Source organism: Urocampus carinirostris, chromosome 7, assembly GCF_059441175.1.
Source record: "Urocampus carinirostris isolate Australia breed hairy pipefish chromosome 7, RoL_Ucar_1.0, whole genome shotgun sequence".
Classification (NCBI taxonomy): Eukaryota; Metazoa; Chordata; class Actinopteri; order Syngnathiformes; family Syngnathidae; genus Urocampus; species Urocampus carinirostris.
The window spans coordinates 33082764-33226942 of record NC_142355.1 but is presented as its reverse complement, the minus strand read 5'-3'; the positions used below and the strand labels follow the sequence as shown (position 1 = coordinate 33226942).

The window sequence follows — 144179 nt, the reverse complement described above, 5'->3', positions numbered from 1 at the left end:
TCTACAGCTTTTGGCTCTTGCTGTTGCCAAGACATTTTTTTGGGGACCATGCAGAACTGTCGAGTCAGCCAAAAAATGTTTCACTCAGGGATACGATTGAGAGCGGAGCGGGGGCTTCTCTAGCCAATGTTTGAAGATTGGGGAAATGCCAACGCTGCAGAATTATCTATCACCTTGAGTTTTGCCATCATCTTTAAGAAGGATTAGATCTGTTAAACGAAGGGATTAGCAATTACTCTGCTATTGTGTACTAAAATAATTAGCCGTAAATGGTTTGCCCTTTGAAGCGTATTTCCTTTTACCTTTTTGCCCAAAGCCTAGAGGCCTAAAAATGTTTACAGTAATCCCTTGTTTTTCACGGGGGTTAAATTTCAAAAAGAACCTGTCAAATCCATGTAGTAGTAACCTTTTTTCAGGTTGGAATCAAAGAACAATACATTTTTAGAGGCCCAAGCATTCGTTCAACAAATAGTACTATAAAGTACTTTTTACTGTAAGTGTAAACATTTCATTCGTTTTTACGGATAGCTGCTTTATTTTTAGCCAATCAGAATTCAGGACACAAGGCTTGATGAAAATCCGTGAAATTTGAAATGCTATTTCTGCATTTATTTTGATTACATTTGAAAGGTGACTTATTGTATTGTTTTAATGACTGGATAGGTGGAGTCTTATGGTTATGTGACACTATACACATTTTTACGGCCTTGAAATTCTTTTAATGTCGTGTTGCTTTAACCACAAAGTCAATGTTAATAGTAAGTAGTGTTTATGTTATGTTTGAGCATAAATGTTGCTGCAACACATCATTTCAGGTATTCTTTATCCTGCACGAAATTCCCAGTATTGGTGCTGTACTGATGAGCTCAACTGTGAGCTTTATTCCTTGGCAGTACTTTACAATCTAATTGCTGCATGTGTGTGTATTTGATTTTTTTACTTTTCCAACAGTGGCATGTTGTAAGTGGTTTTACTTGCTTACTAAATATTTCTTCTGCCTTACTGAATATTGTCTTGCTACAGTGTTCCAACAACCTAAATATTCGTAATCTGCATCGTTCATTTTGGGATTTGTTGCTCCACCACTTATATTAGTGCTTCTTATAGGAATTCATACTTCTGATTCATGTCTTTTGTAACACTGTAGTCATCAAATGAGGATATAAAAAGTAGCTTTCACAAAGAAATAATTGAAAAGTCATTATTAAATCATTTAACTTTAAATTTATTGATTAAAAAAAAAAAACTTCCATTGAGGTTGGTTTAAGATCAGGAAATTGTGTCATTTTAATCCTGTGCAGTCCTTTGAGACATTTTTGTGATTAAGGGCTATATAAATAAATTTGACCTGATTTGACTTTATAAAGTCAGGGTTTTATGCAGGAGGTCATTTTCATGTTGAAAAACGATAGGGCTGTCTAAGATGCGAATCAAGAGCAGTGGTGAGCACATGGGTGGCACCGTTCTGAGGTCATGAGATCGAACCTTCCTGTGTGGAGTTTGCATGTTCTCCCCGAGCTTGCATGGGTTTCCTCCGAGGACTCCGGTTTCCTCCCACAATCCCAAAACATACATTTCAGGTTAATTGGGCAATCCAAATTGTCTGTAGGTGTGACTGAGCGAGTGACTTGTCTTTCTCTGTGGGCCCTGCGACTGGCTGGCAACCGGTTCAGGGTATCCTCTGCCCACTGCCCGAAGACAGCTGAGATGGGCTCCAGCACCCCCGCGACCCTACTGAGGATAAGCGGTGCAGATAATGGATGGATGAGTGATTCGAATCAGCTTGATGTACGACCCCAAGCATCACATATTCATCGTATTTATTTATTTTAAACGTAAACATATTTTTTTCCTTATAAAAACTGTTCTCTAACCATAGATGAGGACACAAGACACTTAATCATGACACTTTTTAAAAAATGTAATAAAGTAACGAATGGCACAGCCCTGTATTTATTTGTTTCCTCTTACTTTAGCTAAAATAGTTTTGTATTGACTTGGATCCAAAAAAAAAGGTTCACTGAGGTCACTTCACACAAATATTTTGAAGCGCTTGTGTAACAAACTGCTAAGTAATACATTTTCTCACATCGCTCACAGCTATTTGCTGTACTCAGTTACTACATGCAGATTTTGTTCTGCACGTACAGTCTGCTTCTTGAGTCATGAGCATGCAACGACACACACACACACAATTGCGCTAGCTTGTGTGCGCTACAGAGTGCATTGAGTGCACGAAGCTACCGACATGAATCTGTCTCCCTGGGCCGCGGGAGTTGGGTTACTCATGAGTCTATAAACATGTGCTGGCGGCGCTCCAAGACGCTGAACTGTAATTATAAACGTTCCAAACAATATATAAAAGAAACTCAGCAGCAAGGCTGTGCCCCGCGTCGCAATTAGCGTCCCTGTACGGAATTAGCACCTAGTCGGAAAAGGCCTCTAATTGGCAGTGTCGTCCACTGCAGGCCTCAAGTTGAATCGGGTCTCTCTTGCAACCCATTACATCTTGAAAGCTGCACACAAATGTGTCAAATACACTCCTAGAACTTGCACTACATTAGCATGAGTGAAAAGCTGGTGCTAGCTCAACAGTAACATTGCCCTGAGTCTCATAGTGCAAACAGTTTCCCTATGTAAAAAAAGATTTTTCCCCACGTCTGGCTATTTTCTACTGCTTCACATTGGTTGTGTTTATAAGTCTGTGATGTCACATTTTATAAAAAATAATTTCAAATAATATGATTTGCTGCTGAAACTGAATGTGGGTGATTTTTATTCTCATATCTGATTAAATAGGTTACATTTTTATTAACATGATAACAGTACTTCTCTGCTATAAATCAAGCCAGCTAATTCGGAAGCTTGTAGGAAGTTAGTGCACAGCAACATACTCACATAGTTTTTGCTAAAAAAAGTTTTTATCTGACTCTGTTTTTTCGTGTTTGTTTGAAAATGTTTTTATTCTTCACTTGTTAAACAATGTGAATTAAAAAAGTGTTAATGCAAAAATGTATTTTCAAATAAAATATTATTTAAATCAAATAAAAGGGGTGAACTGCACTGTTCGACTAAACCTAAAAGAGGCACTGAAATGAACACTAGGGGCCAAAACGGAACATTTTTGCCATAGTAAAATCATAATATTTGATAATATTGTTGGCGCACATGGCTTAGCACTAACCAATCCACTTCAGGGACCAACAGATTTAAATTTACACAAAAATTATGTGTTTACTTATCAAAACTGTAGATAATTTAGCTCTGTAGTGTTAGCATGTAAACATCAGCCAAAGTCTGGCCAACAGCTAACAAAAACGTGACAGTACTCGCACACAAACTTTTGGAAAAACGCTTGGCAGAGCTCCCATTTTCTTCTTGTGTGTAAAAGAAAAAAATCTGCAGCCTCGTCGACCATGAACTCTGCCCTGTGTGAAAGCCAGGTTCGCAAGGCTCACCTCACTTAAAACATGACGTCATCACCACATAGCTCTTTGGAGGCCTGTTTTCGGTTTTATTTATTTTTTTCTGAGGCCAAAACCAAAAATGTCTTTTTGCCAGTTTTTGGTACAAAAAATTTGGTGCAGGAAATTCAGTGCTTCCCTGACTATTTTTTCTAACTCTGTTGACTTTTCTTTCAGGAGATGGCACCATGACATCCGAAGGGCTAAAAAAACGCGATTACACGAACTGGCGCACCTTCTTTCGTAAGTACAGCACTGCAAGATGATCTGCTATGCGGCCACCTGCTGCAAAATGCCTCCATTCCGCCTGCTGCCTTGTTATTAGACACAAAAACGTCATCCATAACTGGCAGAATAGCGCTTAGCGTGAACCCTTAATTGGCCACTGGGCGCTGCCTTCCCTGGACTCTGTTTAGAAACTCTCTTGCCTTGCAGCGCCGCCATTTTGTGTGGCGCTTGCCAAACTATTCGGGCAGCTGGTGGGAGAAGGGAGCCAGAAAAAAAGACCTTGTAACTACTTTTAATCTCTGTTGTGAAGGGGACTCAAGCAAGCGCTTGTCTGTGTACCTGTCTCCACCCCAACCACAATCCGAGCTCCGTCTCCCGCCGTGCACTCGCTAAACTCGGATTCCGCCCCTCAGCCTCTAGCGTGCTTGGCTTAAGTGCCAGGCATTTGATTACATGTGCAGATGTTACTCGGATCCTCCCAACTTCTCTTCACTGCAGTGTCTCATGTTAAGAAAAAAAGGCTTTTTTCTTTCTTTCATAGCAAATTTGATGCATCTAGGAGGGGGGAATTTTGATACAAGGAAGGACGAAATTTTCGTTAAAAAAGGCACATCAAAAAAAAAAAAAATTGGCCAGAAATATGAAAGTGCGCCTTGTATACAGGAAAATACTGTGGATAAAATTGGAAATGCAGAGCTACAATTAAATGATACTAAATATGGTAACTGTTTTGCCTTTGAGAAACATAGAGAGGTCTTCCAGTGCCGTCTTTTGGTTAACATGATAAATGATTGTTGCTAAAAGGAAACAAAAGAGAAGTGCAGAACTTGGACGGCAGGTTAGACGCTAACTTTTGAACGCTCATTGCTAATCCTCTTCTGTTGTTTCATTAGACAAGAATTGTCAGTAAGCATGAAACATATTCTGATTATGTTTAAGATTTTTGTTAATGCTAACATTTTGCACAAAAATAACTACTCTGGTTTGAATTGGTAAACAAGACTGATTACTGAAACTGTTCTGCCTTTGAGAAATATATAGAGTAGTCTTTGAGGCCCCTTTAGTGGTCAACATGTTGATGGTTGCTCAAATTAACTTGAGTGGTGAAAATAATGCCATGTTAATTTATGTTCAATTAAATAAATTATTTTAATTTAAATGTATTTATTTATTTTTATGCAACCCTAGCTCCCACTTAAGTTTTAAGTCCTTGTGCCTTTAGCACAGAGCGCCTTATACATGACAAAATAGATTTTCGGGGGAAGCGCCATATAATCCGGTGTGTCTTATATTGTGGAAAATGCAGCAGGCTCCAGAAAATTTACTATCAGAATCTTTACTATGATTCTGTTGGGCGGCAGTAGCTCAGGAGGTAGAGCGCTCGTTCTGGGATCAAGGGATCCCAGTTCGAATCCCGGCTCGTCCGTGTTACATGTCGAAGTGTCCTTGGGTAAGACACTGAACCCCTAATACCCCCTATAAGCAGGTTAGCAGCCTTACATGGCTGCAAGGCCGCTATTGGGAAATGTGGAGCACATTGTAAAGCGCTTTGGGAAGTAATTGACTTGAAAAGCGCTATATAAATGCAGATCATTTCATTTCATCTCTAATTCTAAATACCTGTCGTATTTAAAACAAAGAAACTCCTCTGTCCCATAATGCTCAAATGTATACTGGTCTGAAATAAATAAATGAAGCAATAAAATGACAAAATATACAAAAATGACAAATATATCAATTCATAAGTCAAACCTCATTTGGAAGTTTCTGATATGCAAAGCATAAAGGTCACTTCGTTTTAGTAATTGTAAAGTTTATGATGTTTAGTCAATACATAGTGTATAAATAAATATTTTGTGGCGATTTTTGTTAACATAATTATTTTCTCCAATGGCAGCACGGCGGCGCAGTGGTTAGCGCTTGTGCGGCACAGTTCATGTCATGGGAACCTGTCGTGGGTTCAAATCCAGCTCCAGACTTCCTGTGCGGAGTTTGTATGTTCTCCCCGTGCTTGCGTGGGTTTTCTTCCGGGCACTCCAGTTTCCTCCCACGTTCCAAAAACATGCATTTCAGGTGAATTGGCCGGTCCAAATTGTCCCTAGGTGTGAATGAGTTGTCTGTCCCTGTGTGCCCTGCGATTGGCTGGCAACCAGTTCAGGGTGTCCCCTGCCTACTGCCCGGAGATGGCTGGGATGGGCTCCAGCACCCCCGCGACCCTACTGAGGATAAGCGGTACGGCTAATGAGATGAGATGAGATTTTCTCCAATTCATTGACAAGTTTTCCTCTGTTGTGCTTGTCTTTGCCACCAGGGGGCAGTACAATACAAATATTTTTTTTAAAAGTCTTTAGTTAGCTACAGATATTCCTGTCATTTTCGGAAGGGATAAGTCAGGGGACACAAACTTGGTGCCCGCAGGCCCCGAGGGACAGCTGAGTAGCCTAAGGACTGGTTCTGAAAATAACACCAATGCGTGGTTATTGTAATTTACTAGTATTTTTTTTAACTTGTTGACTGAGTCTATTCAACCTTACATCCAATAGATCACCTTGTAAAAACACAGTAACAACATGATGCGTTATTTTTTTAGAAATGTACATCAAACTGGTAGCCCTTTGCGCTAACTAGCAAGAACAAAAAACACTGCTTCAAAATAGAAGTAATTCCGAGTGCCTGTGTGTATCGTTGAATTGCTTGCTGAATTGAAATCTGAGACAAGAATGCCACCCTTCAGTCTGTGGCTTTTTTTAGCATCAAGCTAAAGCACAAAATAAAGCAAAACTCTTCTAGTGTGATTTAAGTGAGTTGGGCCAATTTCAAGCTCTGTGCTTTTATATGCAGAAGAAAAATCCACTTTTGGCTCCATATCGGGGCTCCATGTGCACATATGGGGCGGTGTGGCGTCCATATTGTGTCAACAGGATGAATTATAAACGCTTTCAGTGTTAGCACAGTGTATTTGGGGCATGTCTGTGATGTGGGAACCCTCACCCTATAGCGAGCAGATGGCATGCAACATGTAACTCTCCTCGCGGCAAAGACGAGCGTAGGCACAAGTGTTCCTTTCTACAAACACCATCCTTGTACAACGCACAGCGTGGGGGATTATTAAAATGGCTTAATAGGGGTACATTACTTAATGCAGTAGAACCCCAGGATATGACCTTTATCTGTTCTGAGCGGGGGACTGTAAGGTGAAACTATCGTATGGTAATTAGCTCATGTGTTGCAAGCCCCCACTCTCGCACATAAAAACCGTAAAGTGAAAAAAGCATATGGAAAGTACGACTTATGTGTAATCCACTTGTATATGATTATACAACATTATAAATGAGTATAAAAGTAAAGGAAAAATGAAATTCTAGTTTGTGTGCCCTAATTGTACTGTATATCCCCGGGATATGATATCATTTTGTTCTTAGGTGGAGAAGTGAAAATTGCTGTATAGTAGAGGACAGAAACCTATGGCAATGTGTAGCTAATCAATAACAACCCCCTGGTACTTGAGGTAAAGACATTTACATGACAAAAGGTATATTGTAAGTACTACTTATGTGTCATATACATTTTAATGATTAAATGACATTATAAATAAATATACATGTAAAAGAAAAATGAAATGTAATTTACCTTTGGTGTGACGTGACGTGAGCTGGTACAGTAGAGTTAGTGGGTGGATGCAGAGGGGAAGGAGCGTGCAGATTAAAATTTTAGTTTTTACAGGTCAACATTTTGAACTGCCGGTATCCCAGGGAACACTTTTTTTTTTAAATTGTATGTGTTAAGTACTACTTATATGTAATATATGTTTTTATGATTGTTGAACAAAAGGGTGTGTTGTGTCACCCTGACCCGAGTGACATGGCCGCTTTCTTGAGTCCCGTTTCATATGGAGGGACGAAAGCATGACCAACTTAGGTGCCGGGGTGCCTAACTTGTTTGGGTGTTTGGGCAAAATATAACTTGTTTGGGTGTTTGGGCAAAATATACATGGCGGGGGAAAATTCAAATGTATTTACTTATGGTGTGACTGGACTTGAGCTGGTACAGCAGGTGGCAGCAGATATGGTGTAGGAGGCCCATTCAAATAGAACAGATTTTAAACTTTCCACTTACAAAGATAGTAGAATACTCGTTACATTAATCATGGTCCTCATCAGCAATAAGTTATGGTCATACACATTAATGAGGGTAACGATTTGTGTCTTCTTCATATTTTTTAATAATCACATGTTTTTCTTCTCCCTTCAGCATCACTGCAAGTATTTGGATCCGTAGCTAATAAATAGAGTTGTAAAAATACAGTATTGTATTGCGTTAAGTTGCAAATGCATTACAAAGCACATGAGAGTCTACACTGAACGGAAAGAAAGGCGATGTGGAAAGTAGTTTAGCTAATAGCACAAGGGCGTCCTTACACATCAAAACATGAAAACATAGAACGGTAAGGACGTCGTAACCTGGGGGTTTACTGTATTCTACTTTATTTGGGCCACCAGCCCGGAGTCCATGACTGCTGATTCCAGGCTTGTAATTGCAGCCCCTTTGTCGCTGTTAGCTAGAACCCTGCTGCCGTACACGGAACGGTAATCAGGCCTTCAAGGTTACATAGGACGGGCGAGGCGAACCTGGCTGCTCTGGCCTCATGTCTGTCAGCTCAAGTTCATATACAGGGGTCTCCACGGGGCTATTTGACGCGGCCTCTAAATATAGCAGGCGACAGATGCCGCGCGATGGGGCACTGCCCGGGCTTATTGAATGATGCTCTGCAAGCAAAGCTAAGCAAAACATGCAGACATTTCTAGTTCTTCTCACTGATCGTTTTTAGTGATACCACATATGACAATTAAAACAAATTCGTTGCTAAATTCTGGTTTATGTACAGTGGGACCTTGCTACTTCGTGGTTCCACATTCACGGGTTCAGGGCTCCGCGGGTCTAAAAAATAATAATAAAATTAAATAATTCCTTTTTTTTTTTTTTTTTTTCCCTCAAGCATTTTTGAAGGGGCGTCGCTACTTCGTGGTTCCACGTTCACGGGTTCAGAGCTTTGCTGGTCTAAAAAATAATAATAATAAAATAAAATAATTAAAAAAAAAATCTATTTTTTTTTTTAAGCATTTTTGAAGGGGCGTCGCTACTTGGCGGATTTTCACTTTTCACGGGTGGTTTTGGTCCCCATTAACCGCAATAACCGAGGGATAACTATATAGACCAGATATAGTCTTTCCAACCTATACTTTTTTGGAGGGGAAAATGTAGATGGAGATGACTTTTTTGTGTCAATTGTCAAGACAGCCTTTGATGCAAAGTTGATAATATAAAATTGGTAACTAATTATATTGTAGTATTATAATTTTCTGTATTTTCCCGACTAAAAGGCCCACCTGAAAACCCAAAATAGCCAGAAATGTGATTTTATTGTCATGAACCGGAACAGGATCAGGACCCAAATGCGTGACGTTTTCACACAAGCTTTTATTTTACTGGAAATGGGGCAGTCATGCACGTTAACCCAAACGCCAGTGATACGGCGATCGTTGGGCAGAAGACGTAAGGCAGCAGTCTGGCGTGGAATGACAGGAAGCTAGAAGCCGACGAGATCGATACCAATCGTTCAAGCAGATATCGGACAGATGGAACGATACCGGACAGGACTAGATGGAGATCGATATTAAACAGGACAAAATAGACGGGAACAAATACTCCGAATTCTAACTCTAAATGATAGTTGAAGTAGGAATACATTTTTAAACTACATTTGAAAAAAATAATAATTAATTTAAAATGCAGTACAATATTTTGTGGGTGGCACGGAAAAGTTTATTTACAACAAAATGTGTCACCTGTTTTTATTTTTATTTTTTTCATGTATATTTAATTATACATACAACTTACTCGTCAGATAATTGTGAAAATAGCGATGCACTGCCCCCTATTGTATATGTGAGAACATTACAGTTACTTTGTAGATACATTAAAGACCACACAAAAACTACTACTTCACACTATTCGCAAATAATTATCCACTTGTCGCTGATTGGATTCAATTTGTCAATTTCTAGTGACTCAATAAACAAGGACACTCATTCTATTTTTTTCATCATCACTGATTCCAAGACCACAAGAAAATTAATTCAGAACATCTCATCTCATCAGCTGCACCGCTTATCCTCAGTAGGGTCGCGGGGGTGCTGGAGCCCATCCCAGCAATCATCGGGCAGTGGGCAGGGGACATCCTTAAATAGTTGCCAGCCAATCGCAGGGCACACGGGGACAGACAACTCACTCGCTCATTCACACCTAGGGACAATTTGGACCAGCCAATTCACCTGAAATGCATGTTTTTGGAATGTGGGAGGAAACCGGAGTGCCCGGAGGAAACCCACGCAAGCACGGGGAGAACATACAAACTCCGCACACGAAGTCTGGAGCTGGATTTGAACCCATGCAGGAGGTTCCCATGACATAAACTGTGCCGCACATGCGCTAACCACTGCGCCGCCGTGCTGCCCCTAATTCAGAACATTTTACTGGCTATTATGGAGAGATCTCATTGGATCAAAAATCCGTGGCAGAAAACATTCTCCATGGCAGCAAGAAGTCCAAACTTTCAGGTCTATTGATGAAATTGCCCTTACTGCCCTGATTTGAAGATATTATTTTTGATCTTAATTAACCCTGTGCGTGCATGAGTTTAGAGTATAACTGCAAACATGCCATTTACAAACCCAGCCTTGCAAACTGTGCTGTAAACTCACACTCTCTTGTTTGCATCCCACACAAGTGCGTGTTAAAGGTCTTTGTGTACATACAGTATGTGAGGGATAAGAAGCAGCTGCTGGGTGAGGGCTGGCTTGAGTGGTCCTACAAGTAATCTAGACCCCCGGGATACGGCAATCCAACTGTACGTCATTTTCACTACATGCTGTGGAACAAGATGTTTTTTCAGGCAATCTTAACAGTATTTATACATCAACAGCGAATTATACTGTGTGCCCCAAAACATATACTGGTAAACCTTTGCGGTGTTTGTGCCTATGGAGAGTTTTGTCTCCAAGATGCCTGTCTGCTATTGCTCAATTTGTTTAGCAATTGTTTTGCATCGTGGCATCATGAAAATGTCGTTATGCAATTGGCTGAACTACCTCCCACAATGCCTTCTTTATTAAGTGCAGAATCTCTTGTGCTTTGTAAAGACTTTGCTAGTCGGCGAAACAATACTGTAATTTTTTTATATGCTATGCATCCCAAGCTGACAGACTTTTATTAAAAATAAAAAGGTGAATAACACAAGGAAATATTTTAAAGGTATGACAATACAATCAAGTGGAAGCTTTAAATTCAGTTTAACTTTCAAACTGCCATCTTTCCTCCTGCATCCACCCCTTACGCCAGCTGTACAAATTCCATTTTACTTTCCACTTAATTAGATCTTTTATGTATATGCATGTGTCTATATATATATATATATATATATATATATATATATATATATATATATATATATATATATATATACATGCTATACATCTACATGAACTGTGGGTTATGACCGAACGAACAGGATCCCGGATACAAGTGGCCGAAAATGAGTCTCCTCCGCAGGGTGGCGGGGCTCTCCCTAAGAGATAAGGTAAAAAGATCAGTCATCCGGGAGGGACTCTATGTAGAGACACTGCTCCTCCGCATTAAGAGGAGCCAATTGAGGTGGCCCGGGCATCTGATTAGGATGCCTCCCAGACGCCTCCCTCGAGAGGTGTTTCGGGCATGTCCCACTGGCAGGAGGCCCCAGGGGCAACCCAGGACACGCTGGAGAGACGTTGTGCAACAAAATGTGGTCTTGAGTTGCCCTTTGGCGGATCAAAGTGGTAGTACAAGCTTGTCCACCCAACAGCTCATCAACACTACGTCACAACGAAATAATTGCGCGTCATTACGAATCTGTGATCAAATTCGTTGTCAACACTTTTAATAATCTATTTAAATCTATTTTATTGATTTGTTGCTGCAGCCCTATACATAGCTTACACATAAGTAGCGCTATATACAATTTTGGAATTTTTATGCTTTCATCTGGGGTATCGGGGGTTTGGAATGTGTTATCTATGTATTGCCATAGGTTTACATGCCTTTCCCCCTGCGAAATGGCAATTCACTTTTTGTTCCCCACCTCAGAACGTATTAATGTCGTATCCCGGGGGTACACTATACAATTAGGGCACACAAAATAGAATTATTCTGACTTTGCAGCACATTTGCCCCAAGTTGGACCTTATCTCCCTGGTCTAGGTGACTGGGAGGTCAACCTGTCTGACTTTGTGCGCTATCTCCCTGCGGCTGGTCGCCCCTCACCCCAACCGTGACATGTGTAACAGGACCTGTCCGTGCAGCTTCCTTCTACCTCGTAGCCTTCACAAACAGCTCCCCCACCCCCATTCACTCCCCCCCAACCCCCCGGCCTGGAATAAATAGATGGCTCGCTTCTGCTGTGCTACTCCTGTGGAGAAGCTATGCTTTTAAAACGCTCCATCTCGTCTCTCTGGATTCTTACTGTCGGCACCATCGCAACACAAAGATTCAAACGTGCTGTATATAGATCCGTGACAGTGAAATGCATACACACTAAACACCCTCGAGCATCTTATTGCTTACTTAAGACAGCACTCAGGCCGAGACTCAAAGCGCCCAGATACTCCAAATGTTTGTAACCTTTCTGTATCATTTTTTTATTTTGAGTTATTTACACGCCCAAATTGTGGGGCAAAATGAAAAACTAATGGCTGAAAACTGAAACACCAAAAGTAAGTGCCCAAAAAAGTATTATAGATTTTTTTTGGGGACTGATTCGGATCAAAAGCAAAATTTAAATCATTATCATTAGTTCCACCCTGCTCTCATTTTCTTATCTCTATTCACTCTTTTTCACTCATTTGAAGCTAACATGCCCATAAAAATGTATACCCTAAAATTCAGACTATAAGGTGCACGTAATTATAAGCCGCACCCGGTAAATTTTTAAAGGAAAAAACATTTTGCAAATACATAAGCCGCACCTGACTATAAGGTGCATGTGCCCACATTGAAACATGAGAAATTTACAAATAAAGATGGTACACAGAAAGTTTTCATAATATAAGGTACCTTAACCGCCGAACTTTTGATAAACAAATGTGTCTGTACGATGTCACCAGCCCCATAACTATGTCCTGGCACACATCATTGGAATGTACAAACTCTTAGGGTGCAAAAAATACTTATGAGAATCACATCAGTCTGAAACAATATACCCGAAAACTATAAAGCCGAGGTAACCAACCATTAAGTCTTCTGGCTGTCTTCCATTTTTTGGAATGTCCGCGAAAAAAGCTTTCTTACGTCAACTAACAAAGGAGAACGCAAGATTCTGCAGTGTGGTAGCTCCAAGCTATCCAGTTTCATAATAAGCAGCCACAAAATACTATGGCTTGTGTCGCCGTAATCGCTTGCTATTTCGTGCTTTGTAAAATGCAGGTTGAAAAATATGATCCATTATCCCTGGTGGGATTTTGCTGCGAGCGGGGGCCTGCAGGCTCAGCCGCTTTTTTTGCCATTCCGTCCACCAATTAGAGAGCTGCTCTCTTGCAGCCAGGATCCAGTATCCCCAATCGTGTATCTCTCTGAGCAGCAGAGTGCACCTCTCTCAAGCGTGGCAGGCTCTTTCTTGCCCATCTGTCGATTAAAAAATGAACTACACTAGTGCAGCGGCAATCCATTATCTCCAATCTATACAAGCAGGGACTGACAGAAGAAACTTTTGTCAGGAGTTGTGCTGTTTTGGCCTGCCCAAAAAGAAATGGTCAGTTGTGGCCACAATTCTATTCTTCCCAGTCAATCATTGCTCCTTAAATAAGGGTATACAGTATTTGCATGTTAGATTTTAAAACGGTTTTTACTTCTGTTACTTTGTTGTCTGACTAGATTTTTTAATCACCTTTTGTTGTTTATGAGAATTAAAAAAATAGAACACTTTATATTAGCGTCTAGTAATAAGCCCGTCGGTCATTTACCATTATATGTAAAATAAGTATATCAGGTATATTTAATTTTGTGTGTTGCATTTTCAGTTTTCGGCGAAGGGTTACGCATTTGCGGGTTTTGGTTTCTGTCCCATCTTTTCATTCCGGTGAATCCGTAGTCTGGATGCTTACAGTACTTATTATACCGACCAGCAAAACCCAGAGATCACATTCCAAATTTGGAGCACTTCACTTTCTCCTATCTCTGCATTAAGACCGTGTATTGATCCATAGCACTCAGACTGAAGTGTAATTGAATTAAAGTGGCTTTTTGAACCGTGCCGACAGAAGCCGCTTGAAGTGTTCACGGAGTTGTGCTCCTACATCGTGTGTGGCCACTCAGGTTGTCTTTTTTGCACAACCAGGAGCGAAAGCAATTTGTCAGCTGCCCGACCGTGGCGTCTATCGGTTCCAAGGGCTCCTCTTTCACGCGTCTGAGCCCTCTTGCTGACTTTGCACACTTCCAAGAACAGCTCCTAGCAAAAGGGGTGTTTTTAGCCCGTAGAGCCTCATATGCATACATGCTTGCATTAATGCGTGCTGTCCCTTGATGATAGCAACTGGCCGGACTTGAAAGCTGATGCCGACCTAGACTGGACTCTGAGACAGCTACTATATTAAAATGAGTGATGTCCAGTCAGCAGCCTGACAGGATTGCATGCTTCAAGCGTCCCTTTTGAAACGTGAATGGTGACTCTTTTGCATGACGGGGAGTAAAATACGAGGTGTTTGCTTGTAATACCTACCTATTTTTTTTATTGCTACTGTCCAAACCTGGTTAGTGCCAAGGGCAACTACTTTGATATGAATTTATTTAAAATGTTGTGTTATTACTATGTTATTACTAGAAGTTAGGTTAAAATAATTTAGTGGTTGACTAAGCCTATCCCTTTTGCATAAGAGCACAGAGTGATTTACAAATATAAATTAAATGCTTATTTTCAAAACAATTTTTGAGGAATTTATCTTGTACTTAAAGGCACTAATTGTTTCAATTATTTCTCATGCCGGTTAGAAATCAAATTTCTTAGAAAATGGCAATGACCCATCACTGCTGAGCTGCATTAACAAATCTCATTGCTTTAGCATCAGAATGTAATGCTCAATTATTTAGCTGGGGATGCAAGTGTCACAGACACTAAAGACTAATGCTAAACTTGTGGTCACAGCCGCTCAGCATTAATGCTTTTTTACCACTAGGAGTCACAAAATATTACACAATGCCGCTTTAAATAGAACACTCTTAATTCAAATCATAGGAAAAAAACACAAGTACTATTTTATTAACATGATTTTTTAAAGACTCGTAGATTTAGAAATGTGAAATAATTTTACACAACTTAGGACTCCCTTTGAAGAAGCTGACTTGTTTGGCCGCCATCTTAATATTATGGAAGCCTGAATGACTAATTTGTGAAGGTGGCTCGTCCCGGTGGTGCTATTCTCACCTAACAGCCACTGAAATCCTCAGCTGAGCCCTGCATGTCATTGCTAACAAGTCCTGTGATTCAGGCATCTTTCATTTTCCCACCACTTTTTCCTTCTCTAGCCACTCATGGTAACCGCGTGGCTGCATGGCTTGCCACTAGCAAATTTTGCCTGCGGGTAACTTCCATGAGCCTTTAGTGTGTCTTCTACTAATGCACATACTTTTCTGTTCTAAGCTAAGATGACCTCTAGTGGTGAATTGGTACACACATTCACTTGAGATTCAGATTCAGATTCAGATCTACTTTATTGTCATTCTAGTACACGTGTATACAGAACGAAATGTCGATACATCTGACCCGCACAGTTTCCTCGAATGTACAGATATAAGTAAAAGTTGTATTGTATTATGGCTACGTATAGTATTTTACCATACCATAGTGCCGATAGTGCAAGAGGAGTAGCTAACCCGATGTGCAAAATGGGCATTCAGGTTAACAAGTCAGGTAAACAGTAACATTAACACTGTAACAATAACGCTGTAAGTACAATAGTGCCGAGAGCAAATGTGCTCCATGTGCTCTGTGTTGAGTGACATCAAAGTCCGAGTATCTTTATTAAAAAATAATTAACAACTTTTCGTAAGTAGACCTTGCCTTAAATACTTGGTTAAAGTTTTATAAGGGGTAACATTAAATCCTGGAACAAATTCTCTCTCTTTCTTTTTTTTTTTTTTAATTGGAACAACTTGAAACATCAATCGAACCTACATAACCGAACATGGCGCCAATCTTCCGAGCAGGAAGGCTACGGGGTTCCATTTCGGTCCGGCGTTGACAACATGTTACTTGTCACATAAGCATGAGAAAATCCAGATAATGTCTGCTGGGATACATTGTGGTCATCCACGTTCATGAGTTTCTACTTCTGCTTTGTGTCAACTTTACCACCCTGCATGGGCTTCTATTTCGCCCCGGGGATTGTTGTGCAAGTTTTCCAAATGCCATCCGGTTCTGTCAACAATGTCAGCTAGACGATACGTACCGTTATCGTATTCCATGGTGCAGGTTTAAGTTAAGTGTGGGGGGGAATAGTTCTTGCAATATTTATTTTGATTTGTACGGTCTTCATTGCTTCTCTAGTTGCAACCACTCTTGTTGGAAAAATTAGACTTAAAATGTTGCTACTTATTATGACAACATCAAGCAACCTACATGAATGTTGGAAACCTTAAGGATTTTGAGGAATGGGAATGAGTATAAACTACTTGCTAATGGCTTAAGAGTTGCTACAGACGGACATCTTCGTAGTGATTGACCATCTTTTCAGGACTATAAGGCACACTTACAAACTCCAAATTTTTCAGAAATTCGTAATTGCGATATATAATCCAGTCTGCCTTGCAGACCAGACAATACGGTGGATGAAATCGAAAATGCATAATTCCAACTAAATTTGACTGCATAGGGTAGGTAACCATTCGTAAATAAATAAGTCGTGAAACCAGATTACAAAATGTTTATATTCTTTGAATTATGTTTTAATGAATTTTTATGCAACCCTTGCTCTTCGTTTTTATATCATGTGCCTCATAATCCGTTGAGCCTTACATATGAAAATATTTCGCAAATAGTTATTATTTGAAGGTGAGCCCTATAAACAGGTATGCCTTATTGCAGGGGTGGCAAACAAGTTTGACACAAAGAGCCGAAATTTTTAACTGTGAGAGTCAAAGACCCACACCACGCACTGACCTGCCGTGACAGACAGACGCACAAACACACACAATTGAAACCATTATTTCCCAATACACACTCTTCTCCTTAAAATACAACAAGGATTGTTCTTGTGTTGATTTCAAGGAAAGTGTCCACCCTCAATACACACAAATTAAAAATGCCCATGAAACAAGGCAAAGAGCCACAGTATATTGAAAATATGATGAGGCAAAGAGCTGCATTCTTATTGGCCAAGAGCCGCATGCGGCTTTAGGGCCGCGTGTTCGCCACCCCTGCCTTATCTTGAAATTTCGATAGGTCTTAGATATTTTACAATATAACCTGCAAAGGAAGCCTACAATATTTTCATAACAGTTGTTTAAATGCCCTGCACACTAATATAAAAAATATTAAACATTATTAAGTGAAAATGAATCTTACATTTTCGAAAAATCAGAAAAATAATTCTTTAATTAACTGAAAAGGAATTGATATAATTTAAGTAGGTAAAAAATACAGCAAAAAAAAGAAAATGAACACATTAGTATGCAAATATCCATCTTTTTTTAGCAGAGTAATAAGTAAAAAATAATCAAATAAATAATAAGATACAACAACAACAAGAAAAATCAGCAAAATTCAGAGTATTTGGATTATATGTCTCACCTTACTAAAATAAAATGGTGTTAATATATCAAGTATATAAACTCATTTTGAGGATTTTTCTTGTCATTCTCCGGAGGAAACCTGTGATAAATGCTGTAATACAACAAATCTCAACTATTGCATATTTCATAAAGATTCTTGTGTACCTACCTCAGCATATTGTTTTTATTCTGGGTTTTTTGTCATTAAACAATATTCTCTCTCTGTCTGTTTCAGGTAGAGCAACTGATGCTGTCCTCGTTACAGAATGTTTCACCTTCTTCATGATGCAAGGAGGTGAGAAACAGTGCAAAGCCATACCAAGTGAGAAGTGGCAGTACTGCAATGACAGAACACAGGCTAGTTAGTAATGTACCACACTTTTGAGCTACAGTATTCTTTCACCATTTAGAGGTTTTACTTTCACATCTTAGGTGCACTGTGATTTTTTTTGGAGTGATAGGTTTCAGATTCAGATTCAGATCTACTTTATTGTCATTCTAGTACACGTGTATACAGAACGAAATGTCGATACATCTGACCCGCCCAGTTTCCTTGAATGTACAGATATAAGTAAAAGTTGTATTGTATTATGGCTACGTATAGTATTTTACCATAGTGCCGATAGTGCAAGAGGAGTAGCTAACCAGATGTGCAAAATGGGCAGTCAGGTTCACAAGTCAGGTAAACAGTAACACTGATATACATATTTCGCGGAATTACAATGTGACTTTACAAGCGCCTTTATGCCCAAACCAATAGGGGAACTGCCTTTTGTTTCTTGGGCGCTGTTTGGAGCAATTAATTGAATTGAATTGAATATTGAATTGAATCTTTGTCCAGTGTCAATTGAATCGAATAACCCTGGATTTTATAGTAACTATAACGAAATAACTGACAGTTTATAGTGTGAACTGATGCTTTTCAATGAAATGACATATTAAATATCTAAATAAACCAATGTTTAACAATCTAATAATCCCGTACGTATGGCGTTTGCGCGCTATATGATCAGGGGTGCAAGCATTATGTAAACAATGTAGTTTTTGCATTAAACATTTGTCATTGAATAAAAAAAGGATTTAATTCATGCCACTCACCAAAATCAACCAAATATTGCGCTTGTTATAAGTTGAGCTTGTAGCTTTCCCAAAAGCATGGATTTACACTATATACGGATGGATACAACAGTGGCAATCACTACAGGGACTGTTTAATCAAACTTGAACATTTTGATAAAGTTCTCTATTTTCTGTAATGTAATTAAAAACCTATGTCATACATTCTAGATTCCTTAGCAATCAACTGAAATATTCCAAGCCTTTTATTATTTTAGTTGAATAGTCTCCTGGTATACTTTTTTCATTATACTCTGATATTTTGAAATCGGATATTACAGTGTATACCATTAGCAGCAATATTAAAAGAACTAAAGACTTGTCATTTATAGTTCAGTTTTAATGAATCCAGATATATGACATTTTCTATTGAAAATAAGGAATTCAAGTACAATATTATAATTTTTGAACAGTCCTATGAATATGAAATAATATATGGGAAACTAATGCGCACAAGTAAACAAATGAATTGTGTTACACTATAATATACATTTTATACATTATTCCCTTTCTACTTTGCACATGTGCAACAGTGCATTGTAGGTTCAAAAATATTCCCTGATCCATTATCCCCAATTGCGTGATGCTGCAAGCAGGTTATTATTCGTTATTATTCATTTAATATGGTTGGTTATGGAATGGATTCCCTGCAAAAATCAAGGGATTTCTGTATTTGCTCTCACTTATAGCTTCATGAAATGCGTTTATAATATTTCCCTTAAATATATGTGACCTGCGCCCCCTAAAAATTCCATTACCATTTTGACTGTGTGTGTGTGCAATAACATGTATTTGTGTATCAAAACAAGATCAACGGACGGAGCAAAATATTTCCTGACTGTCCTTGGAGGTGAGGTAGTAGGTTGTATAGTTTGAGGGTCACACCCTTCCTGTCAGATAACTATACAACTTACTGTCTTTCCTGAAGTGACTGTAATATCTTCTGATGAGTGGAACCACGCGACCACCGATGATGTCCCCTATACTGAAGCGCCTCCTCGTGGCAGGAAATTGTTACTGCGCCTTTCTCAACTTTTGCACTCAATAACTTCGCACTTGCTCCCTCGGGCCAGGATGTTTTTTTTGTTTCTGACTTCCCGCCATGTTCCTGATGTTCGTACGGGGTGAGGTAGTAGGTTGTGTGGTTTCAGGGTAGTGATTTTACCCAATCTGGAGATAACTATACAACCTACTGCCTTCCCTGAAGGGCAGCAATACGACAACTGGTGAGCTTGGAAGACGCTACACTCCTACGCCCCTTTTACCAGCAGGTAAAGTCCCTTCACTGTAAACCCCTTTAAAATATGTTTTAATAAAATAATTTGAAAAATGTGTTTTTTCCCGTTTCTTTACCGGAGTTTGAGGTCCAAAGGTTGCCGAGTTGTTGAAGACAACAAATGAATTTGGTTGGATTACTGGATGGTTCTATAGCAGGGGTATCCAACATTTTTCAAGCTGAGAGATAATTTTTGTTAGTAATGATCTCAAAGGCACATCTAATTTTATATGCATTTTGGAAATTAAAACAAATCATGTTAAATCCATGCTGTTATTTTGTTATTACATGTTCATTATTGGGAATAGGGTTAAATAGACTCAGTTAACCAGTACAAAAATCAATTCCCTCGAAAATCACAATGACCCAGCACTGGTGAGCTATTTTCAGAACATGTTTGCCCTAACTGACCTTAGAGCCCCTGTTCTTTAATATACTGTATTGCAGTTTATATTGTATAGAGCCATCTAGTGGTTAGAGTTTATAGCTATCATTTGGGATGCATTACTCTAAATACGACTTTTGTGATGTTTTAACAAAAAAATAATATTTAAAATGCAGGGTTCGTTCAGGTGCTTGAAATCCTTGAAAATGCTTGAATTTTAATGTTGAGTTTAAGAATTGAAAAATGCTTGAATTTTGGTTGGAATGCTTGAAATTGGTCTGCTAAAAAAAATGACGTTGTCATGATTAACGGAAGCTGGCATTAGTTTGTATGACTATATCCTATGAAGTGTCATCGCCAACCCAAGAGGACAGGTATATGCTACACCTAAACAGGGCACTATGAAATATGTATTAGTGCAAGTTTTACGTTTCAATTATAGACATTACATGCATTATAGGCCATGCAATAAATGAAGGTAGCGTTTCCTCATTTTTAAATTGTAATGGGAAGAACTTCCTGCAACTAAAAATGTAAGTTATACATTACTGTACTGTAATTTTCCCCCAACACCTATATGGGGAGAGAATTGACTCAAGAACAAGCATATTTGCGATTTACTCAAGATCTAAAAGTCATGTGTCTTGACTGATGTTCAGGCAAGGGCAAAAATCACATATGTAAATTGCAGATATATTTGGGGCTATGCAAAATACATGAGTCACATCTGATTTTTTATTTTAATGGTACTGGAGACATTGGAAAACTGGCTTTAAAAGTCCTTAAAAAGTGCTCGATCTGGCCATAAAAAGGTGTACAAACCCTGGACATCATAGGATTTAAGTTAAATGTCCTTATTTTAAATATGGTGAGTAGAATTGTTATTTTAACAGAAAAGCTAATTCACAGTATAGTAACTATAGCCCTAATATTGAAAAGGGGGGGGACTAAATCCCACGTTATCAGATAATTATGATCATTATTCGTATTATCTAGATTATACTTAGAACACAAAACAAAGATTAATATAGTTGTCAAGACCAGAACGGAGACAGGACCCACTTGCGTCGCGTTTCTCACAAGTTTTTATTGGAAGGAAGAGAAAGTGCTGCGCCCATGATCCGGTGTTCGCTGGATGCGGGAAGCAAGTCACTGGTACTCTGATTGTGCTCCAAACGCGGAAGTGGATCTTCCGTGGCGAGCGATGGCGGTGTCAGCGACGGAAAAAGTGGGTTGGTAGCCGGGACAGGAGAGCAAAAACGTGGTAGGGGTCAGAAGCGAGTTGTAAGCTAGAAAAGGAGAGAAGACTTAGTCGGGGACAAAAAGATGTCGGAAGCCAGAACGGGAGAGCAGGCGTGGTCAGGGTCAAAAACGGGTCGAATCCGGGGACAGACGGGAACAAAAAACAGGACAGGTGGGAGTCGGGGTCGAAAAAGGCTTGCCTAGTGTTCACTGAAGTTCGCAGACGGACTGACAAAAGGGGACAGACAGGACTGGGTTCAAATACTGATGATCGGGAGCCAATCAGAACCTGCGGCAGTTGGCGCCAAAAGAGCGGGCACAGCTGAGTCACGTCAGCAATCATGACAATAGTTACATATTCATATTCTACCAACTAGTAGAGCGTGTGTGCGGCACAGTTCTGAGGTCATGGGTTCAAACCCAGCTACCAACTTTTCTGTGCGGAGTTTGCATGTTCTCCCCGTGCTTGCGTGCGTTTCCCCCGGGCACTCCGGTTTCCTCCCTGATTCCAAAAACATGCCTGTTAGGTTGATTGGCCGAACCAAATTGTCACTAGGTGTGAATGAGCGAGCGAATTGTCTGTCCCTGTGTGCCCTGCGATTGGCTGGCAACCAGTTCAGGGTGTCCCCGGCCCACTGCCCGATGATTGCTGGGATGGGCTCCAGCACCCCCGCGACCTTACTGAGGATAAGTGGTGCAGATAATGGATGGATGGATAGTAGATTATGTTGCTGATATCAAGGGATTGGTTTTCTTATCACAAAAAATCACTGCCAATAATAAACTTGAATTCAGCAATAAAACGACAATATTAAGGATCAATTTGCTTATAATTTTTCTTATTTTACCTGAACAAATTTAAAATATAGTAACTTAATTTTTTTTTATTATTAAAATATATAGGAAGCCCATTAATCACAATTGTTATCTGATAAAAATGATTTTTTTCATGATTTTACCTAGAGCAAAAAAAAGTTTAATGATTGAGTAAAATATTATCTCTCCAATCAGATGTTGTTGCTTATTATGGGATTCTACTTGTATTTTTCTAAAAGTACATTTGAAATAGTCACAAAATCATTGGTAATGATAAATGACATAATAAAAATATGGATTCAAAATTAGTTTGCAGATACATTTGTTTATCTGGTTATTCAGTGTTTCTTATTTTAGCATAAAAAAAATTCAAAATATAGTAAATACGATCTTTAATATCAAAATAAATAGAAAAAAATGAATCACAAATTGGATAATTTTTTTGTATTATTTAGTATTAATTTTAGCTTACTTTGACGCCTAACACCACTCTTCCAGCCCTTCCTGTAAAAGGATCAAATATAGTTAAATATTAATTTCCACTAGTAGATGATGTGCAACATCATCTACTAGTCATTAATATTTTTATTTATAATAATTTGAAATAGCAAACTCATTTTGAATCCATATTTGAAATTATTTATATTATTTAGAATAAAACATGTGCAAATATAAAATATTAGTTGGTTTATAATAATTTGATGACTTATTTTATTTAAATATACATCCCTATATACGTATTTATTTTTATTGAATACATTTAAGGAACGGGTCTAACAAGCTCTTAGCTTCAACCTGTCATCCTTTATTTTTGGGTGGTATCTTAACGTGATCACATGATGTTTAGTACAATTTGGCTAACAAATGTGGAAAAAATACATTCAGATTAAGAATAGGTGGGGCGATATTTATGCGCTCGTAATACGGCCAAAATTCCGAAAAGATTTAAATTTGCAATGGTCACTTTTGACCACTAGTTTGCAGCAGAGATCTGTTTATGTTCCGCACCACACATTGTGTCCACTTCATTCATTTGATTTGTCTTTACAGTATTCACATAGATATCGTTTTGGGAGGTCTTCAGCAGTGTTCCCTCTAAGCTTCACGCGTGCGCAATCGCGCACTGCCTGCACATTCTCAGCGCACAAGAAAATCTATCCAGCGCAATGTTCCCTGAAGCTGCGTGTGTGTGTGAGTGTTTCGAGTTTTTCGAGAACCGGCTTCTTCGGCTCGACTCACTAAAAGGAACCGGCTCTTTCGGGTCCTAAACGGCTTTTCAGGTTGTTTTTGCTTCTTTCATCCCTATATGACCAAATATTGTGTAAAATTATGCACAAAACAACTTAAAAAAGGGGGGATAGAACAAAAAAGAAAAAAATACCAAAATGCAAACGTAGTGAAAAGCTGAAAAAAAGAAACAAAAGGAAGAGAAAAAAGAAGGAAAAATTCAGAAAAAAAGAAAAGAAATAAACAAAGGAAAAAGTAAATAGAGAACAAAAAAAAGTAAGAGCTAGGAAAAAATAAACACAATGAGATTTTTTAAAGGGAATTTTAAAAAATAGAAAAAAAAAAGTTTGTGTTGCATTCAAATAATTTCCAATTGTACTTCCACTAAAAAATGTGATTAAATACAGTTGTGTATCGTACTACTAATTCGTACTACTAATGATTTAGTTGCCACACTTGGGATTGCTGTTGCTCACCGACTTTGTGAGAACGCTCAGACCCGTGGAAAATTAGAGGGAATATTGGTTTTCAGTGACTTGAAAAGCGCTATATAAAAGCATTTATAGTTTTAGCATATCAATGTGGTGAACCATTGCATGCAACGAGATTAGACTTGGCACTCCAGGGTACAAACATGTAAATAGCCTTTCATCTTTTTTTCTCTTCTATCAGAATAAAGAGGTAAAAGAAAAAATTACAACGTAGGGCATAGAAAAGTTATTACAATAAAAATGCGATGAAAAAGAATAGTAGTAATAACAATCCATCCATCCCTTAACTTCCCCGCTTGTCCTCAGTATTGTTGCGTTGGTGCTGGAGCCCATCTCCGCTCACGCTGGGCAGTGTGCCTGGGACACTGAATTGGTTGCCAGTCGCAGGGCACACTGGGACTGACAGACAACTCACTCGCTCATTTACACCTAGAGACAATTTGGACTGGCCAATTAACCTGACATGCTTGTTTTTGAAACATGAATGGAAACTGGGATGGCCAAATATACCCACGGAAGCACGAGAGAACATGCAAACTGTGCCCAAGGAGCCTGCGGTAGCTAGTTCTTAACCTCTGCACCGCAATGAAAAGAAGTGCAATACCATAAATTACATGAGTTGAAAAGGTTTTTGCTTGGACACGATTAGCGTCGTTATTTTATTTCGAGATTATTACATTATTTTTCCTTTACAATAAATGCAATTGAAGACTCATACATTAAATTTGAGGAAAATCCGTCATCCTAAGGGAGGGTTAGCACCATCTAATGGTGGACTAAATACTACTTCCTAATCGAAAGGTATTTATTCGAGTTTCATAAAACTCTTATGTTGTCAGCCAAGTTCTTTTTCAATCTTCCTTTCCTCCTGCCCCCTTGGACTGTCCCCTCGAGAATGTTCTTGCCAGTCTCGAGGATCTTGCGACGTGACCGTACCAATGAAGTTTCCGTGTGCGCGCAGTTGAACACAGTTCAGGTCCAATGTGCACTCCGTTTTGTTCGTCACATGGGCTAAGTAGCTGATGCCTAGAAGTTTCTTATAGCATCGCATCTCAAAGGCCTGGATTTTCTTTTCCAGTTTCCTTTAAGAGTCCATGGCCCAATCCCATTTCTCTCACTCGGCCCTGAGGACCCTCCAGTGAGGTCCCTCGAAGAGGAGTGCCCTCCGCGAGTGAAGTGCAAAGCGGAGATGGCTTGGACAAGACTTGCAAGGTTCCACCCCTGTCCAGGAGATGGCGGTAATATTAATTGGCTGTAGACCTCAGTGACGTATTGGTCTACGTCACATGTAAACAACTCGAGTCTCAACTTGTAGTGTGTCAGTTGGAGAGTTCGTGCAATGTTAAAAATGCCCGCTACTGCTGTGTTATTACCGATTGCCTGAAAGCTCATCATCTTTTCCGTGTCTCCAATAAACGGAGGAGAAATGTGCTATACTGAAGACAGCTTCGGCGCTATGTAGTGCTGATTCATCTTTACAAGGTACGTACACTCATTAAAAAAATGACCCGTTCGGTCAAATACAGTAAAAGTTAACATACAATGCACGTTCACATAATACCTTATGTTTGTGTAGACATAAATGGCAATCTACTTATTAGTATCTTAATGCCATTTTATGACATATAGTAGGGGTCTTTAGTGTGTGACATGATGAAAAGTAAACAAACACAAGAACAGTCCACCTGACCCTTAAGCTGACATAATATCGTCACCAAACTTCCCTGTACGACCCAAAAACCTTGGTTCATAAGGAATTTAATTCAAAAGAGTTGTCATTGGATATAAAAAAGCTCATTTCAACATGTTTTCATGATGCTTACATCATCTATGCCCACATTTATGTCTAAATTGTCTGTTATCTATTGTGTTCCAGAGTGGCTGTCCCATAAGCGTGGACAGTTTGGACAGGAATGTTCCCATCCTGTGCTTATGGTTCGATGTGAAGTCAAAACTCATTCAGGACTTAAGGTTGAGCAAGAAGGTCATGTGGGCCCTGCAGGAGCTGCTAAAGAGGGAACAGGGCCATGGCTGGAGGGCCTATACTGGCTGGCCCACGGTCTGTCCTACCGTGTGGTGTCACGGGTCTTCAGGGTTCCCAGGTCCACGATACACAGAATTGTCCACAGTTAATATGGAATAAATTGCCCAAAAGCCATGTTTTAGGCTTTGGAAGTCAGACCCACATTTGCATTCCGTGCTTTTCTGCATTACTATTCAATAAACATCTTTATTTTGAGTAACACCTTGGTGGTTTATTTCATAATGATGTGAGATACTGTGTGTGAACTATGTGACTGTTGGACAGAAAACAACTACAAATCACTCCAGTTTAAATAATAGTTTACTTTCAGAAAAACAAAATCACATTGGGCCGAAATACATAATAGTAAATAAATAATATGTCACAAATTGTAACAAAAATATACCAATACTTCCATAAAGCTGGAAAACACAAACTGGAACTTCATTGAGTTCTTAATAAAATAAAATATTTTCCTTTTATAAAACAAAGGGAAACATTGCAGGGATGTCACTGTTCTGGAAATTTGTCCACGAGCTTCCCAAAAAGGACGGGAACCGCTCAGTTTTGGCCACAGTTTCCTCGAGCCTTTTCCTCACTCCGGCAGACTCCGCTTTCAAAAAGTCAAGGAGTGTATCGTGCTTCCTTTTTTTTCTGGGTGATTTGGGGTTTGGCGCCGGATTAGAAGATGCCAACGACGTGCCCGTCGGTGTGGATGGCGTGGTAGCTGTGATGGTGGCCAGCTCTTCCACGGGACGTTCTACATTGGCCTTTAGGTTGGGTGGAAAAAACAAGAATTACTTAATGCTTGTGTATTGCACAAAAACAACTGTGTATAGGATGCTCAACAAGTTGATGTGAGAAATTATAGGATGTGTTCTGGATAATTATTTGATAGTGAATAGATACACAAAATTGACATGTTATTCTTATGGCTGTAAGAGCCTTCTATTGGCCAGCATCACATATGCTTTAGAATTGTCTCCACATTTGGACAACATTTTGAAAAGGTAATTAGTTTACTTAATATGTGTTTACAGAGAAGGCAGTGGACTGTGTGATAGTAATTTGTTTCAACTGTATTTCCACGTGAAATTCGGAGACATTACTCATAATGCATGATGAAAACTAATGCATTCTGATCTCACATGAAATAATCATATTGTAAATAAAACACGACACCCGAAATTGTGTGCAGTAAACAAGCGCGTATGTCCAGAACGTTATTCTGACTATGCTCCTTTAGCGACTGGCCATGTACATGTAAAAGCACGACTCGTTTAAGATACAAACAGGGATGGGCTGAACCGTGATTTTCTGCAGTTATCCTACTTTAGAGTTTGTAGCGTGAAGATTATTTTTTGGCAGCTCCCTTGGTAGATTTGTGCACTTCGTAAAGTAGCGATTTTGCAATGTTCATGTTTTAACGCGAAAATACGATTTTCTATTGCATTTACGTCCAACTAAGATATCTCAATACATTTTGTTGCAAATACATGCGTGGTTGTGGAAAACTACTTACATTTGTGCGGTTCCTTTCCGGGCATGTTTGTTGATATTGAGAATTCGCAAAGCCTTCTGGGTAGTCACTTCGCCGCCAAGTGAGGTAGGGAGCCCCCTCGGTCTTGAAGTGGTTACGACATGGTTTGAGGTCACTTCTGCCTCGGACTTGAGAGTATCGGGACACACTCCATTTTCACGTGAACGCGCAAACCGAGTGACTAGGGCACATAGCGAGTGAAAGTGCGAAGAATGGGACTCGGCCCATGTCTCGCAAGCGTAGAGGAAGATGAAATTAACCAGCCATACCTGTCAACCTGTAAGTTTTTGCCGTACAAAGTACGTTTATCATGCATTTTAGAGACGTGTACGATGTACAAGAAAATCTGTATGGAAAAACGCAAATTTGTCAATTATGGCCATGTACCATCCAGTATACACCGACTATCACGAAATCAAGTCAAACGAGTTCGCCGCGGTAGCCTCTATCTCGATATCGTTTTTTTTGTTGCTAACGAAGCGACAGCCTCGGCAGCCAGTTGTTCAATTGTCTGAACTAGTTTCTGGCCCATGTTGTATATCCGCGTGGCCCATAAAGCGGCCTGCCAAATTTGTCAAAAGCCTTCTTGAAATCAGCAAAACGTGATAGAGGTTTCTCTGGTGTTTTTGAAACTTCTCACGTAGGATGCGCAGATTAAAAATCTGTTCTTAGGTGCTCCTTCTCTCCCTAAAACCTGCATGTTCTTCGGCTGTTTTCAGCATTTGATTTCAGTCTGTTCAGTAGGACCTTTAACATAACTTTACTTGCATGGCTGATGAGACTGATGGTTCTGTAGTTGAAGCATATTTGAAGGTTTCCTTTCTTTTGGTAGCATAATTACTGATGATTTTGTCCATGCTGATGGCCACTGTCTTGTTTGCCAGATCTTTCCGCAAAACATTATCAAAGTGTCTATAGTTGGCTGAGTACCATTTTGTATAAGTTTTGATGGGAATTTGTCAATTTTTGGAGACTTTGCGTTCATCAATGAGTTAATTGCTGCCTCTATCTGTTCTCTGAGGAAAGTCATCACTTTCCCCTGGGCCGGAATTCTAAGGGACCTCAGGGTCTCCCTGTGTTGGGTGGTTGTAGAGTTTTGAGCAGTATTCTCTATTCATGATCTCTTTTTCTTCAGTTAGCTTATTCCCTGCCTCTTCCTGAATGCTGCTCACAGGTCTTTTACAATTTGAAAAGCTCTCAGTTCTTGTTTAGCCACTCTTCTAACTATGAGCATTGATCTTCGATCCATTTCTCCTTTGCTTCGCTCAAGATTTTTTTTAATTATCTTGTTGGCCGCGTTGTACTTGGCTGCTCCTCCAGGGCTGTTTGTACTTCTTTTGTTCTCACCTGTCGCGCTGCCGGAGAATTTGGTTTGTAACGCACTGCTTTATCTTCTTCCGGTGTTTTCCTACAATTTATGCGGCTGCTTCCGTCATCGTCTCTGAGAACTTGGTGGTCAGGGTTTCGTCCAAGGCGAGCAAAGGAGTAAACTTCCCGCCAGTCAAGGTCTGAAAGGTCTCGACCACCTGTGGGTCTTTCAGTCGCTCAAGGTCAAACTTAAGCTATGGGTTCTGTGACTTTTTGACCTTCTGGAGGCGAACACAGAAGTTCATCATGACTAGGTCGTGATCGCTTCCCACATTGGCTCCTGGATATGTGCGCGTGCTTGCTGTCTTAATTGCGTGTTTCCCGGGACTAAGTTGTCGTAGCTAGACAGTTCAACAAGCCATTGTCCCTTTTTCATTGCTTTGTAGGTTGGAGCTTGTTCCACATGTTTTCTTCCTGTGTCTATGAGCATTTAGTTCAATTTGGGCGTTCTAGTCCCCTTGCAGGATGATGATATTTTTTTTTGGTGCTTTGTCTATGATGTCTTTAACCTGGGCATAAATGTCCTCAGTTTATTCGTCACTGTGGCCTGGATGACCTTGATGTTTGATTGCGAGGCACTGAGGCATATTGTGATGACCCTGCTTGCGATTGGGAAACATTATCATACCGATGCCTTGATGTTTTTCTGCACCAAGAATCCTACACCATACATGTGCTTTTTAGCTTTTCAACTGTTGTAGAAAACATGGCCCTCATCAGTTGTCATTTCTGCAAAGTTTTTCCATCTGGTCTCACATAGACCCAAGAGTATCTTTCCATCTCGTAGATAAGTTCTTTCAAATTGCCTTGTTGATTCAAGGTGTGAACTTTCCATTTGGAAGTGGTAAAGGTGTTCCTACCATGCAATCTAGAGGTCTTCCTACCAGTCAGACCCTCCGACCTGGTAGTTAGCGGAAGGAGCAGTCCTTTTTGGCCTGGGCATCGCCTGAGCCAGTATCAAGAGTGAGTTGTTGTTGTCAATCATCTCGTGTGTCTTAGTCAAGTACAGCCTGGCGGTGCTCATCCCTCTCCAGACTGTTTTGGGGTTTGCTCCGCCACATGAAACAGATAGCACTAGTTTCCATAGTTACTAGTAGCCGGAGAAGCCTCCTGATCTGACTATGCGTACATCAAACACACAAAAATAACACAAACTAATACCACACAGACTTTCTCCATATTTACAGAACAGTTGAGTACATTAAAGATAAATTAACACAAACCTATCCTATACTTATCAGAACATTTTCTTTTCAGAATACCTCATCAGTCACTTAACATTAGTTTAGAGTTAACATTCGGTCATTGTTAGCTTAGCAGCCGGCCACCTTTGCAAGGAGTAAACACATTAAACGTACACAAAGTAGCCCTACACAAACTGTTTTCCAACCTTCTAAAGACGATGGTCTACACAGAAAATCTTAATATTAGCTAAATGTCAGCATAGCGATCACGTGGCGCTAGCTTAGCTTGACGTTAGCTTAGTGTTATTAAAATTAAACAAAACTAACACGGAAGAAAAGTTATCCATAGAGATGAATAAGTTATGGAGGAATACACAAAAGAATACAGGGTGGTCGTGGCACTAGCTTAGCATAGCCATCACGTAGCGCTAGCTCAGCTCAACTTTAGCTTATATTTACCCACAAACAAAAGTGACGCAAACTAAATTGGCAAACGTGTTATCCATATTTAAAGAGATTAATATATTATGGGGCAGCACGGCGGCGCAGTGGTTAGCGCTTGTGCGGCACAGTTCATGTCATGGGAACCTGTCGTTGGTTCAAATCGAGCTCCAGACTTCCTGTGCGGAGTTTGTATGTTCTCCCCGTGCTTGCGTGGGTTTCCTCCGGGCACTCCGGTTTCCTCCCACATTCCAAAAAACATACATTTCAGGTGAATTGGCCGGTTCAAATTGTCCCTAGGTGTGAATGAGCGAATGAGTTGTCTGTCCCTGTGTGCCCTGCGATTGGCTGGCAACCAGTTCAGGGTGTCCCCTGCCCACTGCCCGGAGATGGCTGGGATGGGCTCCAGCCCCCCGCGACCCTAATGAGGATAAGCGGTACGGCTGATGAGATGAGATGAGATAATATATTATGGGATAAGACATAAAAGGATACAGGGCTTTGAGCTATGTCCCCACAAGTCCATGAAGGTGCTGCTCCCCTGTAAATACCCAGGTAAAATAACTTACTGTTTGCTTGAAATTGGATTTCTCCCCCTAGCTTTTGCTAGTGTGTCCTGCTAGCAGCTCTACTTATCCTTTGTGGTAAATTCCTTCTTTCTCTGCCACTTCCCAGGCCTACTTGTGGTTCCATAGTGAGTCTTCTTTGAATGCAAATGTTTCAGCTCCATTCTCAGTTACAACGACCTGTGGTGGTGAAATATTGTGCACTGTCACTTTACCAATTACTTTGTCAAGTCATCTTAGTATTTGACAGAAATAAATAAGTTGCATTATCTTATTTCACAAATTGTTAGTCGCCACTTTTTGCATCATCTCAGTACATTTCTGTTCAAGTTTGAAATATTAACTGTACAAGAGTTGAGCAAATCTTTACATAATCCTAAACGACTCACTGTGGGATCTCACTGGTCCCATGGACCCCATCGAGGCGGAGTCCAGGGGGTCTTGAGCCAGGAGCTGCCACCAGGAGGCAAGCCAGACACCATTGAAGAGCCAAAGATGTGTCTAGAATTTGATGAAGGGCTGAATTGAGGAACGGGATGGGGAAAACAATGCAGGGGGCTGCTCACCAGGTCAAGCAGCGCAACATTTTTGGGGAGTATTTAAGTGTTAGGAAAGATTGAACTCTTTTTAAACCCATGTGTGGCAAATAGTCACATTTTTCTATATGTAGAAGGATTGTATTGTAACTCCAGTTAGTAATTTAAAGGAACACCGAGTAAGAGTTGGTCACTACATGTCACTCTATTGTGTAGTGCAACCGAAAATGAGTCCTGCAAAGGACAAGGACCTAACCTAAAATGAATGTTTTTGGAATGTGGGAGGAAACCGGAGAAACCCAAGCATGGGGAGATCATGCAAACTCCACACAGGAGGTTCGATCTCATGACCTCAGAAATGTGCCGCACATGCGCTAACCGATGCACCGCCGTGCTGCCCATATCTCTCTCGATATATATATATATATATATATATATATATATATATATATATATATATATATATATATATATATATATATATATATATAATAGAATAGATTAGAATATGCCTTTAATGTCATTGTTACAACATGAGATATGCTGTGACAACGAAATTAAAAATAATGTAAATCGTTTTCATCTGTTCTAACACCCTGAATGTTTAACATGAATGTTTAACGTAAACATGAAGCTAACCCAGGCTAATCGTACGTTCGCGTTATCGTAATCTTTGGTACGAAAGATTACGCTAACATGAAGGTGTAAAAATTAAAAAATCAGGTCGTTAACAAGTCATTTAGCACCACAAGTGGCTAGCGCTTTATTGGAAAGGGGGCTCCGTTTCAACACCCTGAATTTTGGGCTCAGTTCCAACACCCTGAATGTTTACCTCAAATCATAAAGCTAATCCAGGCTAATCGTACGTTTGCGTTATCGTAATCTTCCGTACGAAAGTTTACGATAACACGAACGTGTAAAAAAAAGAAAAAAAGAAAATAATTATGAATAGGATTTCTTGGTCATCAGAAGGCGCATGCTGTATTTCCCCCTAGCAAGATCGGAAACTCGCACACCTCTTTCATATTTAGCTATTTTGTCTTTCTTAAAGGCAATAGTTGTAGGAACAACTTTTCTTTTTTCAGCTGTTCTGCTTGCACGGACGTTCTTCGGAGGCATAGTTAGGGGCTAAAACACTCCGTTCACCGATATTAAAAGAGGCAAGTAGGCACGTGATAACAGTTGGTCACGAGGGGTGGGGGCGATCTACACGATCTACACCCGTATGCCGCTCAGCATCGCACTCTAGAGTACGCACTCACGCATTTCCGGCGTTCAAACTTTTTGACCAAACAGCGAAGCAAGAATTTCTCGAAATTTTTGGTCGAACATCGATTTGTTCGAACTGAGAGGCGTTCGAAAATCGAGGTTCCACTGTATATATATATATATATATATATATATATATATATATATATTGATGCCAGAAGGGTTGGTCTGAGTATATCAGTAACTGCTGATCCACTGGGATTTTCACCCACAACCATATTTATGGTTTGAGAATGGTCTGAAAAAGAAAAAGTTGCAGTTCTGTGGGCAGAAAAGCCTTGTTGATGCAAGAGGTCAGAGGAGAAGGGCCAGACTGGTTTGAGCAGATAGAAAGGCAACAGTGACTCAAATATCTACCCGTTACAACTGAGGTAGGCAGAAGAGCATCTCTGAACACGCAGTACATCAAACTTCGAGATGGGCAAAAACTGTCGTGATTACCTAACCGGAGTCACCTGAGGTAATCAGCTGGTGTGCTGGAACGCGATCTCTTGATTGGTGGAAGTCTACTACATAAGCTGTCAGCGTCCAGAGATGGACGTTCGAGTGTCTTCCTCATTTCCTGAGTGAACCTCCAACATTCAAGGTACCACAAGCCCATGTATATTCCAAGTCTGATTCTCGTTGCCTGACCCTTGTCTGTTAAAAGTTTACGATCTACTCTTCCGCCCCGGCCACCGACTTACCTGCTACGTTTCGCCACGCGTTTTCACCACGGAGTTGCCATATCGTCCCAAGAGGCTTTCCACTGCCAAGGCTCGACGTCCCAAGCCTGCTCCACCGAATCTTGTCACAATAAAGCCTTTAACTGACGCTATTGGATCCGAGTCCTTGTTCTGTTCCATGACAGAACACTCGAACCAAAGCATGGATCCAGCGACAGTTCGTCCCACCTCTGAGAGATGCGGAAATGCCGAACAGGAATCCGCGCTACAGCGCCTACAACACACCGAAGGCGCAATACAACAGATCGTCCACGACGTATCCACACTAGTCCGGCAAGTACGACGTCACCAAGAATTTTTTGAACAGTGCGAAGCTCCCCCGGCAACACGAGCACAAGATCCAGTTCCGCCCCTTTCTGATCAGGTCGGCAGTGTTGAACCACGAGTAGGTTCGCCAGAGAGATTCAGTGGAGAGCCCGCCCAGGTCCGCCCCTTTCTTATAAATTGCCGACTAATTTTTGATCTACAACCGCGAGCCTTTGTGAACGAAAAGGCGAAGGTGGCTTTTGTGATAAATCATCTGACTGGCAGAGCCCGCCTTTGGGGAACGGCAGAATACGAACGGGGGGCGACAGCATGCACCTCTTTTAATTTGTTAAGCCAGGAGATGATTAAAGTTTTTGATTCTGGAGCCTCATCAGTCGATGCTGCTCGTTCAATCTTGAACATTCGCCAGGGGAGACGCTCCATTGCCGACTATGCCATTGACTTTCGCACACTAGCAGCCCAGAGTCACTGGAACGAAGAGGCGCTGGTCGACGCCTACCTCCATAGCTTGTCCGGTTATATCAAAGACGAATTGGTTTCCCACGCTCCTCCGGTAACTCTTGACAATGCTATCGAACTGACCGCCCGGATCGACCGTAGGGTTCAGGCAAGACGCAGAGAGAGAGAAGATCCCAGCCAACCCATCACCCGGCTAAGTCAAGACATTAGTAAGATACCGAACCCCCCAACCAATTCTACCGCACCTCATGAGATGATGGAGGTGGACCGCACCTTTCTCTCCGTCGAAGAACGCCAGCGAAGGCGTACTGAACGGCTATGTTATTACTGCGGCGGCCAGGGACATAGGGTGGTCAATTGCCCGTTAAAAGCCAACGCTCGTCGGATATAGGGGACATCCGATTGAGCTCAGCTTTAGTATCGTCCCCCAAGACTGATAGACCTGTTCTCCGGGCAAATCTCATTATTTCCGGTACATCTCAACCCTTCCATGCCCTCATCGATTCTGGTGCTGAAACAAATATCCTGGATTTGTCACTCGCACACAAGATGGGGATACCTGTTGAAACCCTTCCTAACCCGGTATCAGCTCGGGCTTTGGATGGCCGCCTATTAGGCACCGTATCTCAAATAACGGAACCCATTGAACTACAGTTGTCTGGAAATCACAGAGAGAAGATCCGATTTCACTTACTCCACTCCCCTAACCAACCCCTTGTCCTGGGTCATCCTTGGTTGGTGCAACACAACCCCCATTTCGACTGGCGCACTGGGTCGATACTTGAATGGGGCATGGACTGTCACCAAACCTGTCTGCAAGCCGCTCCTTACCCAAATCATCCTGTTTCCACGAGGGCTCCACCCAATCTGTCCAAGGTCCCAGCCTGTTACCACCACCTACAGGAGGTCTTCAGTAAAGCTAAGGCCTCTTCCTTGCCCCCTCATAGGCCTTATGACTGCGCAATTGATCTCCTGCCGGGGTCTGCTCCTCCTCGGGGCCGCCTCTACTCCTTGTCCGTTCCCGAGAGGAAGGCCATGGAGGAATACATTTCCGATGCCTTGGCGGCTGGTATCATTCGACCCTCCTCTTCTCCTGCTGGGGCGGGGTTCTTTTTTGTGGGAAAAAAGGACGGGTCACTCCGGCCCTGTATAGATTATCGGGGCCTTAATGAAATCACGGTTAAAAATCGCTATCCCTTGCCGCTGCTTGCCTCTGCTTTTGAGCTTCTACAGGGGGCCACGGTCTTCACTAAACTTGATCTGCGCAACGCCTACCACTTAGTCCGAATCCGGGAGGGTGATGAGTGGAAGACGGCATTCAACACACCCAACGGTCACTACGAGTATCTGGTAATGCCGTTCGGATTAACCAATGCTCCAGCTGTTTTCCAATCTTTGGTAAATGACATTTTACGAGATGTGCTTAATCGTTTTGTTTTTGTGTATCTGGACGATATCTTGATTTTCTCAAAGTCCCTCGATGAACACCGAAAACATGTCCAGCTGGTTCTCCGTCGTCTCCTAGAGAACTCTTTATTTGTTAAGGCAGAGAAGTGCGAGTTTCACGCCAAGACAGTCTCGTTCCTGGGCTACATCGTGGCGGAGGGGACCCTTCAGATGGATCCTGCCAAGGTATCAGCAGTCACCTCTTGGCCTGTCCCTGAGTCTCGGAAAAAGCTCCAACAATTCCTTGGTTTTGCCAATTTCTACCGGAGGTTCATCAGGAACTACAGTTCGGTGGCAGCTCCCCTCACGCTTCTTACCAGTCCTAGAGAGCCATTTCGGTGGTCTTCCGAGGCTAATGCAGCTTTCAACCGTCTAAAAACCCATTTCTCTACGGCCCCCATACTCCAGGTACCGGACCCTGCACGCCAACTGGTAGTGGAGGTGGACGCCTCAGATGTGGGAGTGGGTGCTGTCCTGTCCCAGCGGTCGGACAAGGACCAGAAGATGCACCCGTGCGCCTTCTTTTCCCGGCGGTTGTCCCCGGCCGAACGCAACTACGACGTGGGGGATCGTGAGTTGTTGGCCGTCAAGCTAGCCCTGGAGGAATGGCGGCATTGGTTGGAGGGGGTAACGGTGCCGTTCATAGTTTGGACTGACCACAAGAACTTAGAATATATTAGATCGGCCAAGCGGCTCAATCCTCGCCAGTCACGTTGGGCCCTGTTTTTCACCCGCTTTAACTTCACTCTGTCCTACAGACCCGGATCTCGAAATGTGAAACCCGACGCGCTCTCCCGACAATTCCAGAATTCCAATGACACACCTCAGGGTCCCGCAACGGTCCTTCCAGCTTCCTGTATGGTGGCAGCAGTCTCCTGGGATATCGAGTCCCGAGTCAGAGAGGCGATACCCGATCAGGCGGGCCCCAGCTCCTGTCCCGAGGGTCGACTATTCGTCTCCGAACCCTTACGGTCCGAGGTCCTCCAATGGGGGCACAATTCTCACTTTTCTTGCCATCCGGGGTCGGCTCGGACTCACAGTTTCTTGTCCCGACGCTTCTGGTGGCCTACCATGGCCAAGGACGTTAGGGAATATGTCTCCGCCTGTCAAGTGTGCGCCCAGAACAAAACATCCCACCAACGTCCGGCCGGTCTGTTACATCCACTTCCGGTTCCCCGCCGCCCATGGTCCCACATCTCCTTGGACTTTGTGACGGGGTTGCCAGTATCCGAGGGGATGACGACTGTACTAACTATCGTGGACCGATTCAGTAAGATGGTCCATTTCGTGGCACTACCGAAGCTCCCCTCCGCCAAGGAAACTGCAATGATAGTCCAGCAGCATGTGTTCCGCCTCCATGGCATCCCTCTGGACATTGTTTCTGACCGTGGTCCCCAGTTCTCATCCGCGTTTTGGAAGGAGTTTTGTCGTCTGTTGGGTGCCTCTGTCAGCCTCTCATCAGGGTTCCACCCTCAATCCAATGGGCAGTCTGAACGAGTGAACCAAGATTTGGAAACGGCACTTCGCTGCATGGTCTCTAGCGAACCGTTGTCCTGGGCTCGGCAATTGGCATGGGTGGAATATGCTCACAATTCCTTGGTTAGCTCATCCACTGGAATGTCCCCCTTCCAGTGTGTGTATGGGTACCAACCCCCTATGTTCCCTAGTCAAGAAGAGGAAGTAAACTGCCCGTCAGCTACGGCGAATGCACGTCGCTGTCGGCGAACTTGGGCTCGTGCTCGGGCCACACTCCTTCGGGCTAGCAAGACTCATGCCGTTGGAGCTAATCGACGGAGGAGTCCTGCTCCGAAGTACCAGGTGGGCCAGAAGGTGTGGCTAGCATCAGCTGATCTTCCACTGAAGGTTGAGTCGAGGAAACTGGCTCCTCGGTATCTTGGCCCATTTCCTATAGTAAAAATTATCAACTCCTCAGCAGTCCGTCTCCGTCTACCAAGATCTATGAGAGTGCACCCCACGTTTCATGTTTCCCGAATCAAGCCCGTCAGCCAGAGTCCGTTGGCACCCATTCCACCTCCAGCTCCACGCTCCTTGGACGGGGAGCCTATCTATACAGTGCGCCGCCTGCTCCGCTCCCGACGCAGGGGTCGGGGCTTCCAGTACTTGGTCGATTGGGAGGGATATGGTCCGGAGGAGAGATCATGGATTCCCAGCAGGCAGATCCTGGACCGATCTCTTGTGGCAGAATTCCATCAACTGCATCCTGACCAACCAGCACCACGCCGTGGTCGTCGTCCTAGGTCCGACGCTGCTGCTCTTCCACCGGCAGACCCACCCGCTACCACCCCTTCAGATGCGGACGAAGGGGCCTCTATCCACTCGGAAGAATTCTGAGGGTTCATCGGACGACCTCTGGGCCCTCCATTTTTGGATTATTGGTGATGTATTTTGGGTTTTGGGGAATTATTTGTAACTGGCCTGTGATTTTTTTTTTTTTTCCCTTGGATTACCGGTGTTGCCATGTGACGTGTTTGGATTTATTTTTATTTTTCCCTGGGGGACTTCTGGAGCCGTCCCTTGAGGGGGGGGTTCTGTCGTGATTACCTAACCGGAGTCACCTGAGGTAATCAGCTGGTGTGCTGGAACGCGATCTCTTGATTGGTGGAAGTCTACTACATAAGCTGTCAGCGTCCAGAGATGGACGTTCGAGTGTCTTCCTCATTTCCTGAGTGAACCTCCAACATTCAAGGTACCACAAGCCCATGTATATTCCAAGTCTGATTCTCGTTGCCTGACCCTTGTCTGTTAAAAGTTTACGATCTACTCTTCCGCCCCGGCCACCGACTTACCTGCTACGTTTCGCCACGCGTTTTCACCACGGAGTTGCCATATCGTCCCAAGAGGCTTTCCACTGCCAAGGCTCGACGTCCCAAGCCTGCTCCACCGAATCTTGTCACAATAAAGCCTTTAACTGACGCTATTGGATCCGAGTCCTTGTTCTGTTCCATGACAAAAACAGCAGGAGACCACGCCGGGTGCCACTCTTCAGCTACGAGCATGAAAATGAGGCTACATTTTGCACAAGCTCATTAAAATTGGAAAATAGAAGATTGGAAAAATGCTGCCTGGTCTGATGAGTCTTGATTTCTGCTGCAAAATACGGATGGTAGGGTCAGAATATAGCATCAACTACATGAGTGCATGGATCCATCCTGCCTTTTATCAACGGTTCAGGCTGGTGTTGGTGGTGTAATGGTGTGGGGAATATTTTCTTGGCACTCTTTGGGCCCGTTGGTATCAATTGAGCATTGTTGGAATGCCATAGCCTACCTAAGTATTGTTGCAGACCATGTCCATCCCTTTATGACCACAATGTACACAACTTCTGATGGCTAGTTTCAGCAGGATAATGCGCCATGTCATAAAGCTGGAATCCTCCCTTGAACATGACAAAGAGTTCACTGTACTCAAAAGGCCTCCAGAGTCACCAGATTTCAATCCAATAGATCATCTTTGGGATGTGGTAAAATGGAAGATTCGCATCATGGATGTGATTTGCAAATCTGCATCACTGTGTGATGTCATCTTGTCGATATGGACTTAACTCTTTGAGGAAAGTCAGTGGTAAAAGCTACAACTGAAAGGGTTCTATCTGCACTCTTCACTTTTACTTTATTTTAATTCATTGATTTTATTATGTCTGTGGTTTTAATGCATTTTAAAAACACATTTTAAATTTTCAATGTCTTTTCTTTTATGTTTTACCTGTAATTGTGTGTTTTAAACCTGTCTCTTTGCCATTTCTGTAAAGCACTTTGAATTGCCTTGTGTATGAATTGTGCTATACAAATAAACTTGCCCTGCCTTACCGTGTTTCTCTGTATACACTTACATATATATTAATGCAATGATGGATCAGTCGATAGGTGGCGCTGACTAACATCATAAAACATTGTATATAATGAGAATTGAACTCGAGTAAAGATGGTGAGGGAGCCTATCACATTATGCCACTATTTTAACGATGCCAGAAACGTTGATTTGTAAACTGCATTCTGATTAAAAAAAGCAAACCACTGACTTTCATGGGTGATTCTGCTGTTAAAACCGTCTCTCCACTTCAAATGTGCGCATATAACATTGCGGTTAAAAATGTATGTTTGTAAAAGAGCTTGTATAGTACAGTATTTTGTTGAAATATTTTCTGTTTTTTCCATTGTAACGATCTTTGCATACGTTTTGCAATTTAAGTCGGCAATGTTTATAGATTTGATCAATCTTTGCACAAACGTTGCTCAAATATCATAAGATACCGTAAAACCTTGTACGGTAACGTATACTTATAATCACTGTATTTGTGGTATATAAGGCTCACTATAAAATTTCTGATGAAATTAAGGTTTTTAGGTGCGCGGTATAGTATGAAAAGTCAAATAGTTGAATGACAATTGTAAAAAATAAAGGTTTCTATAGCACACATTTCCTCTATCACCAGTTTATTTTGGAACCTAACCCCAGCGATAAACGAGGGATCACTGTATTCCATTCGGAATATTGCCTACATGTATACGTCTAAAGCAGGAGCGATTTCCGGTTCATTCCTCTGAGGAGCTGAGCATCTCTGTACCTTTCCACCAGCAACAACATACAAACATTTCAGTCATTAAAATATGATTTCACTAATTTAAATGAGTAATAAATAATAAAATAAGAGGTAAATGTGGTCTCAAACACAATCTGTTTTATTACTAAGAAGATAAGAGTTCAGTATCATAAAAATCAGTGTTGATTTATAACTTTTTAATAGTAAATAGTTGATAGATAAGACATCAAAATGTGATGATAATGTGGTCAGCTGATGAGCAGAAAATTCAGAATTAATCCAAAATTCTATTCCAGATGGGATTCAAATTGACTGAACCATTTCAAGACAGTGGAGTATTTCTGATGTTGTGTTGTTCAGGTTTTTGTTTTGTTTTACTTTGAAAAAAAATCATATTTTAGCCTATCCTCGCCTTTATTAAGGAAAACAGGGTTTTAAAAATTGATGGTTTTTTGAGTTTTTCCTTTCCCTCATGTAGGTTTTAGATCAGGGGATGTTGCAATAGTAGTCTGTAATTTGCAATACTCTTTGGTCTGTGCAGCCCTTGAGACTCCTTGTGATTAAGGGCGTCACAAATAAACATGACTTGACTTGACTATTCTTTTTGGGGGTACTTGAGCACCTACAAAAACAGGCTGGTTACGCCCGTGGGCGTGAGGTAAAGTTTTTTTTTTTTTTTTTCATCCCACAGAATGCCAGGAATGAGTATTTGTGTTTTTATCCATTTATTTATTCCACCAAATGATGGCATTGATGGGCCTGCATCCTATTTCAATTCCAGCTTCAAATATCTCCATGGATCTACTGATGAGGGTCGTGTGAGGACACTCTCGCTTTTGGGGGGAACGAAAGTGGGCGTGGCATCCTTTGATTTTACGTTTTTAAAGTGCAGCCCATTTTCCAATGCAAGCTTGCCATTGGATGAAAGTGTAGGTGTGCCTCTCCGTGCGCGAGAACGGGGCGGGATGTCACCGGTTGCTTTGCCTGACGTCACTTCCGGCGGGCGTGATCCTTGTCCCTTTGCTTTTTGTACCGACGCGCTGCTTCTCTTTTTTTGACAGCGGGCGAGAGAGCACTGGAAGCGGGGAGCACAGTTGGGACAAAGCCGGGTTCTGATGCTCCTTCCCTCGGGCTAAAGTTCTCCTGATTGACCCGAGACCCTCCACACAAGCCCGGGCGACAATGCTGGTTCCGGTCGAGCCTCATTGAACAAGGTAAAAAACAGCTTTTTATTTTTTTTTTCTTAATATTGTTTTGTCGTGCACACGAATTCTACAAAGCAATGCTTGCGCATGCGCAATTCTTTTGACAGTTCTATCATCTGCAAGCAGTATTTTGATTTCAGTTTTATTGTTGTTGTTGCACGCCTGCGCAGATGGGAATCTGGCAGGTTGCTCAGTGATGTAATGCGGACGATAAATCAACGCAACAATGGCTGCACGGCAACAATTTGTTTGGGGGAATATAGTGTACTGGAGTGCATTCACAAAGGCTCTCTTGTATTATTTAAGACTAACGCAAATTGCCCAAATCTAAACTGGTCACTAATGTAGTGTTATACGAGTTTGCAAACACGTTTTTTTCTCCAAAAGAATGAAATTCGCACCCCACAAAAATGTTTGGTGAACAGTCGTGCATTGTGATATTAAGTTTGGGGCGGCAGTAGCTCAGGAGGTAGAGCGATCGTTTTAGGATTAAGGGATCCCAGTTCGAATCCCGGCTTGTCCGTGTTACATGTCGAAGTGTCCTTGGGTAAGACATTGAACCCCCAATTACCCCCAATAAGCAGGTTAGCGCCTTACATGGCTGCACAGATTATGGCCGCTATTGGGAAATGTGAAGCACACTGTAAAGCGCTTTGGGAAGTCATTGACTTGAAAAGCGCTATACAAATGCAGATCATTTCATTTCATTTAAGTTTAATTCCGCCAAACTGTACCTAATATCGTTAATTCATCACACCATCAAAGGAGGCGCTCTTAGAATCACTGACCTCAAGGCTACAATTTAAAAACAACAATCCAAAAGGTAAGGATAAAATACTGTCGGGTGGTATTTATAGAATTAATTTGCTGGATTTTTTTTCTCTAAGATAACAATTTAGCTTTTATTTTCATTTAAAAATTTAAATCATTAAAGAGTGTATGTTCATTTACTAAATGACGAAATTTGCTAGCATAAAGCTAATCACGTTGTCTAAGATGATAGCATTTATATCCTTTTAAACATATAGTTAATTTTAGAATTTGTCTTTTTAAAAGCGGTAACAAGAAGTGAAATTTACACATTTTCAGTCCTTCAATACATGTGTTGGCTTGGAGAGAGATGGGCGCCACCAGGCTGTACTTGCCTAAGACACACCACAGGAAATGGTGCCCCATACTACTCTGGTGCTTAAGGGATCTACCAACCCCAAAATCCCATCAACCCAATAACCGATCAATAATTACTACCAGCTTTGAGTCATTACGGTTGAAGTTTCAAAGTTATGTGTTAAATTTTGTGCCATTTAGCTCATTTTTATTGTATAAAATTCTGAATGAATTAAATTAAATCAGTTTATAGGCTAAATACATCATATTCAAAGCACTGTTTTTGTTGAAATATTAAGCATACTGTAGACTCTCAGGATACGGCGTCCTAACCTTACAATGTTTTTAATTTACGGTTTGGAATAAAATGTATTTCATCCCTTCTTTACTGCATTTTCCCAATATTGGACATCAACAACATACTGTTTTGCGTGCCCTAAGACCTATCAATTAAACAAATAAACAAACTTTCAGTGTTCGTAAATATGTCAAGTTATGTTCCGCCGATGCCTGTCTGCTATTGGTCGACATCAAAGAAAATGCCAATATGCTATTAGCTGAAATATATCCCACAATGTCTTTCTGTCTTATCATTTAGTTAAGACTTTTGCTAGCTTCCTAAAGACTTTGCGAGTCGGTGATAAAGACTGTATTTTTGTAATGTATTCATCTGCTAGAAGGAGAAGCAAAAGCATTTTAACCATGGCAACTTGCCATTTTTAAGCAATACAAAGAAGACATGTGAATTGTTACCCTCGCTAAGATAAATCACCGTAACCAATTGGTTCAAATCTGGATTTTTATAAAGGAGACGATTTTAAAGCAAGGAAATCTACCAGGAGCTTGACAATTCTCGAGGAAGTTTGAAATCATTTTAACTTTAATGTCTCCTCCCTCCCCTGCATCCACTCACTAACTCCACTGTGCCGGCTCAAGTCACGTCACATAAAAGAACATTTCATTTTCCTTTAAATTAATATTTTTACAATGTAATTTAATCAAATGCGTGTACATTACATAAACGTAATAACTTCTATACATTATTTTCTCATTGGAACCACAGGTTTCTATTTCTTGCTGTATGCAATCTCACTTTGAGTTCCCCATTTCAGAAGTGCTAAATGTCATATCCTAGGGGTCTAGTGTACATGCCAAATTTTAATACGGAAACTAATTGAACAAATCTTTCCGCTGCTGTACATTTAGTCTCAGTTCGGAACCTGAACCGGGTAATTGGCATTTGCCTCCAAAGAGACCGTTTGAGAACAAAACGAGCGTCGGTATTTCTCATCTTAAGCGGCGCAACTGGACATTCAGGTTTCAGCTCCCCGGCGGAAAAGTTTCAGATGTTTAGGACCGAGGTGGGTGAAGAGGCCTTTTGTAATCAGCCACCGTGCGTTTCCACATGGCTGCATTTCGCATTACGGTGATGAAAGACGTTCGCATCGGGACCGGCGATTGTATTTTGCAGCTCGGTTTTGTTTTCATGAACACTTTGTTTGCTGCTGGAATAAGGCAGTTTACCAGAACGCGATTTAAACGTCTACCCATGTAAGTGAAAGCAAAAAAAACAAACGGATGTAAGCATGAAATAGAAATCCGAAACTTCAACCTGCTATGTAAATAAATCTAGTTTTCGAGTCTAAATCTTTTGTTATGTAGCAGTGGTTCCGAGCATAAGATTGGCAACATCAACAGAAGTGAAAGTGTTCTTGTTTGGCGTGACTGGTTTTAACTGCACTTTTTTGCTGTTGTTTTTTTCTACTCCCCTTTTTGTTTTGTGACTGCCTTAAATTAAACTCCCGTAATCTCCGAACTATATAGTGCACCTGATTATAAGCCGCACCCAGTAAATTTTTAAAGGAAAAACCATTTTGTACATACATAAGTCGCACCTGACTATAAGCCGCATGTGCCCACATTGAAACATAATATTTTTACAAAGAAATACAGTACACAGAAAGAGTTTTAATAATGTACAGTACCTTTTAATATTCAGACAGCCCTCCGGCGAGTCGCCGGGCTTTTGATAAACATACATGTCTGTCAATGTCACAAATGATTGTTACTCGGAAAAAATGCATAACTTAGCCACAACATTGCATAAGCCACAGGGTTGAAAGCTCTGGGAAAAAGTTGCAGCTTATAGTCTGGAAATTATGGTAGCTTCCAGGCTACCCAAACTCGTAATTTTTATCTTGCTATTAGCAGCTAGTTGGCATCCATAAACCTTTTTTAAACCATAAATGATTTTTTTTTTTTGTTTATTCACTTTTTACTCTAAGTTTGTTGTGTTATCATACTTGATGCTATTGAAAAGAGACCTTTTATCCTTTATTGTGTGTTTTATCTTACTATGCTACCTGCTAGCTGGTGAACATAAACTTTTTGAAACCCAAAAAATAATTAAGTGTTTTTTTTTTGGGTGTATTTTGTTTTTCTGTTTTCTTAGTCATCTTACTCATTTTTGTTCTGTTATAATAGTTAATCAAGACCCGTTAGCATTTGCCTCTGGCAGAGTTGGGTAAAGTTAATTTAACTGGATTACTTTCAATTACTTTTGGATTACTCCAATACCAAATATGCTAATAAAAGACAAAATAAACTAAATTTGAATAAAATTACTAAATTTTGTGCAGGCTTGGGGAGTAACGGAACACATGGAACGGCAAAAATTATGTTGGCAAGCTGTTTGGATCTATTTTCATTTTGTTTCTGTCAGATTTTATGTCAGTTTTGCCGGAGATCAAAGAGATCCAAGCCCAGAGAGAAAGCTTACCACGTGTTGTAAGACATCATTTTATTCATATTTAGTTTCTTTTGTCTTTAATTAGCAAATTCAGTATTGGAGTAATCCAAAAGTAATTGAAAGTAATCCAGTTAAAGTAACCCTACCCAACCCTGGCCTCAGGCAAGCTAGCATGTTTTATCTTATTATGCTAGCTGTTTGCCAGTGAACATACAGTATATACTTTTTTTTTTAAATTTAGTGTTTTTTGTTGGTTAGAATAAAAAGGATCCTCTAGCAAGATAGTGTAGAGTGTCTTGTCTTACTATGCTAGCCTCTAGCCGGTGAACATAATTATTTTGTAAACGAATGATGTAAGGTTTTTTATTTTTTTTATGCACTTAATTGTATTAATTTACTTTTGTTGTGTTATCATACTTGTGTTTGTTCAGCTAGAAAAAAAGGGGAATTGACATCTTTGGCATTTGCCTCTGGGAAGCCAGCATATTTTATCTTACTATGCTTGCTGTTAGCTTGCAAACATTTTTTTTCTAAACAATAATGTAGTTTTTCATTTATTTATTTTTTACCTTACCTTTGTTTGCTAATTACACTTTAGTTTATTCCGGCTAAAACATATTAATCGATGTTAGCATTTGCCTTTCGCAAGATGGCATGTCTTATCTTACTATGCTTGCTGCTAGCTGCTGGCTGGTGAACCTATTTTTTTTAAACAAAAACTGGTTTTATCTTCTATTTTACTTGACCTTTGTTTTGTTATTGTACCTAGGTCTTGAACAAATATATATAACTTTATTATATTTTAGCTATGTTTTCTTCTTATATCTGTTCATTTAGTGACTGGCCTCATGTATCTAATTCCATATAACTCTTGAATAGCCAATATAGCAATGCATGTTAGCATCTCCAGATGGCCATAAGCAACTGCTTGTTCCTTAATGTAACATAGCACGTTAGCTACTGTATGCCACTTGTCACCAAATGGTTAAGAGCTTCAAGTGCCTACATTTTTAATCACGTTGAGTATGTTAGCTGACGCAGAGTGGCGATCTCAAGCTAACAACAGGGCGCTTACTATAGACAAGCATTTCCCCCCTATATTCAAACCCATAATGTACTATTGTAAACCAAAATATTTTGAAGGTATGCTAATGTTGATTTTGATGCAAAATTGAGATCAGCTATTTGGCATTTTGAATTAGCTGTTCATTTTCCTTGTGTCCACTGAGAACCTGAGCCCGCCGTTGTACGTTTGACCCTTTTGTCTATACAACATGTTATGCCCTCTTACGTACGCATCGCATCGTCCATTGTTGTGCAAGGTGTGACCTCTAAACACAAGCATTTGACCTTCAGGCAGCCCCTTCTGAGCCTTCCTTACGCTAAAATCCTGGTGGGGCGGCGAATAGGATTGAGGCCCTCCAGCCAGACTTACTGTAAGCAGATTGTCTGCCCTAATGAATACTCAAGGGTCACTTCATGGCTGGTGTGAATTAGCACCAATTTGAAGGAAAAACACCGATTTTTTTTTGGATTGAGAAACGTATGTACACTAGCTTGACATGGCGGATGTTTGTGGGCGGATGTTTATCATATAACAATAAACACAAATATTGTTTATGGTTTGTCTTACTTTCCTCTGCAATATATTAGCTTAGCAGTTAGCAAAGCTTTGACATCTTCTCCTGTTTTGTTTGTTTTCCGGCGTTCAATCATTCAAAGCTAGCTTGATGCACCCTGTAGCTTAAATTAAATAAGTTGGCTGCAAAATAAGTTGGAATTGAATATAATATTAGAAAGCCTCATAGATGGGCTGTGTTGTTTAAGGTGTCCTTAAAAAGTTGAAAGTGGAGCTACAAAGAATCTAGGAAATCGATTAAAATCGATGATTAAAAGCGTTGGCAACTATCTACCTCATCGATTCATCGTGTTGCGCAATTTATGTTTGTTCTTTCATGCGTGTGCTCATGCTTTTCTTCTAATCCAGCATGATAATGGTGAAAGTGAGAAAAGAACTGTTTCAAATACCGTCCAAATGCCAACCCAAACCTCCAAAGAGGAAGATCTAAGAATTTCACATACTTGCACACGCAACAAAAGAGCCTGACGGAGGCTGCAATGATCATTTCAGCCAGAAAATGGCGTCAGCAAGTAGAATATTTTGATTTTACGGACATCACTGCTAATGGTTAACGATGAACACGTCGTAATGTTTAAAATATATTGTCTGTTTCGTGGCCTAAATGTAGCAAATAAACATGTTAGATAGATAGATAGATAGATAGATACTTTATTCATCCCCGAAGGGAAATTCACTTTTCCAGCAGCATCCCTAAACTGAGAACAATCGAAAATAACTGAGAACAATCGAAAATAACACGGGAGCTGCTGGAGTGGCTGCCATTCGTGACGGCGCCGGAGAAACGATTCAATTTGAATCATGTACAAACAAACAAACAATTGAATCATGTACAAGAAACGATTCAATCTGAATCATGTACAAACAAACAAACAATTAGACTGGATAGTAGTTTTAAGAAAACAGTTTAGTAAAATAATCAGCGTTTACCAGCTTCAACAAGTCCTCAAACTTCTATATAAAATGATTCATTTGGCTAAGCTTTGTCCTTGGTATATAAGAGTTTCTACTGCAGTTATGGTCTTTGAATGCACCATGTGCCAAAAATTTGCTTCATCTTCTGTTCACAAAGCGAGGGATGTCATTTATGCCTACAATTCACGTTGCCTTTTTTTCTGACACCCAATTATCAGATAGAGATGGATAGATAGATAGATAGATACTTTAATCACACTTCCAGCAGTATCCTTGTGTTAAAAATAAAAAAATAAAATATATATAATACTTTAAATTGTGTAACAAAGAATACACACTGTAATAAAAATAGGGGAATATGCAAATGAAATTGGGTAATATGCAAATGCATGGTTTTGTTACAAAAGCCATATTATCCAATGTATGTAAAAAACATACATATTTTTGTAAATGGTTTGTGTGATTTTTACTCTTGAAATATTTGTAGACATAAAAAAAGGTACTGTATATCTAGAATTTTCTGAACGTACCACAAGTCTAGCACCATAAAACTAGCACCGCTCTTTAGTTTGAAAAGGAAGAATTGTCTTCTATGCAAAACATTAGCATTGGTTGTCTGCTTGGGAAGCTACCATTCTCTTTTGCATAACAAATTGGCCCAATTTTCTGCACCAAGAAGTAGTGTGGTTTCCCCCGCACAATTTTGGTCATGTTGTTACACATTCCGACAAAACTAGCGTTGTTTTCCTATGCTTGAAGAGCTTGCGTCTTTTTTTTTAAACAGCGTAATCTTTTTCTGCTTCCTCTGTTGCTGCAAAAATCACCTCTTCTGTGTAGCGTCAATTTTTTTTTTATCACAATTTCAACCATATTGCTACGCAAGCCATATAGTCTAATTTTGGGTGTTTTTCTTTGTTCCTAAGTTGAGCACAAATCTCGCATTGACTTCAATGCCAAAAATAGTGCGTCGTTTTTCTGCTTGTAAAGCAATCAGCCATTTTGGGCCCAAAATTATCCCTGTCATCTGTGCTAAAATGTAGCATTTATTTCTTTTCACCAATTCAACCATGTTGTTACACAGGTCCTATACTCCAATTTTGTATTTTTCTTTGTACTTAATTTGAGCGTGAGCAAAACTGGCATTGTCTTCATGTACTTGAAAAGCGAGCATTGTCTTTTTCTGCTCAGAAAACTGGCATCCTTTTAAGCTCAAAAAATTAGCCTAGTCTTCTTCTGCGCAAAAAAGTAGTGTTATGTTTGACTGTTTTAGCCATGTGGTTACACATGCCATTTGGTCCAATGTCTTATTCCTTGTACCTAATTGGATCATGAGCAGAACTAGCATAATCTTACTCTGCTTGAAAAAGCTAAGCTATTTTATGCATGAATTAGCATAATTATTTTCTGCTCAGGAAGCTAGCATCCTCTTCTGCGTCCAAAATTAGCCTAGTGTTCCTCTGTGCTGGAAAGTAGTAGTTTCCATAAATTTTGAGTTTTGCCTGTTTTGTTCCTGAGGCCTTCTGGGTTGTTAGCATTCGATGCACTTGATATAAACAGTTCACTGACCAGTCTTATTAGCACAAGCTAGCAGAGTTTAAAGCAGGTCAAACACTGTTGGCGGATGAGCGTCTCTATTTGGGCCTGTTCATGCAACATAAAGCAAAGATAGCTATCTTCTGCTGGTGCTCTGATTTACGATGCAATCACTTCAACGCATCACGGCGTTGGGCAACGTAAGATGCGCCACTTAGCATGCTTTTGTTCGTTTCAGGGAAACCTTTGGCGCAGAAACATGGCGAGTTTTATTTTGAAAAAAGAAAAAAAATCAAACGCCTCGACCCTCCGCTGTCGCGCTGGAAAATGTAATCAGAGACTCTGGCAGCTGTCATAGCAAATAGAAAGCGAGCGTCCCGTCGGATTGTCTGGCGAGCGATTGCGCCATTCGCGCGGAGGCCATTGAACCATGGCGCGCAACAGCTGGCGGCGAAAGTTACGGAGCCCCAGTGAACGTTCCGTCCCCTCTGGCACTGTGGCCCTGATGTCTTCATTGTGCCGGTCACATTGACACTATTTTTGGCAATGGGGGGAAAGGTAAAGGCCCAATGGGCTGTCCAGAGGACCTCGGCGTTGTATGCTCTTGCAGGACGGTTGCAAAAAAATCCTACTTGGCAGAAAATATTTGGGGAGTAACGGTAATTGTTAAGTCAAGTCAAGTCAAGTCATCTTTATTTGTATAGCCCTAAATCACGAAGAGTCTCAAAAGGCTTCACAGATTATTACACTATATTACACAGACTATTTTTCAGCCGACGAGAAGAGTAGGTTATTCATATGCTATGGAGTAGAAGTGAGTTTTAAGTTTAGTTTTAAACATTTCCACTGAGGTTGCATTGTTCTACTTTTAAGACAATTATATATTCCATTCTTATGAAATAATAAAAGTGATGCTATAAATAAGCAAAATAAGCCCATTTGGTTGATAGTTTTTCCTCAATTTTGGTGTTTTTGGAATCTTGGTAAAAAATATTTACAGTAAGTCACTATTGCTCCTTTTAAGGATATGTTTTTTTTTTAATATATTTTCAAGAAACGGGAATAAGTATAAAAATGTGACAAAAATGTTCTTTTTTTCTGCCAATGGTGTTATTTTTTTGTCTGCTTTTGAGGGATTTTTACTGCCTTGCATTAGAAAATCAGAGGAAATGGCAGAAGATGAAGGATTGCTGCATGTTGGATAATCGTATATTTGTAGAAGAACTGCAAATTCAAAACAATCATTTTTGTCAACATTTTATTTTTATTTTCTTTATATTTTTCCCTCATTTTATACATTTTCCCCTTTTATAATTATATATATATATATATATATATATATATATATATATATAAATTAGTCAATTTTTCTCTAGGCTATGATCCAAGTAAAAATTTTCCGCACTGCAACAAAAAACAAACAAAAATAAATTAAAAAAAACAAAACAAAATCATAGTATAAATATTGTCATTTTCTGTTATTTTTCCAGAATATTTAATTGAAAATAAAATAAAATGACTAAATAAGCGACATCATTTTCTAAATAATATTGCTTATGTGTTCTATTTTCTTGGAAGAAATTCATTCAAATCTGCTACATAAGAACACATGATTTGACTTTTGCTGTGCCAGTTTCTATTTACTACATTTTTTTAAATCATACATCAGATTAGAGTAATTATGATAATAGCAACGCTATTACTCATTCAGAAACATTTACAAATATAATTTTGGGGGAATGTAAAATAGAACTCTTGATAACTGAAACTTGAAATTTATGAGAGAAAGTGTCACGATGACTGATTACATTCACCTGTGCCAGCTAGTCTGGCGCCAGCCACTGCTGGCTTCCTGATTGGTTCCTCGTCATACTTAAGCTCCGTCCTTTCACTCGCCTCTTGTCAGTCCGTCAGCGAACCTCTTTTTCCACAAGGCGAGCATTTTTTACGCTAACTCCCATCGGCCCCGTTTTTCACCCGTTTTCCACCCGTCCGTTCCTGATTTCCCCGTTTGTCTCCGGCTACGACCCGTTTTTTGACCCCAACCACGTTCTGCTCTCCGGTCCCGGCTAACAACCTGTTTTTCCTCTACTACACTACGATCTCCTGCTCCGGAAGATCCACATCCGCATTCGGAATACGTTCCCATTCTGTGAGCGGCTTGCTTCCCGCGTCCAACGAGCACCGGATCGCTGGCGCTGCCTTTCCTCTATACCTAAACCTGTGATTAACGTTACGCATCTGGGTCCTACTTCTGTTCTGGTCCTGACAGAAAAATATTCCTATATTTCAATAACCTAAAAAAAAATCGTTATTTAATTAAGCCCGAAGTACAATGAAAGAACCTTCTTTTGTAAATATTGATATCTGATCAGGGTTGGCTCAGGTTCTCAAATATTGACTTGGTGTTTACTTATAGTTAGAATGCCTTTTCTTTCAAATGGGACACTGTGTACTTTATATAAAGATTTATTTTCAGTCCCTTTAAAAGATTCATTCCCAACCCTTCCACAAACTATTTTGAGGTTGAACAGTGTGAACAAATACAATAGCTACAAAACTTAGTCATTGTGCTTTAAAGTTTTTTTGTAAATGAAACATTTTTTTTAATTAGACAGTAAAACGATGTATATAAAACAAACAATATGTAATTCAGTGAGGCATGAAAAAAATCGAGTTTTTACCACGCAGGTTTTGGATAAAAATCTCTGTCCACAGATTAAATTGCAGTGATAAAGCACAGAGATGTTCCAGAGGGAGCAAGGGGCTTTGGAAATCTAGCGCTAAGTGGACGCCTTGCTCAAGGTCAGTGTCTCAATTGGGCAGAACAAAACGTGCCGTTATCACAATTCCGATTGTGTAAATCCAGTCTGGACTTTGGGTCATTCATACCTAGCGACCGCGTCATCGCTGTTTGACCAACGCGTCAGATTCTATTTAAAGCCGGACAAGTCTGTGGCCTTCAAAACTATTTTAAACGTCTTGCGTTCTCTGCTGTTTATTGCGACTTGTTCCGTGTGCACGTGCATTCCTGCAAAGGAGTTGAAGGTGGTTGTTTAGCTTCTGTTAGCTTAGCATCCGCTCAAATTTATGATTTCAAGTTAAGCTGTATGATCAAAAATAGGAAAACAGAATTACCTCGGTTATCGCAGTTAATGAGGGGGCAGAACCCCCTGCAAAACGTAAACATACACAAACAAAAACCTTTATTTAATTATTTATTTATTACCCAAGAACAAACCCAATACAAGAATTTGTTTAGCAAAAAGTACTGCACCTTATACACTTGTTTTTGGAGAAATAACTTCTGTACTGTCAAATTATAATTAAAAAAAAAAAAAGTTTGTTTTTTTTGCACAACTTTGTGAATTAAGGACCACTTAACTTTACTTGATACTTTGCAGCCATCATCATTTACCTTCCGTTCCGTCCTACCGAAACCATATACTGTGTCTTTTCATATCAAGCATTTTTGAAAAAGCACCATGGAGTCACTAGGGAGGGCAAAAGACCCGCATGTGGCTCCTGAGCAGGTTGAGCAGGTGGAGAGGCTCCACTTTGTTGGCGATAGAAAGCATTTTCCTCTGCTTAGTAATGAGAATGCTGAATGCTGATGAGAATGAAAACCTCCAGGACAGCGAACCAGCAATAACTGAAACGCGAAGTATCTCTGTAGCTATGGTTTATTCAATATATATATATATATATATATATATATATATATATATATACCGTAAATTCCGGACTATAGTGTGCATCTGATTATAAGCTGCACCCACCACATTTTAAAAGGATAACCGCTTTTGAACTTACACAAGCTGCACCTGTATATAAGCTGCATGCGTCCACAATAAAACATCTAACACAATCACAAAATTGACCCAAACCCTACTTTTAGTCCCACGATTTTAACTGAACATAAAGTACACAGTTCAAAAAACCACAGCCGGTAAAATGAACGGAAAATGATACCGGTATTTAAAATTTGATGTAGACCTGCAGAGTCAGGGTCCCGTTAAAAGTAATCCAAGGAAAAAAAGTGTATATTTCCAAAGGTATGGGTGGGAAAAATATGTATCCACTATTGTCTGCCGTGTCCACAAACACTCACCTTTACGGTCCCCACTTCTCGTCATCCCCCGCGTCTGTTACGCCCCTTCTTTTTAATTGGTCAGTGCAAGACTTATCAGAATAAGTGTCCAAAATAAATACAAATAAATACATTACAAAAAAATACAGTTGCAAATACATATTATACATGTTTACACATATTTACAAAGAAAGATGGTACACCGAGAGAGTTTTCAAAGCTTTAATAATAATATTATAACTTTCATCCCAAACCGTGCCTGTGAAGGGTAGCAAAACGCTACTAACAACACGCTCGCTATGCAGTTTTACGGGTCTGTAAAAAGAAACATATCGTTCATGTAGAAATCATGGTAAACTGTTTTCATCTTCCTCCCTATAACTGTCGTCTTCAATGTTGTCCTCCTTTAGTATGGGAAAGAGACTTTCCACGCTCCCTTATTCAAAAACGCGCTAGCAATACGCTCGCAAGGTAAACTATGCGTGCAGTAGCTCTGTTTTCTTTCTTTATCGGACTGCTCGATTGCGTTTAGCTTGCAAGCTGCGGCATGTGCCTTGAACTCGAGCGCTGCTAGTGGCTGTTAGAAAAATTACATAAATTGGCCGCATCACTGAATAAGCTGCAGGGTTGAAAGTTTGGGAAAAAAGTAGCGGCTTATACTCCGGAATTTACGGTATATATATATATATATATATATATATATATATATTAATAAAAGCATCCATTATTGTTGCGCAATGGCACAGTATGGCTCGGAAGCCATCTCTGATTAGATAGATAGATAGATAGATACTTTATTCATCCCCGTAGGGAAATTCACACTTCCAGCAGTCTACCCTGTTGTTTATTAACAGATGAACATGATGCCCTAGGGGTGCTTGTAGCGAAGTGGATGACGTCACGCCAGTCCAAAAATTCGACATCCCTGCGGCAGATGGAAAACTTTTCTTTGTGAAAGTCCAGGGATACACCACCTCGTGTTAGCAAGTCCGCCTCCTCTCCGATTCCCCCCGGCTTTCGTGTCTCTGTTTAGCGGCGTTGAAGCCGGACTGCTCCGGGTGATTAACAGACCCCTGCCCGAAATAAACCTGACAAATGTGATAAATCGTGATTTTAGTTCAGTTGACACTCAAAATAAGGACAGAATACATCAATGAATTTCTAAGTTTACAAGGAGAACATGAGAGGACTGTTAAGGAACCCCTCACAAGGCCTAATTCCAAATTTGTTATAAAAGCCCTTTTGTTTTATTAAGTCTCCTAGGTTACAAAAGCAGATCGGCCCCAAAGGGTATACAATGAAACAACAGCAGCATCATTGGCCGATAGCGACAACAATGTAGACCCTGCACAATAATTATAAAAATAAAAAAACATCAATGGGGGTATAATAATCAAAATACAGACGCTGGCCAACTAACGAACGAGGTCCGGACGATCGTTCGAAAGTTGAATTTGTTTGTAAGTTGACTCAGTGCTATATTTTGGATGTTTATGGTTTATAAAAGTATGTTTAAGGCTTGTTCAAGTAACCTGTATTGTTTTCTTCTAAGAAAATAAACATTTCATAAAATAATATGCTCTATAAAGTTAAGCTTTACTTATTTTTGGAAGATGAGCTTCAAGAGTTAGTTGACTTCCTCCTCTGTTGTAAAAAGTGGCCCAAAAAAGCGATACAACCATTTTCTCAACCGCATCAAGCTTTCTCACGCCACTTTCATTTAAAAAAAAAAGGCTCGGCTCTTCTTTACACTTTACACCAAGCATATTGAATGGACGCACGGGATATTAAACAATAAACATGTCAACGTTCTTAGCACGCTGGATATACAGTATAGAATGTTTACACACGAACTAGGAAGAGGAAGCGGATTTCTTCTTCGGGGTGGATGCTGGGTGACCTCTCACCACACGCCAACCGCGGCGGAAAGAAGCACTACAGTAATGTCTTCTACTCGGAAAAAGGTGCTCACAATTCAAAATCTAACTTCCAGCAATGTCCAGATATTTTTTGACATCCCGAAAAAAAAAATGTTCGTATCTACCGTTTTGCGTAAGTCGAATGTTGGTAAGTAGGGGCACGTCTGTAAGAAACTAGTATTCTACACAATCTCCTTTGCAGGTGTCCAGTATTAAAAACAGTATAAGCTTTTCAAGAGATGCTGTGAACTCCAAAAACAGTTTTGTTAAAATAACCCCAATTGGTTCAAAAATTGACCAACCCAATACTTGGTCTGTCTGTAAATGCTCTTCTATTATATTGCATCGCTTCACACTTACCATTCACACACACACACACACACTCTAACAGGCCCATTGAAACATCAGCCATGCAAAGCTCTTATATGCTTGTCGGGGGCATTAGAGGTTCAAGGACACTTCCACATTTAACTCTGAGATGGCGGGAATCGAACATGCGACCTTTAGGTCCCAAGACAAGCGCTCTACCGCTACTGTCGCACCCAACTTTGGGAATTGGGTCGAACTGAGCCAAGTATTCAGTCGGTCCCATTTTTGAGTGTGTTGAGTGTAATTAATACGTGTTCTTACTCCACGGTAAAGCAAAATTATAGATAACTTTGTATTCTCCTCGTTAAAATAAATATCCAATTCAAAATAAAATTACCACTTATCCCCAAAATTTGTTTTTAAGACTAGTTTTAAGTGTAGGATAAGATAATTCTAGCTTCATGCACAGACAAAATGTTTTTTTTTTGTAGAAAAACAAGCTAATTTCTGTGGGGGGGACTAACTAATTTTAGGTGTGAAATAAGCTCATGCTAGTGTTCTGCACAAAAGACAAAAAATCTAGTTGGATTGTTTTTTTATCTCTGGAAGAGATGTTTTCTGAATATGAGATCAAGAAAGTTATCAGCCTTTCCACCGAGCAATGAATACTACATCTCAGGTTTTCCGAGTGAAACCCTAATCTGTGTACGTTAGGCAAGGAATGCGACACGGTCACATTGAAAAGCATCTCTGAAAGGATTTATGTTTGATTCCAGGGCGCGGTTATATTTGCAAATGTTTGAAACTCTTTAAGAGAGCCTCGTTTTGAATCGAGTTGAATATCAATGTTCTGAAGAGGACATATATTCCAGCCATCTTTTTCTTTCTTTTTCTTTCTTAAGAATGCGTAATGCTTTAAAAAGCAGGTCACCACAGATGTTTAAAGGTAACACGATATCCTGACAAACCACAGCCGTGTTTCGGTCCGCTCGGCTTCTGCTTTTTTTTTTCTTCATGAGCACGTTTTCAGCGTTCCTGTCTGAGTATTTACCATGCTGTCGTCGCAGAGGGTAGAGTCCACCGGACTTCACGTAACTTCACTTTGAAGTGTGGACAAATGAGCCGGAGAGTTCATCTTAAGTAACATTACAAATCGTCTTTAGGATCCTTGTCGGCGATGGAGTCGATTGATTTGCGGCTGTCAAGGAGAACAAAACCGTTTTGACGCTTTGTGGTGTTTGATTACAACGGCTTGCAGAAGAGTTCATACTTTGTACAATCTTTTTGGGTATGTCTGTATAAGTTTTGTACACCTCGAAACTTAAATATACGCCCATTCATCCTTACAAAACATTTCAAGTTCCTTAAGGATCGAAGGGGATTGTATACGCACAAAATTTTTCCGATCTTTCTATAAATGCTCTATAGGTCTGAGGTCTGAACTTGTTCATTTCAACACAATTTATTGTTAGTTTCACACCATTCCATTGCAGATTTTACTTAATTAGGGTTGTTGTCCTGTCGGAAGTTGAACCTGTGCCCAATTCTTGAGTCTCTTGCAGACTCCAACATATTTTTCAGCCAGAATCATCCTCTATTTGACTCTATCCATCTTCACATTGACTCTTAACAATCTTCCCAGTCCCTGCTAAAGAAAAGCAACCCCAGCGCATGATGCTACCACCACCATATTTGACAGTAGGCATAAGGTTTTCGGGTTTATGATAAAGGTAACACTTTGCATTCAGCCCAAAAGGTACAACTTTAGTTCTATCTAACCAGAGCACCTTATTCCACAGGTTGTGACCCCGTTGTGGCTTCTTGTAAACGCCTAAAGGGCTTTTTTATTGTATTCTCTTAGAAAGGTTTTTCTTTTTGTCACTCTTCCAAAAAGGGCGGATTACAAACTTTCGTAATACAGTGGAACCCTGGTTTTTGAACGCCTCTCAGTTTGAACAAATCGGAGTCCGACCAAAAATTTCGAAAAATTCTTGCTTCGCTGTTCGTCAAAAAAATCGGAGTTCGAACGCCGGTAATGCATGAGTGCGTACGTTAGGATGCGATGCTGAGTGGCGTATGGGTGTAGATCGCTCTTTTCGTGACCGACTGTTATCGCGTGCGGACGTGCTTCGTTTTGATATCACTTTTAATATAGGTGTAAGAAGTGTTTTAGCCCCTAATTATGCCTCCGAAGAAAGTCAGTGCAAGCAGCAAAGTTGCTACAAGTGAAAAAAGAAAAGTAGTGCGTACAACTATTGCATTTAAGAAAGAAATAATAGCAAAATATGAAGGGGGTGTGCGAGTGTCTGATCCTCTCCCCACCGTCCACCTGCGCCTTCTGCTGACCACCACAAAGGTAAGAAATCCTATGCATAATTCTATTCTTTATCCTTTTGTTTTTATTTTTACACGTTCATGTTAGCGTAATCTTTCGTACTGAAGACTATGATAACGCGAACGTACGATTAGCCTGTGTTAGCTTCATGTTTACCTTAAACATTCAAGGTAAACAATTCAGGGTGTTGGAACGGATTAAAACGATTTACATTATTTTTAATGGGAATAATGATTTCGGTGATCGAACAAATCTGTTTTCGAACAGGGTTCTGGAACGGATTATGGTTGAGAACCGAAGTTCCACTGTACGTAATACTTTTGCTAGGAACTGTAAATGCGGAGTGTTGGATAATCACTAATGCAGTCATATGTTTCATTCATAAAATTCCCCCCATTGCTTCCTAGGTAGCGAACCAATGGATTGATGGAGGGATTTTTTTTTTCTTTTCGTAAATTATAAATAATCACACAATACGCAACACAGTTTTCCCTCGGCTGTATTATTAAATGAATATCCATGAAGTGAGAACAAAGATATGTGTACTATGCTTACTTGTGCACATTTCTGTGCTCGCGCAGTTCCTCTAATCCGAGATATTTGATGCCGCAAAGCAGTGTGGGACAGAGACGAGTTATACACACAACTCCAACTTACTCTTTAAAAATACTGATATGTATTGCTTGATTTCTCTGGAATATTTCAATTTTTTTACTACCACCTTGCTACTGTCGATATATTGTGGGTGTGTTATTTCCATCTATATATATATAGTGTAAGGCCCAATCCCATTTCTCTCACTCGGCCCTGAGGACCCTCCAGTGAGGTCCCTCGAAGAGGAGTGCCCTCCGCGAGTGAAGTGCAAAGCGGAAAAGGTTTGGACAAGACTTGCAAGGTTCCACCCCTGTCCAGGAGATGGCGGTAATATTAATTGGCTGTAGACCTCAGTGACGTATTGGTCTACGTCACATGTAAACAACTCGAGTCTCAACTTGTAGTGTGTCAGTTGGAGAGTTCGTGCAATGTTAAAAATGCCCGCTACTGCTGTGTTATTACCGATTGCCTGAAAGCTCATCATCTTTTCCGTGTCTCCAATAAACGGAGGAGAAATGTGCTATACTGAAGACAGCTTCGGCGCTATGTAGTGCTGATTCATCTTTACAAGGTACGTACACTCATTAAAAAAATGACCCGTTCGGTCAAATACAGTAAAAGTTAACATACAATGCACGTTCACATAATACCTTATGTTTGTGTAGACATAAATGGCAATCTACTTATTAGTATCTTAATGCCATTTTATGACATATTGTAGGGGTCTTGAATCTGTGACATGACGAAACGTAAACAAACACAAGAACAGTCCACCTGACCCTTAAGCTGACATAATATCGTCACCAAACTTCCCTGTACGACCCAAAAACCTTGGTTCATAAGGAATTTAATTCAAAAGAGTTGTCATTGGATATAAAAAAGCTCATTTCAACATGTTTTCATGATGCTTACATCATCTATGCCCACATTTATGTCTAAATTGTCTGTTATCTATTGTGTTCCAGAGTGGCTGTCCCATAAGCGTGGACAGGTTGGACAGGAATGTTCCCATCCTGTGCTTATGGTTCGATGTGAAGTCAAAACTCATTCAGGACTTAAGGTTGAGCAAGAAGGTCATGTGGGCCCTGCAGGAGCTGCTAAAGAGGGAACAGGGCCATGGCTGGAGGGCCTATACTGGCTGGCCCACGGTCTGTCCTACCGTGTGGTGTCACGGGTCTTCAGGGTTTCCAGGTCCACGATACACAGAATTGTCCACAGTTAATATGGAATAAATTGCCCAAAAGCCATGTTTTAGGCTTTGGAAGTCAGACCCACATTTGCATTCCGTGCTTTTCTGCATTACTATTCAATAAACATCTTTATTTTGAGTAACACCTTGGTGGTTTATTTCATAATGATGTGAGATACTGTGTGTGAACTATGTGACTGTTGGACAGAAAACAACTACAAATCACTCCAGTTTAAATAATAGTTTACTTTCAGAAAAACAAAATCACATTGGGCCGAAATACATAATAGTAAATAAATAATATGTCACAAATTGTAACAAAAATATACCAATACTTCCATAAAGCTGGAAAACACAAACTGGAACTTCATTGAGTTCTTAATAAAATAAAATATTTTCCTTTTATAAAACAAAGGGAAACATTGCAGGGATGTCACTGTTCTGGAAATTTGTCCACGAGCTTCCCAAAAAGGACGGGAACCGCTCAGTTTTGGCCACAGTTTCCTCGAGCCTTTTCCTCACTCCGGCAGACTCCGCTTTCAAAAAGTCAAGGAGTGTATCGTGCTTCCTTTTTTTTCTGGGTGATTTGGGGTTTGGCGCCGGATTAGAAGATGCCAACGACGTGCCCGTCGGTGTGGATGGCGTGGTAGCTGTGATGGTGGCCAGCTCTTCCACGGGACGTTCTACATTGGCCTTTAGGTTGGGTGGAAAAAACAAGAATTACTTAATGCTTGTGTATTGCACAAAAACAACTGTGTATAGGATGCTCAACAAGTTGATGTGAGAAATTATAGGATGTGTTCTGGATAATTATTTGATAGTGAATAGATACACAAAATTGACATGTTATTCTTATGGCTGTAAGAGCCTTCTATTGGCCAGCATCACATATGCTTTAGAATTGTCTCCACATTTGGACAACATTTTGAAAAGGTAATTAGTTTACTTAATATGTGTTTACAGAGAAGGCAGTGGACTGTGTGATAGTAATTCGTTTCAACTGTATTTCCACGTGAAATTCGGAGACATTACTCATAATGCATGATGAAAACTAATGCATTCTGATCTCACATGAAATAATCATATTGTAAATAAAACACGACACCCGAAATTGTGTGCAGTAAACAAGCGCGTATGTCCAGAACGTTATTCTGACTATGCTCCTTTAGCGACTGGCCATGTACATGTAAAAGCACGACTCGTTTAAGATACAAACAGGGATGGGCTGAACCGTGATTTTCTGCAGTTATCCTACTTTAGAGTTTGTAGCGTGAAGATTATTTTTTGGCAGCTCCCTTGGTAGATTTGTGCACTTCGTAAAGTAGCGATTTTGCAATGTTCATGTTTTAACGCGAAAATACGATTTTCTATTGCATTTACGTCCAACTAAGATATCTCAATACATTTTGTTGCAAATACATGCGTGGTTGTGGAAAACTACTTACATTTGTGCGGTTCCTTTCCGGGCATGTTTGTTGATATTGAGAATTCGCAAAGCCTTCTGGGTAGTCACTTCGCTGCCAAGGGAGGTCGAGAGCCCCCTCGGTCTTGAAGTGGCTACGACATGGTTTGAGGGCACTTCTGCCTCGGTCTTGATAGTATCGGGACACACCCCATTTTCACGTGAACGCGCAAACCGAGTGACTAGGGCACATAGCGAGTGAAAGTGCGAAGAATGGGACTCAGCCTAAGACTATGGTTAGGGCTACCCATACACATGTAAACAGACGGTACGAAGCAAGGGAGTATTTAAGATGGTGATCTGGTCAAAAAATGAAGATCAATAAATTGTCACTATTCTCTTCTGGCACTCCCTGGCTTGGATTTAGCACATATTTACATATTTACGATCTGAGAGTGCCGGTCTTCTGGTGATCCCAAGAGCAAAGAAGTGTTCCGCTGGTTCGAGAGCGTTCTCCATCCGGGCACCGGTGCTGTGGAATGCTCTTCCCCCTGAGATCCGATCTGCAACCTCAGTGGAAATGTGTAAATCTAAACTTAAAACTCACTTCTACTCCATAGCATATGAATAACCTACTCTTCTCGTCGGCTGAAAAATAGTCTGTGTAATATAGTGTAATAATCTGTGAAGCCCTTTGAGACTCTTCGTGATTTAGGCCTATACAAATAAAGATGACTTGACTTGACTTGACTTGACATATTTTCACTAATGCAGCCGCTAGCAGCATTAGTTGATAGTATCACTTTTGTGACATGACGCTTTAGCGGCTAGCATCACTTAAGCAGTTAATGCTAAATCATTTAGCAGGTAATGCCAGTTTAACAAATTTGTGTGCCAGTGTTGTAGACACAAGTGCTAGCTGCTAAATTGTGTACCAAACTGGAAGTTGTTAAAATTAATCAATAAAGAAAAGTAGCTCTGGGGTCTAGCTTTGCTTTAGTGGCTAGCCTCACTACAGTCGATGCTAAATAATCTGGTAGATAAAGCCAGGTTCACGGATTTTAACTACTTATATGGACGCTAGTTGCTAATGCTGGGGTCTGTGTTTTGTTTGAAAAAAATAATTGCAGTATTTTCACTAAACCCTGCCCAGAATGTATTGTATAACTCATGTATAATGGGCAACCTTAATTTGGATTTAAGATCGGTATAAAGGTTGATTTCACATTTTTCAGCTCAAACTAAGCATTGTAAATGACAAACATTTAAAATACATGCGGCAATGATTGTAAGCGTTTATCGAAAACGTATCAACATTACAACATCAAATTTCTGATGTTTTTTTTAAATGTCTTTCAAAGTCCGATTCATCATCAGATACACCAAAGAGTTGTTTCCTAGTCTGTTTTTTTTTCATCCATCTCTCAGGACGACTTTCTGTTTTCTGCATTATGTAACATACGTCCCTGTTACCGTAACTAAAATTAGTGTGATAATGAGATCATATCGATTGCCTTTTCATTAGTTATCTATATCACTAGTGGTCTAGTGATTAGGATTCGTCGCTCTCACTGCCGCAACCCAGGTTCGATTCCTGTTGTATCCAATGTCTCGTAATGGTCAGCGATATTTCTCAAATGATCAATCATTGAGCAAATACAATTATATATTACCGTAAATCCCTATATATAACGTGCACCAATACATCGATTTATTTTCCAGTAATAAAAGAATGTGCGTTATGCACGAATCGATACGGTAAATACATTTCATAAAATGTCAGCTCTATAAATCAATAAATAGTATTTCCACTTTGTCTCAAACTCATAAAACAAGGATTTAGCAATTTCCTGTCACTAACCGCCTCTAAAGTCCAATGTCAATCGCTCCCTGATGCATTGCACTTTGCACCATCGCCATGGTGACAAGAAGTAGCCTGTCGGCGTATCGACTCCGCCTGATAAAAAAAACGTTTTGGTGTTGACACGACAAGCGCGATGGTCCGTAATGAGTGAGGTCGGGATTCTGAACGAATCATCTGGCGGCCCGCGTCGGCCCACTCGCACCTTGTGGACGGCACAGTGAACCCCAAACTCCGCACGAGCTTGTCGGGGCCTACCCCACACGGGCCTTAGGTTTAATTATTAACAGGTCATTGCCGACTAATCATCATATGAGCTCTTGGGAAAAGAAGACAGGGAAGGTGTCACTTGAGGGGATTGTTTCGGGAGGTGCACGGTAGGAGAATTAGGTTTTTGCAGCATTCTTCTGATTTTCGTTTTAATATATTGATGCTCTGGGTTTAATTGCTTCAATTTGGACGTCATTCGCCGTCAATGGCATTGCTCGAGATACAGACTTTTCAACATCAGTACAAAATAACTTTGACTTGGTTTCTCTAAACATTTGAGAGAAACGCTCTTTCGGTTTAATACTTTGACAGATTGAAAATTCTATTAATAATTTATCTGTTATTCTATCAATCTTGCTAGCTGTCTGGTAGCTATCTTCCGTTCCATTCATCTATCTTTCTAGCCAAATTCCTAGCCACATCAAGAATTATATTGGTGATGTATATTATTTTATCTTGCTAGCTGTATAGCTATCTTGCTCGCTATTTAATTATCATTTCATCTTGCTTGTTAGCTATTGTGCTATCTATGTGTCTAACTATCTCAGTACCAAGCTATCTTGCTTGCCAAATTCCTAGCCAGGTTGATAAATGTTCTGAGTATGGTTCATATATATTGTATGTATCTTGCTCATTGTCTAGCTATTTTGATAGCTGTCTAGCTTTCTTGCTAACATGCTTGTTAGTTATTGTGCTATCTGTTTATGTGGCTAGCTATCTCACCATGAAGCTATCTCGCTACCTATATTAATAGCTGTCTACCTTCGTTGTTAACTTGCTTTTATGCCATTTTGCTTAAAGTTGCAAATGACATACTTGCTTTTTGGATTTGTTCATTTGAAGTTCCTAAATCAAATACATTTTCAGTTGTACGTCAGAAATAACAGCAGATGATTTGCGAAATCTGATGGAGTCATCCAAATTGAGAACATTACATGACCCCCACCAGCAGAGGGGGCTGTTGGGATTAGATTAATTCTCGTTTGCTGTAAAAAGAAGACCAAATAAAAGCAAAGCCCCTTTAACTTAGACGCAACATTTGTGCTGAAACAAAAGTTGTGAACTCTAAAGTTCTGCATTATAGGCTCTCTAAAGACATCAAATTGCCCGTCTGTTTATAAGTGAGTTGTATCGTTTTTATCTACATCTCCCCTGCGAATGATTAACAGTTAGTCAAACGTTAAAATCGTCTGGGATTAAATCCAAATCCCATTGTGACCCAGATGTGATCCAGAACATGATCGTATGGGTCAATATTTTTTGAGGAGGGGGGGGGCAGAAAAAAAAGAAAAAAACAATGTTTTGTTAGCAACCATTTGGTACCTATGGGGCAAAGGCTTTAATTTGCCATAGCAACAAGTTCCGTATTGTATGTCTCATCTCATTAGCTGCACCGCTTATCCTCAGTAGGGTCGCGGGGTGCTGGAGCCCATCCCAGCAATCATCGGGCAGTGGGCAGGGGACACCCTGAACTGGTTGCCAGCCAATCGCAGGGCACAGGGGGACAGACAACTCACTCGCTCAGTCACACCTAGCGACAATTTGGACCGGCCAATTCACCTGAAATGCATGTCTTTGGAATGTGGGAGGAAACCGGAGTGCCTGGAGGAAACCCACGCAAGCACGGGGAGAACATACAAACTCCGCACAGTAAGGCCGGGAGCTGGATTTGAACCCACGCAGGAGGTTCCCACAACCTCAGAACTGTGCCGCACACGCGCTAACCACTGCGCTGCCGTGCTGCCCCCCGTATTGTATGTATTTGTATTTATTTTTATTCAGCCAGTATAGACCATAAACATGATATATACAAGAAATCATTTGACACGCGAACACTCAATAATGATAAATAATAGATTTAAAAGAATATTATTTCCCTTTAAATATTTCTGTTTAAATCTCTCTTTAATGTTCTACGTAATCCTTTCCAATTGCATCTTAATCTCTTTTCATTTATTCAACCTCAATTCATTCAAGCATTTTGATTACTCGTAATAGAAAGTTAACAGCAGTAAAACTGTGAAAGAGCTAATACAAAATGTATAGATCTAAGTTGCTAATGGTAGCTGTACAAATAAAATGAATTGCATCACGTGATATAAAATCTCCAACTAATTGAAGCCTAATTGATTATGATGAACCAAGGGCTATTTTAATTACTTTGCATGCCTTTATTATTCAAAATTCTTGACAATTCAGCTTCTCAAAAGTAAATATTGACATTTTTTTTTGTCTTCAAATTGCATCACATGATATAAAATCTCCAACTGATTGAAGCCTAATTGATTATGATGAACCAAGGGTTATTTAATTACTCTGCATGCCTTTATTATTCAAAATTCTTGAAGATTCAGCTTCTCAAAAGTAAATATTGACATTTTTTTGTCTTCACTTGTAGAGCGCTTTCTTTTCAGAAGAATAGAAAATAAACTTTATTTTTGACGTCACTAATATATATTAAAACAAATCTCATGTCTAGATTCGCATATTTTATACTTTTTGTGAACTTTGATGTTGGTCAACCCAGACGTTTCGTTGATTTTATTTATTGATTGCTTGATGGATTGATCATCGTCAAATCCAAAGCTTACATGTTGAATTTGTGTTTTATTGGGGTTCTGATTAAATGACTTAATGTGGTGATAAAAGGTTTGAGCCCTTAATCCCAGAACAGCGTTGGTAAAAGAAAGGTAAAAGCAGATAAGCGCAGTGGGAAAAATCACATAAAGGCTCTTTGTACTCAGTTGGGTATTGTAAACACAAAATATTCTACTTTGAACTTTTTAAAGACACCTCAAACGATGCACCACACCTTTAAAGATTCAACTAAAAAAACGAATTCGCTGACAAAATGTACCCAAAATAGGTTTACATTTTTGACTTTTTTTGTGGTTGAAGAAATTCAACATATATCAACATTTTGCAGCTGGTTCATTTTCCTCATGTTGAGATGTCTGAGTTTTCCCTTGCCCCCATGTAGGTTTCAGATCAGGAGATCAGGTTATGGTGGTATGTACAGCCCTTTAAGACTTTTTGTTATTAAGAGCTATACAAATAAACATGACTTGACTTACCCTGTTGTTGGAGCTTTCTGATTGGAACACAGAACCTCTGTTGAAGGCTGAGTTTTGACAGCACCCAACTTTTGTCGTTTGCGAACGAAACATCTCTATGAGCTGGCTCTTTGCAGCGTTCAAAAGTAGTCAGACTCCCTCCAATCAACAGCTGGTTCTCTTGTTTCTCTTTTGATTGGTCAATTTGCATTTTGGGGGGATTCTGTCTTGTTGACTTCAAATTTGTTGAATTGAGCATAAAAAGGTTGAAATTGTATTGTATTTCATCTTTTTCTATATTTTATATATTTCCATCAACTAATTATATTATATATTTTATATATTACGTTTTTTTCAGGGTAAATGTGATTATATAAAAATGTACTTTATTCTTTTCTTTCATCTCTTTTTCCTTTTGGTTTTCATATATTTGTCTTTTTATCTTTTTTTTCCCCTTTTTAAGTCATTCCATGCATAATGTTACATAATAATTGGTAATGTAGGGATTAAATAAATAAAATAAACCTGTAGAGACGTTTTTAGTGAGCCAAGCCCTCCCACCCAAAAAACAGTTCTCTAAAACTAGTCCGAACCCCCATCTCTTTAGTAAACTCTGGTCAAAGATGTCACCGTGTTCTTTCGTATTTGCTCAGAAAATTACTAATTCTTTGGCATACAACTTCTTTTTCAAGTAACTGAAATTGTTACTTTCCTTGGTAAGTAGTATTTACTAGAATAATTCAGTTACTAACTCAGTTACTTTTCGGAAGTGCACATGATAATGCTGACGGATATATAGGAATCCGCCTAAAATATTTGTTCTTTGTTGGAAGTTGCTTCTTGTAATCCGTTTGTTTCGCCTCATTATATTCGTTTTACAAACAGACTCTTTAATTGATTCCCAATGTGGTAGTTAGCCTTCCCATTTTGATTGACTCATTTCCATGATTAGGGGCTGTTCATGCTAGTTTTATTCATGCACAAATCGTGAAGTTACATAAAACTTGGGTCTCCCTCGACACTGATATTCCACCTGTCTCACTCTTACCTTTATCTCGTGGCTAACAATGTGCACTGCACTATGTGGTTATCAATGACAATGAAGACAATTCTACTTCTATAGGCAGTTAAATCAGCTCCGTAGTTATAAAAGTTTATTTATTTACAAATGGTGGTCGGAATGTTTTAAGTCAAAAATATAATAACTACAGTTGCCCTCATGTGGGTTTTAGATCAGGGGATGATGTGATAATAGTCTATAGTTTGCAATAGTCTGTGGTCTTCGCAGCCCTTTGATACTCTTTGTGATTAAGGACTATACAAATAAAAATGACGACTTGACTACTATAACTACTGTTTTAAAGTAACATGCCCCCAACACCGTTCAAGACCTGTGCAGTCTGTTGTCCCTCTATGCTAGTGACACTGAAGGTTATGTGGGGTCCTCATGGTGAGGTCATAAGCCGCCAAAAGTATGTATGTTATTTAAATAGAGCGTGATGTTTGCAGCAGGCGGCTGTTGACAAAACAAGTCACTGTGTGTTTTATGACGAGCCGTCAGTCTACGCTCGAAAAGTGAGCTCGTTCGAAGAGTCTGGCGAGTTCATTTGAGCTGGTGTTAAGTGGCGATTAGACGGGAAGGATTTAACGCCCGTCATCTAGCCATGCTAATACGCACGTTTAATCGGCTGAGTGTATTTTAGCTGGAGTAATTTAGACCGGAATTCTGTCTATAGATGAGATCTTTTTTGTTTGAGTGTAATTGTCCTTGTTGTAAGACCTCAGTTTAAAACAGTGGTGGGGAAACTAAGGCCCACGGGGCACACACAATATTTTTAATCTGTCCTGCTGAACAAAAATTTAAAAAGTGATGTTGTTTTGGTGTAAATCTTTTCACCATTTTCATACCTGGCCTCCTTGCCAAATATTTTAACTCAGTGGCAGCCCAAGACTTGTTTGGACCTCCAATTTTATTCATAATTTAGCTTTCAGTTACACTTTTTGTGGGTGTTTTTTGTAGTATTTGAATACTTAAAAATACGTACATTACAAGTCTTAAAAATAGGAAAATTGTACAAAGCAAGCAGAAACTGATGCTTTACTAAGTTAAGTTATTTTTAAAAAAGGCTGATATTTATAATTATTTTTGTATACTGGTATTAAAATGCGATAGTGACCCTCTCAACCAAAACAGCTAATTACTTTTTGGGTGGTCAAAACTGCTACAAGTGGGACAGCCTATCGTCGCTGTCATGTGAGAAAAAAACCTACCAGTAATCGTTATAAAGTGATAAGACATCATTAAACAATATTATTTTATTTGTTTTTGTGGTATTTTTGTTCAGTGTCCTTGTTTTTATTTTAATTTTTTCTAGTAAAATTTAAAACAATAAGATTTAAAATAAGTTCAGTTTTTTATCCTATATTTTAGCTTTTAATATAAAATGGTAAAACAGATAATAAACCTTAAATTGAAAAAAATATGTGATATAATTGATGGTGTAATAATAGTCTGTGGTTTGCAATAATCTGTGGTCTGTGCAGCACTTTGATTCTCTTTGTGATTAAGGGCGTCACAAATAAACATGACTTGACTTGACTTGCCAGATTTGATATTGTTCTCATGATTTTATTTTATTTATTTTTACATAAAAGCAACAATATAGTTCATATTGGCAGGCTTATAAAGCCATTACTCTGTAACTATCTATTCAATAAACGATTGAGGGAAGATAAAGATAATTGTTAAGGTACATTTTGCATCGTTTACGTAACAAAGCAATTGTTCCCATTGAAATAACATTGAACAGAAATGATTTGTTCCAGCTCCACAGCAAAAGCAAAGGGTACTAAATTAAGTACAGTCCATAATAAAAATTTGAAAACTCAAATTATTGTAAAGAAATAAATATCAGTATGTGCGAAAATTCAAGATGCCAAAATCAAATTAGATTTTTCTAAAAACTTTATCGATACATTCTTTATTCACTCATGCACGTCCATTCCTCTGGTGACAAACACAAGTTGAGGTTAAACTGGAGGCGTGCAAAAGTGCCGAGTGGTGCAAACAAGGGGCAGCTGCTGTTGTTCATCTTCATCGCCATTCTGGAACCTGCACCCTCATCCCCTCCCCCTGTCTTTGATGGACTTAACAAGGCCTGATGAAAAGGGGCTTACTGAAGATTGACCCAGTTTACATGGGGACGTCTGAAGTTTTGTAATACCAGGTGGGAAGCTCGACTGGATCCTTCGCTCGTCTGCTGGCATCCAAACTTTTCTTTTCTCGTATCACTTTTTAGTGTCCTCTCTGCATCAGAGTGGAAGTTTAATCAGATTTCTCTGAGGTGACCTTGGCATTTTCTTGATTGCTCATAGACCGGTTTTACAAGGATGTCATCCAGGACTTTAGGGTACTTCCTTTAGTGTCATAATGCTTCAAACGCTGAAGAGACTTAAGATGTTGCATGACAGAAGTTTCTTGTCTATTTTTTTTTAATGAGTTTCAAATCTGCCACTCTTAAAACACTGGGTGAAAAATAACCTATTTTTGATCCAAAGTAGATCCATCTACTACTCGGATTAATTTAAGCTGACTTTTAAGTGACAGAAAAGAGAAACAAATGTGCATGACAGAACCCCCCTATAATATGTGAAGTTGTCGACCGGAGATAATGGATCGCAGCAACGACCATGCATTTCATTTAAGGTGGGCCACACAAAAGGTTCCTTCTGCCACTAATCTGTTGCAGCAATATGGAATTGGGGGTAAAAAACACCACAAAAAGGTTTGCTTTGTTTAGAAAAAAACATTAAAACCCTAAAAACTGGATTGATTAGTCAAAAACAACTTGCTTTCCAAAAACTATGGAATGTTTTTTTTTTTTAAACTTACCAGAAGTAAGATCTGGCCTAAAAAATCCAACCCGTCCCAACCTCGACCTGCGGGTATTAAAGCCCGACCCAGCCCTAACCCGACGGATTAACTTGATTTGCAGAATTGAGCCAAACTCAAACCAGAAATGTCTTTTTTTTTTCATGAGAGGAGATATTTGGGAGGAGGAGAGGTGTTTTGAAAGACTCACTTTTGTAACAAAATATAAGTTAAACAAAACTGTATGAACACCTACATCTTTTTTTATGTGGCAGATTTTATATTAAGCAACAATTTTCCATTGTTGACTCTTTTTTTTTTTTTTTTAAGGGAAGACAGGAACATCTCAGGCCGTCTGTCATTTTAACATGTAAAAGTGTGCTATAAACCACAGCAGCAGTACATCCTTCAGAATCTATTGCAGCACAAATCAGAATAATGATGGGTTGATCATTAACAAAAACATTGGTGAGAGAGAAGCCCGACCCATCCCAAACGTAATGATTCACATTTTAGGCCTCTGAAACTAAATCCCCCAAATGGGTAGCTTTGTTTAAAACCTTGAATAATATAATGTTTGCATCCCCTAAAATGTTATTTGAAATAACAATAAAAGTATGTCAATTAAAACAATAATATTTTTTCCTAAGGTTCTGCATCCAAACTTCTTCAATTTGTTGGAACCAACCACCAAAAGTAGGCAACCCTAATAAAAATGATAATTTACTCTTTTGCCTTGCATTTATTGAAAAACTGATCCAATGACATCTGCTTTCCCCGGCTTTTGATAAACTATCGGGAATGCGCCAGGCAGATGTAGCAATAGACAGACCTGTCAACACTTTTCTGGTGGATTCCTTTCAACAATTTCCGAGACTTTATTGAATGTTGTTATAATGTACTTAATTTGGGATGATTGAATGATGGCTGCATCCTCCACCCCATCTTGCCGGAAACCTTCCTCTTCGTCCCCGAACTCTGAACTCTGATCTTTGATGTGACAAAGAAAGCATGCTAGGAGCACGCATGTGGATTACCAGGCAGATGTCAAGTGATAGCCAATTTTTTTACGTCCAGGAAACTCTGGGAGCATTTAATAGCAGCGCATATTGTACTGTAATTTTGACTTTGTATCGTGAAACGCCTATGAATCTTTGGGAGGCAGTAGCTCAGGAGGTAAAGCACTCGTCTTGAGATGAAGAGGTCACAAGTTCGATTCCCGGCTTCCCCGTGTTATATGTCGAAGTGTTCTTGGGCAAGACATTGAATCTCTAAATGTCTTGCCCCCAAAAAATCTTAATGTCCCCCATAAGCAAGTAGTTCTTCGTAACCTGAAACTTTCGTATGTAGAGACATTTAGAAGTAGAGGTATTTGATTTATATTAGTTTTTGCAGGGGAGTTTGAAATACATTTATTAAACAAAATCAGTTATTTAATATAATGGGCTACCTCGTGAGCAGATGATCAATATATATGAAAAGAAGAATAATAGTAATCTGCCACCTACTGATATGGATGAATGTTACTTGGCTGCTTACTGTAAGAAAGCAAATATATTGAATGATTTCATGTTTTTATGCAATGATAAAATTGGACAGTTTCCTGCGGCACACTAGATAAGGTCTCACGGCACACCAGTGTGCCCTGTCATAAAAAAAATGTTCACAATGTTGTTATCAATGATAATCTAATTCTTATTATTTGGTTGTTTTTTTTCTAAGGAGTAATTTCATTGGCCGACACGCCACCCTCCCCACCTCGAAGCGACCATGGTGGACATCGAGAGGCGCTACCGGCCACCTTCTCCCCTGGAGGACTCCATGTTGGGCAGCCCGCTTTGCGGCGATGACGATTTCATCGGCGGGATGGAGGAACTCCACGACATCTCACAGTCTATCGACAGCGGAACCCTCAGTTCTTGCGATCCCCCGGAGTATCAGTCATCCAGCAACGGATCGGAAGGCTCCGCTGTCTTCGGTAAGGAAAGGCTTCCTATTTTGTCCATCTGTCGAGTCATGTTTATCTTGAAAGCCCTTAAATTACAAGATGTCTCAAAGCGCTGCACAGACTACAGACTATTAAGACCAGAGACTATTATTCCAACAGTCAAAAATATTCCATTCAATATTTGTCCGATATTGACCCGAAGTAAAACAACAACAAATCAACTGTGTTGAGATTAGTGAATACCTACCAGTAGCCCATTAGGTTTAACCATTGGCCATGGATAACCTGAAATAGAGAGAAGCAGGACTAAAATTCCCGTCTATGTTAACCAGAATCAAATTGAGGAAATAAATAAACACCAGTTATAATTCAAATTGATATTGGCTCAGATAATGTCTTTATTGGACAATAGTTTGGGTTTGAATATCTGTATCGTAACAGGTGTGAATAGATAGTTTGGGAACAACTATCAAATTGGAGCATCCCAAAAGTGTGACCCGATTTATTTTCTCTCCCATAATCAGAAGGGCTGTATCTGTGCTGTATTGATCCTGAACATAAGGGATTTCCCTAACACGGGTACCTTAGTCAGTGTGTGAAACTGCAACTATCCTGATCACTGAGGCCTCAAAAGAACACGTGCCGAATGTTTTGTTTATCCTCCAATTTTCAGACATGAAAATGGGACCGTTTTTAAAAAGGTGAGATGGTTGTGGAGGAGATATGTTTGGGTAGATTGTAAAACTCCCCAAAATATTAACATGTTTATTTTTGCATAAAAGCAAGTTAGATTTAGCTCGGCTTAGTTACTGTGGCGATGTATTCTCTACAGCAGGGGTGTCAAAGTCAAATGGACGGAGGGCCAAATAAAACATTTGGCTACAAGCCGAGGGCCGGACTGTCCAATCTTTACTGAAACCAAGATTTAACCTACTGAAAACACAACAAATATATTACAATATGATTGGATTAATAAAGCAATATTTTCTTATGACTCTGTCAGTCATTTTTAATTTCAGCAGGCACAAAATACAAATGTCCTTTATATAAAAAACTCATAACATATCTCATAACAACAACTCATAACCATTTTCTATAATTCAATCATCTGAAATTATTAAAAAGAAATATTGCCTCGAAATACAATAAAATAAAGTGCAAAAATCTCTTGTTACTTAAAACCAATAGCAATCAACACACTGGACCTCATCTGTCCTGCTCAAATGTACATTGACTTTCCTTTCTGGGCTTTCTCTGGGTTAGTGTGAAAAAAAGGAATTACTGATTAACAAATAATAACAATCAAAAGTCATTTTCTCTGCTAAATAGGAGACAATTTTATCAAAAGACTGTTGTCCACATCAAGATCTATTTTCCATGAAAAGCCGAAAAACAAGAAACACTCCCAGGACAGAGTCGGCAAACAAAAACAACATAGTCAACATAGACAATAAAGCTTTAAAATTCCCGAGGGGAACAACAAAAAACAAGACCTTCTTTATGTGCATATTTAACTTTTAAACTTGAACGGAGTAAAAACTTCAAATGTGTAATTGCACAGGAAACATTACTGTATTATTACTGTATTTACATAAATTTATATACAGTACTGTATTACTACAACTCTACATTACTTGTTTGAGGCGTGTGTTTTGTTTCATGATGCCGTCTAATATTATACGCTTTCATCACCGCCACACTTTCTCCACATAGCAGACACACAGGTTTTCCAGCTACCTCCGTGAACATGTACTCCAACTCCCACCTTGTTTGAAAGCCCCGGTTTTCAGTGTCCACCTTCCGTTTAGCCATTGTTGATGGGTATCTGTGGGCTAATTTTTGCTGTTATGCTAATGACTGCTGCTGATCGACTGCTGAATAAATCAAACCGCCTCCCGCTTTGCTCCCGCTCGGCGCGTCCCCGTTGCATTTTGGGAAATGTAGTATTCATGCGTACTGCGGGCTGCTGGCTTGCAGCGGCCTGCGGGCCGGATCTAATAATATATTGATATCGTCACGCGGGCCAGGTAAAACCCTTTCGCGGGCCTAATGTGGCCCGCGGGCCTTGACTCTGACATATGTGCTCTACAGCTAGCCTGCTCCTGATAAGGCTAACAATGAGGCTAAGATTATCTTCAGAGATAAACCTGGCACCTCCACTGTCTCTAGTGTGAAAAAATGCAAGGCTTGTATAGCATTTCCTCGGACATTTTCTCAGCTTCTTGCCCTTTATGCAGCCACCCTGCAGAGGAAACTCATTTACTCCGCTTATTTCCAGGATCTTCTTCTTTCGGTCATGCCCACAGGTGAGAGTAGGAAAGTGTAGATCGACCGGTAAATTGAGAGCTCCCTCTTCACCGTGATGGGACCGGTACAGGGTCCGCATGACGGCCGATGCTGCACCTAATCCACTTGGTCCAGGATCTCATCCCCAACCCGGAAGCACCATGCCACCCGTTTCGGCTGAGAACCATTGATTTTCAAATTATTTGTAATGATTTGTTTTTTTATTTTAGATATTTTTTTTAATTTTACTATTAATTTTATGTTTTTTTTCTGTGTTTAAGATAAGAAAAATAATATTTAAAAAGTTAATTTATTAGTCTTCGACCATACTAGATAATTTTTTTTTCAATATTTATTTTGTTTTATTAGAAAAGGTGGCAGTCACAACTAAAAAAATATGTTTACTTGCTACTTAACGTGACTACTTTGAGCAATGAAGGCCAAAATATTCATAAGAGGATAAAAACGACTTTTTAAATTACAATCCAATTTTAATCGGAAAATTGGCAATTTGATTGTTTTCAAAATTGTCTTTTTCTTTGTAATCAGCCAATGACAAAAGGATTATCTTACCGACTGACCTAAAATGTACAACACAGACAGTTTTATCATTATAATCTGTTCCAAGATGCTGTCTCGTGAAGATTTTTGGCGTTCCAGTGAGAGATATTTCTTGTAGATTATTTTTGAACCACTGAGATTTGGAGCCACACATTTGACAGTATTCCATCAATACATTCATTCCCTTTCAATGCATTTTCAACTACATTTCTGTGCTGTTCTTCTCTAAAAACTCGGACTCCCCCCTCTGCATTCCACAGTTGCCTCAAAACACCTCTCGGGAAACGTCCACCAGCTTCTCTTCCCTCCTGAATAGAGGATGAGGTGGGCCGCTTCAAAATGTTAGCTTCTACCAAATGTATGCAGAAAAAAAGTTCTTTTTTTTTTTTTTAAGGATAGAGAGGTGAGGAAACATTTGATCACTTAAGCTACATGCCGGACGTTTTGGCGTCACTCAAATAACAGATTGGCCTAATGCCAGGCGATTGGATTATTTCTGTACCCAGTTCCTGCCACATGACTAACTTGTGCCAATCACGTGAATGGAAAATAGCCTCTTGCTCCTGGCAGGAGGATCAAATGGAAATAAGAGAAACTGACCCACTACTTGGATTATTTTCAGTCTAACTTTCTGGCTTTTTTGTGTACAAAAATGACTCTCCCAATTAGTCGATTTTCTTCTTTTATCCCAATATATATTTGTATTTTTTTTTTTTTTTTAAATACAATTTCTACCAAATAATGACTGTCTTCTCTTGACCCTGTCATGATTACTGATGTGACTCAGCTGTGCCCGCTCATTTAGCCCAAACCGCCGCGGGTTCTGACTGGCTCCCTGAACTCAGTCCTGTCAATCCCCTGTTGTCAGTCTGTCTGCAAACCTCAGTGAATACTAGGCAAGCTTTTTTCCCTGACTCCCATCCGTCCCGTTTTTGCTCCTGTCTGTCTCCGGCTACGACCCGTTTTTGATCCTGACCACGTCTGCTCTCTCGTTCCGGCTTACGACCTGTTTCTAACCCCAACCACGTTTTTGCTCTCCTGTCCCGGCTACGGACCTGTTTTTCCGTCCTTGACAACACCATCGCTCGCTACGGAAGACCCACTTCCGTGTTCGGATCACAATCCGAGTCCAAGAGCGACTTGCTTACCACGCCTAGTGAACTCCGGATCGTGGGCGCAGCCCTTCCTCTTTCCTTTAATAAAACTTGTGAGAAACGTAACGCAATTGGGTCCTGTTTTAGTTCTGGTCGTGACAGACCCAAATTGGGTTTTATATTGACTTATCTTTATTGCATTGGTTCTCATCTGGAACCACCATTCCACCCTAAATACGATCAGAGATCCCCAAAAAAGTTTTTCAAATGTATTGATTGATTACACACTAATCCGTTGGTTATTGTGGTTAATGGGGACCAGAAGCCATCATAAAGTAAAAAAAAATCTGTAAAGTAGCATTGCCTCTTCATAAAAGCCTCCACAGGTTAACTCTACCTCGGATGACGTCCTTAATGACTGAGAGTACATGACTGTAACAAAATACCCACTATAGATCTACAGATAAAAAAACAGAACATATAATTGCAATTGAATAAATACTCTTTATTGTCATTATACAAAATAAAACAAAACTGGAGAGCTTTTCCTGTCAGTGCATCTAAGTGCTTTAGAGAACGGCTGGCTAGCTGCACGCTAGCATCGGGTAACCTCGAATTGTGCCGGGTCTCCACAATGATTAAAATAATACTGTCCCGAATGTAGCGGTTTCCCACGAATTGTAGCTCTAAGTCATCCGTTTCATGGGTAATCAATCTGGCGTTAGTAAAATACAGGCTTGGCAGAGGTGGCTTAAAGGGATACCCAAATTCTAAAACATACATATGAGAAAAAAATGTATCTGTTGTTTGCATAATATCTAACTATATATGTCATTGGTATATTCCAATTATTTTCCGGGAGAATGCATTTTGAAGACAGTCTGTATTTTCTCTGACTTCCTGAACTCTGACGTCAGGTGAAGCGCACCAGCACCCTAGCAAGCCAGTCACCATACTGAGGGTTTTAAGCAATGGTACAACAAATGGTGAGCACCCAAAATGGGGCAAACTAGCAAAAATGACACACAAAGAGCCAACAGGGGTTAAACCAGCCGGGATACGGCAGGCTAGCTGGGACGGATTGGAGGGAAAACGGGAGGCTGGTCGACTAAAAGGATGCAGTAGTCATAACTACATGTTATGTTCCTAATTGAGGTCTTTTCTAATCACTTTTAACAGAGTTGTTAACCTAGCCATTGCATTGGGCTAGACCAGCGGTCGGCAACCTTTGACACCGAAAGAGCCATTCGAACCCGGTTTCCACGGAAAAAAAAACACTGGGAGCCGCACATCTAAAATAAAAAACTTCTACTACTTTACCGCAGCATGTTTCTTATGAAATCCACGTGCTACAGAGAAAATTACATTGTATTCATTTAATGAACACATTTTGAACAATTTGAATTCTTGAAAAATAATAACAATGAATGTCTCTTTCAAATAAATTAAAAAGCTGAATTTAAATTGTCCATGTAGCAAACGAAAGCAGAAAAATGCCATGAGGCGTCATCCTTATATCCATTTATCTTATCTAAAATGAAGATAACACTGTATATATTGCTTTTTCTTACCTTTACACTTTGTATAAACAACTATAGTGTGGTTATGTCTTATGAAGTGCTACGGAGAAAATTAAATTTTACCGATGTAATGAAAACATTTTGAATTCTTGAAAAAATAATAATGTCTGAATGTCTCTTTCGAATAAAATAAAAAGCTGAATTTAAATTGTGCATGCAGCAAACAAAAGGGAAAAATACGTGAGCCGTCATCCTTATATCGCCTTGGGCTTTCAAAGTATGCAGCGGAGCCTTGACCTGAATATATAAAATAAATTGGGGGAAAAAGCACTGTGTCACTAAACAATGAAAATTAAATATTTGCAAAATATCTGCATAAATATTTATTTTACCTGGTTAATGGGACTTCTGCTCTTGAACCCCTGCGCACAGCTTCTTGCGACATTTGACCGTTTATTGTTAGCCAGTTTTTCCCCACAAGTTAGGCATACTGGTAGGCCACTCTCGCCCGAGGTAAATGCAAATGAATCTGCCCAGGCATCATTGAATGTTCTATTTTCTTGAGATATTTTTCTTTTCTTACATTTCTCCATTGGCTTTGCCGGGGTTGAAAGTCGCTCAAAATAGACGGCGTTTCAGCGGGTATACCAGCTTCCGCAGTGTGACGTCTATTTTGAGCGACGAAAAAATAATATCAAATAATTTAATTAATATTTTAATATTTCAAGATCACAATAATCTTCAAATTTAAAACTAAAATAATATAAAAACTAACACAAATAAAACACACTTCAATTAAATACAAAAACAATTTTTTAGTAATTTATTTTCCCTACCCAATCAGAGCCGCATTATAAGGATGAAAGAGCCACATGAGGCTCCGGAGCCGCGGGTTGCCGACTGCTGGGCTAGACCTGCAGCCTTGGTATAGCCTTCTCCACGACGCTGCCTCAGTTGGTTCCCGGACTCAATAACAATCCACGGAGAAGTCGCTGGTGATCACCATTTCTTTGCGCTCTCCTGACTTACTCAGAGTTCCAATTTAATTGATGAATTTCTTTTCAATGTTAAGAGCTGCTGAACGCCAAGGGTGGCCATGCTTCCCAGTTTGTTTTGGGTGATCACATTGACTTGTGTGCCCGCCCCGCTATTTGACTGACAGCATACTCATGCACACAGATAATCACGCCCACCCAACACTATTAGCGAGTCAAAAGTCAAGTCAAGTCAAGTCAAGTCAAATTTATTTATATAGCCCTTAATCACAAAAATGTCTCAAAGGACTGCACAGGATTACAGTTACAAAATTACACAATTACCTGATCTCAAACTAGCAAACTAGCCCGACCTAACCTGCCTCTGTGATGGAATTTGCTGTGTACTGTGTGCTCCGAAACCAATGCAGGATACGTTGACATCAATGACAATAGAGACAGTTCAATTTATTTTCCGCAAAGCAGTGAACCAGCGATAACCGAAGCGCGAAGTAGCAAGGGGTATTGTGGAGCAGTGCACAGCTTATATTATTCACCTTTTAGAAAATGTCATCGAGCAATTTTCTTTTCCCCACAGACGCCCTGACACCAGCATCCAGCCCGTCTTCATCTGTTGCCTACGGGGTGTCGGCAAGCCAGGACGACTTGTCACCTTCTTCTTCTTTGTCGTCCTCTTCGGCACTCAGTTTAGAGTGTCGCGTTTGCGCTGACCGCGCCTCAGGATACCACTACGGTGTGCATGCCTGCGAGGGCTGCAAGGTGAGACTAAGCCGCCTGACTGATTCAAATGAATAAACACTCCATTACATAAATTGTATGTACACTGGAGATGTAAATTAGAGAACAATTTAGAAAAAAAAATGAATCATTCTGAAAAACGCCATGTTCACTGTGCTTAACAGTTCAGGGACATTTTGTTGTGTCTATACCATGCTTCTACACTTTCTCACAAAAACCTGTAATTTGCCAAAACGACTGATCAAAATTAGAGAACACTGTCAGTTTTGTAACAAACACTTCCATGGGACCCTCTATTCATTTTGTGTTTGGGCTTCAGACCAATCAAAGATCTCCTTCTCCATTTCTGGGAACTGTCCAAGACGTATTCTTTTTTCTCCAGGCATCGTGTAAACATTTTTAATTGCAAAAATAATTTTACTAATATAAAGACCAGATTTCAGCACACTCTTACCATAAATTATGCGGTTACGCTTTCCCCATTGATTGAGTTGGTTTGGTGATTCCTGTATAAGTCACATTCCCCTTCCAACAGACTGCCTACCATTCACTACTGGTGACACACAACCAAATAGTCACATATAAGCTGATCCCCTGATCTGAGTATTTTTTAGTTGTAAATTTAGCTGTGATGCGTGGGCATACGCTAGGGAGACTATCTGCATGTGGAGAAATCCGGCGCCACCATAACTATTCAGCTGTAATGCTTTAGGCCCAACACTGGTTAGAACAATGTCATGACACAAGCTCATTGTATTTTTTCGGACAAGAAAGCGCACCCGAACAAACAAACATTTGCCTGAAATTCTGTAATATAGTAAATTCAATTGAAAATTCACAATTCTAATGAAATACTTCTACATATCGTCACCATTTATGATTAAATAACGCTAATTTAGTTGTGAAACCACGTTTTCTATTATTTATGTTCCATGAAATAACTTTCTTTTTTTCTTGACGTTTCTTTTTTGTTGATGCAACCTTTTTAGTGTAGTTTGGATTTTATGCGCCTTAAAATCTAGTGCATTTCATATAGATTCAAAAAGAATCTCCTAAAGGAATATTTTAAGGGTACACCTTGTAATTAGATGTGCCCTATTCAGATAATAAATTGCCCTGACAACAAAAAATAAAACAAATATTTTAAAATGTTATTTTGATATTTTTTTTAAATTCCTTTATCGGTCTGTGCTCAAGGCAGTCATGTTTTGTCAAAAATGTGACGAATAAAGATATATATTTTTTTACATTTAAAAAAATATTTTATGTGTATTGTTGTCAATTATTCAATGTTTTCATTTGTGTGTGTATTGTTTTATTAACACCTCACTTTTTGCCCCCCCAAAAATTTAATGGATAAAGACATACATGTCAAAACCAGAACGGAAACAGGACCCACTCGCGTAATGTTTCTCACAGTTTTATTGGGAAGAGGGGAAGGATTGCACACACGATCCGGTGATCGCCGGTCACGGGGAGCAGGTCGCTTTGAACGCGGAAGTGGGACTTCTCTGGCGAGCGATGACGGTGTCGGGAACGGAAAAAAAGGGTCAGTAGCCACGATAGAAGAGCAAAAACGTGATTGGGATCCGAAACGAGTCGAAAGCCAGGAGAGGAGAGTAGACGTGGTCGAGATCAAAACAGATTGTAACGGGAGACAAACAGGAGCAAAAAACAGGACAGGGCTTGCCATGTAAAAACAGATTAGCAGGCGGACCGACAAAAGGGGACTGACAGGACTTTAAATACTGACAGGGAGCCAATCTGTCAACAAGCTGTAGCTGGCGCCACATGGCCGGGGCCAATTGGGCGCCATGGCAACCGTGGCAATACATTTAAGAAACAAATATGTATATGTTTTTTGTTTGAATATTCATCAATCATTTATATATTTAGTACTAACGCCCACATAAAACAAAATAATCGAGCTATAAATATGTGAATAAATGAAATTTCAATCTCCCCCTTTTTTTTAACTGCATTTGTTTTTTACTTGTACTATTCTTTTTATATAAATGTTTATTGTTTTTAAAATTATTCTTGAAATGATTAAAGCAAGCTATCTGCCAAAAATAAGTCACAAAAATATTTACGAGTTGTTATGTAATTTCCACTCCTTTCAGTGCAATGCAAAAATTTTGTTGTGGCGTTTCGTTTTCATTTTCTCCGGCATGCCTAAACACATTGCGAGCATTAACAGGTTTTCTTTCTTTTGTGTTTTTCACAAGCTTGTTTTCCAGGGAAAACATAATATAAAGGGATAGTACAGTAGAGCCATCAGAAACGACATTAATCAGTTCTGCTAAGTGAATTTGCCATGTAGAGGGGGATAAACTTATGGTGATAAGCAAATGCATTCCGAACCCTTGTTAACGCAGGTAAAAACATTAAAATAAAAAAATAGTGCATAGTAAGTAATACTCAGATCTTATATACAGTTATTTGATTAAATACAATTATAAAAAGATAAACTTGTTACGGAAAAATGATTTCTTTTTTACCTTTGTTGTTGTGTGATTTGAGCTGTTACAGTGGTATTAGTGGGTGGGTGTTAAGGGGGCTAGAAAAAGCTGATGAATCCTGATTTTAAAAGTTCCACTTCATAAATAGATATACATTTAATAAAATTTACCTTCAGGGTTATGTGTCTCTAGCTGGTAGAGTGGAGTAGCGGGTGGATTCAAATTACTCCATTAGAAGATTTTCTTGCTTTAATCACCTTATTTTTAGTCATTGTCATGTTGATTGTTCACGGCACTATTCCTACGCAAGGGTAGCAATCTTAGTGGTTCAGCTTCTTTTCCATAGTTATCATGATATTGCCTTTACCTTTAGCATCACTGCAAGCTTTGGAACCTTTAGGGAATAAAAGCAGTACAAAAAATACTGTTTTGTTATTAAAGAGAACACGAGTTTCTGAAGTGAATTAAGGGAAAGCATTGCAGCAGGTAATTTAGCCGTTAGCTTATCGACCTCTCCATGATACCGTGACTTTAACCAATTGCAGGCCAGCATGTTATAGGACGTCGACCAATCGCAGACAGGAATTTTAGAGATTTAAATACATATGCATGAATCCCACATAATTTGTTTTTGGGCATACAAAATTATTTGTCGTTTATCTTGTATAGGTGGGGAAAATGCTGTAAAAAAACATCTTAATCCATACTGTTAACTCAAAACGTCTTACGGCAGGGATACCGTATCCCAGGGTTCTACTGCTCATTTGCTCATTTTTCCGTCTTTGAACCCAGATTTACAGATTCCGTCTTACAGGGCTTTTTCCGTCGCACCATCCGCCTGAAGCTGGACTACGACAAGTGCGAACGGCGCTGCAAGATCCAAAAGAAGAACCGCAACAAGTGCCAATATTGCCGCTTCCAGAAGTGCCTGTCGGTGGGAATGTCCCACAACGGTAAGTTGGAATGCTGTGAGCAAGCACAACGCTCCAGCACGTCTTTAAAACGATACACTAGAACGCAAGCGCTGCCAAGCGTTTAATTGCCACTAATGCGCTTACACGACAAGTACAGGCAGCTCGCTCCTCTCCTTCCATTTTACCTTTTGCAGTCGGATTTAGCGTTAAAGTAAAATAAGTTGAGAATAGAGAGCCCGTTCCACTAATTGATCTTTGTTCTTTTTTGCCTGCTTCACCCACTAAACCAGGGGTCTCCTTCCATTTTCAAGCAGGGAGTTGCTTTTTGTGACTACCGGTAATGAGTGCAAAGACCACCCGGTTTGATATGCAATTCTAACTTATCGGGTTATTACTATGCTGATACAATGTTATTACCAGGTTACTTGTTGGAAATGGACTCATTCAAACAGTAAAAATCAAAACATTCTAGAAAATCACATAAAACCAGAACTGGTGAGCTATTTTCAGAACAGGTCTGCGGGCACTTCATTCTTGGGGGCCACCCTGGTACCCGTGGGCACTACCTTGAAGACCCCTGCACTAAACGTTCTTGTTACCTTTTGCTACTGCTTGCTAGCAGCTAATGCTAGCTGTTGTTTATTAGATGGATAGATGAATAGATTATTCACCCCCGTAGGGAAATTCACACTTCCAGCAGTATCCTTGTGTTGAAAAATAGAATAATAAAATAAAGATATAGAATACAAAAATACCCAATATAACGTTTTGCTATAGAGTATTTAAATAATACACACTGTAAGAAAAATAGGGTAATATGCAAATGTGGGGATGGGGTTTAATGTGGGCTTTTACTCCCCTGGGTGGAGTTAAAGAGCCTCATGGCATGAGGAAGAAATTATCTCCTCAGTCTGTCCTTTTAAAAAGTACTTATAAAGATAACTGAGGAAAAAAAGTAGTAAAATTTTGTTTTGAAGTGAAATGTTCTTCCACTGTCAGAATATAATATAACATTGCAAATATTCTATTCTTGCAAAACATACCTAATTAAAAACATACATTTATAGTATTAAAAATATACATTAGAAAAATGGTAAAAAATTAAGAATTTTTCGATTTTTTTTTTTTTTACATTTTCTTAATGTTCATAATATTTTTATGAATTATATTATATATTATAATTTATTTGTATGCCTATATATATATATATATACATATATATATACAAAATCTTCTAAAGGAGCAGTCAAAATGGAAAAATTAACTAGCTCTGGCTCTTTCCATTTGAAAGAAACGTCCGGCTTTGAATGAGTTGAACATAATATATAATCATAATATCAAGTCAGTAAACTAACTTTGAGCCCACGTATCCCATTGCAGGTCGAAAGAATGAGAGCTAAAATTAGCTGTCGTTTATCAAAGAGCTCACCAAAGGATCCTGGTCGTGTCACATGAAACTCTAGAAAGAGAAGTAAAAGATGCATTCTCGGAAAAAAAAGCAAATAAAGCATAAATCAATAAAGAGCTTAGCCTCGCTCTTCCACGTTGCAGAGTGCGAGCACAGAGGGTGACCTTAGTGAACGGCACGCCAACGTCATCTTCTAAATGTGTTCTTAATGCGGACGTCGACCTTGAACATGGCATGCCTTGTATTATTTACGTAGAGTCAACAGTAATACCGTAAATGCTTCGCCATCGCTGCTTTATACCAATACAAGAGAGACTGACTAGCTTGTGCAATGTGCATTTATGCTTTTATTTACTCAGGTTTTTCAAAACATTGAGAAGGTTGGTAACGGAGTTTGGAAGAGTATGTGATAGGCCTAAGTTATGTGTGAATGTTGGGAAGAGTAAGGTGATGAAGTGTTCACGTGATGGAGTGGGCATGGCGTTAGAAATAAGGTTGCATGGACAGGTGCTGGAAGAAGTTGAAAGCTTTAGGTACTTGGGTTGTGATGTGGCTGCAGTTGGTGGAATGGACTGCGAGGTATTGCACAGAGTGAATCAAGGAAGCAAGGTTTTGGCTGCTCTGAGGAGAGTGTTGAGCAACAAGAGTATGAGTATGGAAGTTAAGAGGAGACCGTATGAGAGTGTGATTGTGCCGACTGTGTTGTATGGTGCTGAGACTTGAAGCCTGAACGCAGATTTAAGAAGGAAATTGAATGTTTTTTAGATGAAGTGTTTAGGGAGTATGTTAGGAGTGACAAGATTGGGTAGATTGAGAAATGGAATTGTGAGAGACAGAACTGGAGTAGTCGTGAAACTGAGCAAGCGTGAGCACAAGAGAGTACTCGGTTGGTTTGGACACGTGGAGAGGATGGATGAGGAACGAATGTTGAAGAGGATCTACAGAGCAGAAGTCAATGGAAGGAGACCAAGAGGAAGGCCGCGATTGACGTGGATGGATGGTGTTATGAGTGCACTGCAGGAAAGAGGTCTAAATATAATGGAAGCTAGAGCTCTTGTTGGTGATAGGAAGGAGTGGAGAGGTGTTGTGAAACGATAGTGGGATTGTGGACGCGTTCTTAAGGATGGGCTGGGCACCCGTATGATGCGGCAGGGGTAAACCAGTGAAAGCTGTCGGGCCCTGCTGTTGAACAAAAGAGTGTGTTGTGTCACCCTGAACCGAGTGACATGGCCGCTTTTTGGTGTCCCATTCCATCTGGAGGGACGAAAGCATGACCAACTTAGGGGCCGAGGTGCCTAACTTGTTGGGCAATTGGGTTGGCCATGCTCCAAAAACTTTGTGAGTGTTTTTTGCTATTTTTTTCCCCTCTTATTTTCTTTGCTATTGTATGTGTTTGTCTTGCTGTCGGTCACCCCTCCTGAGGGATATGACCAAGGTAGATAGATAGAATTTACTCGGGTTTTCGAACAAGCTTTGGAATACTGCTAACACCTTTTTGTAGTTACTATTCTAAATGAACAGCCAACCTGGCAGCGCAGTGGTTACCGCGTGTGCCGAACAATTTTGAGGTCATGAGATCGAAGCTTCCTGTGTGGAGTTTGCATGTTCTCCCCATGCTTGCGTGGGTTTCCTCCAGGCACTCCGATTTCCTCCCACATTCCAAAAACATGCATGTCAGCTTAACTGGCCGGTCCAAATTGTCCCTAGGTGTGAATGAGCGAGTGAGTTGTCTGTCTCTGTGTGCCTTGTGACTGGCTGGCAACCAGTTCAGGGTATCCCCTGCCCACTGGCCGAAGATAGCTGGGATGGGCTCCAGCACCCCCGTGACCCTACTGAGGATAAGCGGTGATGTTATGGATGAATGAATGAATAGTTCAATGGGGCAAATATTTTTTGTCTTATTTTATTTACCACACTTTTAACTTGCCTTTCTCCACATTTAGCCATTTTTAAATAATCTCTTATGTATTTTTTCTTATGTTAAATTTATTTGTTTTGTTTTTTTGTTCGGAAAAAGAGGAAAAGCCCCAACATAAGCAAAAAAGATCCAATAAAACAGAGAAGATCAATAAAAAATAAATGAAAAATGGATTAAAAATCAATATAAAGATAACATGAATGCTAGCTAACACTAGACAGGTAAATTGCAGACCGCTAAACTGCAGCCGGCTCGTAGCTTTGTGTCACTCACTTCCTCTCAACTTAATTGGAATTGGCTTCTTCCCAGTTGGCCACTGTGGACTTTTAGCACCATGACATGATCTAAACGCTTTGCAAGAGGCCACTTAATACGTTGCCGCCTACTTTTATATGTGGATCATTGGATCACATCAGACCTGTTTTTTTGTTTTGTTTTGGGGTTTTTTTGTTAATACGCCGCCGTAATTTTCGTGTACGTGAGGTTAAATGCAGTTCATTTGCAATCTTGTTAGTCGGATGGGATCAGGCTGTCTGAGCGTAGCCTCTGGGGCTCTCAAGTACATATGTAAAAATATCAACCCATTGGAGTAAAGTGTTTTTATTTTTGTCTTTAAAATAGAAAAAATAATCCTTAAATAAACACAATTATTTTATGTTTTACCTGGCCTAAAATTTTGCTCATTTTATCTAGGGCTGAGAACAAAAAGAATTAATTGATGACTTGATTGTTTAATAATTAAAAATATGTATTGAGAAAAATTGAATGTAAGTGAGCACACCCCTTACATTTTTGCAGAAATTTCATTTTAATGTTGAATAGAACACTGAAGAAACATCACTTTGACATAATAAAGAGAAATAAGTAAACAAAGGCCATGGCTTACTGAAAAGATATCCTCTGGTCTGATCAGACAAAGATTAATTTATTTGGCTCAGATGGTGTGACGCATGAGTGGCGGAAACCAGGTGAGGGGTACCAACATGTTTGTGTCGAGCCCAAAATTAAGCATGGTGTTGGGAATGTCATGGTTTGGGGCTCGATGAGTGCAACCGGAATTGGAGAGTTGCATTTATTTGAGGAAGACATTAACTTAAGCATGTACTGTGAAATACTGGAGCAGAGAATGATCCCCTCCAGAAACTGGGTCACAGGTCAAGATAGATAGATAGATACTTAATTCATCCACGTAGGGAAATTCACACTTCCAGCAGTAACTTTGTGTTAAAAAATAAAATAAAGGATATAGAATACAAAAATACCCAATATAACGTGTAAGATGACCAAGGATTTTCTCAAGGTGCTAAGGGTAAAGGGTGATGAATTGGCCAAGTCTATGTCCAGATATAAACCCAATAGAACATCTTTGAGGCATCCTCAAGCGGAAGGTGGAGAAGCAAAAGATCATAAATATCCCCCAGTTCAGTCAAGTTGTCATGGAGTAGTGGAAGAGCATTCCTGTGGCAATTTGTGGGGCTCTGGTTAAATCCATGGAAATGGTGATTAAGGTGGTTCTGCAAAATGATGATGGCAACACAAAATTTTGAGCTTCAAGAACTTTTAGTTTAGGGTGTACTCTCTTTTGTTATCAGGTGTTTAGCTACTAATTACTATATTTTGAGTTTCTCGCAGGGGAAAATTAATTTACACTGTTATATAAGTTTTACACAGACTACATTTAATTGGGACAAAGCAAGGTTTCTTCAGTGTTCTTCAATTAAACATAATGATAAAATCTCTGCAGAAATGTGTAGTGTGTACTCACTTTTGTGACATACTGTACAATAGAATAAGAACAAAAAGCTAGAAGAGTATATATAGATATATTAGGAATGTGACAGTTCAAAATCTTGGTTTTATTTTTTACTAGAAAAATAAGTTGGAAATATAGTGAAATAAGAAAAAGGAATACTTCAAATAAGCCTACATTTTCTAGCACTGTGACAGCAGTGATACCATCACAAATAAGACGAAAAGTGATATGTGTTTTTGGCCTTTAGCCATCCGGTTTGGCCGAATGCCCCAATCGGAGAAGTTGAAGCTAAAGGCGGAGATGGTGACGGTTGAGCGCGAGGTGGAGGACCCCCAGATGGCCGACCAGAAGACCCTTGCTCGCCAGATTTACGAGGCCTACCTCAAGAACTTCAACATGAACAAGGCCAAGGCACGGACTATCCTCACGGGGAAGACCAGCACCCCGGTAGGTTCAATTGAAAATATATACAGTGTTGTTCATTTCTTCAGTGGAGGGATTTCACTCCTCGTCCTAGCACGTTTTCAACTTTGCACTCTGAATTTGTTTCTCAATAGTTGGCAGCTGCGCATGAGGTGCAGCAATTTGAGTATGAGAGGGGAGCCAGAGCTGTCATAAATAGTGGCTAGCCATCATTGTGGGCTCCATAACGCCAAGTCTGTCTTTTTTGTTTTTTTTCGAAATGTCCAAAATTGCGGAATGAACCAAAAGACCCCCTGAAGAACAATTGAGACGTCCTCGTAAATAACATTTAATGTCTTTTTTTTTTTTTTTTTTTTTCAGAGGATCCTACACACTTAAGAATAGATATTTAGATTTTTTTTTCCATAAATGAAGCAACACATTATTTTACTACAACATATTATTACTAGGGCAGCACGGCGACGCAGTGGCTAGCGCGTGTGTGGCACAGTTCTGAGTTCATGAGATCGAACCTACCTGTGTAGTTTGCATGTTCTCCTCGTGCTTTTGTGGGTTTCCTTCAGACACTCCGGTTTCCTCCCACATTCCAAAAACATGCATGTCAGGTCAATTGGCCGGTCTAAATTGTCCCTAGGTGTGAATGAGCGAGTGAGTTGTCTATCTCTGTGTGCCCTGCGACTGGCTGGCAACCAGTTAAGGGTGTCCCCTGCCCACTGCCCAAAGATAGCTGGGATGGGCTCCAGCACCCCCGTGACCCTACTGAGGATAAGCGGTGCAGATAATGGATGGATGAATATTATTACTACAACCCACCAAGATTCATTGAGGATTTGTGGCTTGAGTCTGCCCATACTTTTTGAGTCAGAGGCCATAATGGGTTGGAGAAAAAGATTGAGCAATTCTTTTTTTTTTTAATACCTGCCCATATGAAGCTTTAAGTCCGATTCCTCGGCAATACATGGGGATCATTTTCTCATGTTGTCACTTATTTCAATGACATATTTTTTCATCTGATTCTATTTTAGATTATTTTTTTAACACTTTTTTTTAAAAACGCCAACGTTCTCATAATAACAAAGGCCAGAAAATGAAAATAGGTCTCTTTTGTATAGTAGCGACAATAAGCATTTATGAATAAATATACACGCGAAACGCATTTTGTTGAATGCATTTTGCTCGTCCACCAAAGTGTAAACTGGACTCGTTTGGACCAATCTATTATCCCTGATTGCATAGTGCTGCAAGTGGAGACTGACAAAGCACACTGTTGTCGGGCCTGGTAGTTCTAGTTTTTTCGTCTTGTCTACCAAAAAGCGAACTACACTCGTTTGGTCCAATCAAATTCCCCCAATCCCCTTTTGCCTGCAAGCAAGGACCGACAGAAGGCACTTTTGTCACTCTGGCCCGCACAAAATGTAAATGGACTGCATTTATATAGAGCTTTTCAAGTCAATGAAGACCTCCCAAAGCGCTTTACAATGTGCTTCACACGTTTCCCTTTTACACACTAACTAACCGATAGCAGCGTCAGCCATGCAAGGCAACTACCTGCTATCGGGGGCATTAGGGATTCAGCGTATTGCCCAAGGACACTTCGACATATAACACGGAGGAGCCGGGAATCGACCTCTCGATCCGAAGAAAAGCGCTTTACCTCCTGAGCTACTGGCGCTCCGGAATGCATTGTTGTGTTTGTGATCCATTATCCCCATTCGACTATTGCTGGAAGCAGGGGCCAGCAGAGTGCAATTTCTTTTTTCAGTTTAGGCCACTTAAGCGGGCCATTGTGGCCTGCCCCAAATGAACTGCACAGTTTTGGCTGTGATCCCTAGTCGTCTATCGCTGAAAGCGCTGGTTGAGAGAGCAAATTTCTTTCAACAGTGGCAACTTTTTTCTGTTCTTTCCATTTCAAAGGAACAGCACCTATGCGGCAGTGATACATTGTCCTTGGTTGACTATTGTTGACAGTAAGGCCGGCGGATGGCACTTTTGTTGGAAGGCGTGCTGTTCTGGCCTCCGTTAATGACACGCAAGGTTGTGTCCGTGATCCATTAACCCCAGTCAAATATTGCTGAGAGCAGGACCCGGCAGAGAACATTTTTTCCAGTTGGGGTTTCTGAGCGTGCCATTGTCTACCACCTAAAATGAACTGCACAGTTTTGGCCACAATCCTTTATCTTCAGTCGACTATCGCTGAGAGCAGGGGCCAAGAAAGCAAATGTTTGTCATGTGTACCGGCTTTTTTCCGTTCTACCTGCCCAAAATGAAGAGAGCCTGTGCAGCTCGGATCCATTTTCCTTGGTCGACTATTGCTACGAGCAGGGGCCAGCAGAGTGGATGTTAAAAATGGGGTGGGTTCTACCTCACGGATTTTTACATAAGGCAGCGAGTTCTGGTCTTCACTCACCATTACAAACAAGGGATACAGTATAGGATCTGTTGGTAACTGGTACAGCAAAATTGTCAGAGAATTTATCGGTGCACACCTAGTTTTGATAAAGATTGTCTTTAAATAAGAAAAGAGAATGCATGCGTGATTTCTGCCTTATCTCTTTGCAGCCTTTAGTCATCCACGACATGGAGACGTTGAAGCTGGCGGAACAGACGGTGGTGGCGAAGATGGTAGGCTCGGCGGGAGTCCTGAAGGACCGGGAAGCCGAAGTCCGCCTCTTCCACTGCTGCCAATGCACCTCGGTGGAAACGGTCACCGAGATGACGGAGTTTGCCAAGTCTGTTCCGGGTTTCTCGGACCTGGACCTCAACGACCAGGTGACCCTGCTCAAGTACGGCGTCTACGAGGCGCTCTTCGCCTTGCTGGCCTCCTGCATGAACAAGGACGGGCTGCTGGTGGCGTACGGCTCGGGCTTCATCACGCGAGAGTTCCTCAAGAGTCTGCGGCGGCCTTTCAGTGACATGATGGAGCCCAAGTTTCAGTTTGCAGCCAAATTCAATGCTTTGGAGCTGGACGACAGCGACCTGGCGCTCTTCATTGCCGCTATAATCTGCTGCGGAGGTGAACAAACTGCAATTATCATTTGTGGCATTTTATGAAATAATCTTCTTTATGTTAATTATATTAGTAATCATTCTTGACTGATAAAGCCAATTTGAAAACTGAACATCAGCTTTAAGCCCTATTTTGAATTAAATGTAATTGTATTTATTGTCATTCATATCAATGTTGTGAAAACATTGTATGCAACGAGATTAGAAATGCCACTCCAAAGTAAACATGTAATAAAGAGAGAAAAAAGAGAAAGAACTATCAGGATGAATAGGCAAAAATATTTACAACGCAGTGCTTGGAGACAGGCTTAAAGGACACCAAAATCTAAAACATGCGAATGGAAGAAAATAGTACAAGGTTGTTTGCATAATATCTATCTATGTATGTCTAATAAACACAAAATATTATACAAATTCTGATACGTTAATATCAATGTAGAGGTCTCTCATATGCAGTGTTGGGAATAATGCCGTTACACTCATGCCATGAGTAACGTGGCAATCGAACTAATTACCTTTTCCACTCTCCTCAGAGTTCTTTACGTCACGTCTTTTCGGATCATTCAAAATAGAGACTTAAACATAGTTAGATATACGAATATAATAATGCGCCGAAAGAAACGGCAAATGAGGGCTCATTTGCAAAAAAAACGCGACCTTTATATTTGACAGCACCCGAATTTTGTCGTTTGCGAACAAACATCTCTATGACCCGGTTCTTGGAAGCAAACAAAGGCCTGCTCCCCACCAATCAAAGCTGGTTCGTTCCGAGATGCCCTTTTCCTCACCTTTGGTCAATATGCATTTTTCGGGGGATTGCATGTTGTTGACTTTAAATTTGTTAAGCATGAAAAAGGTTACAATTGTTTTGTATTTTATCTTTTATTTCGTAGATTAATAAATATTTAAATATTATTTCCCGTGTTTTGTAGCGTTAATGTGTTTATATAAAAATGTAAAGTTTATTCCTTTTTCTTTTATCTTTCATTTTCCTTTAATTGCATTTTTTTTTTTAAATTCCCCATTTTTATCTTTTTTCTTTTTTCCCCTCTTTTCAAGTCATTTTGTGGATTATGTTACATAATAATTGGTAATGCTGGTAACAAAAAACACCTGAAGAGCCGTTTGGGACCTTTTAGTGATCCAAGACGAAATAAACGGTTCTCTAAAATTAGTCGGGATTCCCGTCTGTTCAAGGAAACTCTGATCAAAGACGTCACCGCGGTATTTTGTATTTGCTCAGAAAATTTCAAATTCTTTGACATACAACTTCTTTTTAAAGTAACGGATATAGTTACTTTACCACGTAACTAGTTACTATTACGATAGAGTTAGTCAGATACTAACTTAGTTACCTTTTGGAAGAAGTAGTGAGTAAATATAACATTACTTTTTCAAGTAAGGTGCCCAGCACTGCTAAAAGTCACACGTGTATTGAGTATATGGCAGCAATGATTTTCCAAAGGTGTATAAAACATTTAAATATGTACATTACATTTTGTGTTTCTCTAGTCTAGAAAAGTAACAATTTGTTTCAGCGTTAAGACTCTCATTTGTTATATTTATTTGGGGTGTGTACAGTTATTTCATTTCAGCACTGCACTAATATTGTCCCCTTTTGCAGACCGTCCTGGCCTGGTAAACGTAGGCCACATAGAACGAATGCAGGAGAGCATCGTGCGAGTGTTGCAGCTCCACCTTCTGGCCAACCACCCTGACGACACCTTCCTCTTCCCCAAACTTCTGCAGAAGCTAGCCGACTTGCGGCAGCTGGTGACCGAACACGCTCAGCTGGTGCAGGAGATCAAGAAGACTGAGGACACGTCCCTGCACCCGCTTCTGCAGGAGATCTACAGAGACATGTATTGAGAAACCCTCCCATTGCCCTCCGCCATGCACTTTTTGTGGCCCCCAGATGCTCGGTTTCATCGAGGAGCGCTTAATGCAAGCTAATATTGAGCCACGTTCCCACCAGGGATGGAGATGTTGCACTCAAGGTTCTGCCAAGTCTGTATCGGAACCGCTTTGAGACTGTCAATGCTGCGAGAGTTGGACCAAACTTCTCCCACTGGTTGCTAAGTTCGCTTTTGGCGAATCTTGGGAAATTTTGTGCAATTTCAGCCGGCTGTTAATTTACAACTTTATCGGGAAGTCACCCAGCCCCAATTCCCCCCCATCACGTAAATTATCATTTTTCAGAACTCACTCTCAAAATTATCTTTTATTTCCACACAAAAACGTTTTTCACTTAAAATGATGAATTTCTTTCATATTGTGAATATGATTTCACATTTCTTCTATTAAAAAAGTATTTATTTTAGTAAATATTAACATTTTGGGCCTCAAATTATATGTATATGTTTTCCTAAAATAAGATTGTTTTTTCAAACCGTTATGTTCTGTATATTTTTATAATTTTCTTCAATACAAATATTTTCATCTCAAATTATTACAATTCCCCCTTAGGGGCCGGTCACACAGACATTTGCGGCTGAATCACGGCCAGAAATTTCTGCCTGTGAGGCGGACGCTATTGGACGCGTTGAGATCGCCATACAGACGAGATACAGCAGTGCTTAACACGCGGTCGGAAATTCGCGCGCGGGTGGCAGCGCGAAAAAGTTTTGCGCTGCTCAATTCTTCAGAGCGCGGGTACACTGCCTTTCACGAGCGAACCGAGGCTGAACCACGGCCAGAAATTTCTGGCCGTGAAGCAGACGCTGTTGGGCGCTGTTGGACGTTTAAAGACCGCCATATAGACGAGATACAGCAGTGCTTTACTCGCGGTCGGAAATTCACACGCGGTTGGCCGCGCGAAAAAGTTTTGAGCTGCTCAATAGTTTGAGCACGTGTTAATCCGCGTGCCGCACACGTGGTCAACACGAGGTAATGACGCGGAAATGACTCGGAACGCCGTGCTCTGGCCGCGGCCAGGGCGTGGTTACACATGGGTAGGACAGGAAATTTCAGCGGGTAATCGTGGGTGGAGCATGGTAATAGCATGTTCTGCGCCTGTATCGCGGTGTTATTACGTGAAATTAGTTTGACAGTCAAACGCCTTTCTCCGCGTATACACAGCGCGATTTGCCGAGCACACGTCAGTTGTGCTCGAGATGTCAAGGGGGTGAACATGGATCCCCGTCAGCGTAGTGACCTCGTCTTAATCGATTTTATTTCTTGACATTTCTTTTCAAGATAATAAAATAAAAATGATGCCATAGCTTGAAATCTTGATCTTCACGGTACTGTGTCTTGAGCGATTATGATTTCTACAGCCCGGTGTTATCCGAGAAATGCATCCCTGCCGAGATTTGCATCCCCTCGCTACTACAACCACTTTTACCTCGTTTTATCTCACTTTTATATCACTTTTAGGGAATGTAATGGCGAACATATAACCAAAACCACTTCGTCTTGCATTTGTTGGGAATGTAATACAACTTAAACCATTCTGTCTTTGTTTTTGTTGTGAACGTAATCGAACGGTAATGCACACCGTATATAAAATCCCCCCACTCGCGTGAATGCGCATTCTGCTGCGCTTCCAACAAAAGCGATCGTATTCTATATAAAACGCTTATTAAAACAATAAAGCGAGCTAATTGTAACAATTGGGAGATCCTGGTCTATATAACGCGTTTATTTAAACAATAAAGTGCGATCGTATTCTACAAAATGCGTTTGTTAACGCGGATGAAAAAGTCAAAAGCGATCGCAGCAGAATGCGCGTTCACGCGAGGGGGTGGGGGGTGGTTGTGTTGCGTAGGAGTCGGATTTGGGCACAACACCGGCTCAGGAGCTTTTATACCCGTGGTCCACACGAGAAAATGACGCAGAAATGACGCGATGAGGAAGCGGAACAGTCGCCGGCGTCTGTTTTGCGGGCATACCACCGATGAACAGCGGGTTGGCCAATTTTGCGCATTTTCCATCGCGGGCAACCACGGGCAAAAAAAAAAACGCAAAATTTTAGCCGTGATTCAGCCGCAAACGGCTGTGTGACCGGCCCCTTAGATGAAAAAATTGTTTTTCTCTAATTAGTATTACGTTTTACGCTTAAATCATGTAAATATTAAAATAATTCTCTTTGAAATTACAATTATTCTATGAAAATATGATATTTTTACCACTTAATCGCATATTTTAGTATTTTTCATGTAAGAAAACATTTTACATCAACGGATATATTTTTTCCTGCTATTTTTTTTCACCTGAAACATTTTATAGAACCATTCCTGATGGAATCTGGGTATTTTATCCCAAAGACATAAAAAAAAATGACTAAAATACTTTATTTTTGTTTTTTGTTTTCTTAAAATAAGAAGTTTTACTCCAACAAATACATTTTCCCAATTAAACATTATTTTTCTTCTAAAAATCGATTTATCCTACTATTAATGATTGGTATTAATATTAATGTGGAATTATTATCCCAAAGAAAAATAAACCATTTAAAATTTTGTTTCTTGAGCGCCCAATTTTATTTTTCTCCAACAAAATAATGTTTCCAATGGAATATTATGAATATTACTTTTTTTTTTCCTTAACCTTTTTACCCTAATAATATTGATAAAATTTGGGTTCATTATCCCAAACACAAATATAAGCTACTACTAAAACACGTTAATTGTCTTTTCTCTTTAAAATTGTAATTTTCTCTACTCAAATTTTAACCCTTTATGCCTCTAATTTACATTTATATGCAGCGCAGTAGTTAGTGCATGTGCCTCACAGTTCTGAGGTCATGGGATCAAACCCTCCTGTGTGGAGTTTGCATGTTCTCCCCGTGCTTTTGTGGGTTTCCTCCGGGCACTCCGGTTTCCTCCCACATTCCAAAAACATGCATGTCCGGCTAATTGCCCGGTCCAAATTGTCCCAAGGTGTGAATGAGTGAGCAAGTGAGTTGTCTGTCCCTGTGTGCCCTGCGCCTGGCTGGCAACCAGTTCAGGGTGTCCCCTGCTCACTGCCGGGAAATAGCTGGGATGGGCTCCTGCACCCCCGCAACCCTACCAAGGATAAGCAGTGCAGATGATGGATGGATGGATGTTTTCCTAAAATAACCTTTTTTTTCCCCTTCAACAGCCTTTTCCCCAGATTCTGATCTCTATACTAAGTAGAATCACATTTTTCTCCAACCAGCATCACATTCACCCATAAATCATGTATTATTATGATGTCCCTTGCATCGCACCCTGCTGATGTCATCAGAATGTGCGGACTGGTCTCAATGGTTTTCATCAGTACTTTACCGCGCTCCTGGGTGGGAACGCCACTTCTCAGGCTCGGGGGATCCTGGGGGGTCTTCAACCGTGCTGCACTCCATTGTGGCGAATAAACAAAGACAAAACACTGAACACGCCCCAAAATGAGGAAGAGTGACCTGTCACTCAAGCAGAATGTAGATTTTATACTTGTAAATATATATAAGATATATAGAAATCTGATCATCTAAAAGCCATAATCCTTCAAATGGCTTGCGTGCTGGCAGCCACAAGCAGTAAAAAAAATCAGATTTTTTTTGTCTCGTGTAACGCATTTCTGATTTGTGTCAGGTGGCTAGAAAAAGTCTGCACACCCCTACCGAAAAGACCTGTCGTGGAGAAGAAGAAAAAAAGAAAATTCCTCTTTTCTAGAATGATTGAAGTTTTTGGTTGCACAAATCCACACCCCATCTGAGAAACCGGCTGTAAAGAGAAGTCTGATCAGGCTTTGGAGGCTTTTCCTGACTTTTTTTTGGCTTCTATGTTGCAAAAGTCAAGTTTAAATTTTTTCCTTATTTAGTAAGTTCAAATTTCCCTGTCATGGCGCGTATGAACTGTTTATATCTTTAACTTGTTTTATCAAGAAAAATAACACTTAGAAAAAGGTTGATTGTAATTTCAAGATTTAAGAGCTTACTTTTCATGTAAAATAAAAAATAGTACTTAAATTCGCTTAATATGTTACACAATTTTGCCCTATTGGTTTGTTTTTTATTTGACATGAAAAACAAAATCTAATTGTCATTTAAAAAAAATGAATTCAGCTGATTTTAAGTATTACTTGTATATTTCACCGTAAAAAGAATGGTATGTATATATAAAACAAGGACATTTATACATAAAATGAACAAAAATACCAGAGAAAAGCAAGTAAAAATACTGTCAAATAACTATTGTAAATTAATAAGTATATAATATTATGATAAATTCTTATTTTATTCGCAAAAAAACTTATCTTGTGTTAAGAATTTTTCTTCATTTTATGTATAAATTATTATCAATTTTAATACATTTTTATTTTTTTCTAATAAGGTTAGAAAAAAATACTTTCATAAAGTTTGTTTTTAAATTTTAGTTTTTCACGTAAAATAAAAAAGTACTTAAAATCAGCAAAAAAATATAGCACACAATTGAAATATTTTACGTAAAAAAATGTGGGAAAAAATAACTCGATTAATCAATTTCAAGTATTATCTTTGTTTTGTTTTTTACTACAAAAAGAATGCTAAATTTTTAGTAGGATAAGTATTTTCATATATAAAATGAACAAAAGCACCAGGGGAACAAAATAAAAATACAGTGAAATATAATGACAAATTTATGATATGCTTATAAATAAAAACAGCAAATAATTTATCATAAAAATATATTGTGTTGGCAGGTGATTCCCTTTATTTCCTTTATAAATGTCTTGTTTTATGACATTTTAAATATTTTTTTTCAAACAATATAAGAAAAATACTTATAGGTCAATTGAGTCTTTTTTTAAACTATCATTTCTTGTTTTTTTATGTCGAATAAAAACATAAAATAAGAAAAGAATACCACATATTTTGCCCAATGTAGGTATTACTTTTTTATTTGGTGAAATAAAATGCAGTAGAAAAAAATCATGAAATAAGCTTGCGTGCCACTTTTTTATTTCACTAATTAAAAAAAAATATATATCTTAAAATAAGGACGATTATCCATAAAGTAGATAAAAAAAAAATTGAAAATTAAATTTAAAAGATAACTGATATAGTGCCATACTGCCTTTTTTAATGTAGTCAATAGGATAGGAAAAGGACTAGGAAGTGTACGTATACATATTATGATTATCCTTATAAATATTGTATGTTTTTTTTTTTAAATATCTTCATATCCATATCAGAAAAAAATTGTCACGTCAAGAAGAGTGTGGAGATTTTCTCTAGCCACTGAATGTACAACGAACCATTTTCTTTGTTTCATTTTTGTTTAAATAGATACTGAACTAACACACAAAAGGAAAACATTATTTTTCCGCTGAATTCTTCAGCAGGCCGGTATATTCGTGACAAAGCACAATGGCAACCGTTTAATGATTTATTTATTTTTGGTCTAAATAATGAACCGTGTCGGGTTAGCATTCAGCGCTACTTTAGCAGACTTGGGAATAACAATTTGGCAGCCGTCCATCTGCTTAATCTGTCGGAAAAATTCTAATCTGATGTCATCCCACTCTTCAGGTCGAGCGGATTAAATGTTTGAAATCTTGGAGTCGCGCCCGACACCAGTGAAGTTTAGTTAAAATCTGATTATTAGAATAAATCTTTTTGATGGACAGTAGACCCCCGGGTTACGACGTTATAAGGTATTAACTAATACAATCAGAACTTCCAGTACCCCTGGTAAAAACAGTAAAATTGTATATAATGTTTAATCAATAACAATGTAGGTACTGCTTATATTTCAAACAATTAACAAAAACAATTAGATAACTATATAAATAAATATACATATAAAGGAAAATTCCAATTTGATTTGCATTTGGTAGGATGTGTCTTGAGCTGGTACGGTTGAGCAACGGGTGGATGAAGGGGGGAGGGAGAAGGCAGTTTAAATTAAACCTTCATTTGGCCAGTAAAGTTATGCCCTTAGAAGATTTTTTTGCTTTATTACCATTATTTTAATCCGTCAAGATCGTTGATTGGTTATGGTATGCCTACTACGTATTCCTGGATAATTACAACCTTTATATCCATGATTTTCATGTTTTTGCTTCTCTCTTTAGCGTCCCTTCAAGTTTTTGGATCCATAGCTAAACTAATTTAAGCTTCTTACACGAGATTTTGAACAAAGGGAGAGAAAGGCATTGTGGGAGGTAGTTCAGCCAATAGCATTTCGGCATCTTTTTGATACCGTGATGCAAACCAATAGCAGGATAGCATCTATTATGACATCGACCCATAGCAGACATTCATCTTTGGAGAAAATAATTAGCATTTTGTGTAATATCATAGGTAAACTACCGTAACAAGGGGTCAAAAAGGCATCGTATTATACTTCGCATTATACATTGTGACGTGAAAACACAATAAGCTAGCTACGCTGTAACCCGCAGGTCTACTGTGTTTTTTTCAATTCTGTTCTTAAAAACAACAAAAGGGAATTTGTTGTAGATACTTAACGTGTATTTAGAAAAAAAGGTAAAAATTTGAAGCCAATTTGGTTCTTTTGTGTGTGCTAAAGATTTGACTTTGGAAATATGAAATAGAGGAACTGTACTGGATGTGTGTGTCTAAATACGTTTAAATGCCACAGTGTTAATTTGTACAAGGTGTATGTTCATTATATTTTTAATCATGTCGGGGAAGAAACAGCCATGAATTCCCTTTAGGGACATTCCGATTTTATTTTATTTTTAGATTGAGAGCCACTAAAACGACAACCGTGTTTTTCTTACTATTCATCATCTAACGTTAAATAATCATCACACCATCTCCACTCAGGTCACGTGACGATTATCAGCGGAATCATGAGCGTTGTCGCTAACCAATGATTGCAGTAATGACAAATGCAGTGTGTTTATTTGGGGGTATAATAACCCAGGATTTTATACAAAAGAAAAAAGCCACTCTAAGCAGTAGAAGCACATTATTTCTTGCAGCGTACTAGCAAATTGCGTTATTTGTGTTCGTCGCTCCTTTTATCTCTAGCATTGTTGTATTTGTGTCAATACCTGCTGCTACACAGGGCTTCGGTGAGGTTATTCACCTACAAAAACAGTTGGGTCACATGTAACCCAATTTGGGTTGAGCCCGAGCTGGGTTCATTTTATTTGGGTTGTCAAAATAAAAACGCCCAAATATGCTTGCGTATGCGCTAAAAATATTTGGGTGAAATATAAATTAATTTGGGTCAATTATTGATAAATCCATTACTTGGGTTCATTTGACCTGAACAGCTAGCTCAAATATAACCAATTTTGGGTCAAGCCTGGAACAATCCATTTCTTGGGTTGATTTGACCAAACATCCTTAACTGGTAGGAGACGGAAAAAAACACTAGGGTCAGATATAACCCAATTTGGGTCAAGCTTGGACCAATCCATTGCTTGGATTCATTTGACCCAACTTCCTGGGTTATAAGAAAACAGCTTCGTCAAGTACAACACAATTTGGGTCAAGCATGGACTGATCGAGTAGTTGGGTTCATTTGACTCATCCTCTTAGGCTGTGAAAAACAGTTGGGTATAATATATCCCAATTTTGCATGGGCAGATCCATTACTTGGGGTTATTTGAACTAACCTCCTGGTTTATGAGAAAACAACTGGGTCAAATATAACCCAATCTGGGTCAAGCATGGAGCAAGCCATTTATTAGATCAACTCTATCTGCCTTTCTGGGTAATGAGAAAAAAGTTGGGTCAAATATAACCCAATTTAGGTCAAGCTTGGACCAATACAATACTTGGGTTCATCTGACCCACCACCTAGGGTTTTATGATCATAAAAAACTTTTGGGTCAAATATAACCCAATCTGGGTCAAGCATGGACCGAGCAATTCATTAAATTAACTTTATCTGACTCTCTGGGTAATGAAAAAAATGTTGGGTCAAATGTAACCCAATTTGGGTAAAGCATGAAATGATCCATTGCTTGTGTTCATTTTAACCCAACCTCCTGGGTAAAAAGTAGAAAAACTTTAAATTAATGCCCAAATATGGTTACAGCGCTATCGTTTTCTCTCTTTTTTAAGGTTGATATTCAAAAGGAAAAATATATACATTTCTGTGTTTTTTCTGGAGTTTTTGGGGATACTTTCATTCACTGTGATAGAAGTAAAACTATGATAGCAGTGACTGATTGAATTCAGTGTTGTACCACAAATAGATAGTATTTCATATTTCTATTGCTTCATAACCTCCGAAAGGTCTGTTTTACATATGCCACCTGTGTACAATCTCTAAAAAAATGTGTGACTTGTATTCCAAAACTGTGCCTTACCTTGTGTGCAAAAAAGTCCAACATTTTAGTGACATGCACACGTTTGAGAATACACATGTGACTCAACCAGTCGTATATGGAAGCCCAAATGGGCCAAAATGCAGTAAATAAAAACAGGAAAATAATAAATATCTAATACTGTAGTCCCTCTCGACTTTGTGCTTTGAGGCCTCTGTGAATCGGGGATTGAATGACATCCCGCTATCTGTTATCCCCGATTTGCATATTGCTACGAGCGGAGCGCATTTGTGTCAGGCCCGGCGGCTCTTTTTTGCGGTTTTTATCTACCAAGAAGTGAACTGCACTCGTTCGGCCACCATTTATTATCCATAATGGCATATTTCTGCAAGCGAGGGCCAGCAGAGTGCATTATTTTGGGGACTGGCGGCTCTCTTTTCCCGTAACTATATTTCCGCCTAAAATGAACTGGACCCGTGCAGCCATGACCCATTATCCCCAAACCCATACAGTTCCGAGGAGGGGCAGGAAAATCACTTTAGTCGGGATGCGTGAAGTTCTGGCCCGTTTGGGGGACTGCGAGGAGCCAAGAATTTGTGTCATGTGTGGCGGCTGTTTTTCGCGCTCTCTGTTTATAACGAACAGAACCCATTCATCCAGGATCTATTACCCCCAGTTGACTATTACTGTGAGCGGGGACTGGCAACAACAATTTTGTCAGGGGATATGCACCGGTCTGGCCCCCTTCATTGCACTGAAGTTTGCTATTGTGGCTCTCCTAAACTGTACTACACTGTTTTGGCTACGATCCAGTATCCCTAGTCAACAATTGCTGAAAGCGAGGGCTGTGAAAGCAATATTGTGTCATGCGTGGCATCGATTTTTTTTTTTTGTTGTTATTTCTGGCTAAAATGAACTGAACCTATGTGCCTGTGATCCATTATCCAAATTCAACTATTTCTGCAAGGAGTGGCAAAGTGCACGTTAAAATGAGGGGCGGTTCTGATCCCCTTTAACAGCAAAAAAATGAGGGATTACAGTATGGTTATTCAAAAAAAGATGCCGTATCTTCAAAATTCATCGACCTATTCAAGCTAAAATTTATTTTAAAGTGTTGGTTTTTTTGTTACCTGCATTTTGGCATTGTTGGGCTTCCGCAATGCTACCAGACCGAGAATAATGTTGTAGTTTTAGCTAGTCAAATGCAGTACCAGAACAATAACAGCTTTAAAATGTTTTTATTTTTGTCTAAAAGGATTTATAATGCACCAAGGAAACTCTGCTTTCCATTCTCAAACTCAGGAAACATGGATGTACTGTACTGTTGTTTATTTCCCAACACTTGGATGTCATTTGTAGCCTTATAACGCAACAACAATACTGATTCACACAACCTCCGATGTTCTTTTTCCTTCCTCAAAGCTGAGGGTCTCAGTGATGATCGGAATAATATGTATCAGAATCCAACAGCATTTTTCTGTGGCGCTCTCCAGCCACTCCCCTAGGTTGGCGCCCTCTAGAGGGGAAATGGTGTGCCAGATCCTGAAAATATGACTAAAATGTTTAAGTCTGCTTTTTTTGTGGAAACAAAACGAGGACGTGTTGTGGCTTGATACACAAAAAGCTAAATGTGAATGAAGAATGTGTAGCTCGCATTTAAATGATACTGTAAGATGATATTGAATGGATTTCAGAAATAAAGATATTTAAAATTCATTTGAGTGTACTTCAGTTTTTATGACTCAATAAAATTATCGTGTAGCTCCATTTACTATTATTTTGTATTTGTTAATCCCTTTCAAAACCCTTTAAAAATAAACACGATGTTTTAAACAGAAAAATGCACAATTTGTCACAGTTAAACGTGGAATCGATTCAAACTAAAACAAACGCTGCATTCTATTTTATTCCACTAGAGAGCGAACTAAGATTAACTTGAATAATATCAACCGAGGATCATAGCGCAATTTTCGCAAAGCTTAAACAATATATGACTAAAATGTGTGATAATCTGAGTAAAATGGACTAGTAGCGTGGTAAAAAGACAAAGCTGATGCTACTGATACAAACGTTTTAATATACACTTTTTTCATTTTCCGTGTACATAATATTACGATTATAGCCACAAACTCATTTTTATAATTAAAAATTATGTTTTTTTACAAGAACAATTATCTTTTCGCGAAGTATATTATAAATTATTACCTCTAAATAAACACTGATTTTACTGATCCATCATGAATATACACAATTGTATCTTGTATAAGTAATAAGTAATCACATCCACGCCATAGCATTATCTCCAGACAGAAGAGCAGCTTCAGCAACAGACTGCTGTCACTGTCTTATACCACGGACAGACTGAAGAGATCTTTTCTTCCTCATGCCATGAGGCTCTTTAACTTCACCCGGCGGAGTAAAGGCCCACATTAAACCACACCCCATACATTGCATATTACCGTACTTTTATTGCAGTGTGTATTTTATGTAGCACCATTTAAATACTCTACAGTGGGTATTAGCACGTCACATTGGGTATTTGTATAATATATTCCTTTTGCTTTATTATTGTATTGTTCTCAGCGAAGGGATGCTGCTGGATATGTGAATTTCCCTGCGGGGATGAATAAAGTATCTATCTATCTAATACATCGTTTCAATTGTTTTTATCCTTTTGCACACGCTTGCTTTTTCGTTTGTTTAACTTGCACTGAAAGGAGAATCCCTCTAATTTCGTTATCCGTGTGTAATAACACTAAAGGTCATTCATTTATTTATACAAATAAAAGTCCTGTATTTTTTGCACCAAATGCAAGTTTCCTTGTTTACAGTAAAGTATATGCAGTTGCGTTCTTGCTCCTTTAGGGGGCCCTCGATCCCCAAACAAACATATTAATAACCATCTTAGCTTCTTCTCACTATTCCGGTCAACATGGCGGCGTCCATAGCCCGAGCCTGCCGCTATGTAATACGGCATAAATCATGTTTTCGTCTAACTACAAACCTGTTGCAGAAAGGCAAATTTCACAATTCGGTTCCCGTTTACAATGGCCTCCTTTACGTCCTCAACAAACGCGGACTCGTCAAGGAATCGTTCCCGGACGACGCGGCTTACGACCGCCTCCCCCGCCTGCTTCAATCCGGCGCTCAGACCATCTACTGCGGCTTCGACCCCACCGCCGACAGCCTCCACGTGGGAAACCTGCTCGCCCTCATCGGCCTCCTCCACTTCCGCAGCGCCGGCCATAACGTGATCGCCGTACTCGGCGGGGCCACCGCGCAAATCGGCGACCCCAGCGGCAAGACGAGCGAGCGGGAGCCGCTCTCCGAAGACGCCGCTGAGGAGAACACACGCGGCATCCGCGACAGTATCCACAGGTAGGCTTGGGTTGGAACGGAATACGTGTAGAGGTGTTGCGTCATTAGTACTCAAAGAACGGTGGTTGTGTTCTGTTACAGAAAATCGAGGTTTTCACATTCAGGATCACCTTTCTTATTGTGTTGCTAGGCTCCAGTTGGCAAAATATACTCTATAAAGCCTCATAAATAATAAAGTAATCACCTCTACTATATAGTGTTGACATCGAAAATAAAAACTATACACAACCAGAGTATTGCACTTAGAATCGGAGTATTGCACTCATAACCGGGGTATTAATAATAATAATAATTTCCTTTGTATTGTCATTCTTTGTAAGAACGAAATGTCGATACACCTGACCCGTTGTAGCGAGCTGATGCAGCCGCAGCCAACAGAGGGCCCCGCCGTTTTACCAATGTTATAAGTCTTGCACTCATAACCGGGGTGTTGCACTTATAAACGGGGTATTGCTTTCATAACCGGGTATTGCACCTAGAACCAGGGCATTGCTCAGTCAAGACTGCTGTTCAGTGTGTTGATAGCTTTTGGGAAGAAATGATTCCTCAGTCTGTTCCTTCGGGTTTTGAGGGATCTGAACCATCAGCCCGATGGTAAAGGTTTGAAAAATTACAGCTATCTACAGTAAAATAAGTATTACTTAGAAGGTATACAATTTTATTTTGGTTTATTTATCTGTCGACCCCTTTCTGTGTTTTATAAATAAGTGTAATGCAGCCAAGCTGGGCTCGCATTGTTAAACGTGCTGTCCGGATTTTGATCATTTTCTACTTGCTGACGCCAGCTTCTGGCTTAAATTGTCATTGCAGCCTCTGTCAAACTGCTTGTCATTTGAGCATTTCGTAGACATACTCAAATAAACGTAACTTTTTTTCATTTTTGGGGGGTTTGGTTTGGCGGTTGGACTTTTTTTGAAATGGTTCTTTTTTTACTTTCACCATTTTCATGCTACACTGACAGAAAACACCTAGCACGAGCGTGAAATCTCCCCACCTCTTGCTTCTCTCCCCCATTTCCTGCTTCCTAATTTGTCACGAACAGAACTGATAAAAGTAAGATAAAAGCATAAAGGCGCAGCGGGAAAAAAATAAAATAAAGTCTCTTTGACCTAAGTTGGGCATTTTTATCATACTTAATTGAAAAAATATTCTACTTTCAACTTTTTAAAGACACCTCAAATGACGCACCCCCAACTTTAAGGCAGGGCGGTGGAATTCATGTCAGTTTATAGCAGCCGATTGAAAGAAAACGCTCATGGGTATTTACATCTCAATAAACACAGCAAGATGGCAACTTTATTAAGTGATCACGGTCAACAACACCAAAAAAAACCGTCTGATTGGCACAACACGTAGATTGTGCCAACCACCTTGGTGAGCTTTTGTGTGTGACTTTTTGCCTCTTGCATCAAAGACACTTGTTTCAGACAAATCTCTGCATTTCTTCATTTTTTTATATAGCGCTTTTCAAGTCAGTGACTTCCCAAAGCGCTTTACAATGTGCTCCACATTTCCCAATAGCGGCCTTGCAGCCATGTAAGGCTTAACCTGCTTATTGGGGTATTAGGGGTTCAGTGTCTTACCCAAGGACACTTCGACATGTAACACGGACGAGCCGGGATTCGAACTGGGATCCCTTGATCCCAAGACGAGCGCTCTACCTCCTGAGCCTTTTTTTTTTTTTTTTTTGCAATTGTGGGATTCTTTTGGGAAGTCTTAAAAAGTCTCGAACTAGCCTTAAGCTGAAGGAACCATGGTTATTGATTCCATTTTTTGAACAGGTAACTCGAAACGGTATCAGTTCACACTTTTCAAGTAACCCAAAACTGTCCGCAGGATCGTAGCCAACCACGAGCTGCACTTCCACGACGGCTCCAAAGCGCCCGGAAGCGTGACGGTGCTCAACAATCTTGGCTGGTACAAAGACTGGAACGTGGTTCGGTTCTTGTCGGAGGTCGGGAGGCATTTTCGAATGGGGACCATGCTGAGCCGCCACAGCGTCCAGTCCAGGCTGAAGAGCCCGGAAGGGATGAGCCTGACCGAGTTCACCTACCAGGCCTTTCAGGCGTACGACTTCTACCACCTGAACCAGGTCTACGGATGCAGGATCCAACTGGGGGGCACCGACCAGCTGGGGAACCTCATGTCCGGACACGACTTCATTCACAAGTGAATATCGGCAAACGTAAATATCAAGTCGACTCAACCAGTTAATGTATAGTCCGTAAACATTTGCTCTTAGTGCGTCGCGGCCTCAAAAAATAAATTGTGATTCTTTATCCCCAATCACATATTTGTGGGAGCTGTGTACATTTTTTGCCTGGCCTGAAGCTCATTTTGTGCCTTTTTGTGGCCGCCCAAAAAAGTGAAGTGTACTCGTGCTGCGGCGATCCATTATCCTTGATTGCTTATTGCTTTAAGTGGGTGCCGACAGAGAACATTATAGTTCGGCCTGCTAGCTTTTATTTTAGATCTGTACTTGTAAGACCGTGATTCGTTATCTCATCGCCTATTGTAATAGTGGTCTGCGCAGCCCTTTCAGACTTTGTGATTGAGGGCTATACAAATAAATATGACTAGACTTAATTCTGTGAATGGGGGGTCCTACAAATCTGTCCAAAGGGAACTGCTTTCGTGCAGGTGCAATCTATTATCCCCAATTGTCAATTTCTGTGAGTGGGGAATTGCAGAGTGCACTTCTTTCAGGATTAGCAGCTTTTTTTGCTGTTTATTATATCTTACCCTAAAATGAATGTGACCCGTGCAGCCGCATTTATCTATTCCCTGTCCCATATCGCTGCAAGCAGGTATGGGCAGAGTGCACTTTTGTTGTGAAGCGTGCTATTCTGGCCACCCTAACATTAAATTCGTGGTTCTGGCCGCGATCCATTGTCCCAGATCACATATTGCTGCAAGAGTGGGTTTGTTCGGGCGCACTTTTGTCTTACATGGAGTCTCTTTTTTTCTGTTGTTGTTGCAATCAAATAGTGAACTGAACTTGTGCGATCGCCATCCATTATCCCTGCTCGCATTATGCTGTGTGCATTGACTGGTAGATGTCACTTTTGTCGAGCTTGGTGGCTCTCTTTACCATTACTTTGCCCTAAATGAGGTGTACTCGTGCAGACCAGATCCATTATCCTCAATTCTATATTGCTGGGAGATGAGCCTGGCAAAACGCACCTTTGTCTGGAAGAGGGCCATTCCATTCCGCCTAAAGATAAATGCACAATTGTGGCTGTTACCCATTATTGCTGAGAAAAGGGGCTAGCAGAGCGCATTATCTATTTCAGTTCAGGGCACTGAAGGGGGCCCTTGCAGCCCCTCCTGAAATGAACTGCACAAGTTTTGTCTGCAGTGCATTATCATTATCTCTAGTTGAGAATTGCTGAGAGAGCACCCGAGAGAGCAAATTTTTGTCATGAGCAATGTCTCTATTTTTCCGTTCTTTACTTGGCAGCACCCGTGTGGCCACGATCCATTATCCCCGGTCGACTTTTGCTGCAAGCAGGGGCCAAGAGAGAACGTTTTAAAAATGGGAGTGTGCTATTTGGAAGAACGTTGCCTATCGCAGTGGGTTTGGGTCCCTATTAACTGGAATAAAAGTGGGGATACAAAATGTAATGGATGCTTTCAACGGTCACATGACTTGCCGCCATATTTAAATCCAAGCCACAATGGAAAAAGGTGCAGCTACAAATCGATTTGTATACTTAATAAGTTCAGGTAGGGTTTCAAAGTTTAGATCTGAGGAATAGTTGACATAATGAACAACATAGAAACTGGTTTTATGAAAATACAATCCATTATTTGACCTGCAATCTAATACCCTGGATTTATGCCATTAACCATAAAAAAATTAGAACGGGCGGGGAAAATTACAATGTCTTTTTTGTCATCCCAGAGTGAGCGGCGAGGAAGTTTACGGCCTCACCCTCCCGCTGGTTACCAGTTCGACGGGCGACAAACTGGGCAAGACCGCGGGCAATGCCATGTGGCTCAATCGCGACAGGACGTCTCCCTTCGAGCTCTACCAGTTTCTTCTCCGGAAACCCGACGCTGCTGTGGAACAGTAAGATCGCCTGATACCACGGAATAACAGGATGCGAGCCCTTTAATTTGAGTGTAATACGTTGCAGGTTGTAAAATGTGCAAAATTAAATTACATTTTTCAAACTTGGAGAGAAAAAATATACATATAAAATTTGCAAAAATAGCTGCCAATATAATGTTTTTTAGCACAAATTCATCATATTAATTTGATTTATTTGCATAGCGTTACTCTATCTATCCATCCATCCATCTATTTTGGTCATATCCCTCGAAAGATGACCAACAGCAAGACAAACAAAGAAAAGTTATAAAAAACGGGAAAAAGTAGCACAAAAAAACCCGAATGCCCAAACACCCAAACAAGTTAAGCACCTCGGCACCCAAGTCGGTCATGCTTTCGTCCCTCCAGATGAAACGAAACACGAGAAAGCGGCCATGTCACTCGGGTCAGGGTGACACAACACACTCTTCTGTTCAACAGCAAGGCCCACCAGCTTTCGCTGGTTTACCCCTGCCGCATCATACAGGTGCCCTGCCCATCCCTTGGAACGCATCCAAACACCCCACTATCCTTTCACAACACCTCTCCACTCTTTCCTATCACCAAAAAGGGCTCTAGCTTCCATTATATTGAGACCTCTTTCCTGCAGTGCACTCATAACACCATCAATCCTTGTCAATCGCGGCCTTCCTCTTTGTCTCCTTCCATTGACTTCTGCAGCATGTCTTAAATAACGCATTTTATAGAAAAAGCCATTGCATAAAATTTAATACATAATTATTAAGAAAGGCCTCAAAATCACAGGATATGTGTCCTTTAATTTGGGCCCAATAAATTGTTGGTTGTAGAATTAACAAAATAATGTACCGCTGTGTGTGTGTCATTTACTTTGAAACTAAAAATCATGTGAAAAAAAATATCTTCAAGTAGAAAGAGGGTTTATTCATCTTTTCATTTATTATTTGTGTCTAAACTCCAACATCATCATCTACCCAAAATTAGTTACCCAGACTACCACATGAGCATATAACTTACATCATTTTGAGAACTCATTTGCCTATTTTACTTTAAATTTATTTCTACCTCAAAAAAACAAAAATACAACTTAAAATATGCATTATTTTTCCTTTATTTTTTCCCCTACTTTTAGTCATGTATTGTTTTTCTAATAAAATGAAAAATAGTTAAAATTATTTTTTTTTTTTTTCTTTTCTTCAAATGGCTTATTAATATATTTATTGGAGTAAAATAAGACACCCAAACATGTCATGAATGAAAATAGGTAGAAGGTCGTACTTAGATTTCTTAACAAGTATTATTAATACTTGTTATTTTACTCGTTAAAGTATTTTCCCCATTTTTTCTTAGTGCAGTTGGGACCAAGCATCAAACGCAATGTTCTATTTGTTGTCACTATTAGATGAGAATGAATATTTTCCGGACACGTTTTCATGGCACGTTGGTTGAAATAGAAATAACTTACCTTTGGTGTGTGACTTGACTTGAGCTGGTACAGTGGAGTTAGTGGGTGGATGCACATGGGGAAGGAGCTGGCGACGGCGGATTCCATAAAGAAACGGATATAAAATGTGATTTCAAAAGGTATTGGAAAAGTTTTAAAAACTCTCGAACCATGCTTATTGATTTATTTTTCGAACAGGTAACTAGAAACGGTATCGGATCACATTTTTCAAGTAACCCGAACCTGTCCACAGGATCGTCGCCAACCACCCTCAGATAAAACCATCAAAATAACAAAATACAATATATTAAGTAAAAATTCCTTTGGTATGTGACCTGACTTGAGCTGGTACAGTGGAGTTAGTGGGTGGATGCACAAGGGGAAGGAGCTGGCGACGGCGGATTCCATAAAGAAACGCATACTTACTTGCAAGGATTGTCATGCCTCCTGAAAATGGTCTTGCTGTAATCGCCTCTTTCTTTTTTGATTAATGGTCACATTCGTCTATTAGTTACAACCCTGTCACTTTAAGAGATGTCGATCAATATCAGACAGGCATCCTAAATATGTAACTAAATACGCACAAACGCAGCAAAGTGTGAGTTTTGTATGTTTGTGGGCACATTGCTGATCTTGATTGGTGGGGAAAATATTATAACCCAGTGCCCATAAAACACTGCACTTAAATTAAATGAAAATGGGTAGAAAGTAAACAATTCAGATTTAAATTTCTTAGAAAATAATGATAATACTTGTTATTTTGCTAGGTAAAGTATTCTCCCCATCTTTTACTACAAATTTGACTTGGCATGATGCTTTTTACTCTGTTTGACTCCATTTTTGTCTCGGACCTTTCTTAATGCGCGCAATCTTTTGTGTCACCAGTAGCTGAGAATGAATATTTTTCTTGACTGACGTGGAAGTTTCCTTGTTTTCTTGAAGGCACCTGAAACTGTTCACCTTCCTACCATTGGCCGAAGTGGAGAGCCTGATGGAGCAGCAGAGGGCCGATCCTGCTAAACGGCTAGCGCATAAACGGCTGGCGGCGGAGGTGACCAAGCTGGTTCATGGGAACGAAGGCCTGGAGAGCGCCAAGAGGTCGGAATCATCAATGGTTTTTTTTTTTGTTTTTTTTAAATCAACTATCCCCAACTTTATTCCTGGTGAAAATCATGACTCCTATCAGTGTCTAAAACTCATGACAAAAAGTTACCGGACACGAGAGCAGACAACTCTAAAGAGTTGCCTGCCCAGCAACTTTATTGTGATCAAATTTGTTGTCAACACTTTTAATAATCGATTGAAATCTATTTTATCGATTTGTTGCTGCAGCCCTATATGTAGATTACACATAAGTAGCGCTTACTGTATACTACTTTGGAAATGTTATGCTTTCATCTGGGGTAACGGGGGTTTGGAATGCGTTAGCTATGCATTGCCATAGGCAGTGTCTGAAACTCATGACAAAAAGTTACCGGACACCGGGGCAGACAACTCTGAAAAGTTGCCTGCCCAGCCATAAAGTTGCCTGCCCTATTTTTCACAACCTAAAACACAAGAAGTCGACTAATCACCAAAAAAAAACATTGTTGCAAAGTTTTAAGGATTGATAATCAGAATATATAACAGAACAACACTTTAAAATTAAGTTTATTATAAATCTCCTTATAACATCTGTTAAATGTATATGACATGGCTGTTTTCCATCTGCCATCAGTATGTACCTGTGTTAACTCATCTTCATTCATGCAATGTTTGCGTTGAGTCATCTGCTACAAGCCACGTGAACTCCTTTTTCCACGATGATTTTAATGTATGTTTACGTTTTGTAGCGTCATACATTTTGTTAGCTTCTTTTGAATAGTCTGGGGCTGAGGTTTTGGCTTGATTCCTAACCACTTATCCATTTTTATTTTTATTTAATTTTTTTTAATTATTTTGGAAAATGATATGCAAATGCGCGACCTTACAACGCTCAACAAAGTCTGGGAGCACCAAGTTATTCGATGCAGGCTTCTCATTGGCTGCAGGGTATGCAAATTGCCAAAGGAACCGAACTTCCGAAATATCCAAACCGAACGAAGATTCCGAAATCGCAATAAAGCCAAACGTTTGATTTGAAAAAAATAAAAACGAAAGATTTTGTTTTTTTCTTGAAAAAGTTGTCAGCAACCCGGGCAGAGACGTTTTGAAAATTGTACCTCCGACGTAAAAGATGCACAGCCCGGGCGTCCAGGCAAGAGTTATTTCAGACACTGCTCCTATCAGAAGAGCCATTTCCTCGATCACAGGATATGTGTCCTTTAATTTGAGCCCAAAACGACAGTCTAGTTGTTGTTTTGTTTCAGATGCACGGAGACGCTTTACCACAGCAGCGTGCAAGCGCTGGAGGAGATGAGCGACTCTGAGCTGCAGGAGCTTTTCCGCGAGGCCCCCTTCCACGAGATGCTGCTGGAGCCGGGAACTACCGTCATCGACGCCTGCCGTCGAGCCTGCGCCATCCCGGAGGGACCCAAGGGGTACGAGACACAGAGCAAGCTCTAATAGAAGACTTGATTCTTAATATATAGATTCTGGCCAAGTTCAGGCTTATAATGTCAATCATTAAGTCGGGCCAGCCGGGCTTCTCTCTCGCAGTTTGTTTTTTTTTTTCTTCCTTTTTTCCCTTCATGTAGGATCTACACAGCGTGCATTTAATTTTACTCAAGTAACCACTTAGATGAAGAATATGCTTACCAAGTTTAACTCCAGATCACTTAATCCAAAAACATTTTCATCCTCGGTGTTGGGATAAAAGACGTACGGATTCCTCTTTCCACCTCCCTCACATCTGACGTCATTTTCGCTTCTTGCTAATAGCTTACAAGCTTTACAGACTTTCTCTCTACTTTTTGGCCAAATGTTTCACTATTTGGAGCTTGTAATCTGCATAATTTGATTTCCTTTTCGGTTTGTTCAGTTTCACTTTCGTTTCACTTTTCGTTTTCGTCGCCTAGATGCACACTCCTGCGCAAAATTGTTCATTGAGGCACTGCGCTTGCAGTGCCCACATGATTTGACTCGGCCCCAAATAAACCCCGAGCTCCGTAGTTCAGCCGAAACACATAGTTTTTCGCTTAAGTACGCAAGGAGCTAAGCTTTGTGTTTACTTTGGCGGTGAATAAAGCGTTAAGTTTGTTCTGGGCTCCGTTATCAAATCAAGTTAATCCGTCAGGTTATGGTGGGTTCAGGTTTATATATCTGTGACTCTGGTTGGTCGGGTGTAATCTTCTCTGATTCAGAATAATGGCAAAAAATAGATGTATTTAAATTTAAATAATTAAAAATATTTTAATACATATTTTATTAACTTAAGATGAAATAGCATTTGTTCAGAATGGTTACAATTTAAAAAAAAATATATATATATATATATATATATATATATACTTAATTTCTAAAAATAAAGTCATTAAAATGTATAAAAAGTGATAATTCATTTATTGGTTTCCTTATATTATCGGTAGAAAATCTATATTATAATTTTACAAGTTACATCATTTAAAACTATTAAAAAATCTAAATGTAATCAGGACGGCAAGGCAGCTGAATTGTTAGCGCGTCTGCGGAACAGTTCTGATGTCATGGGATTAAATCCAGCTACCAGCCTTCCTGTGCGGAGTTTGCATGTTCTACCCGCGCTTGTGTGGGTTCCTCTGGGGACTCCTTCATTCCAAAAACATGCATGTCAGGTTAATTGGCCAGTCCGAATTGTCCCTAAGTGTGAATGAGTGAGTGAATTGACTGTCTCTTTGTGCCCTGCGCCTGGCTGGCAAACCAGTTCAGGGTGTCCCCTGCTCACTGGCCGGAGATAGCTGGGACGGGCTCCAGCACCCCCGCGACCCTACTGAGGATAAGCGGTGATGAAAATGGCAATCATTCAAGACAGTTGCAGGAATGAGTTTTTATATATACTGAAAGGATTGGGGGGAAAAAAAATGCCATTTTTATTTTTGAAAACTAAAGAATAATTGCCAATAAAATGAGGTTTTATTTTTGGAGCCCATCGCCATCCTTGATTTATAACATTTGTAATTTTATATATATATATATATATATATATTAGTATACAGTTTATATAGTTTGTAAAAATGGAGCTTTGAAGATGTCGGCCACAGTCAACACCAAAACATGACAAAATAATTAAATGATTTCTTGTTTGCCCAGGTATCGTATGGTTTCTGAGGGGGCGGTTTGGATCAACCACAAGCGGACCGAAAACCCCGAGCAGGTTTTGCTTCCCAAGTTTCACATCCTGGCCAACGGACTCACGCTCCTCCGAGTGGGCAAGAAAAACTTTTATATCATCAAATGGTTGCGGCTATAAAAAGGTGTGCTCCTGTGACTTTGTATTTGTTTGTTTTTTATGAATATTGTACAGAGATACTGTCTAAAGTACCTACAGTTATTAAAATTACTTTGTAAAAGTTTCCTCGAGCCTGCTTACTTTAAACTAAAAACGGACAGCAGGGGGCGGTATTGCCCTTAACATGAACTACTCCCGCTGAAAAAAATAGGCCTCATTTAAGGCTACGTTGAGTTTATGCAGGATATTCTGACAAAAATGAATGAAATGGTTGCATTTATAAAGACAGCCTTAATTTATGATATTTTTGACATACCTCTTCTGCTGAAGAACATCTTATGAATAGATTATGACGTCACGAATGAGACGTTTGTTCGTGACAAGGGTTAGGTCTTCATATAGTAAATAACTACTAGGGAATGTTGAAAGTTTGTATAAAGGTTTGCACAAAAGTTTAATCCCCCAAAAAACTGTTTTTGTAAATATAATACTTTGCAGGAGAACTGTTTTCTAACATTATCTTACACATTTTTAGGTAATATACGTGGAATGTTTAAACCTCTACATTTAAGTATGTAACAGACCCCGGCGATACTACATTGTTGATCCGTTCTCATGTGGGGATTGCAAATTGAAATGGCTGTACATCCAGCCATTATCTGCACCGCTTATCCACAGTAGGGTCACAAGGGTGGTGGAGCCCATCCCTGCTGTCTTCGGGCATTGGGCAGGGGACACCCTCAACTGGTTGACAGGGCACACAGAGACAGACAAGTCACTTGTCAGTCACACCTAGGGAGAATTAACCTGTCATGGATGTTTTTGGAATGTAGGAGGAAACCGGAGTGCCTGGAGTAAACTCACACTGACAAGGGGAGAACATGCAAACTCCACACACTGCGGTATTCTGATTTGAAACCTCAACCGCAAATTATTTGGTATTTAGCCTTCCGAACCCCCCGCTTCCCCAGATAAAACCATTGAAATAACAAAATACAATATAGTGAGTAAAAATTCCTTTGGTGTGTGTCCTGACTTGAGCTGGTACAGTGGAGTTAGTGGGTGGATGCACAGGGGAAGGAGCTGGCGATGGCGGATTCCAAAAAAAGACAGATATTGCTTGCAAGGATTGTCATGCCCCCTGAAAATACCCTTGCTGTAATCGCTTCCTTCTTTTTTGGTTAAAAGTTTTTGCTGTTTTAGCATTGCCCCAAGTCTTGGGACACTTAAATAATCAATACAGTACCCCCAAAAAATTTTCAGTATTGTGTTGCCAACATGTAATAAACGGCATCTCCTGAACCGAATGAAGGGACAGAAAATAATTGTGAGAGGTAGTTTAACTGATAGCACACCAGCATTTTGTATGATGTCGACCAGTAGCAGACGGGAATCCTAAATATGTAACTAAATACACACAAACGTAGCAAAGTTTGAATTTTGTACGTTTGTGGGCACAATGCTGATGTTGATTAGTGGGGACAGTATCATAAATAGGTGTCCATAAAACTTTTTTTTTTTCGGACTTTTGATCATTCATGCTGATGGTCTTTAAAGATGTTGTGCTTAACTTCAAAGTTTTCTACCTGCTTATTCCATCTTCTGGCTGAATTCATCATTGTCAAGCCCCTTTTGTTGCGTGTGCAAGTACGTGACTATGTGCGCTTGAATAAACTCTTCTGTTTTCACCGTTTCAGGGGTTTGTAACAGTCCTTTTCTTACTTTCACCATTTTCATCCTGGAATAAGAAAACCTCAAGCACGCGTGTGAAATCACACTCCAACCCCCTTCAAACTATTCACTCCACTGTCAGGTCATAAAAAAATATGACTGAATGTGGTCATTTTGATTTAAAAGTGTTTTGTGATTTGTCAATTCAAAGGCAATGAATCCAAGTCATTTATTTTATTCATGGTTGATTGGATCCTTTAAACACTGGGGTCTTAGGGGCTTTATTTCCTGTGGTGCGTCTTAGGCAACTACAGCCTGGTGGTGCCCGTCCCTCTCCAGGCCAACATATGTTGTTCCCCCCGGTCTGTAATAGATTGTCTTTATTGTGGTTGATAACAAGGTAGTGAACGTTGTTTACAACGAGATTAGAAGTGGCACTCCAGGATAAACGTAAGAGAAAAATAAGCTATACTGAATGAGTAGAGGCAATCTTTACAGAGTTGTTATTGTGTGTCAAATGTAGTTTCATAACAACTCGTGTGATGGAATGCGCCAATTCTTTACTCCGTCGCAAGTCAACTTTTTTTTTTTTTTCTTCAAAATGGGCGCACGTAAAAATTGAGCAAAACAAGTGAAGGGGGCGCGTCAGCCCCGCCTCTCCGATCACACGTAGACTGCTTTAAGAAAAGTAGGCGGGCTCAAAAAGCTCAGGACCAATCAGAGCCTGCTTTTATGTTGAAGCTGCGCCTGCCTGTCAATCATTGAAAGCGACCACGCCCCTCCCTTTACTCCGCAGTCAAGCTCTCAAAGTCGGAGTAGTCGATCGCCATATTGGCTTCGGGGAAGGTCCATTTGCAGTTTGGGGAGATTTTCTTCACTCGTTTGGATATAAAGCGACGGAGCTGCGTTTGAATGGCGTGAACAGCTGTTTCTTCACCATTTGACGCCTCTAAATTCGTCCTCATTTTTTTGGGACCCTACCCAGCGGGGACTTGTCCCACCTCCCCCTCACACCCATATCAAAGTGGACGCTCCCAGCTGTTTTCGTGTCTTTTCTCGGAGGCGGCGAGGAGGATTAAAACGGAGAAGGAAACATGTCCGACGTTCGACTTTCCAGCGGGAGCCCGACGTTGGAGCGGAGCGAGACGCGCTTGCCCGAGCACCCCAAACCCTCGGCCTGCCGGATCCTCTTCGGCTCCGTGGACCACGACGAGCTCCGGAGGGATTTCAAAGCTCACCTGCGGGAGCAGGAGGAGGCCGCCGCGGCGAAGTGGAGCTTCGATTTCGCCTCACACCGCCCCTTGGATAACGACGCCCGGATCCTCTGGGAAGTGGTGGACTCGCGCGACCTGCCGGACTTTTATACGCGGCCGCCGAGGAGCTTCGAGCGGACGGGGAGTGCGACGACGAACCGTGTGGATGTTAACGGGAACCACCGGCTTGTCGGCGTGGAAACCGCGGAGGACTTTGGCGGTGATACGACGTCGTTCCCCGCGAGGAAGAGACCTGCCTGTCACGGTACATAACACCCCTCTTATTATCTTCCCTCCCCCGGACTACTTTTTGTGTCCTTACCCCTCCAGCCTGGTGACACTTCTCATTACTTTCCCCCTCCAGAACCTTCGACCCTAAGTAAGAAGCCGCATAGCAGCCCGAACCGGAGTCGCTCCGCGGAGCGAACGCCCAGAAAAAGCAGCGGAAGCCCGGGGAGGCCAACGTGAAACGCTCGGTAAGAAGTCATTTTGGGTTCTCAGTAAAAGTCACTTTCCTTTATTATTATTTTTTATTAGTTTCTAAATATCAACACAAATGTCGTCCTAAATAATTTTAATATTAATAAATGTTTTTTTTTGATTGTTATTTTCATGTATGTCGAAGTTTCACTAGTGTTGTTTTGGAAAAATGACGCGCATGCGCACTCAGGCCGTTTTTCCTTTTTTTCGCTGCACCTGGTTGGTAAAAGTTGTAAACAACTCGCGTGCGCGCGCCTGCGTAGTAGTAGTAGTAGTAACACGTCAGCAGCCACTGCCCCTCGTGCGCGTGCAGGCGTAGGGGAGGGGTGGGGGTTGTCCCCTCGCGCGCACATCTGGCTACGCCCCTGATTGTCAAGTGCTGGAAAACAGACGAGCTTTTGGCGCACTTATGGAGCTGTATATTTGATTTCATTTTGGTTGCATGCATGCCGTCGCTTTCGTGTCACAGAAACTTCACTTTTAGTCTTTTTATGTTACTTAAAAAGATACATACTGGAAAAGTTTGACTGTGTTGAAAGAAATATGAGATTTTTGTAACATTATTGAACATATTGTTGTTGCGTGATGTCGTTTTCATGTCAACATAACATTTCATCCATGTCTTTTTCTGTATTATTTTTGAATGATTGATGGGAAAAGTTAACCTTGAGTACATGTGGGAGGATGGATCCCTTAACCACTAGGGTTGTCAGGGCAGCATTTCCTGTGGTGTGTCTTGGGAAAGTACAGCCTCGATGCGCCCATCCCTCTCCAGGCCGACATACAAGTGCAAATTTGTAGTGCTTTTAGGTGATGAATTTACACGTTTTAGTCGTTTTTCTTTCTTGATGGACTAAAAACTTTGCTTTTTTTGCCTCGATGGAATGTTTACGTGGTAAGAAATCTCTCGATAACAAACAAAGATATGTTTATTGCACGTGACGGCTCCATAATCTCGTATTTGGGTTACCTTTTGGACTCAGGGTTTGCGGATTACGAAACTGGGAAAACATTGGATAACACTTATTTGTATTAAATTTCAAAATGCACGTTTCTAGTTTATATTGTGTTATGTAGTAATAATTTATTATTCCATGTTGTAATAATATGCTAAACATTAAGGATAATGGATTTTATGTCAAGATGGAATTTTGTATGTACTGTATTTCTGTTACATTAGCATCCCTAAAACACTAAATATATAATAGATATCGTTAATAATGTCATTTTGCGGTCAATTTACATTTTTACCTCGGTACTATAATCTGTTCGAAATGGGCGTTTGAACGGTGAGCCTGGAATTCTTTTTTTCCCCTCATACGAAGAAATAGTATTTATTTTACATTCGTATTCCAAAAGACCCAAAATATAGATAATATGAGTACCTAAACAACCCTGAGTACCCAAAATTTAAATGGAAGGTGATCATAAACAATAGTTTAAATGTTTAGATCATAAGGATTTTTAAGCTAAAAACTGACAGCAGGGGGCGGTATTGCCTTGTATTTTGGAACCATTTTCTTAGTTTTTCCCACCGCTGTCCTCTTTTCCATCCCGTTACCACCAAGTTTCTTTGGATCCATTATTTTTGGTGAGAAAAAGCAATAAAACCCTAAAAATCTCAATTAATTTCCAGCACCTGTTTTATTGACGATCCCTCGCGAAATAACACTAGCTGAGTAGGCAAGGTAGTAGTTCGGTTTTGTATTAGTTCCGATTTTTCGTACGAACACAGATGCAAAAATGACATTTTTTTTTTTAAACAAATGACGATGTGTTCAAATATTTATTCGGGTATCGCTGTATGCGACGAAGGAAAAAAGACTAAAATAAGGCAATGCTCATTTTTATATTGACGATGTTGATAAGTGCCATCTGCTGGACACTTGCAGTAACAGCAGGATTGTGCTGTGTCTGTTTATGCGACATTGTGTAAGAACCAATTTCGACATAAAAAAAGGCACAATAATTTAAAAATACCAAATTTGTCCATTCTGAAATATTTCCAATGCTCTATTATTCATTTGTTAAAAAAAATATATATAGATGGATGGATAGGTTTATTTTGTTGTTAATATTGAACACTTGCAAAAGAGATTGCATAGGAAACAAAATTTTGCTTGGACTACTATACCTCAAATAATTGCACTGTTAACATCAATTTCACTATTGGCCAATCATGTTGCTGATCTTTGATTTTCCACATCCTCTAAGGCGGATCTGCTTTTGGATCAGGTCTGAATTTCCTATGAGGTTTAGGCTGTTCAAAATCCATTGATGTCTCCTCTCCTTATTTGGAGTGTCTACTAAACGTGTAAAATGTCAACTATTCGAATGGGCTCAGGAGAGGGCTTTTAGAACAGGGTTGAATTTCTTATGAGGTTTGGGCTGTTTAAAATCCATTGATGTCTTCTCTCCTTATTTACAGTGTCTACTAAATGTGTAAAATGTCAACTATTTCCCAGTGATTTATTCATGTATTCATAAATAACCCCTGTTTTTTTTTTTTCACACAGAGCCAAACCCGCACTTCCTCGTCTTACCTCCGGTGGCGTGGGTTGACTTTATTTAATTTCCAATTTTTTTTTCTCTCATCGGGAAGAAGAGGAAGTACACACATCTTGAGAAATATATCAGCTCTCCTCGAGGACGCTGTTGAAGCACTGATTATGGAAAAAAAAACACTAAGTTGTGGCACTCAATGGTGTTTTTTTTTTTGTTTTGTTTTTTTGTTTTTGGCTTTTTGTGTAAAAGTTACTGCCTCGGAAAAAAGCAGTGGATGTAGCAGCGTGCAATTAGCTTATGTTTTGTACTACCTGTGTGTGTGTATATAAATTATAATTTCTCTCTGTATGTAGCACATAAAACAACATTGTGATTTGAGAAATCCTTTATACTTTATAAATATATATATATATATGTATATATATATATTCTATAAAAATATAGACACGGTGTGAATTTTGATTTGACTTGAAGAATTGCAGTGTAGTTTGATTTTTTTTTTTTTCCAAAATGCTGTTTTTTATTTACCGAAAGATGATTTTTTTTTTTTTTTTTTTTTTTTTTTTTTTTAATAAAAGGTTATTTATAGATATCTCCTAATATAGATGGATACGTACATTATCTATAGCTCGGATTCTTGACCGTGTATCGTCACACTTCCAAACCGAAGAACGGTACAAATGTAGCGACTATATTTTTTGTTCCATTCGCAAAAAACGATTTCTGTTCTATTTAAAAGGCCCTAAAACTTGTGACAGGGGATTTTATTTTTGTTCCCCGCGCCACCACGGAGTCGTTAGATACTTTAGAAGGAAAAGAAATGGTGCGAATGTCATAAATCGCGCCTCTTCTGCCTTAATAACGATTCGGATGCAAGAATAAATCGGTGGCCGCCAATTTCTTGACTTCACTTAGTTTGACTTTGTGATAAGCTTGAACTCAATCCGTGTTTTCTCGCACTTACCCTGCTGAGAACCCTCACTTTGGCGTCTAAAAAAAATTCTCGGCTTTTTCGACCAACTGGACCGGACGGAGGACCACCGAGAAAACGCAGTCACTATTGCCTGTGTCGTTTTGTGTAAATATTTCCTCTGTACATTATTTTGTTTAAAAAAACAAAACAAAAAAAAACACAAAAATGAGAAATTATACTAACTTATTTATGTCAAACTTTGTAGAAATTGAATTTTTTTTTTTAAATCACGGTTATCCAAAGTGGCATTTATTATTATTATTATTATTATTCTAATTGTATTATTTTTAAGACTCTTATTTGTGGTAGTTTTTCCTACAAGGTTGCAAACTGAGCCTAATACGATATTTGTTGTGCATTTGTTTTGTTTTTGGTAATGTGCGGTTTCAAAAATGTGTTGCAATCAATTAAAAAAGTTCAAATTGAATCAAAAAAAGTCTTGTGGCTTCCTTATTTTTAAAAAATATCGAATGAAATCTGAAGAATGACGTGGGAATAGACTACCGGTACAAAACTGAATTGTGTCAAAGTGAACGGTAAAATGTATTTACTGGAAAGGTGTGGAAACAATTCTTTTGTGGTCAATATGGGTGACCTGTGCGAATTGTGTAGATCTAAGGAGAAAACGGATTGGGGGGGATTCGTAACAAATGATTGAGTTGGTGCATTCATTATCCTCGGTAGGGTCAAGGGGGTGCTGGAGTGCCCAGAGGAAAACAAGCACGGGGAGAACATGAAAATTCCACACAGGAAGGTGCCGATCTCATGACCTTAGAACTGTACGCGGGTGGGAGTATTTGCCTTATGGACCGTTCAACTGCCATGAGGCTCTTTAACTCCACCCAGGGGAGTAAAAGCCCACATTAAACCGCACCCCCACATTCATATTACCCTATTTTTATTACAGTGTGTATTTTATCTAGCACTATTTAAATACTCTATATCAGGGGAGTCGAACTCATTTTAACTCGGGGGCCACACGTTGGAACTAACATTGTCTCGGGGGCCGGAAGGGTAGATTAGAGAGAAAGAAGAAAAGATAAAGAAATAAGAGAGAGAGAGAGAAGGTAGGACAAAGAGAGAAAAGGAGAACGAGAGGAAAAAGAGAGAGAGAGAGAAAAAGCATGAAAACCAAGAGATAAAAAGAGAAATCGTGAGAGAGGGGGAAAAAGAGAAATAGAGCGAAAGAGAGGAGAAAAAGGGGAAGGAAATAAAGAGAAGGAAAATGGAAGAGAGAGAAAGATAGAAAAAGGAAAAAAAGGAAGAGAGCAAAAGAAGGTAAAAAGACAGAAAAAGACCAAGACGAACAAAGAAAGAGAAAAACAGAGAGAGAGGGAGAGAAAGCATGAGAACCAAGATATATAAAGAAGAATAGTGAGAGAGGAGGAGAAAAGAGAAATAGAGCGAAAGAGAGGAGAGAAAGGAGAAGGAAAACGAAAGAGAGAAAGATAGAAAAAGAAAAAAGGAAGAGAGCAAAAGATGGTAAAAAGACCAAGAGGAACAAAGAAAGAGGAAAAGAGAGACACAGAGAGTGAAAGAGAGTGGGAGAAAAGGGGTGGAAAGGAGGGAGAGAGAGAGAGAAAAGCATGAAAAACAAGAGATAAAAAGAGAAATAGTGAGACAGGGGGAAAAAAGAGAAATAAAGCAAAAGAGAGAAGGAGAGAAAGGAGAAGGAAAATGGAAGAGAGAGAGAAAAGGAAGAGAGCAAAAGAAGGTAAAAAGACCAAGAGGAACAAAGAAAGGGAAAAAGAGAGACAGAGAGAGAGAAAAGCAAGAGCGAGAGAGAGAGAAAAGCATGAAAACCAAGAGATAAAAAGAGGAATAGTGAGAGAGGGGGAAAAAAGAGAAAGAGAGCGAATGAGAGGAGAGAAATGAGAAGGAAAGAAATAAAAGGAAAATGGAAGAGAAAGAGAGAAAAAGGAAGAGAGTAAAATAAGGTAAAAAGACAGAAAAATACCAAGAGGAACAAAGAAAGAGAAAAAGAGACAGAGAGAGTGAAAGAGAGGGTGAAAGTGAGAGAAAAAAGAGAAAGAAAGAAATATAAGTACAGCATTTGTGAGAGGCACCTGGCTTTGGCAACACCAAGTTGACATATGTCAACTTGCAGCTTGTTTTTCTCCTGCGCTTCTCTGAGTGTTGTCTCGCGGGCCGGATTCTATCCCTTAGCGGGCCCGATTTGTTCGACACCTGTGCTCTATATCAACACGTTACATTGGGTATTCATGTATTATATTCCTTTTACTTTATTATTGTTCTCTTTTCAACACAAGGATACTGCTAGAAGTTGGAATTTCCCTACGGGGATGAATAAAGTATCTATCGATCAATCTATGTTAGTAGTGAGGTGCTTGCCTGTGGAAGATAAAGCAAAGAAATCGAAATTTTCAATTGTAGCCTACTAAGTTAGGGTAAGGGGTAAAATTTTGGTTGGGATGCATAACAGCACCAATAGTGATTGTTCTTCATTTATATAGAGCTTTTCAAGTTAACAAAGACCTCCCAAAGCGCTTTACAATGTACTTCACACTTACCCATTCACACACACCGATAGCAGCATCAGCCATGCATTCGGGACACTTCGACATATAACACGGAGGAGCCGGGAATCGAATCCCAAGACAAGCGCTCTACCTCCTGAGCTACTGCCGCTAAAAGATACAATTTTTTTACCTCTCTCTCTTCCCCTTCTTTCACTGGCTCTCACACTATTTCTTTTACGTTGTCTCTTGCTTTCTCCCTCTTGCCTTCTTTTTTCCTCTTTCTTTTCCTTGTTTTTCCACACTCGTTTTCAACCTATCTCTCTTTTTCCTTCTTTCTCTCTCGCTTGCTCTCACACTATTTTACATTGTCTCTTGCTTTCTCTTTCTTTCTTGCTTTTATTCTCTTGCCCTCTTTTACCTCTATATTCTCATTTCTTTCCCTCCTTCTTCACCCTTTTTCAACCTCTCTTTCTTACTCTCTCTCCCTCTACTTTTCTATCTCACTCTCACACTATTTCTTTAACATTATCTCTTGCTTTTTTCTCTTGCCTTCTTTTTTCCCCTTTCTTTTTAACCCTCTTTTTCAACCTCTCTCTTTCTCCCGCTTGTTCTCTCTCTCTCACACTATTTATTTTACGTTGTCTCTTGCTTTCTCTTGCCTTCTTTTTCCTCTTTTTTCCCCCTTGTTTTCCTTTTTTTCTTCACTCGTTTTCAACCTATCTTTCTCCCTCTCTCTTTCTCCCTCCCTCTCTCTCTCTCTCTCTCTCTCTCTCTCTCGCTTGCTCTCACACTATTCATTTACAGTGAATTGCTTTCTCCCTCTTTCTTGCTTTCTTTCTCTTGCCGTCTTTTCGCCTCTTTCTTTTCCCGTTTCTTTCCTTTTTCAACATATAGCTCTCTTTCTATCCCTCTTTCAAGTCAAGTCACATTTATTTATATAGCCCTTAATCACAAAACAGTCTCAAAGGACTGCACAGAATTACAATGACACAATTACCCGATCTTAAACCAACCTTCTTCTTATTTATCTGTTTCTCACACTCTTATGTTTGCTCTCTCCATTTCTTTCCCTTTCTCTCTCTCTTGCTCTCTTTCTTTTGATCCTTCTCTCCGTGTGTCTCTCATTTGTTTCAATTTGAAAACCACAGCGAGTGAACTAAAACAGGCTCATTTTTCAACCCGGGGATTGAACCTAAGGCCCAAAGAGTGTCAGTCACGCGTCACATCAGTTGACCTACTAAGGATGTGGTTAGAAATGATCTGTGAACTATTTTGTTTCGAGCATGCTCATTTCAAACATTCCATTGAGTGAACCAAAACAAAGTCCATTGTTTTTACCAGGAATCAAACCTATTACCCAAAGTGCGTCGTATCAAGTGAGCGACTGAAGAGGTGAGGCCAATTTAGTACTATCGGTGAAAATGGAAAACATTTCGTCATCTTATACATGGAAAGACCCAGCCCGGGGCATAGGTGCCCTCTCGTACGCCTTTTCAGAACGAAACTTCCGAAACGCACCTGCAATGCATTCGGGGGGACGTACAGAGAACAAATTAGTGAACCGTCCATTGTTTGTTTACTCAGTTCTCGTCCACTGGTAAACACACTTTATAGTCCACTAAATACAGGATAGTGGTCCTGGTTTTCAAAGGACCCCTGCCTGAGGTTTAGGGGTCCTCAAACACGCCTTTTTAAAAGTCAACTACCGAATGTATCTTTACTTCATTCCGAAATAAATACGAAAGGAATATTGCAGGCTCGGTCGGGTCCTGAAGAGTGCAGGTGGGTAACCTCAGGTCAAGTCGTCCACCCCCACGCAGAGGCCGTCCCATTGTCCCAGTGTGTGGCCCTTTGTACTGAGGGCCATTGTGAGGGGCCGGGGGCCAGCCAATGTTGTGTCTGGGCCCTTTTTATGGAGACAAAGCTTTAAGGGGAGTCTACAAACCGAAGCCCCCTCCCCAACAGACTGACTGCTTGACTAGTTGGCTTGATGCTTGACTAACTGACTCCAGGCAAGTGTGTGGCAGACGTACCGTCAAGCTATGTTCCCTCTAATTTTTCGTGTATCTGATCAAACACACAAGCTCCCTGAGCAAACTGAGGACTACTGTGAGCAACATCAGAAATGCACACTTTATTTTTAAATAAGTGATTTGGTCCACTTTAAAAAAAAGACAAAAATCTGAAAAATGGGATGTGTAGATGTTATACAGTATGTGAGAGTCCTGCTTTGGCCTGACTTAGGGTCCTTTTCTGGAAGATATGAGACATATACACCTTTCAGACATAACATTTTGCTCACAATAAAACATTCACATTTTGCACAATGATTTGTGCAAGCAATACTAACAAAAATACTACAGAAAGACCACTATGGAAACATTACAAAACACTACAGAAATAATACAAGAATACTACACAAATAACACTAAAAAATATGACAGAAAAATACTTAAAAAATACTACAGAAATACATCAATGGAAATACTACTGTAACACTACAGAAATACAACTACAATATTACGACCAAAATACAACTATATAATACCACATCAATTCCCCTACGAAAATACTACTACGGAAATACTGCTAAAATACTGCAGTAATAATGCTACGGAAATACGAAAAGCGAAATAAAATGTGTTGCAGAGTAGACCTTTCTCACTTGAAAAAGAAAAAATCTCACCCAATTTCACCGCTTTTTCTTCCATTTGCACAACCATTCCAACTTAAAAGAACTGCATTTCTTTTTTCCTGTGGCTTGGTGGGTGGATGTGTCGCTACCTGTTCGTTTCGCCATGATGCGGGGTTTATAATAGCATGTATTAACCCGCTAGCTAACCTGCACAGCGCATATAGGCGAGGCGCAGACGCAAGCACCATCTATGCCATGATTGGCTTTGTTCCGTAAGTGAACTGTATTGTATCGTTGGCTAGACACCCGTCACTCATTGAGTGAGAAACAAAAAAAAACAATATTGTTGGGCGAATTAATTATATTAGATTACGTCTAATATTAGATATTAATTAATACGTTATGTTGATGTTGTTTATGCGCCAGATGTATTTTCTTCAGCCTAGAGGGAACATAGCTGTCAAGTCATGTTTGGTATTATCCAACTATATTTTCATCCCCCTCTTTCTCCATCTCTTTCTTTATGCTCACTCTTTCTCTCTTTCCTTCTCTCTCTCTAGCTCACTTTATTTCTCTCTTCCACCCCTTTCTCCCTCTTTTTTATCTATTACAGTCTTTCCTCCTTTCTTTTTCTCTTTCAGTCTCTCCCCCTCTTTCTTTCCCCACTCCTTTCATTTTGCTCACTCTTTCTCTAGCTCACTTTCTTTCATTCTGTCTTCATTTTGCTTTCTCTTTCTTTTTCCCTTTCCCTTTTGCATTGTCTTTCACTCTTTCGCTCTCTATCTCCCTCCATCTCCTTTTTTGCTCACTCTCTCTCTTTCTTTTTTCCAATTCTCTCTTTAGTACTATCTTGCTCCCCAAATTTTTGTATTTCTCCCTCTCTCATTTTTTTCTTTCTCTCTCTTTTTCTGTCCTTCTTTCATTTCTTTCTCTGACGCTCTTACTCTTTTGCTCTCTCACTAATTATTTTACGTTGTCCCTAGCTTTGTGTCTCTTTATATTGCTTCTTTCTGTTTCTTTCCCACTCTCTGTCCCTCTTTTCCCCCCATTCTTTCTATCTCTCACTCTATTTCACCCTTTTCCCTCTCTTTTTTCTCTTTCTCTCTTCATCTCTGTTTGTTGCTCTTTCTTTCTTTCATCTTTCTCTTTCTTACTTTCATCTTTTTCTTTCTTTCTTTCTTTCTTTCTTTCTTTCTTTCTTTCTTTCTTTCTTTCTTTCTTTCTTTCTTTCTTTCTTTCTTTCTTTCTTTGCTTTCTTGCTCCCTCTCTCTGTCTCTCTCTTTCTCTTCCTTCCTTCCTTCCTTCCTTCCTTCCTTCCTTCCTTCCTTCCTTCCTTCCTTCCTTCCTTCCTTCCTTCCTTCCTTCCTTCCTTCCTTCCTTCCTTCCTTCCTTCCTTCCTTCCTTCCTTCCTTCCTTCCTTCCCTCCTCCCTCCCTTCCTCCATATCTTTCTTTGTTTTCAATAAACATGCTAATAGAGCTGATGAGCGGCCACAAAATATAAAGAGAAAGGATTCCCACCCTTTTGGTGTAACGGACAAACCCAATCGAGTCCTGAACTAACACTCTTCTTCTCATCCATTCATTCAAGTAATGTGTTTGTCTTGCGAAGTGAACACATGTATCGCAATAGGTGCCGTGTCAAACAACATGTAATTACACGTTCTCAGCGCTCACCGGGCATTTTTGCTGCCAGTTAGGGAAGGGGGATTGTTTTTGGACGACACGCAAGCTAACATGTTGACACAATAATGACGCCGCTAGAGCAAAAAAATGTGGAACATTCCAAAAAGGCCTTGTTGTTGTCAAGCAATGACATTTATTGTATTTATACTTCTTTTTTAGCCCCGGCCATTTAAGAAATTTACCTAAAAGTATCTTTTCTTGGCAATGGGCCAGCCATCATAAAGCTAGCATGCTAACAAAGAACTTCAAAAGCTTGTTAGCAAGAAAGACAACATGTTTTCCTCTCATATAGCTTATACTACCTATTATTAGCTTTGGTGATGCAAAACTTAGAACTTATAAGTAGAATGTTTTCCCACCTGCTTTTACTATCGAGCTAATCGTAACCTAGACGGTGTTGGAATTTTGACTATTAGAATGTACCAAACGTTTACCAAAATTTTCGAATTAGTTTTCTGACTCCATTAACCAAACACGACCGACATTCATCCAACAATTATGTACGCTCGTTTTGAGAGAAATTACCAGGAAGCCGGCAATTCCACACAGGAGCGGATTTATTCCTAACAGCAGATCTAAGTGTATCCAACAGGAGACGACCCCCATCCGAGTTGCCCAGGATCATTCATACATTTCAACAAACAGAGCAAAGATAACCTACTATTCCGCTATTGGCTAAGTGTCATCTGCAGCTAACTTTAGCTTTCTTTTATTGGTTGTCTTCTCCTCGCAGGATAGCGTGTCGGCTCCTCCCATGGGTGCGCCAAGGCAGCCGCCTGTGCTCAACAATCTCACACAACAGCGCCCCGACGTCTGGTCGTTCTGCGTCAGCACACCCACGCATCCTGTTATCAGAAGTCCTGTACAATACATCTGCACTTATGCATTTCAAACAGCCTTCCCTGACCTTTTATTGTACATTGAATTAAAGCACAGTCAGTAGTCAAGTCAAATCATTTTTATTTGTATAGCCCTTAATCATTCTCTACCCTGATCGGCTACAGGCAAGCTCCTCACTACTAACATGCCAGTTGAACTGCCAATACTCACACCCGCGCATACTACAGTACGGTACAGTTCTAAGGTCATGAGATCGCACCTTCTTGTGTGGCGTTTTCATGTTCTCCCCGTGCTTGTTTCCTCTGGGCACTCCAGCACCCCCGGGACCCTACCGAGGATAAGCGGTGCAGATAATGAATGAATGCACCAACTCAATCACTTGTTACAAGTACACCCCCCCTCAATCTGTTTTCTCCTTAGATCTACACAATTCGCACAGGTCACCCATATTGACCAGTCAAGTCAAGTCAAGTCATGATTATTTGTATTGCCCTTAATCACAAAGAGTCTCAAAGGGCTGCACAGGTTATTGCACAGACTATTATTTCAGACTATTATTACACCATCCCCTGATCTGGAAACAACACGAGGGCAAGGAAAAACTAAAAAACCTCAACATGGGGAAAATGAAGAAACCTTGAGAAGGGACTGCACATGTGGCATCCCCCTTTCTGGATTACCAGACAGCAAAGGATGTTGCAATTACAAATAATACAGAGATATTGTCCACGAAAAGTTTAGGTTATTCATATGCTATAGAGTAGAATTGTGTTTTAAGCTTAGATTGAAACATTTCCACTGAGGTTGCAGATCAGATCTCACGGGGAAGAGCATTCCACAGCACCGGTGCCCGGATGGAGAATGCTCTCGAACCAACGGAACACTTCTTGGCTCTTGGGATTACCAGTAGACCGGCGCTTTCAAAACGAAGGCTTCGGACCGGAACATAGGGGGAAATCAGATCTGAAAGATATGAGGGGTCAAGTCCATGTATGATTTTGTATAATACTAAGAGAACCTGGAAATCACATCTTCGGCTAACAGGGAGCCAATGCAGGTTAGCCAAAATCGGCGTGATGTGATCGGACTTTTTGTCCTAGTTAAAAGCCTCGCTGCAGCATTTTGTACCAGCTGAAGACTCTTGATTCTGGACTTCGGTAGACCGGAGAGTAGTGCATTACAGTTATCAAGACGGGAGGTAACAAACGCGTGAGTTATAATGTCCGCATCCGATTGAGACAGCATGGGACGAATTTTAGCAATGTTACGAAGATGGAAGAAAGCGGTTCTAGTAATTTTCTTTACATGCATTTCAAAGGATAGATCAGGGTCAAATATGACACGTAAATTTTTAACTGAGTCACTCTGTGTGATGTGACATTTGTCAATGTTCACAGCAGTTTTTGAGAATAAGTCGCGGCATTTAGATGGACCAATAACTAACATTTCGGTCTTTTCAGAGTTAAGACGCAAGAAATTGAGTGACATCCACTCTTTTATCTCAGTAAGGCAGGCCTCCAAATTTGCACAGTTTAGTGTGGCAGATTCCTCCATCGGGAGATATGGTTGAGTGTCATCTACATAGCAATGGAAACTGATATTATACTTGCGAATAATATCACCTGATGGAAGCATGTAAATGCTGAAAAGAAGGGGGCCAAGCACTGAACCCTGCGGAACACCACAGGTAACACTAAAGGGCTCATTTGTCATTTCGCCATATTTAACACAGTGCGTCCTATCTGAGAGGTAGGATCTGAACCAGAGAGGACGGTTCCTGAGAGACCAATCCATTTTTTCAACCGTTCTAGAAAGATATTATGGTCCAGTGTGTCAAAAGCAGCACTAAGGTCCAGCAGCAGCAAAAGTGATGAAGCACCAGAGTCCATTGCCAGTAGGAGATCATTGGTTACCCTAATCAGCGCTGTCTCAGTAGAGTGGTTATCCCTGAATCCTGATTGCATTGATTCAAAAAGATTGTTCTTGGATATGAAATCATTCAGCTGCTGTGCCACTGCTTTTTCAAGTACTTTAGAAAGAAACGGTAGGTTTGACACAGGTCTACAATTACATAAGTTTTCTGGATCAAGGTTGGGTCGTTTCAGTGTAGGTTTAATAACAGCGGACTTAAAGGCCACTGGAAGTACACCTGAGGAGAGTGATATGTTTATAATATTTAGAACTGAAGGTCCAAGGACCCCAAAAAGACCTTTAATAAGCGGACCCGGAAGCGGGTCCAACAGGCAAGTTGTCGGTTCGGCCGTATTCACCACCTGTTTAAGATTATCAAGATTATCACAGTTCACTAAATCGGGCAGCACGGCGGCACAGTGGTTAGCGCGTGTGCGGCACAGTTCTAAGGTCTTGGGAACCTCCTGTGTGGGTTCAAATCCAGCTACAGGACTTACTGTGCGGAGTTTGTATGTTCTCCCTGTGCTTGCGGGGGTATCCCCCGGGCACTCCGGTTTCCTCCCACATTCCAAAGGCATGCATTTCAGGTGGATTGGCCGGTCCAAATTGTCCCTAGGTGTGAATGAGCGAGCGAGTTGTCTGTCCCTGTGTGCCCTGCGATTGACTGGCAACCACTTCAGGGTGTCCCCTGCCCACTGCCCGATGATTGCTGGGATGGGCTCCAGCACCCGCGCGACCCTACTGAGGATAAGCGGTGCAGCTAATGAGATGAGATGAGTTCACTAAATCGGGACAAATTCCCTGGACAGCCACCATGTCGTGCATCTATAGATTTCAGCCCTTAAACATGTGAATTTCTTCCTCTATGCATTTAATCTTCTTATTAAAGAAGACTATAAAGTCATGGGCTGAATGGGTGGAACTATCTGGGATAATCTGTTGCCTTGTAAGCGATTCTACAGTGTCAAAAAGAATTTGGGATTGTTCTTTTGTGACGCAATCACCTTCGAAAGGTAGGCTGATTTTGCAGAGGCAAGGGCCGCTTCATACTTAAACAAGCTGTCACACCAGGTTTGATGGAAAACCTCAAGCTTGGTAGCGCGCCATTTTCTTTCAGATTTCCTGCATTCTTGTTTAAGGGATTTCGTTTCATCAGTAAACCAAGGCGTGCGTCTTTTAGGTCGTGATTTAAGCCGTATGGGCGATACCGAACCCAGGACACTAGCTAGGGTAGCATTAACCTCATTCAGGAGTGAGTCGATAGAGCCTTTGTATGAAGGAAAGGACGCAACTGCTCCTGAAAGAAGATCGGAGAGCTCAGAAACAGTGCCAGTGCTTATATTGCTTCAGCTAAGTCCTTCAGCTGTTTTAGTAATACTTTTAGCTAGCACCTCGAATGTAACTAAATAGTGATCAGAAATAACAGTAGTACACGGTAACACCGTCATGTTTGAGGTTGAAACTCCTCGAGTCAGAACCAAGTCTAGCGTGTTTCCATCTTTATGAGTTGGCAAATCAACCAGTTGATTAAAACCAAATGCATCAATTCGAGACCGAAACGCAACAGTAAGTGAACTGAGTGGGAAGTTCATATGAATGTTAAAGTCCCCCATAATTATTATTTTGTCTGCATAGGTGACTAGGTCAGACAAAAGTTCAGAGAATTCATCTAAGAAAGCTGAGTATGACCCTGGAGCGCGATAACTAGTTACTACATAAATTGATAATACAGAGGACCGCATAATAAGAGCCTCGAACGCATTATAATTATTAGAGGTGCGAGGAGTTTTTTCAGAAATTAGCGCGACACCGCCACCCTTCTTCAAAGAGCGTGCTACATGGCTGCTCACGTAGTCTTGAGGAGAAGCCTCATTTAATGATAAAAACTCATCCGATCTTAACCAAGTTTCACATAGACCAATCAAGTTAAGTTTGTAATCACGAATAATATTATCAACAAGTAAAGCTTGAGGAGCAAGCGATCCAATATTTAAAAGACCAAATTTTAGCTTTGCTGAATCGTAACTTAGCCGAAGTCTTTCTAGAGATCGTCACAAGATGTCGCCGTTCGGGCGTGTTGAGTTTCAGGCGTCGGTAGAGTTTCAGGCGTCAGTTGACCGGCAAGATCGATGAAGAAATAATGGTGGAATTAGGCACATCTTCGTGTCCTTCTCTGTCGTTTCGCCGATGCGACTCCTTCGGCTTCGCACACTTCACACACTTCCCCGCACATGTCCCTACGCCGTCTACGTCGCTTTGTAGGTGGGGTGGCCGACCACGGAGATCCTGGGTCTCTTCGTATCTCGTTCAGGATATCATAGGTGTTATAAAAAGTGCCCGTGAAGTCGAAATTCAGACTCACACCCAATTTAACAAGTTACTCCCGACTATAAATGTTATTGGCCACGCATGTGTCCAGAAAAGAAAGCAAAAAAGACAAGAGAATATATCTTTATAAATATCTTTATTACATTAAACTGAATACATGTAACTTGTAGTCAATTGTATAAAATCCTTCATAGTCAAATGTATAAAATCCTTTAATGGCCAACTAGCAACTTTTTAATAAGCTAGCGAGGTTCAACAACACATTTTCTAATCTAAGTTCTTTTTTTCACAACGTCTTCGAAATTGAAGCAGTTTATTTTCATTCAGTGTGATAACATGTAAAACAACCACCAACCAACTGACAAATCATAATTAGCTTGATAGCTAGCTAGCCAACCAAGAAATAGCATTTATTTTTATAAACAGGAAACCGGATCTAATAACGACAACTTGAAAAGTTGCATTGAATACGTGTTTTGTTTTACTTGAAAGGTGAGGTGCTTAGTTTAAGGTGTCCTTAAAACGTTTAATATTAAATTATTTTTCTATTAAATATGTGTTAACAATGCCCATTTAAGTTCAAAGAGCCTTTATACATTTTTTCACCTTGCTTATCTGCTTTTATATGCGACTTTTATCATCGGTTTTCCAGCCACGGAGTAAATAAGACTGGAGAAAAAGGAGGCGAGAGAAGGGGGGTGGAGAATGATTTTATGTACGTGCCTCTTTCATTCTAGGATGAAAATGATGAAAGTAAGAAAAGGACCGTTTCAAATACAGTCCATATGGCAACCCAAATCCCCCCAAAAAAGAGGAAAAAAAAGAGTTTGTTTGAGCGCATCCAAGAGAGTCACATACATGCTCGCGCACTTCTGAGCAAGCTAGTTAGATTCACCAAAAGTATTTTCTAATCTGGGTTCTTTTTCAGACACTATATTGAAGCACTATCTTTAATCAGTGTGATCAAATGTAAAACAACTGCTAGCCAATTGACAAATCATACTTAGCTGGCTTGCTAGCTAGCCAACCTAAAAAGAGAATTTTATTCAATACAAGAACGGAAAATTAGATTTAATAGTGACAACTGGAAAAGTTACATCATAGTAATCATGTTTTATTTTACTTTAACTACATAATAATAATATAATGAGCCAAATTACATATTAGCATGTTTAGCAACTTCCTAACAAGCTAGCTAGATTTAATAAGATTCTAATTTCTGTTCTTTGTCTGACAAAAGCACTGATTACTGAAACAGTTTTTTTTAAATTCAGTTTTTAAAATATAGAAGAACAGCTAGCCAACTGACTAATCATAATAATCTGGCTAGCTAGCTAGCTAGCTAGCTAGCAAACCTAGAATTTCATTTAATACAAGAATGTAAATTGAATTAAATAGTAACAACTGAAAATTTATAAGCTATAGAATGTTCTCTTAATTTAATTTCTTTAATTTCTACTAATAATAAGGCGAGCTAGATTGCTATTTAGCATGTCAGCCGTTTCTTAGTGAGATAGCAAGATTCATTAAAATATTTCTTTAATCGAAGGTCTTTTTCTTGCAACAGTACTGATATTGATGTTTAGTCTTTTTATGTTCAGGGTGATAAAATATAAAACAATCACAGACAAACTGACACATTTCTATTAGCTTGCTAGCTAGCTCGTCTACCTAAAAATAGTATTTTTTTGAATCTGTAAAATTTTCAGTTGATAAATCTCATTCCCAAATTTAGAAGTTGTATCATATAATTTTTTTTTCTTGTACTATCTGTCTAATCCCAATATAGTGAGCTAGAATGCTAATTAGCAAGACCTTGCTAAGAAGCTTGCTGGCTACAACCAAAAATGGTAACATTTTAGGTTGTAGAACCCAAGGTTGTAAAACCTAAAAATAGTATTTTATTGAAAAGGAAAATGTAAAATTGATGTCGTTAATGACAACTTAAAAAGTTTTCTTCTACCGGTACTACGTGACTAATTCTAATATAGCAAGCTAGGGTGCCAATTAGCAACTTCTTAGCTTGATAGCTAGCTTGCCAACATAATAATGGTAGTTATTTAAAACCGGAATTCAGAATGTCATTAAATATTGACAACTAGGAATGTCATCAAGAATGTTTTCTTCTACTTTTACTATCTAACTAATCCTAATATAGTGACATAGAGTGCCAATTAGCAACTTTAAAGTAAGCCTATTAGCTTGTTAGCTAGATTTCCAACCCACACATTTTTTTAATTTTTATCGAATACAAGAATTAAAAATTGAATTAAATAATGACTACTTCACACGAATCAAATACAAATGTAACAATTTGATGTAAAGGAGATAGCAATAGATTTTTTTTGTGCTAATTGTCTTTTTAAAGTGATATAACAATTCGATATTTTTGATTCTCTAAACACCGTTTTTTTTTTCTTTTAATCTTTGCTGAAAAACCGTATTCCAAGGGATTTTTTGGAATAAAATGTAGCAACATCAAACCATTTGGTTTCTGCTATCATAAAAAACCCAAATACTAAGCTAGCAATCACGTTTGCGTTGCAGCTAGCTCCTCCAAAAAGATTAGCAGACGCGCTTGCACAAGTCAAATTCATCTCGAGCACCGTCGGCGGTCTGCAAAGGAGGACATTAAAGCTAGCGTGCTTTCGCTAGCTTGCTTCGCTAGCGTGCTTTCGCTAGCGTGCCTTTGCTAGCGTGCTTTCGCGTGCTAGCCAGCGCAGCGCTTTCCGCTTATCTTTTCCTGCTAGCTTCCTTGAGAACTTCACATGAAGCCGCAAGTTCCTCTTTGCGCTTCCTGAGCGCGTCATTCTTACGTCAGCATTTTTTTGGTCATTTCTGCTGAGTCATGTGGCTCTCTAAGTTTTACGGCTACTACGTTTTGCTTCCAGAATGAAGCAAGGTTACAGGCAATTTGATTTGAATAATTAGCCAAATTTATGCTACAAATGCTTTCGTATAGTATGAGTGTACATTTCATTAGAAATCTTAATGATACTTAAATCCTTTGCTGCTCCGCAATTTTTAATTTACTGCCTCAGATAGAAAAATATTCTGTGATCCATTATCCCCGATCACATATATTTGAAATCAAGGGCAGGCCAAGCACGTATTTGTCATGCCTGGCAGCTCTTTTTGCCGTTTTGCAGAGAAAAAGGTGAATTGCACAAGTGCATTCACTATCTGTTATCCCCAATTGCAATATGCTGCCAGTAAGATCGGCAAAGGTCACTTTTGTCTGGCAGCTTTTTGCCCGATTTATGCAGCTAAGAGGGAACTGTATTCATGTGGCCGGGATCAATTATCCCTGATATTTCTGTATATTACTGCAAGAGGGGACCATTTCACTGCACTTCTGTCGGCCCTGGCAGCTTTTTTTGCTGTTTTGTCCACCAATAGTGAACTGCCATGATCCATTATCCCTGATCACATGCATATCGCTGTAAGCTGGGACCAGCAGAGCACCCTTTTGCCATGCCTCTTTTTTGCCATTCACTCCACAAAAAGTGAACTGCACTTGTGTGTTCTAATCAATTATCCCTGATTTAGAATAGAATAGAATAGAATAGAATAGAATAGAATATGCCTTTATTGTCATTGTTACAACATGGGATATGCTGTGACAACGAAATTAGACGACTCCAGTTCCACATTTACAGTGAGGATAAGGAAACAAAGAAACAAAGGAACAAAGAACTAACTGACTTTGTTGTCCTCGGGGAGGGGGGTGGGGGGGGGTGTTGTGAGGGTCAAACAGAGTTGCCGGACACAACCGAATGTTTGATCTTACATTACAAGTCCAGCGTTTTTCCGAATTGCTCAGTCCACAATTTAGTAGATTTGGGAGTCCACAATTGAAAGGATTTGGGAGTACAGTCAATAAACATGCCCGATTAAAGTCGCCGTCGACAATAAAGCTCCGTTGGGGTAGTGCAAGCTGATGTTTAGCAGCGGGCAGGAGATTTAGCGCTATGCTAACGTTAGCATCTGGTGAAACTGTTAGCGGTGGAAAGTATACAGCAAACACAAAGACCACAGTTAACTCTCCCGGTACATAGCTAGAAACTCCATATCGAGTGAGCATTGTGTGTCAATGGTTCCGCTATTATTGTAGCGCGTAGTCTCCAACCCCTGTTTTTACCGGAGTCTTCGTCTCGTTCGTGCCGGTGATGTAATGCGGCGTCGGGAAAGCCAAGACTCCGTGATGGCAAAAAAAAGTCCTCCAATTCCGGACGTTGTTGGTGGCGATCCGCAGCTCAATTCACTCATTGTGGACGGATGGATCTGGCGTTGGTTGAACATGCTTGGGAGCGCTGGTCTGTGTGGTCGCCTTCTTAGCTTAGCTCAGCCTTTTCTCCGTCGTTGTCATTGTCGGCAGGTGGCAAATCTTCCAGGGAGATCCGGTGGTCTCTGTATATCCCTCGGGATGTAGTGGATATTATTGTAAATGCGAAGGGAGTCGAAGGGAAAATAAGAGGGATCAGGGGACACTGAAAAACAAAAGACGAACTGGAGCCCGAGCCGCAGCGTCTACCCGACGCGCCGCCATCTTACCCACGCTTGATTGAATTTCTTCACTTTAACATTCAGAGCACTTGGCAGAAATCGCAATGCTTTTGATTTCCCAGATTCCCCTGGTCAGAACCAGTTCCAAGCTAGCTGTAAGACGACTCGCCGACAATCTTTGCGACCTTCCGCCTTGCAAAAAAAACAAAACAAGAAAAACAAGCCGGCCGTGTTTAACGTACAAAAAAAGTAATGGCTTGTAGTCCAGAGTTTACAGTACTCTATACTATTTAGCAGAGGTGGGTAGAGTAGCAAAAAATATATGCTCAAGTTAACGTAATGTTACTTCAGAATAATATGACTCAAGTAGAAAAAAAAAGTTGTCATCCAAATTATTACTTAAGTAAACAAAGTACTTAGTTAAAGAACGATTAAAGTACAGAGTAACTTCAGCAACGTCTTATTTATTGATTTTTAAGAAAACTACCATGACTGCAGATCATCAAATGATCAAAGTCCATCCAGTCAACAATAATTGTCTGTGTAATTGTAAATCTGTGTACTCGGGTGGTTTGTTTGGGTAAACCCTCTGTGGATTAAAAAAAAAATATATTTATATGAATACAGCCAAGAAATGTGGCTAAAGCTATATACAGTAAAAATGTTCGTAACCCTGCTCACAAGTTCCACCTGGTGGTTGTTCTGGTCACTGGTCATATCCATATCAAATAAAACAGGTCTTGGACAAAATAAATGCGCCAAACCAGTCAGACAGACGCGTACTTACGTGAAGAGGATTTAGGTAACGGGTTCAATGTAGCGGAGTAAGAGTACAGTTTCTCCTTTACAAATTTACTCAAGTGAAAGTAAAATGAATGATTTAAAAAATAGTCTTAGAAGTACAAAACGTCCGAAAAAGAACTCAAGTAAATGTAACGGAGTAAACGTAACTGATTACTACCCTTCTCTGCTTTTTAGTTACATTAATGTTCTACCTGGTTTACCCAGGTTTGTAACACATTGCTTAATTACTGTAAAATTCTACCCTAACCTATACGTCAATTTCCACTTCACAGAGGGTTGATGTGGTATCCTGGAGGTCTACTGTATAACAAACGGAGCTAAGATACGTGTGTTTGAATCTACAACAAAAGTTCTTTCTCGTCCAGAAGCTCGCTGGTGCAGCTGTCCACGACGCTAGCTAGCTAGCTAACCAGTGAGCCGGCAGACCGTAGCATAGCTAGTGTACCCTTCCACTTCTCCAGCCTGGAATATTTTCTTGATCTGGGTCTTCAATCTGAAATGTTCCACAGGGAATGAGCGTTACCCATTCAAGACCTTCTTGGTGAATCTTCCTCTATGGATTGTTTGTGTTTAATTGAGACACGAGGGTGACAAAAAGCTCATTTGTCACAGTTGCCATGGCGCCCAATTGGCCCCACCCATGTGGCACCAGCTGCGGCTCGTTGACAGATTGGCTTTCCTTCTATTCAGACTCAGTGCTCTCACTCTCCTTTTGTCAGTCCGTCAACGAACCTCTGCCCCGCAAGACGTGGGTTTAGACTCGGCCCTGTTTCCTGTTGGTATTTCCTGTCCGGTATTGTTCCCATTTATTTTTGTCCTGTGTAATATCGGTTTCCAGTTACGTTTCCGTCTATTTTTGTCCTGTTTTTTATTCTCTCCAGTTTTTTTTCCCGTCTAGTTTGTCCTGTTTAATTTTGATATCCTGTTTTATTATCAATCCTGTCTGTCCCGTCATGTCTGTTATCGACCCCATCTGTCTGATATCTACTCGGGCAATTGGTATCGCTCTCGTCGGCCTCTGGCTTCCTATCATTCCACGCCAGACTGCTGCCTAACGTGCATGACTCCCCATTTCCCGTAAAATAAAAGGCTTGTGTGAGAAACGTCACGCGTTTGGGTCCTGATCGTGTTCTGGTTCATGACTCCATTATAAGGTCATCGGTGGTGTTTCGAGTAAGCTCTCTGGCAACTGTCGCTGTGTTATAAAGTTATAACATAGTCATAACAAAAATGAATGGGCCCACTTATTCCAGATTGCAAATAAGGAGATGCCTTCAGAGACAGTCTAAAAAAATCACAGGCAGAGTAATAACATAGTAATAACACAGTTATAAAGCAAAAATAAACAAAACTGGATCGGCTCACTCGGGGACAGTCTTAAATCACAGGAATAAAGTATTTACATTGTGTTATAACACGGTAATTACACAGTAATAACCCCAACACAGGAGAAGCGAGTCAAACTTGGTCATTTCTTTTTTGGTATCTGACACAAAAAGCAATTTGAAATGCAAACCACCTGTCCTCTTCAAACATCCACCTGCCTGCAGGAAGCATCTGCCGATATTCGAGCCCACGAGCTTGTTGCGTTGCAGCGTCTGACATGCGCCCCCTCCCCCTTTTCCTGTTACCCCTTCCCCTTTTGCACTCGCTCAGCGAAGTTCCCGGATCAAACTGCCTTTTGAAGTCGGATTCTCCGTCCGTGTCTGCTCTTCACATGAAAGCGGAGGCCAGTTTGGCATTGCGCCCTGCAGACCGAGAACCGCCCCCTTCCCGAATACTAGCCCCCCCCCTTGCACTGATAGAAACCAGAGGGCGAACTCATCCCCTAGCCGCCCCCCCAACTTCCCTTCTCGGCCACGACTCGTGCCGTCTATGCAGCTAATTGAAAGCGGCGTGGCTTTTATCCTTCCTTGGAGATGAGCATCATACTCGACCCCCCTGTCACCCCCTTCATCCCCTCAACATCAAATAGACCCCCTACCCCAAATATCATTGTGCCCCCCTTAGCCACACCCCTCGAATATCCTCGTGCTGATCTTGGGACATCCTCAAAAATCTTTGGCGTTTGGAGAGGTAACATGACCTCCTCCCCCCAGAAGAATTCTGGACGGGATATTAGAAGTTCTGGGTCGGAGGAAGCATTCGCATTTTTGGTCTTCGACTTACCATATTTTTCAGTGTACAACGCACATTATTATAACCTACATGTTAAACACAAGGTTTTACGGTAGATATTTGTGCAAAAATATCGTGGACCACAATGGCAAAAATTTGGATCAGAGAGGAATCAAACCCGGGTTGCCACAGTGAGAGCGCTGAATTCGGTGGGACCAAAAAGTCGGTCACAGGCTAACATAAAGCTAAGAAGAACAAAAAACTCGGGTCAATTACACTTCTCAACAATCCATGGCAATTGAGCCCTGCTCCATTTCTTCTTCCTGTTCAGTCCCTCAGCATGTCTGAGAGGGACAACATCTCATCTCATTGAGATTTTGTTGGTTTTGCTTCTGCCCATAATAACAGGTCTAAAGAAAGTTAGTGATAATGGGAAGGAAAAGTCGCATACAGTGACAACAAAGAAGGTACAGTAATTTGTTTAAAAATGTTACATTTGTAGCTTTTTACTAGTATAATAATCCTTATTAACTTTATAATTAAATCATCAACAACGTTTAAGTAAACAATTGATAAATATTTAATATTTCAACGCATTTTTAGGGGGACACCTATACGGTATATGATATGCAGGCTTAAATGAAAGAACTGCACTTGTGCACTTGTGTGTTCTAATCAAGTATCCCTGATTTACCCACACTTAATTGAATTTCTTCTCTTTGACATTCAGAGCACTTGGCAGAAATCGCAATACTTTTAATTTCCCAGATTCCACTGGTCAGAACCAGTTCCAAGCTGGCTGCGAGGCAACCCACCAACAATTTTTGCAACCATCCGCCTTGCCGGCCGTGTTTAATGTACAAAAATAGTAATGGCTATATTTTTTTCCTTTGATTGGATAAATTTAATAAATTTGAGATTTTTTTTCTTAAAAATGCAAAGAAAACCATTACACACATATATTTCCCTTCCTGATCATCCATTTTCAAACATTTCCTAAAAATTTCTAGGGAGCCACTAGGGCAGCGCTAAAGAGCCATGTACAGCTCTAGAGCCGCAGGTTGCTGACCTGAAAGAAGCATTTTCATTTCATTTCACTTAAATCAAAGCAGAGACGAGTTTTACTTTGAAAAAAACTCTTGAAACGTTTTTATTTATTTTATTTTGTTTGTTTACCTTTTATTATTTACATGTTTGTGAGTATTGCTGACAATTGTGCTTGTGCCATTGTAATTACACAAGAATAAGGCAATGTCTCTCTTTACTTTGCTTAAAAAACTGTACAGGGGAGAAGACAATATTAGTTAGTCTCAATGAGTTCAACACCATAACAAAATCCAAGATACATTTTGTAGTTTTAACACATTTTCCTATGAAGCACAATGAAATACCCATTTTTGTCATGAACCGGAACAGGAGGAGGACCAAAATGCGTGACATTTCTCACACAACCTTTTATTTTAAGGGAAATGGGGCAGTCATGCACGGTAACCCAAACGCCAGTGATTCGGCGATCGTTGGGCGGAAGACGTAAGATAAATAGATAGATAGGTACTTTCTTCATCCCTGCGGGGAAATTCACATTTCCAGCAGCATCCCTTCGCTGAGAACAATACAATAATAAAGCAAAAGGAATACATTATACAAATACCCAATGTGACGTGCTAATACCCACTGTAGCGTGTTGTATAGAGTGTTTAAATAGTGCTACATAAAATACACACTGCAATAAAAATACGGTAATATGCAATGTAGGGGGTGTGGTTTAATGTGGGCCTTAAGGCAGAAGTCTGGCATGGAATGACAGGAAGCCAGAGGCTGACAAGATCGAGACCAATTGCAGAGCAGATATCGGACAGATGGGGTCGATACCGGACAGGACGGGACAGACAGTATTGATATCAGGCACTGGAGACTGGAGTCCGATATCAAGCAGGACGAGATAGATGGAAATGATACCAGAAACTGGAGATCGAAAGTAAACAGGACAAACTAGACGGGAACGCTACAAGACACTGGACAAAATTGCCAGGAACGAAACTGAAGATCGATATTAATCAGGACAAAATAGACGGGAATGATACCAGGACAGGAAGCACAAGCGGGAAACCGGACAGAGTCAAAACCCACGTCTTGCGGGTGCGGAGGTTCGTTGGCGGACTGACAAAGGGAGAGTGAAAGCACTGAGCTTAAACAGGAGGGGGACCGATCAGTCAACGAGACGCAGCTGACACCAAACGGGCGGGGCCAATTGGGCGTTGTGGGCAACCATGACATTTTTAAATTTACAAGCCAAATCGCTAAAGTCGGAACCCAAAGTTTAAATTTACATTAGGAAAAATTCGTATAAAAGAGAAAAATATACGTTAAAGGAAATGTTTTGGTAGCAATACATGCTGCATATGCTCACAAGATTGATTTAAGTAGTGGCTAATGGTGTTTTAGCGATACCACTATTTTGCTAGCAAAACATGAACAGAGTGTTTTCATACTTTGATACAGAACTGGTAACGGCTAGCATGGTGCTAGTTAAGATAAAGCTCATGAAGTAATAGCGGTTGGATATGCTAATGAAATTGATTTGAATAGCTACCGCTTCACTATTGTCTTGTTCCACGGACAGACTGAGGAGATCATTTCTTCCTCATGCCATGAGGCTCTTTAACTCCACCTGGGGGAGTAAAAGCCCACCCCACATTTGCATATTACCCTATTTTTATTACAGTGTGTATTTTCCGTAGCACTATTTAAATACTCTATATCAACACGTTATACATTGGGTATTTTTGTATTACATATCTTTTATTTTATGATTTTATTTTTCAACACTAGGATACTGCTGGAAATGTGAATTTCCCTACGGGGATGAATAAAGTATCTCTCTCTCTCTCTCTCTCTCTCTCTCTCTCTCTCTCTCTCTCTATCTATCTATCCATCTCTCTTGTCTGGCTAACAGTGTTCAAGCAATGCTAATGTTGTACTATATGAATGGAGTGTTCTCAAACTTTGACGC

General features: G+C 40.0%; 4 protein-coding genes and 2 long non-coding RNA genes across 12 annotated transcripts in view; 5 read left to right on the top strand and 1 right to left on the bottom strand.

The window, feature by feature from the left end:
• Positions 1-19991, top strand: part of LOC148363041 (uncharacterized) — a 62935-nt gene extending 42944 nt beyond the window's left edge. For 4 of the 6 annotated variants that reach the window (XR_015850948.1, XR_015850947.1, XR_015850949.1 and 1 more), the window contains 2 exons: positions 3642-3707; positions 17779-19991. This is a non-coding gene — a long non-coding RNA (uncharacterized LOC148363041). The remainder of the gene's footprint in view (positions 1-3641; positions 3708-17778) is intronic. The other 2 variants (XR_015850945.1, XR_015850946.1) reach the window with 2 other exon arrangements.
• Positions 19992-25174: 5183 nt separating this feature from the next.
• On the top strand, positions 25175-26339 carry LOC148363040 (uncharacterized). Its single transcript, XR_015850952.1, has 2 exons — positions 25175-25578; positions 25973-26339. It is a non-coding gene; the product is annotated as an uncharacterized LOC148363040 (long non-coding RNA).
• Positions 26340-41516: 15177 nt separating this feature from the next.
• Positions 41517-93917, top strand: pparab (peroxisome proliferator-activated receptor alpha b). 2 transcript variants are annotated; one of them, XM_088340630.1, is made up of 7 exons: positions 41517-41695; positions 72245-72500; positions 79504-79685; positions 82941-83079; positions 88367-88566; positions 91102-91555; positions 93173-93916. In XM_088340630.1, exons 2-7 carry the CDS (start codon positions 72293-72295, stop codon positions 93415-93417), a joined length of 1428 nt encoding a protein of 475 aa, XP_088196756.1. In that variant the 5' UTR covers positions 41517-41695; positions 72245-72292; the 3' UTR covers positions 93418-93916. The 2 variants fall into 2 exon arrangements, with proteins under 2 accessions (XP_088196756.1, XP_088196757.1); XM_088340631.1 differs by lacking the exon at positions 41517-41695 and adding an exon at positions 63589-63705 and having other exon boundaries at positions 93173-93917.
• Positions 93918-104635: 10718 nt separating this feature from the next.
• Positions 104636-115102, top strand: yars2 (tyrosyl-tRNA synthetase 2, mitochondrial). The gene is made up of 6 exons (XM_088340628.1): positions 104636-105117; positions 106954-107286; positions 109022-109189; positions 111576-111731; positions 112982-113152; positions 114840-115102. Exons 1-6 carry the CDS (start codon positions 104672-104674, stop codon positions 114997-114999), a joined length of 1434 nt encoding a protein of 477 aa, XP_088196754.1. The 5' UTR covers positions 104636-104671; the 3' UTR covers positions 115000-115102.
• A 2342-nt stretch (positions 115103-117444) lies between these two features.
• cdkn1bb (cyclin dependent kinase inhibitor 1Bb) lies at positions 117445-122305 on the top strand. The gene is made up of 3 exons (XM_088340614.1): positions 117445-118167; positions 118267-118378; positions 120899-122305. The coding sequence occupies exons 1-2, from the start codon at positions 117744-117746 to the stop codon at positions 118368-118370; spliced, it is 528 nt and encodes a 175-aa protein (XP_088196740.1). The 5' UTR covers positions 117445-117743; the 3' UTR covers positions 118371-118378; positions 120899-122305.
• A 3827-nt stretch (positions 122306-126132) lies between these two features.
• LOC148363036 (uncharacterized) lies at positions 126133-134470 on the bottom strand. Its single transcript, XM_088340574.1, has 3 exons — positions 134458-134470; positions 132853-133451; positions 126133-126246 (listed from the first exon to the last, which is right to left on the bottom strand). The coding sequence occupies exons 1-3, from the start codon at positions 134468-134470 to the stop codon at positions 126133-126135; spliced, it is 726 nt and encodes a 241-aa protein (XP_088196700.1).
• Between the last annotated feature and the right edge of the window lie 9709 nt (positions 134471-144179).

Excerpts from the sequence above, each read along its gene's own strand:
- yars2 (XM_088340628.1), top strand. The coding sequence starts at position 104,672 with ATGGCGGCGTCCATAGCCCGAGCCTGCCGCTATGTAATACGGCATAAA. Across the intron at positions 105,118-106,953 it reads ATCCGCGACAGTATCCACAG|GATCGTAGCCAACCACGAGC; the intron begins GTAGGCTTGGGT and ends AACTGTCCGCAG. Across the intron at positions 109,190-111,575 it reads CCCGACGCTGCTGTGGAACA|GCACCTGAAACTGTTCACCT; the intron begins GTAAGATCGCCT and ends GTTTTCTTGAAG.
- pparab (XM_088340631.1), top strand. The coding sequence starts at position 72,293 with ATGGTGGACATCGAGAGGCGCTACCGGCCACCTTCTCCCCTGGAGGAC. Across the intron at positions 72,501-79,503 it reads GGAAGGCTCCGCTGTCTTCG|ACGCCCTGACACCAGCATCC; the intron begins GTAAGGAAAGGC and ends TTTTCCCCACAG. Across the intron at positions 88,567-91,101 it reads CGGGGAAGACCAGCACCCCG|CCTTTAGTCATCCACGACAT; the intron begins GTAGGTTCAATT and ends ATCTCTTTGCAG.
- LOC148363036 (XM_088340574.1), bottom strand. Across the intron at positions 126,247-132,852 it reads TTTCAACCTCAAACATGACG|GGCCCAGACACAACATTGGC; the intron begins GTGTTACCGTGT and ends CTCCATAAAAAG.
- cdkn1bb (XM_088340614.1), top strand. The coding sequence starts at position 117,744 with ATGTCCGACGTTCGACTTTCCAGCGGGAGCCCGACGTTGGAGCGGAGC. Across the intron at positions 118,168-118,266 it reads GAAGAGACCTGCCTGTCACG|AACCTTCGACCCTAAGTAAG; the intron begins GTACATAACACC and ends TTCCCCCTCCAG.